The 144179-nt window shown below is 29.2% G+C and overlaps 5 protein-coding genes and 1 long non-coding RNA gene across 8 annotated transcripts; 1 reads left to right on the forward strand and 5 right to left on the reverse strand.

Annotated features, from left to right (window-relative positions):
• Positions 1-6025: 6025 nt before the first annotated feature.
• LOC129988645 (zinc finger protein 271-like) lies at positions 6026-14375 on the reverse strand. Of its 3 annotated transcripts, none has more exons than XM_056096914.1 (2): positions 14164-14375; positions 6026-8430 (listed from the first exon to the last, which is right to left on the reverse strand). In XM_056096914.1, the coding sequence occupies exon 2, from the start codon at positions 7933-7935 to the stop codon at positions 6871-6873; it is 1065 nt and encodes a 354-aa protein (XP_055952889.1). In that variant the 5' UTR covers positions 7936-8430; positions 14164-14375; the 3' UTR covers positions 6026-6870. The 3 variants fall into 3 exon arrangements, with proteins under 3 accessions (XP_055952889.1, XP_055952891.1, XP_055952890.1); XM_056096916.1 differs by lacking the exon at positions 14164-14375 and adding an exon at positions 13685-13752; XM_056096915.1 differs by lacking the exon at positions 14164-14375 and adding an exon at positions 12562-12677.
• A 3634-nt stretch (positions 14376-18009) lies between these two features.
• On the reverse strand, positions 18010-37690 carry LOC129987730 (gastrula zinc finger protein XlCGF7.1-like). The gene is made up of 3 exons (XM_056095675.1): positions 37578-37690; positions 24477-24627; positions 18010-19699 (listed from the first exon to the last, which is right to left on the reverse strand). The coding sequence occupies exons 1-3, from the start codon at positions 37688-37690 to the stop codon at positions 19271-19273; spliced, it is 693 nt and encodes a 230-aa protein (XP_055951650.1). The 3' UTR covers positions 18010-19270.
• On the reverse strand, positions 19727-31223 carry LOC129988431 (uncharacterized). Its single transcript, XR_008785650.1, has 3 exons — positions 31036-31223; positions 25159-25362; positions 19727-20228 (listed from the first exon to the last, which is right to left on the reverse strand). It is a non-coding gene; the product is annotated as an uncharacterized LOC129988431 (long non-coding RNA).
• A 27100-nt stretch (positions 37691-64790) lies between the features above and the next one.
• On the reverse strand, positions 64791-73938 carry LOC129988500 (gastrula zinc finger protein XlCGF7.1-like). The gene is made up of 2 exons (XM_056096747.1): positions 73734-73938; positions 64791-66087 (listed from the first exon to the last, which is right to left on the reverse strand). Exon 2 carries the CDS (start codon positions 65933-65935, stop codon positions 65024-65026), a length of 912 nt encoding a protein of 303 aa, XP_055952722.1. The 5' UTR covers positions 65936-66087; positions 73734-73938; the 3' UTR covers positions 64791-65023.
• A 499-nt stretch (positions 73939-74437) lies between these two features.
• Positions 74438-76381, forward strand: LOC129987414 (glutamic acid-rich protein-like). Its single transcript, XM_056095389.1, has one exon. The coding sequence runs from the start codon at positions 74516-74518 to the stop codon at positions 76322-76324; it is 1809 nt and encodes a 602-aa protein (XP_055951364.1). The 5' UTR covers positions 74438-74515; the 3' UTR covers positions 76325-76381.
• Positions 76382-80133: 3752 nt separating this feature from the next.
• Positions 80134-108521, reverse strand: LOC129988278 (protein croquemort-like). The gene is made up of 13 exons (XM_056096466.1): positions 108078-108521; positions 105372-105532; positions 103109-103250; positions 101759-101962; positions 99873-99964; positions 94692-94738; positions 90588-90660; positions 90335-90507; positions 89107-89225; positions 87473-87546; positions 86149-86203; positions 85760-85915; positions 80134-84152 (listed from the first exon to the last, which is right to left on the reverse strand). The coding sequence occupies exons 1-13, from the start codon at positions 108195-108197 to the stop codon at positions 84057-84059; spliced, it is 1512 nt and encodes a 503-aa protein (XP_055952441.1). The 5' UTR covers positions 108198-108521; the 3' UTR covers positions 80134-84056.
• Positions 108522-144179: the final 35658 nt, after the last annotated feature.

A 144179-nucleotide genomic window follows, 5' to 3' on the forward strand; every position in this document is an offset into this window, starting at 1 on the left:
GCTAAAGTGGTAATGCATTCCAAGCACCGTACCTCCTGGGTGATGTGGAAAGCTGTTGCATTTAGAATCATTTTGATTCATGAGAATAATTTCTTTTTTTCGCTCTACAGTTAATTTATTTTTTACTTCCACTTTCCATTTCCATTCTCCAGTTTCTTCTGGAGATATACCTATCGGGGAACCTGCCCTGCTCATATTGCTAAAGTGGTAATGCATTCCAAGCACCGTACCTCCTGGGTGATGTGGAAAGCGGTTGCATTTAGAATCATTTTGATTCATGAGAATAATTTCTTTTTTTCGCTCTACAGTTAATTTATTTTTTACTTTCAATTTCCATTTCCATTCTTCAGTTTCTTCGGGAGATATACCTATCGGGGAACCTGCCCTGCTCATTATGCTAAAGTGGTAATGCATTTCAAGCACCGCACCTCCTGGGTGATGTGGAAAGCGGTTGCATTTAGAATCATTTTGATTCATGAGAATAATTTCTTTTTTTCGCTCTACAGTTAATTTATTTTTTACTTCCACTTTCCATTTCCATTCTCCAGTTTCTTCATGAGATATACCTATCGGGGAACCTGCCCTGCTCATTTTGCTAAAGTGGTAATGCATTCCAAGCACCGTACCTCCTGGGTGATGTGGAAAGCGGTTGCATTTAGAATCATTTTGATTCATGAGAATAATTTCTTTTTTTCGCAGTACAGTTAATTTATTTTTTACTTCCACTTTCCATTTCCATTCTCCAGTTTCTTCGGGAGATATACCTATCGGGGAACCTGCCCTGCTCATTTTGCTAAAGTGGTAATGCATTCCAAGCACCGTACCTCTTGGGTGAAGTGGAAAGCTGTTGCATTTAGAATCATTTTGATTCATGAGAATAATTTCTTTTTTTATACAGTTAATTTATTTTTTACTTTCACTTTCCATTTCCATTCTTCAGTTTCTTCGGGAGATATACCTATCGGGGATCCTGCCCAGCTCATTTTGCTAAAGTGGTAATGCATTCCAAGCACCGTACCTCTTGGGTGATGTGGAAAGCTGTTGCATTTAGAATCATTTTGATTCATGAGAATAATTTCTTTTTTCATACAGTTAATTTATTTTTTACTTTCACTTTCCATTTCCATTCTTCAGTTTCTTCGGGAGATATACCTATCGGGGAACCTGCCCAGCTCATTTTGCTAAAGTGGTAATGCATTCCAAGCACCGTACCTAATGGGTGATGTGGAAAACGGTTGCATTTAGAATCATTTTGATTCATGAGAATAATTTCTTTTTTTCGCTATACAGTTAATTTATTTTTTACTTCCACTTTCCATTTCCATTTTTCAGTTTCTTCGGGAGATATACCTATCGGGGAACCTGCCCTGCTCATTTTGCTTAAGTGGTAATGCATTCCAAGCACCGTACCTCCTGGGTGATGTGGAAAGCGGTTGCATTTAGAATCATTTTGATTCATGAGAATAATTTCTTTTTTTCGCTCTATAGTTAATTTATTTTTTACTTCCACTTTCCATTTCCATTCCCCAGTTTCTCCGGGAGATATACATATCGGGGAACCTGCCCTGCTCACTTTGCTAAAGTGGTAATGCATTCCAAGCACCGTACCTCCTGGGTGATGTGGAAAGTGGTTGCATTTAGAATTATTTTGATTCATGAGAATAATTTCTTTTTTTCGCTCTACAGTTAATTTATTTTTTACTTCCACTTTCCATTTCCATTCTCCAGTTTCTTCGGGAGATATACCAATCGGGAACCTGCCCTGCTCACTTTGCTAAAGTGGTAATGCATTCCAAGCACCGTACCTCCTGGGTGATGTGGAAAGCGGTTGCATTTAGAATCATTTTGATTCATGAGAATAATTTCTTTTTTTCGCTCTACAGTTAATTTATTTTTTACTTCCACTTTCCATTTCCATTCCCCAGTTTCTTCGGGAGATACACCATTCGGGGAACCTGCCCTGCTCATTTTGCTAAAGTGGTAATGCATTCCAAGCACCGTACCTCCTGGGTGATGTGGAAAGCTGTTGCATTTAGAATCATTTTGATTCATGAGAATAATTTCTTTTTTTCGCTCTACAGTTAATTTATTTTTTACTTCCACTTTCCATTTCCATTCTCCAGTTTCTTCTGGAGATATACCTATCGGGGAACCTGCCCTGCTCATTTTGCTAAAGTGGTAATGCATTCCAAGCACCGTACCTCCTGGGTGATGTGGAAAGCGGTTGCATTTAGAATCATTTTGATTCATGAGAATAATTTCTTTTTTTCGCTCTACAGTTAATTTATTTTTTATTTCCACTTTCCATTTCCATTCTCCAGTTTCTTCGGGAGATATACCTATCGGGGAACCTGCCCTGCTCATTTTGCTAAAGTGGTAATGCATTCCAAGCACCGTACCTCCTGGGTGATATGGAAAGCGGTTGCATTTAAAATCATTTTGATTCATGAGAATAATTTCTTTTTTTCGCTCTACAGTTAATTTATTTTTTACTTCCACTTTCCATTTCCATTCTCCAGTTTCTTCATGAGATATACCTATCGGGGAACCTGCCCTGCTCATTTTGCTAAAGTGGTAATGCATTCCAAGCACCGTACCTCCTGGGTGATGTGGAAAGCGGTTGCATTTAGAATCATTTTGATTCATGAGAATAATTTCTTTTTTTCGCAGTACAGTTAATTTATTTTTTACTTCCACTTTCCATTTCCATTCTCCAGTTTCTTCGGGAGATATACCTATCGGGGAACCTGCCCAGCTCATTTTGCTAAAGTGGTAATGCATTCCAAGCACCGTACCTAATGGGTGATGTGGAAAACGGTTGCATTTAGAATCATTTTGATTCATGAGAATAATTTCTTTTTTTCGCTATACAGTTAATTTATTTTTTACTTCCACTTTCCATTTCCATTCTTCAGTTTCTTCGGGAGATATACCTATCGGGGAACCTGCCCTGCTCATTTTGCTTAAGTGGTAATGCATTCCAAGCACCGTACCTCCTGGGTGATGTGGAAAGCGGTTGCATTTAGAATCATTTTGATTCATGAGAATAATTTCTTTTTTTCGCTCTACAGTTAATTTATTTTTTACTTCCACTTTCCATTTCCATTCCCCAGTTTCTTCGGGAGATATACCTATCGGGGAACCTGCCCTGCTCACTTTGCTAAAGTGGTAATGCATTCCAAGCACCGTACCTCCTGGGTGATGTGGAAAGTGGTTGCATTTAGAATCATTTTGATTCATGAGAATAATTTCTTTTTTTCGCGCTACAGTTAATTTATTTTTTACTTCCACTTTCCATTTCCATTCTCCAGTTTCTTCGGGAGATTTACCAATCGGGAACCTGCCCTGCTCATTTTGCTAAAGTGGTAATGCATTCCAAGCACCGTACCTCCTGGGTGATGTGGAAAGCGGTTGCATTTAGAATCATTTTGATTCATGAGAATAATTTCTTTTTTTCGCTCTACAGTTAATTTATTTTTTACTTCCACTTTCCATTTCCATTCTCCAGTTTCTTCTGGAGATATACCTATCGGGGAACCTGCCCTGCTCATTTTGCTAAAGTGGTAATGCATTCCAAGCACCGTACCTCCTGGGTGATGTGGAAAGCGGTTGCATTTAGAATCATTTTGATTCATGAGAATAATTTCTTTTTTTCGCTCTACAATTAATTTATTTTTTACTTCCACTTTCCATTTCCATTCTCCAGTTTCTTCGGGAGATATACCTATCGGGGAACCTGCCCTGCTCATTTTGCTAAAGTGGTAATGCATTCCAAGCACCGTACCTCCTGGGTGATATGGAAAGCGGTTGCATTTAGAATCATTTTGATTCATGAGAATAATTTCTTTTTTTCGCAGTACAGTTAATTTATTTTTTACTTCCACTTTCCATTTCTATTCTCCAGTTTCTTCATGAGATATACCTATCGGGGAACCTGCCCTGCTCATTTTGCTAAAGTGGTAATGCATTCCAAGCACCGTACCTCCTGGGTGATGTGGAAAGCGGTTGCATTTTGATTCATGAGAATAATTTCTTTTTTTCGCTCTACAGTTAAATTATTTTTCACTTTCACTTTCCATTTCGATTCTTCATTTTTGACGGGAGATATACCTATCGGGGAACCTGCCCTGCTCATTTTGCTAAAGTGGTAATGCATTCCGAGCACCGTACCTCAACCGTTATAAATCAAATTTAAATAATTAAAACTTACCTTTGAATAGTAATTTTAAGAACTGCAAAGCATCAAGTATTTTTACTTTTTTTACATTTTAGTAACTGTAAAATAGTTTTAATATAATTATTAATAATGAGAGCATTAAGTGTGGATGAATTTCAGTAGAAGAAAATAAATATTATTTATAAAATATGAAGTAGTGTTTTAAAAATTTCAACTAATAATAAACCAATCTAAAGTCTTTATATTTTTTTTTTTTTTTTTTTGAAATTTTAACAATATTTCAAATGTGTTTAAAGATCCTAAATTTATTAAAATTATAAATAAATCAATATTTTATTTCAATTCTTAACCCTTCATTGGCTGCAAATGGCCTATCAGGTACAGCTTTTAAATTCAATTCAGGTCCAGATATGAAATTTTTAAAATGTTTTTTTAACATAAAATGTGCTCTTATTAATGAAATGTGCATTGTGAAGATCACAAATAACAGCACACACACAAAAAAAATTACTGGATTTTCTTTTGTTCATCGAACTGATCAGAAGATTGAAAATAGAATAAAAAGAAAAAATATTTCCTTACGAGGAAAATACATATAAACTATGCACCATTTGCTAAGTGCTGTGTAACAAGGGAGGCACCAAATATCATTCATGCCTCAAGCAAAATGAACTTTAGATCAGACTTTGGTTAAAAATATATGTCAGTATATAGTACAGAGTATGGAAGCTCTAAAACTTTTAAGGATTTGTAACACTAAAACAATTTAAAAAACATGAATAATATATATACTTATTATAATGAAATTTGCTGCAATAAAATATATCTGTAGCTAGACAGATACAAATATGTCTCTTCCCACATGCAAATAAACTTTAAATCTGACCTTTTTATTATCTAAATAATAAAATAAAATGTGTCTAAAATCACACATGTAATGCATTTGAAGCAATAAATTATGAAATATTAGTTATTACTTGTCGCACATTGTGCTGGTATATTAAGTCACATTTATAAACATTAAGATGCCCAGTTGATTTGTGTGTTTTCTGAACACGCCTAACTGTTTCTGATTTTTGTTCATATTCTTTAATCCATTCCTAAAATATGTGTTACAAAAATGCAAGCAATAAGTATTCAAAAGAGATATATAAACTATTTATATATTTATAAATCTTGATATTAAGTTAATAACTAAACATAATTCAATTCTCTTTTTTCTGAAAATTCCAGTTTGCTGAAAAAGAACTTCCTAAAAGTTTAGAGCTCAAAGAAAAGTCAGAAATCTCTGGGCAATCCTTAAAAAATGAAACCTTTGGGAATGTTGTTTCTTCATTGCAAGATAAGTCAGAAATATTGCAATTTTTATCCATACCAGAGTTGAAATATCCGAGGAGCAGCTGGTGATCACCACTTTACAACGTTTATCTGCTATCTGTTTCTTGATACACACCATCAACGTTTCATATTTTAGAATTAGAATTTATAAGTGAAGTAATTATTTTATTGCCAAAAGTAAGAATTTTATATTTAAATTCAAAAAAAATCAGCAAAAGAAATAAATTTAATTTTAATTCATTTATTTTGAATCTCTCTTCATTCAATATGTCTCCTCTTGTGATATTTTATATGCATATTCAGTGTGAATTGAAATGATTTCTATACCATTTAATTTCATCCAAAATATCTTAATAAATATAATGCATTTGCAGATAGACATCTAATGGTAATAATTTTAATATAAAATTAAAAAATAAATCTCTTCTTGCACATACATATTCAATAAGAATTATAATGATTTCTATACCGTTTAATGTCATCGAAATATCTTAATAAATATAGTATATCTGTATATAGATATTTTATGGCAGCTTATAAAAGCTTGATTTTCAAGTCTTATTTTAGTAATTCTTCACGCTAATTCTATATATATAATATCGGAAATACGGAAAACAGCCAAATTTTCATCAATCTCAATTACTTTATACTTAGATTTCTCTGGAAGATTTATTTTCTCCATTTTGAAAAAGAGCAAACGAAAAAGTACGCATAAACCAAACTAAACAACACGTATTGGTTGCAGCAAATACAGCACAGAAAATTCTGTGAGAAAGAAATCTACCAATTAGAGCACAATTTCCGAACTTCTGCAGTTTTGTAAACAAAAACTAGTCTCTTTTTCTTAAACCTTGTCCCTACGGAAAAACTCGTCTTTCAATGTACTCGTCCGTCTCATACACAGCGTGTTGTGATTTAGCCGCTAGTGGCTTCTATCCAAACTTCCGCATTCCAATAATGTTAGTGCATTTGGCACCGGCGGATTAAACGTGCACCAGACCTACTTACACAACGTTTCTTCGGCGGAATCGGGTCTCGAACTTGGAACCGTCCGGCCTTGAAGCCGAAACCTAATCACCAGGCAACCGCGGCCCCCGAGACATCAGAGTACAAAGGGTTAAAGAGTATCTTTAAATTACATATGTCCCAGACGTATTGTTTCTTTCTGAGTGAAAACTTCTATCTATTGAAACTTGCCAACAATCAAATCATTCGTTTATATTATATATTGCACAAATTATTTAAAAAGTGCCTTTAAACTGCATAATATGCACAAATATTATTTATCTATCAGTAAATGTCTATTGAGGTACTCTTGCTCAGAAAAGGCAATTTAAACTTAACATATGGACAATTTATTTATTCTTTATGGCATGCATTGGCATATGTCTTTTTAAAGAGTCCGAATGAGAAAATTTTTTACTACAAAAGTCGCATGCAAATGGTTTCTCTTGCGTATGCGCCCGTAAATGTCTTCTTAGATTCGACATCACAGAAAAAGGTTTGTTACATATGCCACATACAAATGGTTTCTCTTTCGTATGCGCCCTTAAATGTGTATTTAAATCAAAACGCCGAAGAAAAGGCTTATTGCAAATGTCACATATATACTGTTTGTTTTCAGTAGTTGTCAATAAATAAGCTTTACTGCACATGAGGCGTGAATACCCTTTCCTATTTGGGTGCGTCAGTAAATGCACGTTTAAATTATCACGACGAGAGAAGACTTTATTGCAAATGTCGCATGGATATGGTTTCTCATTCGTATGCTTCCGTAAATGTTTGTTTAAATTAGACTTCGTAGAAAATGCATTATTACAAATGTCGCAGGCAAACGGTTTCTCTTGCGTATGCGATTGTAAATGCCTTCTTAAATTTGACATCACAGAAAAGGCTTTGGTACAAATGCCGCACGTATAAGGTTTCTCTTTCGTATGCGTCCGTATATGTGCATTTAAATCATGACGCCGATGAAAAGATTTGCTGCAGATGTCGCATGCGTACAATTTCTCTTCCGTAATCATCTGTAAATGTGACTTGTCAGAAAAGGCTTTGTTAGAAATGTCGCATGCGTATGATTTTTCCTCCGTATGTGTCAGTAAGTGTATGCTTAAATCATGATGCCGAGGAAAAGTTTTACTGCAGATATGGCATGCATATGGCTCTTTCATATGCGTCCGTAAATGTTTGTTTAAACTGGATTTCGTAGAAAATGAATTACTACAGTTGTCGCATTCATACGGTTTTTCTTTCGTATGCGTCCGCAAATGTACTTTTAAATATGGCCAAAGAGAAAATTTTTTGTCACAAAAGTCACATGCGTACAGTTTCTCTTTTGTGTGGGTCTGTAAATGTTTTTTTGAATTGGGAGACTGAGAAAATACTTTACTACACAAATTGCATGCGTATGCTTTCTCCATTAAATATTTAAAAAGAAAAATGGCTTTTCAAAAGCATTCTTTCTGTAAACCCTAAATTCAGAAGTCACAAGCAGTGTTCTCTTTAGTTCTACTTTTTCCAAACAAAATTTTATTTATGTAAGAAAACTAAATACCTTTCAACATAAATATACCAGAAAAAGTTCTTCCATTAAATTATTCGTAGATCATAAGTATAAAATTTCTTTTTTGGAAATGCATATGACGATATTCAAATATATGCACTAATAACGAACAAAAAATATGGCGCAAATCAAGATTTATAAATATATGTGCAGGAGAAATCGTTATTCTTTTATTCGATGGTGCTCGATTCCATCTATTCTATTCTATTTTGTAGCACGGAACTGTGGATCTTTGAAAGGTCAAACCATCTTATCGTCGTCAATTTTATTCATAAAGATGTGGTGACTCAGTGAATGTTTTCATCGCCAGGGCACCAATCATCAAGTTTTCCTCACAATGAGACTTCAAAATCTAAAAAAAAAAAAAAAAAAAAAAAAAAAAAAACATAAAAATAGTTAATGCATTATTACATTCAAAACTACTGAAAATAATCAAATGATCCAGAAGTTTATTTCCTCGTTTATTTTGTAATTTGCCAATTTGTGTAAAAAAAAAAGTTACTCCGATTCGTTAAATGAAATCCATAGAAATGATAAATATTTGCTTCAATTTTTGAAAACGTTTTTTTGTATAAAGTCAAAGATACTTATCTATATCAGAAATTATGATAATGCAGCATATAAGTTCCAATACAGGGAAACCTAGATGTATGATATTTTTTTAAAAATTAATAATTTGCTAAAGAAAGGAATATTTCTTAGAAAACTATTAAATATTTTTCGCATAAAAACCAAAACTGATAGCAGAAGATGCCTTGGCAGATGGTGAAGAGAAACGATATATAGGTTATGAAAATAGGTTTGTTTTAACAGCTTGCGATTCACTAACGATTAGGAGAGCATGCTTTTTTAACAACTTTCGAACACCTAATGATTAGGAGAGTAAAGTTTTTTTTAACAGCTTGCAATTCGCTAACGATTATGAGAGCACGTTTCTTTAAGAATTTGCGAACTACTAACGATTAAGAGAGTACGTTTTTTTTAACAACTTCCGAACAGCTAACGATTAGGAAAGTGCATTTTTTAACAGTTTGCGATTCGCTAACGATTAGGAGAATAAATTTTTTAACAACTTGCGAACAACTAATGACTTGGAGAGAAAAGAAGTTTTTTATAGTTTCAGATTCACTAACAATTAAGAAAGTAGTTTTTATTATTATTTAACAATTTGTGAACAGCTAACGATTAGGAGAGTAAGTTTTTTTTTAACAGCTTGAGATTCGCTAACGATTTGGAAATTCACAATCACACATTTTCAGGACAATCTACTGGAGTTAGGAATCTGTATGGGTCTAAGAAATTATTTTATATTTTATATGCCATTTTAAAAACGTGATATATTAATTTTTATTAAAATTCAAATAATTATTTTCTGCTTTTTTATCTTGTGTGTATGAAATTTTGCAATCAATTTTAAATTAATTTCCCGATGAACTAGCTACACCCGATAATAAAATTTACATTGTAATAAAATATTGCATTGTCACTCAATTTAAACTTAAGTGCAAAATTTAGACCAAACAGACAGGCATGCGATTAATAAAAACAAGCTGACAAGCTAAAAATCTAGGACAAGCTGAAAAAAGGTTTCACTAAAATGAAAATGTAAAGTCAAAAGGAGTTGTTTAAATATGATTTCTAAAGAATTATTTTGCATTCCCAGAGTTTTCTGCGCTATATGACCCCATCTCAAGAAAAGTATCGAGTTTGAACTTGGTTTCCTCCTAATGCTCAATATTTTTTCTAACATAATTACCAAAAATTAACATCAACATTCATTATCATAGCTCTCTAATCGGTTTCGAAATGTTGGAAACATTTACTATATAGTAACATATATCTGATCTGATACAAATACTATATCTGATAATCTATACTATATCTATATCTATACTATATCTGATACAAAACAAAACAAAGAATTTACATTCTCATTTGATGAAGAAACTATCCTTCTCCAATTTCTGAAGCTTTTTTTTAATATCTATTGAATGAATTCTTTTGGCAGTGGGGGATAACGGCCTTTAATACCAAAAATCCTATTCTTATCCAATTTCAATCACTCGATGAAGAGACCACAGAGTAAAATTTTAAAATTATGATTTTTTAACTTATTCAGAACTTATGTCTTTTAAACAAATGATTGTACTATTAAGAATATATTCCATATTATATGATATGAATAAATATATTTAAATTCAAATACATATATAAGCATCGAGTGTATTAAAACTTTTTAAATTCATAGTTACTACTTAAATAAACGTAATGCTGAATTTTAATGGCCCATAACTCATTATAATTACTTTCACTTTCATTATGACAATTATATAGGCTATAACTTTCTTGACTTAATTAAAAACCAGTGGATGCCCATTTATGTAAATATTATTAAGCATCGTCTCATACATAAATATTATCAGATTGTAAAATGAAGTTTTATAACATTTTTATAAAATGTTCTAAATGAACTAAAGAAGTTAACTGTTGTTAACCTATTTGTCACTTAAGCTACATTTTAAATCACAGAAATATGGCTGATTCTTTAAGTATAAAATTCTTACTCAGTTCATTTGGTAAAATAACATCAGATCAACAGACATAGTATATTAATGAAAGATAAAAAAAAAAAGTATTATACTGTTTTATTATTGTTCGACAAATTTTTCAAATTGATTCAAATCATCATCAACTATTTGGAATTATGAAAAATAAAATTTGTTTAAATTTTCAGCTTTCTATAATTTTAAGACAACATGTAAAAATATATATTTTAAGAAAATGTTTCCACAGATTTCTTCAATCATGTTCAAGGTTATTTATACAAATTGTATCATTTTTGTATGCCTCAACTAGAACTTTATATTCATAAAATGCCTTATCTGATGTATTCAAAATACCAAAAAAAAAAAAAAAAACAATGAAAAATCAATATAAATATCTACAAAACCACATTCATATTTGAGTGAAATCTTAATTCATCTGTTTCGTGATTGGATATTGGAATCTCTCTCTCTAAATATATATATATATATATATATATATATATATAAAATTTTTTTAATCTAGGACATTTTTCAAATTATAATTCATTTACTCTTCTAATATTAGGCTTTCAAGAATACATAACTATTAGCATACTACAGTCATTTGTTCTAATAACTATATGTCATAAGTATATTCTTTCATGATTTTTAATAAAATTTTACAGATTGGCTTTCCATTATATATTTAAGTTTCATTTGAATAATTGTATTAAACTTAATTAATCCTTGAACACTTGTTCAGTATATATATATATATATATATATATATATTAGATAAAAATATTTGTTTTTCTTTCTTTTACTATGCAGAGTCTTAGTAAATCTTAGAAAATTTAGCAAAGCTTATATTTTCTAGACACTATCAAAATAATTATTTCAAAATATAATTACCAGCAATTTTTATAGCAATAATTTAAATGAAATAATTATACATGCATATTTAAACTTTTTGGATATGCAGTCAGTGTAGAGTCCATATAATTCAATATATAATCAGTGCTTTTAATTAAAAGCTCTGGTAATAAATAACAAATTTTAGCATGCTTTGCATCAGCTAAAGTTTCTATAGAGAATGCAAGAAATGATTCACTGAATTCTTAAAAAATTGTTTAGTTAGTAAATATTTCATTTAATATTAATAGTTCATGGTTCAAATTTTATCAATATGTAAATTACCTCATGAATCTGCAGTATTTTAATTTATATGTTTAGTTAAATCTATAAATAATTAACTACAATAATAATAGTAGCTTGTAAAAAATCTTCTACCAATTAAACAAACAGAAAAATGTAAATTTACCAAGGTCATTTACAAAATAATTAAACAACAAATATATAGAATCCAAAGGATTTTCTAAAGATATTTTGGCTCTTAAATAATAAAAATTATATGGTTTCATATCTCATACATATAAAAAAAAATATGCATTTTTTAAATCTTCTACCAATTAAACAAACAGAAAAATGTAAATTTACCAAGGTAATAAGGTAAGGTTGCATAATTTAAAAATATGCATGCAAAACATATATGCATTTTTTAATTTTCAACTTTTAATAATGTGTCAGCATTATTATTCAACAGTCTTATCTACAAACTTCTGCCCTAGAAAGATTATCATTAACCTCCATGTCACATAAATATTTTTATTCCTTTTTGATATTAAGTCAGTTAATTTAATTTGTATGCTACACAACATATTAAGAGAATATAGCTGAAGGCAACTAAATTCTCCTTCATTTATTAGCAAGTGTTACAGTGTACTCTTTTTGTAATCAAAATATTACATTCCTTAAAGCAAAAAATTTGTATTGTTAAAAAATAAATAAAAACTTAGAAAATATTTAAGACATACATTCAAGGTTCAAAGCTGCTAAAATATTCAGAAACTCAAAGAGACAAATAAAACATTAATATTTCACAATTAGAAATAACTTACTGTATATATATTAGCAAGACATTAAGTTCTGCTTTTTTTAATCAGATTAGCAATGGAATTCATTTAGGAAAGATATCTGAATTGTTGTCAAGCAAAGGATTGATATTTGATATTTCTGTTAAATGCTATTTCATTCATAATTTCACAAAATAAAGAATTTCAACTCCCAATTTTTTTTCTTTTTTTAGTCATCCTGAAAAATAATAAACATAAATAGCTCCCAATGGACCATTCACTGCCCAATGCATAATAACTGATGCAATAGGAATAGAATATATTGTTATCTAACTTTAAAAAAATGGAATCATATAATAAAATAAGAGAGCATTTTGTTTAAATACAATAAAGTTTCAAATAAAGTGAGTAAATAGTTTTCATGGATATTCATTTTAAAATCTACGAAACTCTTTACTGAATCTCTGAACTTAATTTAAGTACAACACAATTTTAATTGCAGCACTAAAAATAATGATAAAAGAAATGCTCAAAAATTCAAATTTGAGAAATCTGCAAAAAATTATTACTTATTTATAAGACAGGAAGAAACCATCCACCATTAGTTTTGTAATAGACATAGAAGTGTAAACAATGTACAAACTGCATATATGAAATGTTAACACTAAACATTCCACTTTCAGTCAATTGACAATTTTCTCTTTGCAGTTCCAATTTATCAATGGAATGTTCATATATTAAGCATTAAAAATGATTTATATTCTTTTTGAAGAAAATGGAAAAGCTCAAAATGAAAACACTATTTTTGATAATTATGATCATTAATAAATACAGCATTTAGGAAAACAACTTCAGAACATTCAGAACACAAAACATAATTCATAAAAGAGAGGCAAAGAAAAAAAAAGTTTTCATTTTACACCTTCTCATAGAACATGTTAAATTTTATGTAGATTACAAAAGGTAAAAAATTGAAATTACTCTTATAATTAACCATGGTTAAAATTAACCACTGATATAAATAATATTTGGAAGTATAGTATGTGTGTATTATATTTATTTATTTAAAAAATTATATAAAATTTTGAAGAAGTCAATAATAGAGAATTTAAAGAGAAACAAATTATTAAAGCAATAAACAGGAAAAAGACTAATAATTTAATCCTACTTCTATTTAATTTTCAATTCAATCAGCATAATTGAAAAAAAAATCTTCACTTGCATACATATTTTTAAAAGTAAAGAGATTAGTTCTGCCAGTGCTTACTTTTAAAGTTGTGAAAGTGACAGGGGGGAAAAAAAAACCCTCTTGTTAAGGAATAGAACATGACAAAAAATTTATCTTAATCAGAAAAAGAATCATCATGTTTGTCTTTCGGAACAAAACACACAAGATTTCTCACTTTCACCTCGCTTAAATCTTTCTTAAAATGAACGTCCATATAAAATGATTAATGGCTTTTGGAATTTTTTATTGTTTTCTTCAAAATTATGAAAAGCATCAATTTAATATCTCTAATTTTTTTATTGTTTTTGCATTAGAAAATTAAATTGATAAATTGTATTATTCATGTACATCAACATAGTCATATCCATATATACACTGAATGCATGCATTAAAGAAATAATCATTTACATAAACTTTACCAAATTTGCCAGTCCTTTTTTGTTCCTTGATTAAGGAAACAAATTTTTAAATTGAAAATTTGAGCACCAGTTTTAGTAATTCTGTACTATGCAACATATATGTTTAAAAATAAAAAGACATCTTTTAAAGTGTTAAATAGGAAAGAGTTTGAAGAATCGTAAACAGAATTCTTTGCTGAAGCTTATTGAAATGTTTCTCCTGGCAGTCCCGATTAGTCATTCGCGAAAGAACGGAAGAAACGATCAAACCTGACTATCTCCATTGAATCTGTAATTCGTTCCTGAACGACAATACCCTCGTTCACGAACCAAGAAGGGATCCCAATTTTTTCGTTCGCTAACGACTGTATAGATCCAGCTACTGTCTTTTGCAAACTATGTGTTTCCTGCTATTCTCATTCTTGAACCGCTAATATTACAATTTTGTGCACAGGAAACCTAAGAAGACTGGGTTACAAAGGGTTTTCAGGTAGAATCTATATATTATTCAAGGCTATCTGCAACAGAGACTATCTTCCCTTTTATCACACCAACATCATACATTCTTCTTAATAAAAATTTTATTAATAGGAAATTCTTTCACCATTGGATTTGATTATTTCAAAGATTCGATTTGGCCTCGAATCATATAGTTTGCTGTTTGGAAATTTTTTTTCCCCATACATCATTCAAAGCTCTCCGAAATTTATCGGTATATTCAAACTGATTGCCTCTCCCGTAAATCAGACAAACAATCCTTATCTATATGTTCTCTACGATGTTGAGTTGCGGACTTTTAGAAGGCCGGGTAAAGATTATTCGCACCGAACCATTTTTTTAACACCATTAGATGTGTGAATTGATGATTCTTCATACTGAAAATTCCACTCATTTCCACCAAGCTCCATGCCGTAGGAAATGAGATATGAATTAAAAACTTGGATATTGTGTGTTTCTACTTGCCACTCAGGAACACTAGTTTTTCCTTTGTACCCGCATGCCAATCGAATCAAAAATCCTTGAACATTTCCTTCATTTTTATCAGCATAAAAATCATCTGTTATGCATGTTTTAATTTCAGAATTCAGGTAGAACAAATCTTTTCCTTGTTACTGAGACAATACCCATTTTGATGAGACTTTCTCTCATCAGGAGATATAATGGAGATTCATTCTGAAATCCCGGATGTTTGGTTTTTAACCCATTGCAATCGGTGTTTAATGTACCTTTCAATCCATTTGGTTTGGTGCTTCCTTTATTTAAATATTAACATTTGATGCTTTTATGTAGTTGTAGACTATTTTTCTTGAAGCGTGTGTGATGCCAGTATTATCTTGAGCTCTGACAACACTTTTATCTGTTTTAGTTCTAGGAAGATTTTTCTTTAATCGTGTTGCACCAGTTTTTTAGGTCTGCCAGTCTTAATAGGAATAGAATAAAAAGAATGTTTTTTCTTAACAAAAACAGATAAAATGAATGAAATACCCACTTTTAAAGTTTATAAGATTTATCAAAACAATTCTTTTAGCATTTTCCTTCTACTTTTTTTAGTACACTAAAAATCGCTTAAGTACGGTTTTTCATTATTTTTTAGTTATAGATAAAATTTTCTCATTTAAAATAAAAGAAAAAATAGTTAAACAATGTAAAAAGTAATTTAGATCAATGCAAAGCATAATTTACTGTGCTGACTGTATTTCTACTTTCTTTCACATAGTGTATATCTCGAATATTTTTAAATTAACTTTTGTTTAAAAAATAATGGCTCAAAATATAGTTTTAAAATCAAATACTTTCACCAATCATTTTTCTTAAAAAATCAGACAAAAATAAGGCAAATTGTTAAAAATATCCTTTTATTACAAAACTGAATGATTTAGATGAACATAAGCATCATATTCACAAATTTATTAAAATACTGCATAATGGTGCATGTTTTCTATTATAAAACAATATATACAGAATATAAAACCTTATATACAAAAAGATATTCTTAGTATAAATTAATATACACAGAACGAGTCAACATTATGTTAACTCCATTTTAAAATTTGTGATATTAATGACTTAATTAAATGGAAATGGCGCGTATATAGGCAAAATATTGTGTACTGGTTTTACATACTAATGTAAATCGTTGTTCAGTATGTATTAAAAAATATGGCTATTATGTGTATAATTTTTATATTTGATATATTTCTACCATTTAAATGATAGTATAATTTTGACTCGTCCTGTACAATACATACAATCAATTAAAAAAATATAACTAAAGTTCCAAAATTCAAACACATCAATTAACACCTAAATTGCTAAAGTCTTTGTTTTGAATTATTAATTCCTCGAAACCCTTATCTTGGCGCAACTGTGATCAGAGCATGGTTAAATAGGCAATGAGTATTCTATAAATTGAGAGTCTCTCTCAATGGTATGCTTATCTTGGCGCACTTGAGATCAGAGCATGGTTAAATGGGCAATGAATATGCTATAAATTGAGAGTCTTTCTCTCTATGGTATGCTTATCTTGACACACTTGAGATCAGAGCATAGTTAAACAGACATGTGTGTTGTGCTTTTTTGGATATAACTAAAAAAGAAAAAATAATACCAACAGCAGATGGTGAATAAAAGAAAGTCAATGATTCTCAAAAATAACTGATATATAGAGTGCTTTTTGCAATTACATTCATCGACACTAACAGCAAAACTAAACTATAATTGCCATCTTATTGACCACTTATGATAAATTTTTTTTAAATGCATATTTATTCTAATTAATTTATGACTTCAATGTGTATGTCATTATTTTTTCTAGTCAAAAAGAATTCAACATCTTAAAAAAGTTTTTGGACACATTACATCCCAATCTTTACATCAAATAATGACTGAAGGTATTCTTGCAAGTCAATCTAGACACATACATAGCAATATTAAGTTTGAAGAATATCCTTGAATTCAATAAAGAATAAAATAAATATATAAAATAAGATTTTTTTATGAAACAGATAACATTCTCTAAAAAGTTATATAATCCTATTATTTACATGATAAAAAGCCAAAAATAATATACAACAAAATGACTAAGGATTTTTTACTAAATAGGAAACAAATGCAAAACTGGAGAAAAACAAACATTATATATTGTTTTTATGGGATTTTCCCATTTGAAAATCTTTACAGCTAAGAAAGTTTGATTAAATGTACTTTCTACTGTTATATAATATTATAGATAAAAATAATTTCTTCAACAAAAAATATAGCATATATGTAAATGAATTCTAAATTTTAATTTAAACTTTATATTCATATACCAAAGGTAAATTTAAAAGAACTGTTTGATAAAAAAAATGAAACAGATTTGATAAAAGACACAGAATTAAGGAAAGAAACCATTAAATCAATTTTATAAATGAAATACGTTTTTACAAGTTCATACTTCAGCATATCAGATTTTATACTTTTATTAATAAATTCGAGATTTAAAATTTAGATGTATTTTATTAAACCATCATGTAAGTAAATAGTAACTCAAAATGCTGGTCTTGATATTCAACGATTTTGATATGCAAAATATAATACTTTTATTTATTCGATAAAATGCCAGAAATAATATGCAACAAAACGCCAAAGATTTTTTGTAACTTTTCTTACAATATTATCTATAAAGTCAGACATTTATTCAAAAGCTTGATTAATAAAATATATGTAAATTTAAATGATAATTCAAATAAAATTACATGTCTATTATCTCATGATCTTCACTTAATAATTCTTGATTACAATTTTTGTTATATGACTTTACAATAAAACAAATCTTCTAAATTTTAATTATTCAGAAATCTAGAACCTAATTCTAATTTTCTGATTTTTAATTATTCATATTTCAAAGGCAAACTTATAAGAAACATAACAATAAAACTTGATTTTATATATGATACAGATTTAAAAAGCGGAAAGATATATGGATGAAATTGCATCACTAAGAACATGAAGTTACACTATCATATATGAATGAAAAAGGAAGCATATCTTTCTTAACAAACAAAATCAATTATTGAATCATATATATAGCATACATATGTTAATTCTAAACTTTCATAAGTTTATTTTACAGCTCCTTATAAATCAAGAAGCTACAAGACATCCTAGAAGAAAACTTAAATGCTCTAGGCACACATGCAGTAATAAGATAGGAGCAATTTTTTTTTTTACAATACAAATTTTTGTCAATATACATTTGTACATGCAAAATATATCGGCAAATATGTATATACAAAATCTTGTTGATAATGAGGAATTGACTTATAAATATCCATTTAAATGTTTCACAATGTAATAAAAAAACAAATTTATGTTTTTGTCATGCAAAACAAAATTATTAGAACAAAAAATTATTTTAAGACATTTTAATTAAAAATTTTTCAGTCCTTAAGGATACACATTCCTTACCATTTATTTATTACAATAATAATTTTTCTAGGTTAATCTTTAACTTTATGTTAATTATTAACCATTAATGCACAAAACATTTTAGTTCATATTTCGTAGTTGTTTAATTTCCATTCAGAGTAGGACTGTGAATGTATCCTTAAAGAATCCTTGCAATTAAATGCTTTATTATTAATTAAAAAGTAACAGTTCTTCCTTATGCATCTAGAATCTAAATGAATCAATGGAAGATTGTTAAGTAATAGAATGAAGGCAGATGTCTGGGTTTCAGGCAATTTATTCCTCAACATATATAGTGGGACTTTCATCATTTATAAATTATTCATTTTCACTGTCTTATCTTATATATTGTATAAATTATTTATTTAAAAAATATATTTAAATCATGTATGTAACAGAAATAGTATCTCAGTATGTGCCAGTAAAAAAAAAAAAAAAAAGACTCTTAGTATTTGTTTATTGAAATGCTCTTGTAGAAAATGTTTTATTAACATCCCAAATGAATGGCTTATTCCTTTTTTATAATTGTCTTCTGTCTACAATGGTGTGCAATACAGAATGCTTTAATTTAAAAATCACATGCAATTGGTTTCTCTTTTGTATGCATCTGAAAATGCAATTTTAAATTCAACTTTGTAGAAAAGGCTTTGCTATAAACATCACATGATTATGGGTTTTTTTATTTGTTTTTTTGCATATGCACATGCGAGTGTTTTTTTAAATTCCCCTTCTCGGAAAAAGCTTTGTTACAAATGCTACATGTATACGGTTTCTCTTGTGTATGGATACGTAAATGTCTTATTAAATTCTTCTTATAGGGAAATGCTTTGTTACAAAAGTCACATGTATATGGCTTCTCATGCGTATGCATTCGTAAGTGTACTTTTAAATTCCCCCTCCCAGAAAAAGCTTTGTTACAGATATCACATTTGTATGGTTTCTCTTGTGTATGCGTCCTCAAGTGTACTCTTAAATTCCCCTTCACGGAAAAAGCTTTGTTACAAATGTTGCATGCATAAGGTTTCTCTTGTGTATGCGACCGTAAATGTCTTACTAAATCTGGCCGGCGATAAAATGTTTTTTCACATATGTCACATACATGTGGTTTCTCCATTGTTTATGCAATCAGAAAAATTCCCATTTCAAACAATTCTTTCTGTAAACACTCAAATTCAGAAATCACAAGTAGAATATTCTCTTTAGTACCAGCATCTATTCCAAATTTTAATAATGCAAATAAACTGACTTTCTTTGAACATAAATGATTGGCAAAATTGAATTTAAATATCAAAATTAGATGAATTGAGACATCTTTAAATATAATTTCTGAAAATATGTTTTACAGAGTGGGGACTGCACTTTTCTCTTTAAAATAAGTATATGACAATATCCGGAAATATGGATGAATGAATAAATAAAATATGGTATAATTCAATATTTCTAAGTTGATGTAATAAGGAAATTATTATTTTTTAAAATCCTGTTATTCAATTCCTTGCAAGACTGTCATATGGATCTTGGAATAGTCAAACCTTCTAAATGTTCTTGAATATGTTCAGAAAGACTTGATGACTCAATAGTTGTTCAGAATGTCATGGCACAGTTTATCGCATATCTTCATAATGCAAATCTGAAATCTAAAAAAAAAAAAAAATGTTAATGCTGAAATACATTCCGAGATAAAATAGTTAAACTTATTTAAAATACTTATATATTGATTTATTCATTTAATTCATAATTTGCCGATACAAATAAAAATCTACGTAAATATAAGATCGTTTGGTTTCATTGAGCAATAAAAATAGAAATGATTTCTTTTTTTTTAGATTTTTAGCATGAATACAAATACAAAATCCTTATTTTGAAAACTGTGATAATACAGAAAAGAAGTTCAAATACAAGATATCCAGAAATTTAAAAATACTTAAATAAATAATACACCAACTGAACAGAAATATTTATCATTAAACTCAAAAATATTCCCCAGGAAAGCTAAAAAAATATGGAACAAATCTGTTTCATATATTTGAAAATTGTTTCTTTTAATTAACTTGTTCTAAACATTTTATGGGGAAAATATTTAAAGGGACGTTTAAATTTTTCTTTTATATATATATATATATATATATGTATATTAAATCACAGTACCAGTAAAAATTAAAAATAATTAAAGCCATGTATAAAAAATAATTTTAAATTATTGCCTTTTTGATGATAAAATTCATTTTCATTTGCAAAGTAAATAAATAAATAAAAAAGCATAGAAAATATTTGCTGTAAAAAAATATTTAAAATGTAATGCTTTTTTTTTTTTAATACTTGTGATCTGATATCATTTATTTTGCAATAAATATTGAATAATGTGATAGCAATAAAAGCTTTACCTATGACTGTTACAATATGTAATACTTCACTTTTACTTAATCATAAATGAAATATAGATGAAGTATTATAATCATCAAAAAACTGAAACTTTAAATTTTGACGAATCTCTTTGTTTCAGACCTCCTCAAGTCCAAAATGCCATAACTTTTAGCATTATGTCTGCCAGTCTGTGTCTATACATCTGTAAACACAATAACTGAAAAAGGTCTTCACCTATGAAATTTGGTATATGGACTATTTAAATTTGTAGATTTCTATCGAATTTTGAACAAAATCCATTCACAGGGTGTTCGAGTACAAATGAATTCAATGACTATAAAATGCAAAGAATTATGCAGATAAAATTTGGTATATGAATCTATATTTTAGCATCTAAAATATAGATTCATATCAAAGTTTGAACCAAAACGGTCAAATGGTTGACCATCTGTCGGTCTTGGAGTTATGAACATGAATCAGACTCTAAAATATGTTTTTTTAACATGTCAACCATTACTTGTCAAATGAAAATTGCCTAAGATGTCATGTCATGTCAAAGACGAAAAAAAAGTGCTACAATTATCTTTGCAATTTACTAAATGCTGCTTATATTTTAAGAAACAAATTTACATCACCAAAATAGTAATTTAATCTTTATTAATTTTAGCACCTACAGTTAATTGTAATCTGTCTATTCAAAACTTAGAATATTTTTGGAAATTGTACATTAAAAAAAGCTTAGCTTAATATCTCAGAAGACATGCATACGTGCATTTAAGATATAATCAATTTTTAAAAAAATTCAAAGTAGCAAATGTATTAATTAATATCAGAATTAATTTAGTCTTAATTTCCAAAAACCTATCTTAGCAGAGTCATTGGTACATATAATGTCAAAAAGAAGAAAGCAGTTTCTTGATTGAGAGTATTTCCCTCTTATGAATATAAAATGTTAAAAATTTAATCCAATAACAGCTGCAGATGACAAGAGTAGTCAACGATACAGACAAATACTGACAGTCATAAAAATTGCAGTTTGCAATTCTTTCTGTTAATAATATCAGAAAAACTAGATAACAATTCCTATCATACTAATCATTTATGATAAAAGAAGACATTTTTGTATTTCTTCTAATTAATTTGAGACTTCAAATCAACTTGACTTGATCAACAAATAATGTTTGAAGGTATTCTTGCAGGACAATATAAAATTAAAAACACACAACAAATTTAATTATAAAAGATATTCATGAATTCAGCTGAAAATTGTAATGAATATAAGACAAGACTTTTTTTTTAAGAAACAAAATAAATGCAAATTTCAAATATTATATATATATATATATATATATATATAATATTTGAAATTTGTATATTTTTGTGTAAATATAAATATATATATATAATGTTTTCGAATCTTGCCGGCTAAATAATATGTAAAGATATATGTAAAAGTATATAAATAATATGTAAAGATAATTTGTAAAAGTAAAGCAGAAGCAAAAAAGGGGTGAACAGATGATCACTAGCCTTATATAACATAGGATTTCCGGCCACGCGCTGAGGGAAATTACCTTTGACACCTTTTCAAGGGTACCAAAGTATCACTTTCGTTTGAAATGTAGTTCTGATGGCGCATTATTTTTTACAGAGGAATTAATTAAACCGAAAGTGGAATTGGATCACAAAATAAGAGAATATTTTACTATGGTCTAAATTAAGAGTTTAAAATATCATTACATATACATATTTATATATATATATATAATACTTTTTATTAATAATAAAATATCAAAACATAAGATAACACAATGTCTTTCAGAAACATTGAAAATCAAAAAAGTTGAATTAAACCTTTGCTTTCTAGCATTATATAATATCACAGTCAAAAATGATCTATATAATAATACACAGCATATTATTGTTAAACCATCATGCAAGTAAATAGTCAATGAAATTATCATAAGTTTTCAGACTTCTTATATTTACTGATCTTGGTATTCAATAATGACCTCATATTCTCTTGTAAGATTATAAAATTGAATTTCAACACAAAAAATTTAATTAAAAAATATTATTGGTTTAAATGACAGAAATGGGATAAATACTTAAGTCTATTATCTCATGATCTTCACTTTATTTATCATTATAAATTTTGTTAAATGACTTTAAAATGAAATAAGAAAACAAATATCTTCTAAAGTTTAATCATTCGCATTCCAAGAAAAAATTTATAAGAAAGGCTTCAATAGAGCTTGGTTTAATATGATATAAATTCAAAAGGTAGGAAAAAGGTTAAAAAAGCTGCATGGTAAAAAAACATCATTACACCACCATACTTTGGTGGAAAAGGGAGCAAAGTATTCTTAATAAACAGAATCAATTATCAAATCATATACATGAAAGTTTGAATACATCAATTCTAAGCTTTTGTAATAATGTAGTTAAAAACTTTATTACATCACCATATTTTGATTAAAAAGTGAGAGAGGGAGAGAGAGCATAATTTTCTTAAAGATACATAAGTTTCTTTTTCTTTGTTTCATAATTCTTCTTAATAATTTGATTCAAATATCAAATCACACATGGACATGTCAATTCTAAGCTTCTATAATTTTATTTTATAGTTAATTGTAAATGAAAAAGATACAAAGCATCACAGAAGACCATTGACACAAGTTATATGCACATATACAGCAATAAATTGTGAGTACTCTTGTTTACAATATTTATCTCATATATTGCAGAAATTATTTATTTAAAAAATACTTTTTTTTGTAATGTTTTGAAAAACATTACAAAATGTAAGGTTTACTTATTCTTTATGATGTGCTTCTAAGAATGCTTCTTTACAGTAGTGGAATGAGAAAATCTTAAATTACAAACATCCCATGCAAATGGTTTCTCTTTCATATTCAATTTGAAAATGTAGTCTGAAATTCGACTTAGAATAAAAGGTTTCGTTACGTGTCACAGAAATATGCTTTCTCTTGTGTGTGTATGCATAAATGTACTCTTAAATTCTTTTAATGGGAAAAGACTTTATTACAAATGTTACATATATATGGCTTCTGTTTGGTGTGTGATAATAAATGTCTTTTTAAATCAAACTGCCTAGAAAATGCTATATTACAAATGGCACATGTATGTGGTTTTCCTTTCAACTACATCTGTATATATCCTCTTGTCTGAAAAGGATTTGTTACAAATATCCAATTTATAGGTTTCTTCTGCATATGCATACGTAATTTTTGTACTTTAAAATTCAAAAGAGATGGGGGGGGAGCATTTTAAATAGCCGGCGTCCTGGCATAGGGGTAGCAAGTCTTCCCCGTGATCTGGGCATCCCGGGTTTGAGTCCTGATTCGGGCATGGTTGTTCTTCTTCTGTGAGGTGTATGAATGTGCCCCCCTGTAAAAAGGGGTTGTGCAAGCGAATGTGACATATGAAATAGCTAAGTCGTACTCTTGGCCGTACTGAAAAAACAAAATTGGCAAAATCACTTCGATTAAATCGCTGACAGATCTGTCAGTGGGTTGTAAAGTGCCAAAAGTAACAACAACAAAAACAAATTTTAAATTCCCTTTCTCAGAAAATGCTTCGTCACAAAACTCACATTTGTACGGTTTGTCTTGTGTATGAGTTTGCACATGTATTCTTAATTTCTCCTTCCTGGAAAAAGCGTTTTTACAAAAATCACATGAATATAGTTTTCTATGAGCTCTTGAATATTCTCTTAATCTCCATTAGAGAAAAGACTTTGTTACAAATGTCACATGCATACAATTTCTTTTTCCTATGCGACCGTAAATGTTCTTTTACACTAGATCAGAGTGAATGTTTTATTACAAATATTGCATACAGTTTCTCCATTGAGTGAATTAGAAAAATGTATTTTATTGCAATTCTGTCCATAACCACTCAAGTCCAGAATCACAAGCTTAAAGAGAAACAGAATTTTAATGACGCAAACATGCTAATTGTTTTTGTGTTTTTAAACATATATGGATGGCATAAGATTTTCCCATTAGGACAATAAAAAGATATATTTGAATGTAATTTTTGCAAATATGTTTTATTGCTTGGATTATATGAAGCTTCCCTTTCCTAGATAAATGTAATAATATAAGCAGATATGCATTAATAAGGAATAATAATATAATGCAAATAAAAACTTTTAGAGTGAGGTAAATGTGAAATTACTCTTTTTCATTCCATGATACTTGATTCCTTGCCCTATATGTTGTTTATAGCAGTCTGGTAGTGTGGGCATTGAAATGGTCATTTCTCCTTATAGATGTCATTCAGAATGCAAACATTTTCATTCAGAAAAATGTGAAGATTCAATAGCTGTTTTAATCATCCTGGTACCATGTGTCACGTTTTCTCATAATGCATATTTGAAATCTAAAAAAAAAAAAAAAAAATTATTAAGTGAAATTAGGCCAAGACATTTACATATATATATTTCTTTAGTTTCCTTATTTAATTAGTCATTTGCCAATTGATGTATAAATTATAGAGGAGCATAATAAGTTGATTTTGGTTCAATAGAAATATTTCATTTTTCAAAAAATCTTCAGAATCAATGCGAAATTATGTATTTTGAAACACAGATATTTGAAAATTTATAAATCAATAATTCACGAAAGAAACCGGAAATTACCATGAAGCCATATTATATATATATATAATATAGCCGGTTCGCAAAGCAAAATCTGTAGCACAAGGTGCAACACAAATAGTGATGGGAAGCAAAATTCAGGTTGGGAGATTTGGTTTTTAACAGTATGTAAATGTTGAATGCATCATAATGATGCATAAAGATTACAAGTACATGAGTACAGTGTTCCATACTCTCAGACGAACAAGAACAAACTACTTACGATTATACATTTCTGTTTCTATGATAGGCACAAGCTCAAATGTCATTTATCAATGTTTTGAAAGTTGCAGGTCAATAATAACCGTTTGACCTTCAGTAACAGTAAATTTGGCTGATCCTACACTACATGAATTTACATAGAATCAGCATAGAATTTACATAGAATCAGCATAGAAGCATTCTATGTTTCATAAAAATGTTGATACTTTGTGCTTTTCACGCAGGTTATTCTGGAGCAGTTCTGGCCCGCAATCTGGAACTCCATAAGGCAATTCATGTAATGTTGTGTGAATTATTCTCAAGGAATGTATATACAAATTAAAATAAATACAAGAAATTAAACTTTATAAAAAATAATCATCAGAATTTTAACTATATAAGCAAATTATGACCAAGATAAATTGTTCAACAGGATAAAATAGTAGTTTCAAACACTTTTAAGGAATAGCGAATAAACTCCCATATCAGACAAAAGTAACTTTATCATTAAAAGTAAGGATAAGAATTATAAGGACCTTTTAAACACTTTAGAGAAGAAATAAGCTTTAACATTAATGAAATCATTTTAAAGACAGAATTAAGAGTTTTGATGAAAATTACAAGATTGGGCAAAAAAAGTATTCAGTTTTATATGAATATAACATAGATAATCAACGTAATTAATACTGATAATAAAATTATATGTTAAAATAAAATTCATCCAGTTGGAGAATTATCTAACAGAGATTATCACCAGTAAATGATAATTACTTTATTACACTACAATTACTTGCATTAAGAAAAAATATTATGCTTCCACTTCATTAACATCTTGGTTCCTTGAAAGAAAAAGAAAAATGAAGGTTTGGAGCACAAGTAAACAAATCTAAGATATTAAAATCTGCAAATTTTGATAGCTTTGTAAATAATTTTCTATTTCTTTTTGAAATTTTACTACCTAACTCATTCATATGTTCAGTTTTCCTACAAGTAGCTTTTCATAATGCATTAAACTTTTTTTAGTAAAGAAAAGTCATTGGTTTGTTCAGTTAGTGCATTAGCTTTGCATTCAATTTCAGCAATTTCCTTTTCCAAGAAAGATTCATATTTCTGTAAAGAGATCAAATTCACTTGTACTTAATATTAAAAAATATATATTAATAATAATGTTGATATACAATAAATAAATGATCTATAAAGAAATAACCAATTTCAGAATAGCAACAGCAAACTGAAGGTCAATTAAAAACTAACTTATGCCATTTTCAAGAACACACAAAATTATCCCTGAAAATAAATTATTTTTCGCTACCCAGATATGCAAAAGCAACTAAAAGAGCCAAGACACAACCTTCCAACATTCCTAACCAAGATAATTCTTCAAAACAATGAAAGGGATATAATTTTTGCATACTATTAGCATTTCCCTTACCTGAGGAAAAAATTTTTTACAACTTTCAGACTCATCGGCATTTCGCAAGAGATGAAAAATCAGACATCGAAAAGGCAATACATTTAAATAATTTGGCAGGTCTAGCATAAGGAAATTCAGGGTTTTTTTTGTTTTTTTTTTTAACCTACAGAAGAAATAGCCATTTGTATAAAAATAAATAAGCACTTTTAAGACTCTTATATAAGAACTGTTGTAAGACAGGAATTTTTAAGGAGTTATAAAGATGCTATGCATCTGCAGTTTATATAAATATGTAACATTTTAAATAAAAAGTTAAGGTAATTAATAACAATTTTTGTATCAGTTAAGAGAATGTAAGAAAATTATTTATTTAACACTTAACTATTCTGTTAGCATATGACTGAATTTAACATTAATATTTTATGGTCCAAATTTTAGGAATGTGTAAAGTAATAAAAGATCTTCCAGCAACTCCACTTTAAAGTATGATATAAATTCTTTCAAATTAATTTATAGAATAATTATTTTACAAGTAAATGGAATCCAGATTTCCATCAATATATTTTGTTAAATAATAAGAATTATGCACATTCATATATCCCCCAAAAAATAAAAAATATATATGCATTTTTTTTTTCAACAATCAAAATAATTTGCTGGTATAATTGTTAAGCAATATTATTTACATAACTTCTTCTGACCTAAAAAAATTATCATTATGTCCATTGCTACATAACTCTGTTTACTCTTTTTTTGATAGAAAATAAATGAATTTGACTCAATAGATCATATCAAAATAATACAAATGAAGGCAACAGCATTTTCATTTATTTATTAGCAAACGATAATGTGTTCTCTTTTTGTAAGTATGTGGTCAAAATGTTACACGACTAAAAACAAAGCATTTTTATTATTAAATAAAAATAAATAAAGTAATATTTTAAGAAACACAAACAAGTTTCAAAATTGTTAAAAGACCTAGAAATTCAAAGAGACGAAAATAATGCATTAAAAATTCCCATTATGTACTGTAAATATTAGTATGTATGTATTATCTATATTTGTATGCAAATATTAGCACACTTTTTATTTAGGGAGGGTGATTAGCAAAGATTTGCATTTGTTAATCAGATATGCAGTAGGATTCCTTAAAAAAAGATGTATGAATGGCAAGTGTTGTTATTTCAGTCAAATGTTAACTAATTTATAGTTTCACAAAATAAAGAACTTCAGCTTTTATATTTGATTTTTCTTTTATTTCCTAGACAGAAATAAACAAATTAACACTGACTATGTTTTATAATAGATAAAGTGTAAACAATGAGAAAATAATAAAGAAGAATGTTAAAGTTAAACATTTTGCATTTGTTTAACGAGTTTTCTTTCAATGACAAATAATTCAATGCATCAAGATATTCTTGTTAAATTAAGTATTAAAAAATATTCAAATTCTTTATAAAAAATATGAACATAAAGAAATATATATATATCTTTAATAAGAACATTCAATGCACAAAATAGTATTCATAAAAAGAAAAGGGGAAAAAAATAGTTATTTAATTCATAATCTTTTTTCAATATGTAGTTTTTATGTTGATTGCAAAAAGAAGAAAATTTAAATAATATATTAATTTGAACGTTATATAAATTATATAACATATTGAATCATTAATTGTTATAGCAAATAATTTTGGTACTTATTAACTAATGGTAAAAGAGCCAAAACTCTCCAAATATATCACAAAAACCAAATTGGCATTGCAACCTTACAAGAGGAAAACAAGCATCTGTTTACAATGTTTATACAAAGTTTACAGAAAGCAAATCATATTTTCACCAACAAAATGCCAATCCTTCACCGTTAATTAAAAAGTATTACAATTTCTACAAATAATTTTTCAATCTATAGTACATTATATATAGATACATAAAATTTTCAAGAGAGAGGTAGTCCATGGTGTGTAAACTAATTTTATCTTAAAAGATAACTACTTTATAAATACCTTTTAAGCACCTTTAAAGAAAAAATAAAAACTAACATTCACATAGAATTTTATTATTACAGAATTATGATTAAATGAAATAAATTAAGTTGGGTATTAACTAAGTAAGTATCCAATTTTATAAAAATATAAACATGAAATACTACAGGAAATTACTGAATATTTTTCACCAATATTTAAACTGGATTATTTAAAATGTTTTTATGAAAGTTTCATTAGAAAAATTTTAAAGACTGTTATTACATATCTTTAATTAATTAATTGCACTACAGTTAGAAGTGTAAGAAAAAAAAGTCATTTCAATAACATTATTATCAAAAAAGATCTGTTTGAAAAGACTGTTATTTTATTAAAACCACAATTCCTTGAAAAAGTTTAAGAACATAAATAAATATAGAATATATTATTGATTTTATTAAATAAGTAAATAAAATGTTTTTTTATCAATTATTTTTCCAAATACTTTCAATTTTTTCATTGATAACTTTTCCAAACTCATTAGATTTTCTTAGCAAGATTATTAGATTAGTTTCTGGCTTGTCAAACAATATTCAGCTTTACATTCAATTTCTGCCACTTCCTTTTTTTATGAGAATTTCTTCTTTTTCCAGATAGAGATTAAAAAATCAGAGTCTGACTTTCTTCATGTCATTGACAGCTAACTATTTCTTTTGCTATCTGCTTTCCCAAAAATAAGCAATATTTTAAATGGGCTAATATTGCTAATATTCTCAGTTCTTCAGCAATGTTTATTGAATGGATCCCAGACTACATGTTATGAAACATATGATATTTTTCATTCAAATTTTCCACTTCAGTATTTTAATTAATACTTAATTCTTTTTCAATGGATGTTTGTTCACAAAAAAGAATGAAAATAATTTTCTAAACTGTATTAAAAAGCAAAAGTTCGATCCTCACTTAGTTACATTTGCAGAAATAGATTAATACATACAAGACACATGTCTTTCCAGTACTTTATTGCATACACCCTAATAAACTATTGCTTTTTGCAACGGCATAAAAATTAAGAACTTTGGATAAGATCATGAATATCTTAAGTACACAGATTTTCAGTTTTTAGAGTCCTTGTATTGTAAGGCAGGGGGGAAAAAGTGCAAGAGAATTGTTTTTGATTTTTTCTGAAACCTTTTGATCAACCAGTTTAATCCAAAAGTTATGCCAGAGCTGTAATTTTAGAAACAAGGTAACACCAAATTTCAAAGAAAATGGATTTTAGAGTTTTCTTCAACTCAGGGATTTGTTTTTGACCAAATAAAAAAGAAATTTTCTTTCTTACATAATTTATTCCCAAAAAATACAAAGATATTAAAATTTGCAAGGGCTTAAATTTTTAAAATTGACATATGAAAGAAAACTTTCAAGGCAATGTTAAGTGTGGAAATTGCATTATATTAAAAAATTAAAATAATAAAGCATTCTATAAAAATGTTTTTTGTTCAAAAATAGAACACTGCAAAAAAAAAAATCTAATTAGTCAGAAACGGAAGCAATACGTGCCCTTCCAACTGGAACACTCGGAAAAACACACACGAGATTTCTCTGTTTTACCTATTTGAAATTCTCTTAATATGAATGTTTATATAACACAACTGATGGCTTTCAGCATTCTGAAACGTTTTCTACTGATTTCGAATGAAAAATATAACATTTCTGATTTCGAATTCTAAGCGTCTCTTGCGCTAGAAATGAAAGGTACCAATTGTGCGATGGGGCAATTCATGTACTTATAAATGGATACATTAATGATGTAGACTTCATCCCTTATGTAAACTTACCAAATTTGACAGTCCTATTTTGTTTCTTGATAAGGAAGGGAAATGCCTAAAGCATTCAAGAAATTTTAATAATTTTGTATGAAGCAAAACACTTAAAAAAATAAAAAACATCCCTTAAAATATAAAACAGAAAGGAATCGTTTAAGGCTTATTTAACTTATATCATATTTTTCTCTAAAACCTGTCGAAATGTTATTTCGGCCAGTAAGCAATCGTTCACTTCAACCGGTTCATAGCTCCGAACCGAAAATAAACGAATCCAACTACAATTATCATGAACTGCAGAGGTTCCTGTCCAGTCCAAGGGTCCTAGCAAAGACAGAAAACAACTACTTTTTTCAGATGAAGAAGTTACGTTGATAATTTATTGTTTCTAGAATGAAATCAGTCTGATACCCGACATAGAGAAAAAAAAAATAGCAGGAAAATGTTTATTTTTTTTTTTCAATAATTTCAACTGGAATGATGATTTGTGTGTGAATGCGTAGGTGAAAGACATTACTATTCAAGAAAAAATTATTATAACAATAAGAAATCTATAAAATACAGAAAAATTTCTCGTTATATAATAGTACACTCTGTTGTTCGCATCTTAAGCAATCATATATTTCAATTATATAGCAATATAAGCAACCATATATTTCAATTAATGGTTTTCCTCGAATTAAACATGAAGTCAAGAAAATATATAGGCTTTAATTTTTTTTAAATAAAGTGTTTTGATTACTTTTTGCAAATATTATCATACATGCATCTTTTTAGCTTGGATTTTTATTTTTATTTTCTTGTAAATTATTAGCAGTCTCTTTGCACTAGGACAATACTGAACAAGCTGATTTTGATGAAAACGCTAAGAATTCTAGATTCCACATTTAAAAATTTTCACATTTTATTTACTGGTTGTTTTCTCCTTTTTTAAGTGAAATCTCACACTTTCGTCCGGTTGGTCTAATAAAATCCTCCTATAGTCGTGAGTTTGTAGTACCTATTGTAGTGAAAGATTATAAGTCAGTTAACAGCTACGTTACCCGAGCAATTGCTTTTATATCGTGGTCATGTTACTGGACTGCGAACCACAAGGTCCCAGGTTCTATTCTCGCTCATCCCAATTCGCCACATTGGTGACCTCGGACGATGAACCGTCAACCTTCGTACAGCTGTTGTGGCGCCATCTACCCACAGCAAACAAAGGCGTCAGAATCACTTGACGCAGCAAACCAAAGTCGTCAGACTCACTTGACGCAGCAACACAAAAAGGCCGCAGGAACCCAAAGTCGTGAGACTCACTTGACGCAGCAGCACAAAAAGGCCGCAGGTACGCAAAGTCGTCAGACTCACTTGACGCAGCAACAGCATCAGCAACCATTCATCCATACACGCTCGCCATAAAGCTTGGCGCTACTCAAATGGGTACAGGCGCATTAGAATCAACAGTTAATATATCACCACTCAACAGCCATATTGTTCGACTCACTGGAAGGAGAGTCTGTAGTGAAAGCTTAAAAGCCAGTTAACAGCTACGCTACCCGAGCAATTACTTCTGTATCGTGGTCATGTTACTGGACTGCGAACCACAAGGTCCCAGGTTCTATTCTTGCTCACCTCAATTCGCCATACTATAAAGCAACATTCAAAATTATTCAAAAGCTGCAGTCTCTTCTCAGCCATTTCATATTATAATAACAAATATTTTGTTACTCATCATCATTAAGGACTCATTAATATAATAAAAACTTCCAAAGTTTTGCAATAGCAGAGATAAAAATTATATAATTTTTCTTACTATCGAACTCGATCATTTAGGATACTTCTGAAAATACAAAAATACATTGTGTCTTTTAGCTTATTCTCATACTAAAAAAGAGAAAAAGTTTAATCAAAAAGTAGATCTGAAATCTTACTTCAGTTTCATTATCATCTGCTTTGATTTTAATTAAGATCTCCCTCGAGCTTCCATTCTGCATTACCTAATACATTCTTCTAGCATTACGCAAATTTTTAAAATTATCGAGAATGGAGCCAAATCTTCCAAAATTCCATGGTTCTTAGCTGATTTCTAATCTTTATATTAGCATTTAAATGACCCTATATTTAAAAGATAATTAAAATAACAACAACACCCAGATTTTTAATCCTATGCTCCAAGAATTAGATTTAATGTTCACCATCCTAATCCCTTTCACATTTTTACATTATGAAAAGTTAGTCAATTTTGTGCTCTTTTTGAGCAGTTTCAAATATAGGAAAATTCCACAATCATCCTCGTCATTGTACGATGAGGAACAATGATTTATTTCTGATGATTCAACTAATAAAATTGTTAATAAAAGGTTTTTTGGAATATTTGTCTGTGTAAAAAATATCGGGTTTTGGATGTTTGAAGAGTTGATGCTGCGTATAAAAAATCGTCAGTGGTCTATTTTTTTTATTCTTTATTATTGTTTGTTGATAAAATAACTCAAAAACACTTAAAAACTAAACGGATGAAATTTGGCTATGGTATTTACACCAAATTTGTAGATTTCTATTAAATTTTAAGCAAAATCTATTAAGAGGAAATCAGTCTGTTCGGCTATTCGAATCTAAATTAACACGATATTTACAAAATAAAGAGAGATAAATAGATAAAATTAGTTACTCAGTTTTAATGTCTATAGTATAAACACTTGTCAAAGTTTGGGCCAAATATGAGCAGGGGAATGACTATCTCTCGGTCACCTCCTTGATTACATGTCTGACCGCTTTCAGAAACATGTAATCGCCATAGCTCAAAAATGCAATGACTTAAATATATCGAATTTGGCATGAATTTTGTGACTACAAATGTAGTTTTGTTTCAAATGGTTGGAAATGACATGTCTAAAACACAAATTCGATTTTTGGATACCATTAAACGCATGCCAGGAATTAATCCCCAAAAGACTCTGCAAGAATGGCACAATAGATTCAGTAAAAATCCTAAATTCACATCAAAGATAAATATTTCGTAACTGTTCTACGCCATTGCCATGGAAGGCATTCTCTGTGATAACACCTTAATTTGAGAGTACGCGAGAAGGTTTTAAGGAGACCACTTCCCACTGGGGATTTATCATTGTCAGTTATACATTCGACATCCACATATCTCGGCTAATGATGAACGTTTCTCACGGTTTAAAGGCTTAAGGATTCTAATCATGCCGACTTCTTTACACACACGCTAGCGCAAACATACACACACATATATTTGACTTGCACTACAAATACTACTACAGATATACTACTTGAACTTAAAACCATATACTAAATTTGGTATATTTAAGTCATTGCAAGTTTTTCCCAATCGATTGAAACAAAAATTCGACACAAAACTAAACTTGTAGTCTCAAAAGTCCATACCAAATTTGATATACTTAAGTCATTGAGTTTTTGAGTTATCGCGTTTACATGTTTCTGAAAGTACAGACCGACAGACATTCACCCTTTCGATAGATTTGACTCAAAATTCGGTCGATATCTACTATATAAAGGTTAAATTTGTTTCCGAATTTTATCGATTTATCTCTCTTCGTTTTGTAGTTAACTTATATTCGAACAGGCAAACAAACCGCTTTCCTCTGAACGGATTTTGCACAGAATTTAATAGAAATCTAAAAATGTGGTGTAAAGATCATATCCAAATTTTACCCATTTAGCTCAAAGAGTTTTTAAGTAATCTTTGTCACAACCAGACAAATAGACAGACGTTTTCCAAAAATATGTTTTTTGAAATCAAGGAGGTTTAAGATAAGATTTGTCAAAATCTCGACTTCGAATTTTTTCGGCAATTATAATACTTTCTCTATACTTCGTGTACGAGAATGTGAAAAAGCGGCATACTTATTTCTGCAGTTTACTAAAAAATTTTCATATTTCCAGAAACCATTTTAAATTGTTGCAACAATAATTGAAACATGAGTTCTAACTTGTTATCCATAACTAGTAATACATTTAATCAAATTTTAGAATATATTCGAAAGTCGTGCATAAAAAAAAATCTTTAAAATTATTTAAAAGGATACATGTGCGTGTTCTAAGATTTCAGATGCAACAAAAGCTTTTTAAAATTCAAACTAATATATATTACCAAACATCTGAATTAATGCAGCCTTGATTTTGAATTCCCAAAAAACCTATCTTAACTGAATTGTGGTTACATGATTATGACAAAAAAGAGTAATGAAGTTCCTTTTAATTGAGACTGCGTCCCTCCCTTTAATATGCATTTGAGAATACAACTAAAATGTAATAATTTAAATTCAGTATTAACTGCTGACAGCGAATAAAGAGCAGGAAATGAATCTCAAAGACATCAACAGATATAACGAGTGCTGTTTGCAATTCCATTTATGAACATAATCAGAGAAACTAAATTATAGCAGACATCATCAGTGATCCTTTATGACAATTTTTTTAATGCACATTTATTCTAATTAATTTATGATTTCATTGTGCATGAAATTATTTCTACTAATTACGAGCAATTCAACATCTTAAAAAAGTTTTTGAGCACTGTACATCCTGCTCATGACATCAAATAACACTTGAAGATATCCTTGCAAAGTAATTTGAAATTTCAAACACCCAACAAATTCTAAAAAAATAAATATCCGTGAATGTAATCAAGAACTGAAATGAATACAAAATGCAAGATTTTTTTAAGAAACACAACAAATGCAAAAGATATTTTTAAAAACTTTTTTATATAATACTTTTATTTACAAGATAAAATGACAAATATATTACATTGTCTTTCAAAAATCTTCAAAATTAAAGATTGTTGAAATAAATATTTGTTTTCAACAACTATACAATATTACAAAGATTATCTATACGACAAAACAGAAAGCACATGGTTATACGCTAAATTTTAACTTTGTACTTAAATTTAAACTTCTTTTTCATATACTAAGGACAAATTTACAATACCATTTGATACAAAAAGTTTTCGTATAGAAAAAAAAAGTTTGATGGCAGGAAAAGATTTTAAATAAATCGCATAACTGAAAAACGTCTTTACAATATCATACTCCTGCACACCAAATTTTATATTCATATTAAAATAGCTTAGAATGCACATTATTTAACCATCAGGCAATCATACACAATTGTTCTGACCTACTTGAAGGCACACGGAAATACTGAATGATCGGAACAACGCGATAGCATAGGCAAGAACTTTGCTCGAGTGTTAAGGGTCACCGGTCACGGTACAACATTTCTCGTAGGAAGCCCATCCTGTCACAGTAGAGGGTAGCTGACCTACTCTGTACCATTTTTATACACATACCCGAAACTTCTCATCCCCGTATTTGGCTGCCCCCAAAGGATAAAAATTGCCACAAAGTATCTAAATCGACCGTTGTAAAGATTCAATGCACGAGACAGTATTAAAATAAATTCCATATTGATAAACCTCCTCACAACATTGTTCGAAATTTTACATTCGTATTCGCAATATTCAGATGCATGTTGTTAAACCATCATGTAAATAAAAAAAGTGAAAGAAAATAGAAATTTTAAGAATCCTTATACTACTTGATCTTAATATTTAATATTAATCTCGGTGTTTTTTTAAAGTTCTCTTACGGTCATTTATACGAAAATTTAATCTAAAAAATATATGAGAATATAAATCAATTGAAATAAGTACTTAAGATTTTCACTTCCTTTATTCATTCACTGGAATTTTTTTTAAATGTCCTTACAATGGAATAAAAAGCACATATATTCTAAATTTTAATTATTCGCATTCCAGGAATTAATTTATAATAAACAATGATATAAAATTTAATTTAATGTAAGATACAGATTCAGAAAGCAGGATGAAACATTAAAGAAACTGTATGGTTAAAAATACATTATTATATCGCCACACTTCTGTGAAAAAAAAAGAAACATAATCTTCTTGATACAAAGAATCCATTACCGAATCATACACATATTTCTAAACTTTCATAAGTTTATTTTATATTTAATTGTAAATCAAGAAGAAAATGGAACCAGTTATAGATCAACGTACAATAATAAAATGGAGACACTTTTGTTTACATTAGTTGTATAGTAAAAATTGTTCAAATTATTTATTTAAAGAAATATCTTTAAATTACATAATACATAAAATTATTGTTTTTCTTAGTATGTACCAGTAAAGATATGTTGAAAGCCGATGAAATGCTTTACTAAATACGACTAAGTGTACGATTTATTCATTCTTCATAATATGCTTCAGCAAATGCCTCTTTAAAGAATTGCAATGAGAAATTCTCATGTTACAAATGTCACAAGCGAATGGCTTCTCTTTCGCATACGTCCCTAAATGTACTCTTAAATTAAACTTTTCCGCAAAAGCTTTGTTACAAAACTCATGTGAATGATTTCTCTTGCGTATGAGTCCGTAAATGTACTCTTTAAATTCCCCATCTCAGGAAAAGTTTTGTTACCAAAATCACATACGGTTTCTCTTGTGTATGTGTTCGAGAATGCTTTCTTAAATTCTATATCTCAGAAATTTTTTTTTTCACAAATGTTGCATGTGTGAGATTTTCTCTTTGGTATGCGACCGTAAATGTCTTTTTACACTCGATCGCAGATTGAATGTTTTATTACAAATATCGCATGTGTATGGTTTCTCCATTGAGTATAGAATTAGAAAAATATGTTTTTAAAGCAATTCTGTCAGTAAACACTCAGGTTCTGAAGTTACAAGCTTGAAGGGAAAAGATCTACATGATACAAACAGTTTAAATAGCTTTATAAAAAAAACTATAGAGGGGGCATGTAAATCCTGAGAATTTCGGAAAAATCGACAAAAATATCAACTTTTCAATGAGTTAAAAATGATCTTTGAACCTTTGACTTATTAATCTGAAAATTTAAAATCAATCGGACAAGTATTTAGTGAGATATGGAATTATTTTGTTTAACGCGTTATGGGGTCCACGCCTACTTTCAGTGTTTACATCAAACATATTTCATGTGCAAGTAGCCAAGCCGCTAATTCCCCTCCCCCCCCCATGAAATAAAAAACAGGACATTTGTTTGATACTGTAACGGTTAAATCTTTTTTTTTTTTTTTTTTTTTTTTTTTTAAAGATTTAGTCTTTTCGTTTCTCTTTTCGATTGAATTTTTCACTGGCAATTATAGTCATCTTCAAAATGACTAATTTCATTTCACTCAAATGGTCTAAAATTTTTGCTGTATATTAATTATTTGATAAACAGAGTTGCAGATCATTTAATAAGTATTTTGAGGAAAAAAAATTTTATCGAATAAAAAAAGTGAAAATTTCCTAATTTTTTCTAATAATACCTAGATATGATAATGGTTAATAAACATGATGATACTATATACAGTTACGGATTTTCCTCATCGCCGGTGGGTTCTTTTGATAGTGGGTGTAGGGTGTGAGAACGCAATCAGCAGGCCCCAGTAGAAAACAACGATGTTTATTTACACGAAGACACTAATACAAAGACGACGAGTACACGGACGACAAATATTTTCAGAAGAGACGAACACAGGACAGCACACAGTAGTACTACAGATGACAGTAATCCACAAGTAGTAATCGTCCACAGTACACGAAATGGCTAGACAGAATCCAGCAGGAGAGGGGATCCTCGGAGCTTCGCTCTACGGTCTTTCCAACGGCTGAACTTCTCACTGTCTCTTCTCGCTTTAGCTGTCGACTCATTACTTCTCACAAATGGCTACTACACAAAAGGTCTCCACAGTAGACAATATGATTCGGCACACAGCAGTTCAGCACTCACTCCATGCAACGTTGGCACTCCGCTGTTGCTTAGCTATCCTCTCGAAGACTCGTTACTAGTCAGCGACTCCGACTACAATTCACGACGACGACCCACAGCTTGAGAGTGTCGGCCTTTTATAGTTCCCGGGAGGCGGGCCTAGAATCTTCTAGACCAATCAGACGTATCTCGGTTCCTAATGGACAAAATTCTCAAAGTTTCGAGCATTATCCATTTTTCGCCAAAGTCACCAAATTCATCGCCAAGTCCGCAAGTTTGTCGCCAAGCTCTGGGATCACTGCCTCAGTATCCGACAGCATCCAATACAGATGACTGTAAAACGGTCTTTCTTATGATGACACTATTTATACAAATAAGCAAAATTACAGGGTTGTAACAATATTAATAAAATTGATATCTTAGAATTTACAAACGCCACATTATTGCTCTGAGAAAAAAACAAGCTTGATATGAGCTGTTTTTATTGCAGTGTTATTTTGTTGAAAACATTAAAACGATTTATTTCAGTTTCAAAGTTTTTCCAAAATTCTGTCTGTTACAAAATGTTAAAAGTAAAACATGCTTAATAGAATAAGGGATGAATTTGTATAAATTTTCAGTAGAATTTTTTCTAAAAATGTTCAAAGTGAAAAAATCTCATATTTTCCAAAAAGTTTCACAAAATTTTATGCAACTTTTTTTTCCCCTCAGAAACTAATATAGATATCAAAAGTCCGACCCCTAATTCTCTTAAATGCATTGCGAGGTCCCTTTAAAAAATTTTGAGAAAAATGTTGAAAATTGAGAAAGAAGAAGTATTTTTAAGAAAAACTAAATATTTTTTTAAAAAAAATGAAAATATTTAAATTTGTAACTTATGTATCTAAAAATTATTTTAGAAATTCAAGTTCCTGCCCGGTTAATATCTATATATCACAAAATTTAAAAAATTTGGTAAAAATTGTGATTTTTTTTTTTTTTTTTTTTTTGAATACCGAGTCTTTTTTAAAAAGAATGAAAAGAAATATGTTTGAAAGAATTTCTGCAAATATATTCTACCACGTGGGTCATTAGTACGAATCTTCTTTCGTGGATGTCTAACAATTCGCAAATAAGCACTAATAAAGAATTAAAAAAATTAGTAGAAATCAGAATTTTTAAAGAGAGGTAAACGTGAAACTATTCTTCTTCATTCCATTACACTCACTTTCACAATTTCTTCGCTGTTTGTGTTTTTTCATTAGAGTGGATCTTGGAATGATCATTTCTTCTTTTAGTTATGGCTTACGTTCAGAAAGATGTGATGACTCAATATGTGTTCCAATCACCCTCGTACCATTCATCACATTTCCTCACAATACAAATTGGAAATCTAAAACAAAATAAAATTGTGAAGGTACGTGACTACGTTCAGCATGATTTTTTTTTTTTTTTTCAAAAATGCTCTAAAATAGTAGTGATATAAAAATAGTGATAATAGTGATTAAATAAAATAGTGATTGAAAAAACGTACATGAAACAAAAATATACCATTTAAATACATAAGTTTTTCAAAAATTGATTTTTTTTTTTTTTTTTTTTTTTGTTAAAAGGAAGTATAAAGCAAAAATCTTTTGATTTTTGACAAATTATTTGCTTAAAATTTTGCAGATTCCTTGCGAAATATATTACCTAGTTCTTGAACAAAAGATTAAGCTGTATTTTTATTAACTCTTTAAATATTAGGGTTCAACTGACAAAAAATACGAAATTTTCGATTTTTTTTCGTGTTTGGAAAAATTAAAACAACTATAGAATATTTCTAAATGAATCAATTACTTATCCTCAAGTTTACTAATATTTTGTATATTTAGATTAAATATATATATATGACTTTTAAGGTCCAAAATCTTTTCATCACTATTTCTTTGACTTTTATACATGATACATCTACAGTTTGTAAGCAGTAGAAAACTCAAAAAGCATTAATAAACTCTAATTCCAATTTAGATACTATGTTAGTTTCTGTTAGAGACTGATATTAGCAATTGATTACAGAATACAGCATTCCTGATCAAATATTAGAAAATTTTAATTACTTATTTAACTTTATTTTTTAAAGGAAGATAAGAATCAGATACTAAGACAGTCAGAATCTTTCAATGACCTTCATTTTGATTCTTGGTGTATACTGTGTTATGAACTTGCATGTCTTATTGATGTATTCCAATTTACATACGAAGCTACATAGAAACACTCATCCCAAACAACAAGATTTGTCAAAATACCTTTTTTGGAGGATTGTACAAAAAGGCATTAATATGCAAGTTACCTCCATCAAATACTAAGCTTTAGTATTATTATATTCAATTTTTGCTCTTAAAATGTATATGGAATATTAAAATTTATTAATCTTACATTATACATTGGAGGATTGTACAAAAAGACATTAATACGCATGTTATCTTCATCGAATGCTAAGCTTTAGTATCATTATATTCAATTTTTGCTCTTAAAATGTATATGGAATATTAAAATTTATTAATCTTACATTATACATTGGAGGATTGTACAAAAAGACATTAATACGCATGTTATCTTCATCGAATGCTAAGCTTTAGTATCATTATATTCAATTTTTGCTCTTAAAATGTATATGGAATATTAAAATTTATTAATCTTACATTATACATTGGAGGATTGTACAAAAAGACATTAATACGCATGTTATCTTCATCGAATGCTAAGCTTTAGTATCATTATATTCAATTTTTGCTCTTAAAATGTATATGGAATATTAAAATTTATTAATCTTACATTATACATTGGAGGATTGTACAAAAAGACATTAATACGCATGTTATCTTCATCGAATGCTAAGCTTTAGTATCATTATATTCAATTTTTGCTCTTAAAATGTATATGGAATATTAAAATTTATTAATCTTACATTATACATTGGAGGATTGTACAAAAAGACATTAATACGCATGTTATCTTCATCGAATGCTAAGCTTTAGTATCATTATATTCAATTTTTGCTCTTAAAATGTATATGGAATATTAAAATTTATTAATCTTACATTATACATTGGAGGATTGTACAAAAAGACATTAATACGCATGTTATCTTCATCGAATGCTAAGCTTTAGTATCATTATATTCAATTTTTGCTCTTAAAATGTATATGGAATATTAAAATTTATTAATCTTACATTATACATTGGAGGATTGTACAAAAAGACATTAATACGCATGTTATCTTCATCGAATGCTAAGCTTTAGTATCATTATATTCAATTTTTGCTCTTAAAATGTATATGGAATATTAAAATTTATTAATCTTGCATTATACATTGGAGGATTGTACAAAAAGACATTAATACGCATGTTATCTTCATCGAATGCTAAGCTTTAGTATCATTATATTCAATTTTTGCTCTTAAAATGTATATGGAATATTAAAATTTATTAATCTTACATTATACATTGGAGGATTGTACAAAAAGACATTAATACGCATATCTTCATCGAATGCTAAGCTTTAGTATCATTATATTCAATTTTTGCTCTTAAAATGTATATGGAATATTAAAATTTATTTATTAATCTTAAATAACGTGCATATGATTTGTCTTGCAATAAGTGCTTTTTGTAATATCCATTTTAAATATGCTCATTAAAAAATCAAACACAATACTTCCATAATATATATTTATCACTTTCTTCTCTTTTCCTTTCCTTTACCTAAAAAATTACATTTCAGATTAAAACTTCAATTCTCAAACCAAATCCTGACTGTAAATGTTTTATTTAGCATTTCATCACAAATTATTTTGAGTACGACTTTCATATCAGTAGCCTTTTACACAATTGAAACACAGAAAAAATACAGAAAATTTTATCCAGAAAAATTTTAATGCTGAAATTATACATTTGATTAACAAAATGAAAATTATTTCAATTATTAAATAATAAAACAATTCTTGTACTTTACAGTTAAAATCAAACACAATTTCAGTACTATACACATCATAAAATGTAAAATTACAATTAGAAATATATTTATTAATATTCATGTTTTTTAATCAGCTTTTAAATAAGATAGATCTTTTAGATCTAAATATATATTTTTAGATAGAAAAAAAAAAGTTAAAATCCGGAGACACACAGATATCTGAAAATTTATAAATGAATCATTCCCCAAGGTAATATACTAGGTGCAAAGCAAAGAAAGAAAAAAAGCTTGGTTTTGTCATCTATTTCTTATCCATGATTCTGCCAAATTGCTTGACATTATAGCCATGTTATTTTAATTGTTTAACTTAAGATTTATTTCTTATGTATGTGAAGTTTTCAAGTGAAGGCCAATCTCATGACATCATAGTGCTATTAAAAATATATGTCCGTTTTATCTATTTTCTAAACTTTGTGATACTATGACTCTATTTTTTTTTATTAGATGCCTTAGACGACCAGATGGTTGGCTAGGGATATTAGTTACAATTGATTTCAGATAAATCACTTAGATATATTTTCATGTCTACGACTTCACCAAACTGTCAGGTATTAAAGTCGTGTTATTTTAATTGTCATACTTATGAGCCTTTCTAGAGTGGGGACTAACCTCTATGACGTCATAGCTCTATTATCCTGCTCATCCGTCTTCCAATTTTAGTGATATTGTAACTTCACTTTTTTATTCGTCTTCCGAAACGAATGATCACTAGTCTTATATAACATGGGATTTCCGGCCACGCGCCAATTCAATACATGTGTTAACCTTGAGAAGGGCAACGGAAGTATCACTTTCACTCGATACGTAGTATTGATGGCGCATTATTTTTACAAAGGGATTGATTAAACCGAAAGTGGAATTATATCACAAAATAAGAGAATATTTTTAGAACGAAGTTACTATGGGTTAAATTAAGATAAAATCTTGGAAATTAATTAAATTGAAATTAGAATTAAAATATCATTACATATATATCACGTAAAAACATATTTTTAAACAGTTTCGAGGCCGAAGAAAGGACACTTTAACTTCGCTTTATTCCATCCCAGGAGGCATAATTTATGTACAAGCAAGTAGCGACGATGAAACTGACGTCCGTTCACATCGCGATGCAAACGCAAAAAATTGAAAAGAGACCGAAATATTTTTCCCGAGCGATTTTATGCTGTAAGATTCTGATAGGGATTTTTTTGATACGTGTAGATTTAGGAAGGGAAAATATAGGTATTTTTTAAAAGAACTCGCTTAGCTTGACAGATTTTTATTCTTTCACTTACTGATTAAGGCAGCTTTACAGAGCTCGTGTAGCATTAATTAAATAAAAAAAAGGTGGAATTCGATCAGGAAATAAGAGAACGTTTTAGAATTAATATGGGTTAAATTAAGATAAAAATTAGAAATTAATTAGCATTTAATTTATATATATTATATTTTTGGAAGCTCTGCTGAGAAAACATCAAAATGTCGCATAACTTTTAATGAATTTATATTCTGATAAAAATTTCAAAAAAATTTCTCTTTCGTACATTCGCTCCCTTCAAAGTATATATATACCAAACTTGATAGTCCTAGATCAAACGGCCTGGATTATGTAGCACTCACACAAAGAGAGACAGAAGAGAGAATATTATACATATTATAATATTCAGTGTGTGTAATACATATTTTTATTACAATTATATATTATTATTTCCCAATATATTACATTTTTTTGCGTTTTCTACATAAATATTTGTGTCGATAGTAATTTAGGATACAAACGTTATATTTCAAAACAATAAATGTTCAAAAATAGCTAACCAAACCTCATTCAGGGACTATTCAATATAAAAATATTATTAATAACTAAAATTATTATTAATTAGTCTTCAGAATTTCCCGTAAAATAAAAATGCGGAACAACATGTTGTGCTTTATTTTCGCATAAAGGAATAAATAATACAGTAACATTGAAAGTTGAACTGAAGAATGAATTTGTAACTCAAGAACGCATCTTCAAACTTCTCATTTGTCTGGAATTATTATTTTGGCATCTTGACCAATTCTTCAGTTCAGGAAACAGATGAAAATCACTCGGCTCTAAACCGCGTTCTCCATTGAGGAAGTCAAGAACGCAAGATTGTCGTAACAGGAGATATTGTTCTACGAACTGATCACGGCGTTCGAAAAAAACAGAGAATGCTACAGCACTGTGCAAATTAATTGGGACAAACACAAAAATTTTCACAAATGTTGTTTAATTAGTATAGGTTAACTTACATGCACGGTATAGCAATCTAGTACAAAATATGTCCTCCTCTAGCTTGAATGAGATCCTGTACACGGTTTGACATGGATTCCACTAAATTAGAACATAAATTTTTGATCTCGTCATCACGAAATCAAATTTTTATAGCATTCTCAATCATTGTTTTCTTTGTTGAGCAGTCCATTTTACTCAAACGTCTCTTTACAGTGCTCCATAAATTTTAGATGGGATTTACATCAGGAGAATTACCAGGCCAATCCAAAACCGTTATTTTCTGTTTTTGAAAAAAATTCGTTGTTAGCTGAGAAGTATGGCATGGAGCAGGATCTTGTTGAAAGCAGCCAACACCACCAGTGAACGTTTGCATCAAAGGCACAATTTTACTTTCTAATATAGAAATGTATTGTTTAGAGTTTATCATCCCTTCAACTGGTACTAAGCTGCCAGGTCCTCCAGAAGTAAAATAACCCCAAAACATTTGTTTCTGAGAGTGCTTAACTGTTTGAATAAGATGTTGTTCCCACTGTTTCGCCTGATAAATCTTGGTCGAAATCCTTGTACAAGAAAATGCGTTTCATCGCTGAATACAACCTTCTTCCAATCTTGTGCAGTCCAGGATTGATATTTCCTGGCCCAATCCAAACGTTTTTTCTTCATTGAAGGTGTTAATGACGGTTTTCGGATTGGTTTTTTTTTGCAAATCTTCCAGTTTCAATAAGCCTTCGTCGAACTGTCGATAAATCCACGCTCACACCAGTAGCTAATAATTCTCTCTGAAGATCTCTACTTGTTTTGTAAGGATGCATTCTACTGTTTCGTACAAGAAATTTGTCTGTTCGAGGTGTGATCTTTCGTTTGCGTCCACATTTACTCTTTTGTTTTGAAGACAATTCCAAAATTCTTTTGCTGATTAATAATCCTAGAAATACTAGATTTTCCAACTCCAACTGCTGCAGCAATATCCCTCACAGTCATAGAAGTATGCTGACTAAGGGTAACTATTTTAATTCTTTTCCTGGGAATGATATCTATTTTTTAAATACATGTCAGAAGGAGACAATTCACACAAGCGATCACTTCTTACAGCAACTGAAGGAAAAATTTTTCGACATGTCCTGACCACGTGGTCGAACCGGTTTAGACTAGTCAAGGGAAGTCGCACGTTGTAAGAAAATGCAGTTGAAACCGGGTTGAGGTAGAAAATCTCCGAGAAAGGAACGATTTTCTTAAAAAATATGCTTGTCCCAATTAATTTGCACAGTACTGTAGAATACCAGGCAAGGAAATTTCACAGTCGCAATTTTAACATGCTGTTAAAATTGCGACTTTAGAGGAAAAATATTTAGGTTCAAATGGCATTTTCTTAATAGAAAATTAAAAAAAAAAGCTTTCAGATTAATGAGGTGCCTCAAAGGAGCATTAAAAATTATTTCTCATCATTAGCGCCGATGTTCTTTGAAGAGAAGATCGGAAACTCGGCCCACCAATATAACAAATGCTTGAATCTGCATGACGTATTACGTCAAAGAAAGCATGATTGTGTATAATTTTTGATAATAAATTCATTTTGTTCTCTACACTTACAATTTTTTATGGTTCAAATGTGCTTGAAAAAAAATCAAGTCTCTCCTTTCATTCAGGAACAACTTTTTTATTGTATGCGAAACGCTTTTTCAGAAGTAGACTCATATTATTAAATGGATATCATTTAGGTCAGACCATTTAATATCGTTTAAATGGATCGTCGGAGATTTTATTGATTGTTTATCAACGAAAATATTCCGACTTTTAATCTTCTTAGTGCATCGGTCTTCCAAAAGTTGTTTCTTTCAACAAATAAAAACAAATCGATGATGTCCTGAAACTGTTAGGTTACAGTGCAAATAAATTTAATTTTTTGGCTGCAATATCATTAATTCCCCAACTAATACCGTGTTTCCATGATCTGTGTCTTGACTTGCTCCAAATGATACTTTGTCACCTCAGGTCAAAATCTGAACATATATATTAAATTAGGCATTTTGTTGGAAAAACTGGACTTCCTTGGACCCTCTACATAATAATGGGTTGTTCTTTTTCCCAAAACGGGAAGTAAAGTTTATATATGATTATATTTACAGCACTACAAACCACGGGAACAAGGAATAAGACATCCATGTTGCAGACCATGAAGATAGAAATCAAGGCAATTAATGCAATAAATTTTTTATATTATTAAAACTTTATATCTTCATTTTAATCTCAAAAATAAACCTTTTTTCAGTTCTAACCAATTGTTTTATTACAATTTTATCATATCATATAATTTTTTTTTTTATTTCACGAAATGCAGAAAATCGATATATCGATATATCAAGTTAGTATAATTACTTTCTCATATACATAATATAGATAAAGTATCGTAATCGTCAAAAAATTCGAACTCGAGATTTTGACGAATATTCACGTTTCAAAATTTGTTCGAAAAACACAATTTTGGAAAATGTCGGTCTCTCTGTCCAAGACAAAGATAACTAAAAAATGTTTTGAGCTAGAGAGTTGAAATTTGGTATACAACTTTTTTCATAAAATTTTCTGAATTCTATCAAATGTTGAGTAAAATTTGTTCAGAGGATGGTCGTCTGTCCACCTGTTCGAATATAAGTTAATACGATAAATACAAAACAAAGAGAACTAGATAGATAAAATTTGGTAAACAGATTTAACATCTATACTATAGACACATGTCAAATTTTGAGTCAAATCCAACAATGGGGTGATTGTCCGTCGGACTGTAATTTCAGAAACATATAAACGCGATAATTAAAAAACGCTATGATTTAGATACATCAAATTTGGTAGGGAATTTATGACTACAAGTGCAGTATTGTGTCAAAGTTTTGTTTTAATCAGTTGGTAAAAAGGTGTTTAAAACACAAATTGGATACTATTAATGGCATGCTATGGATTACTCACGAAGGATGCCAAGATAAATTCAGTAAAAATGTTAAATTCCCATCAAAAGTTAACATTTCGTAACTGTTATACGTCAATGCTATGCAAGGGAATTTCTGACATGACAAGTTTATCAGAGTGAATGCGAGAAAGTTTTAGGGAGACCATTCCTGTTGGTTTAATAAGTAATTAGCGGATGAGAGACATCTGCAAGAGTCGAGATTAATTAAGTATTCAATGGAGATTTAATTCAAAATAAAAATTTGTCGTCTAGAGATAACAGTTAGCTGGAAAACGTTTTTCTTTGATTGAAATAACTGATTTAATTCATGTTTTCTAGCATTTGAACTAACAGCAGCTCGTAAGTTACCACAGCTCCGAAACTCATGAGAATAACACTTCTCTCTAATTTCAGCACATCAAATGGTCTGATAGTTACTTCATCTTTATAATCCTCTAAGGTTTTTCTTAGCAGACTCATCTTCAAGTCTTCTATTTGACAGCAATCCGAACACAGAACAAGGCTTTTCATTCTTGAAAGTACAATGGGATTTTCTGCTGAAAACGCTACCAGAAGAATGAAGAGAATGCTGTATAATATTAAATTTAATGTGGTATCCAAATAGTTGGCTTCCACCATTTCGAATGTTTTGTGAATGAGTTTGGTCAAGTTGTAAAAGATTCCTGTCATGAAGAAAGCCAAAATAAAGAAAATAATTGATGATATCCCATCATTTACATCCTTCGCAATACAAATAGTTTTTCGTAAGGTCTTTAAAAAATCGTTTTCGATATTTGTAAGGCCTTCTATTTCTTGCTCAAGAAATCTCAAGCTTCTTTTTAAAGAATTATATAATTCATTGAGAAGGAGATAACATAACAGAACAGTTAATAAAGGGAAGGTGTGAAAGACAAAACTAATTATTGCATGCGATTTCACAAATAAATGCCATAAAAATGGATGTTCGATCTTCACATTTTTTTGTTCTTTTACAATGACAAGTAAGACATTCTCAAGAAACGTTGTAAGATCTGAAACAACTAATTTTCTTATGAATCTGAAAAGAATGTAGATATACAAAAGCAAACTTAGTAAAAAAACAATTAATTTCCGATACTTGATATTATTTCGCTGTGGACCAAAGGCATCTGACTTTTGGGTCAGGTAATTCTGTAAATTTTCAATTTTGTTTGATATCAATATCCACAAGATAAGAAGAAATGAACTTTGAAGGAAAAGAACAAAAAACACTTTTTGAAAAAGAAATGCCCAGTGCAATGAAACTATTACTAACAGACACATGACTCCAAACCAAAAGCATTTGTATGCAAAGCATAATCCTAAAAACAATCGGGTAAAATAATTTCCAGAATTCGCCTTTTTTACAGAATATATACCAAAAATTCGAAATGTGTAAATCAGAAATTTGCAATTTTTTCCATGAAATGCTTCAAGAAATTCCATAAACTTCGTCATCATTTAAGCCTTGAAGTAATGTCGATAATTTGCATAAATGTTCTCAGACAGTAGAGACTGAAGTAAAATCATCTTATATCAAAAGATTTTAATTGATTTTCCTTACGTCACCAAAATCAATAAATCCATAAAAGGAAATCACTTTTTCAATAATTGCTAAATGACATGGATTGGCATATTATTTTCCGATAAATATTGTTAATTTTTTTTTATCGATATAAAATAAGAGGGAAACTAAAGTGAAATGCAATACTTTTAGAAAAACATGTTCGCGATTAGAGGCAACAGCACGGCGAAAAGCATCGATCTCTTTACCAAACTACATTATCAATTAAAATTTATTGAAATTCGTTATTTTGAAGTTTTACTGAAATGGCTTTTATTAAAGGTTCACATATTCTATGTTATTCTATTTTCAAGTATTCTCTGTTTACAAAGAAAAGCATTTATACAATTTTAGAATGGCAACTTCCTTACAGCGTAAATTCTAGAAAATAAATAATTGATTGCTATAATCAAACAAGATATAATTTGAAAAAATAATCAACATAAAAGTGTTAAAATATATTGAGGAAAAATTTTATATTTCATAAATTTAAATGCTGCTACAGATTTTCCTCACCGTCGGGTTCTTTTGATATTGGGTGTATGGCGTGAGAACACAATCAGCAGGCGACAGTAGAAAAAAAAAAGACGACGTTTATTTACACAAAGACACTAATACAAAGACAACGAATACACAGACTACAAATATTTACAGCCGAAACGAGCACAGGACCGCACACTACAGCAGACAGTAGCCCACAAGTAGTAATTGACCACAGCGCTTGAAACGGCCAAACAGAATCCAGCAGGAGAGGAGATCCTCGGATCCTCGCTCTACGGTCTCTCCAACGATTGGACTTATCACTATCTCTTCTTGCTTTAGCTGCCGACTCACTATTTCTCACAAATGGCTACTACACAAAAGATACGACGCTGCTTCCACAGTAGACAACAGAATTCGGCACACAGCAGTTCAGCACTCGCTCCACGCAACATTGGCACTCCGCAATTTCTTCGCTATCCTCTCGAAGACTCGTTACTTGTCGACAACTCCGTCTACAATTCACGACACACACAGCTTGAGAGTGTCGGCCTTTTATAGTTCCCGGGAGGCGGGCCTAGAATCTTCTAGACCAATCGGGCGTATCTCGGTTCCTAATGGATGGATTGACAAAATTCAAGAAGTTTCGAGCATTATCTATTTTGTCGCCAAGCTCTGGGATCACTGACGTGCCATCTGACAGCATCCAAATGACTGTAAAATGGTCTTTCTTATGATGACACTATTCATGCTGGAAAGTAAAATTACGCGTTTGTAGCAATACTCATTATCATGCTGAATAGTGAATGATTCTTTTTCAAATTATTTAAAAATATGATAGGCAATACCTGAAATTCTTTTTATTTCTATATAATTAGAATCTCTTATAAATGATTTTTATATTCTCATTAATGGTTCTAATTTAAAAAAAACCCAGAAAGTATCAAAATGTTATCGTAGTAGTGTTCAAATAATACTTATGATAATAGCATATGGCTTTAGATTTTATATATTACAGCAGTACCTACACACCGCTGCCCGTGGCATAACATCCAAGAGGAAAAATTAGCTTTAAATTTAAGTCTAGCCTCCACCCGATATGACATCGCGTGTCACTCAACATCAAAGAAACATAAAAACATATTTAAAAATAATCAAAAATAATTACAAAACTATTTTTTACAGCACACATTCAGAAATATTTAGAATGTTAAAAAGATTAAAAATATGATATGTTCATGGACAAAACAATTCAGTAAAAACATACTATAGAAAATATACATTATATATTTAAAATTTTTAAATATACAAATAAGTCATTGTACTCATTTTTCTACACTTGCTTATCAACTCTGTATGAAAATAAAATTCACCTAATTTCATATTTTTTTGTAAACTATATTGGCTGTTTTTCCACCTGGTGCCAAGACAAAAAGATTCTATTTAGATGTAACTATAGAAAGTGCCACATAAAGTTGTCCATGAGAAAAACATTCTTCGCTTAGGTCAATTTCAACAGTGTGAAACGTTTGTCCTTGGACTTTATTTATTGTGAAACTTGGACTTTATTTATTATCATGGCGAAACAGAACCTAACTGGGAACTGGATACGTTTAAAGGGAAACGATAAATCTATTGGAATGAGAGGGATTTTTGGTAATAAAACTGATTCTCCAGCACCAAATCCAGTTAAAAGTACTATCTCAATAAAGAATTTTTTTTTCAAATTTTTTATTTTTAAATGAGTGTCATTACACAGTTTTGGAGAGTTTAAATTACGTAGTAGTATAATAGCAGCGCCAACTTTCAAGTTATTTCCAGTTATCACAACAGCTACTTCACTCTTAGTTGGAGCATTATATCTGCCTGATGTTCACCAACTTTATCAGCATGTAATTGTGAAGTCTGGTAAATCAGGCGAGACATTTTCAATTGTTATTTTGAAGGCCTGCATGTAATTATTATGATTGTGTAATATTTCTTGTAAAGTTATTATCAAAAAATTGTCAAGAGTTTGAGAGTTTGCCGAGCTATGTTACAGAATACTATGTTACAGTCGAAGCTTGTACTTCAGGATCAGCAATAAAATATATCTGAAGGAATTTTCGATTGTTAGGTTGTATTGGAAAGAGACAACAAGCCAAATGGTAGACTTGGTTGTGTACTTCAAATGTTGACATAAAGCCATGCTCATGCAACTGTGCACTCATAAATGAAGTTATTTGAAAAACATTACTATACTGGCGTATGTTCTTCATAAATTATTCAGAAGTAGGATGTTCATTAGTAAGAAGTCAGGAGGGGGGAGGGTTTCTTCTAATTTAATTTTCTCTTGTAAACATCTTTCCATTTTAAAGCTGAACAACATAGACAGACTACAGATATTGTTCCTATTTAAACCGAAGAATCATTTCTGTAATCCACACATGGATCGCAATTCAAGGCGGAGCCCTTTTTCGGACCAAATATCAGGAACGTTTGTTCTTTCACTTCTTCTGTTTCTCGAATTGAAATGTCTTTATCTGTCAGCAAACAGGCGATCACTTCGCTCCTCATGAGATCCATTCTGTCTCTGTAATTTAATTGAAGTGCGTTTAAAGAGAGATGGTTACTTCGCTCAACAGAAGAATCTCCTTCCCTAAGTGTGGGCATTCTTTATCTGATATTCGCTAACCGAACGTTTCTTTCCTATTCATTTTCATTATCGCGCAACAAACGAAGCGTTTTGGCATTTAATTAAGGTTAGATTTCCTTTTTTAGGGGGGGGGGGACATAATGAGTATACCACATAATATGCATACCACAGCTCTTGCTATTTGCGCAGTTTGAGATTTTCGCACATGCGCGGATACGTGCAAATGTATACGTGCGCGGTACTGTTGTTTTACGTATGCGCAAATCGTAGTAGGAAAGTAATTAAAATCGCGGATTATAAAACTTCTTTTTTTATTTAGAAATGACTTCAATATACTAAAACATTCCTCAATAAATGTCCTACAAAATGGTACAAATATCTCCAATATCAGTTAAGTATTTCTCGAGTTTTTCTCTTTCAAACATACAGACGCTTTCATTTTATACTATGTATAGATAATAATAAATACGGAAATATATAATTTATTTTGCCGTTTCAAAAACACACACATTCTTTTTTACTCTTTGATTTCAATTCAACTTATTATTCTTTTCTTTCTTTTTCAAATTTCATAATTTGTTTTTATCAGTTTTAGGTATGTATAGAGTAATTATTTTTACTTTGCTACAAATCGGTAGTAAATTCATTTTATTTTCATGGCAGAGCAAATAAATCAAAATTACTAATTTTACTTACATTTAGTCATATTCCTCAATAAAAAAAATCTATGAAGACGATAAGACAGATTCTTCCTTCATGTCAGTGATGAAGCGTATATCATCAGTGTAAAATAATGTCTCAATAGAACACATGCCGAAACACCAGGAACAAAATAAATAAATAAATAAAAAGGACCATTAAGATAAACGTAATTGAATTAACAACAGGATATCGTTTATCTTATGGGATTTCATAATATTTTAATTACATTTTGTACTAAGGGTAATAGTTACAAAGTTTGATCGATTAGAAAAACTCAAATATACGAAGTTATAAAGATCGTCTAAAATTTGACCTCGAGATTTTGGAAAGATCTTTTTCAGATCCAAAAACGTATTTTTGGAACTGTGCCTGTTGCTCTCTGAACACGATTATTCAAAAGGTTTTAGACTAGATGGACGGTTTGGTATGCAGTCATTCATTTCCATCAAAATCTGAACGAAATCCATTCACAGATAGTCTGTCTGAACAAATAAAAGCGGAATTAATAAATGCAGAATTGATCTTATAAAATTTAGTACGTAGATTTGCATTTGTACATATCAAATTCTGAACCATATTCATCAAAGAGTTGATCGTCTGCTGGTCTGTACTTTATGATGCATAAAAACGCTATAGCTAGAAAATGCAACGACGTAGGTATATGAAATTTAGTAAATAGTTTTAACATTTAAAATGTAGGTATCAAGTTTTGAATCATATTCACCTGTCTGTCTGTACATTCGCATGCATGTAATGTGATCTATCATTCAATCAATAAATAAAAATAAAAAATAGTATCACATACCAAATTTCATTCCTTTGTTTCTAAAACCGTAGTTTTGTGTCAAATTTTGATATTAATCACTTGAAAAATCAGTCATCCCAAATACATTAATTTTTGCAATAGTTTTCGTCACTCAAGTGCACGACTCTTGAAATATAAATATGACTACTTCTGGCGTTCTTGGTTTTGCCCATTGTCAACAATTTTATGCGGTGAGATGATGAGTAATATCTTTGTTAGAGATTTAAGGTAAAATTTCGAACAATAAGAAAAGTAATTTTGTTTGTGTATTAAACATTTGCAATTTTTTATTAGTTAAGTAGAAAAATCTTTCTCTGATTTTAAAATTAACCTATATTTTATTATAAATATCATGAGATAGAAAATTCGTGTTTCGATAAAACACACACACGCACGCACGCACACACAACAGTTCTTGTTATTCTGCGCGTAAGAAAATAGTCATGATCGTGTCAATGAAGGATCGACTTGCTTGTAAAGTTTTTTTTACAAGAATGGAATGGTGATTGTGCGGCAATTGAATTGAAGAAATTCCGAAGCGGTACTGGTCCGATGACTGCATTCGATTTGAAGATGATTAATAAATTCGAAGAAACGGGCTCATTTGACGAGGAATGTGGCAGATTGCTTCGGCCCTATTGGAGGATGTGTCTACATCATTGCGGGAAACGTCAGGTAGTGGTCTAAGAACATCCAGTGCATGGGAAATTTCCCAAATTTTAGATATACCTATCATCACGGTTAGTAAAATTTGTCTACATCATTGCGGGAAGCGTCAAGTAGTGTTTTGGAAACGTCCAGCGCCCGGGGAATTTCCGAAATTTTAGATATACATATTATCACGGTTCATAAAATTGTTTCCGCAGGTAGTCAGATACCATATTCACCCATAAATTCTGTTCTCAAATCTATAAGTAAATCCAAAATAAGATACAGTTATGCACTTTTGATGTAAAAATGAGAATACCTATCCAACTCGTAGCATTTCTGAATGAATATGCTCAGTTGGACAAAGATTAAACCAATCCACATTTCTTTCAAGATATTATAGAGATCTACAATCTTATGTATAAAGATTTCTTGTCTATACTTGTACTGTGAATAGAATGGCAAACATATAAAAAAACATTTGTTTGTTTGGACTTAGTCTGACTCAATATTTTTTCAATCTACACAAAAAGCTTTATTAAAACATCAAAATGAACCTTTTTTTGATGATAATCAATATTTTTTTTCTATACAAGAAATTGTAAAATATTTTAAAGATTTTTAAACAAAACGGCATATTAAGAAAATTTATTTAAGATCTTTTTTTTTTTAAATTTTAATCCAAATTCCAAGATTTATTTCAAGTAATATACAGATAAATTGAAATCATTGGTTTTATTATTAAAATTCTTTTTCGTTAAGTTATAATCACATGTAATGATTCGAAAATTATGTAAAATATATTTGCTCTGATTTTGCGCCCTGTGATGCAAATCATGATAATAATTTTTTGTTTCAACACTGCTAACAGAAATGAATGCAAGAAAAGCATGCGCGAAATCCAGTGTTTCAATAAATAATTCAAATTCAAGTACCAAATAATAAAAACTTACAAAATATATGAAAATATGACTGCCTAACATAATATTAAAATTAAAAGTAGGCACTTTGAATATTCAAGGATATATGAGTACTTGTAATAAATCTTACTGCGCATGTGTAAAGAATAGTATATTACTTTTTTCATAATTTCAAAATCGCACACAAATATACAACACACATAAGAATTTCAGTTGAATACTATTAAGACTTCAAACGATATCTGCATTACAGCAAGTCAAGTGTCACTTGTTTACTAAGAGAAGTAAATAAAGAGGTTCATCTGTAAATTGATATTCTTTAAACTTGAATCCCCGGCTAGTAATATTGAATTACATAAAGTTTTGAAATATTTTAAATATTCCTATATACTTACACTCATCATGTATATAATATAAATCTCAGAAAATTAGACATCACGAATAAAAATAAAATTTATCACTTTACTAGCTGTCTTTGGCGACCAGGTGGTTTGTCGGGGATACAGATTGTATTTAATATGATTTAAATCTCTCAAAAATATTTTCATGTCCATAATTCCATCAATAATTGATTTTTTGGTCTCAAATTTTCATACACATTAAAGCTGTGATATTTTAAAAATCTTACATAAGATCCATCCAAAATGTTTACATGTTTTATACATATTTATAAATGTATATATGAGTTTCTTACATAACCTGTAATAAAAGCATTATCCTCCACCACACCCGACATAAAATTGTGGATTTGGGGTAAGACCGCCAATGTCTTGCATTGCATTAGCGAACAATAGTTACGAAATATTGATCGTTGGCGTGTTTTAGTTTTGTTTTAGTTATATTAACGTCCCGTTGTAAAGCAACACTAGGGCTATTTTGGGACGGACCTCGTAATTTTGAAAAGCGGTCAGATGACGAGAACAACACCTGAGCTGGCAACCCCCCTCTCCACACCACACCACACCAGCGGGAGGACGTTTGGCATGACGGATTTAACGTGCAACAGACCCCCTTACACGACGGTTTTTCGGTGTTATCGGGTCTCGAACCTGAAACCCTACGGCTCACAAGCCGAGACCTTACCACCAGGCCACCGCGGCCTATCGTTGGCGTGAATTCAGCATTTTTATTCAGTCTATCGTGGTATAATGGGCGATTCTTTTGGCGACTAATCCCTGGCAGTTAACAACAGATACCCGAAAATCGAATTTGTGTTTTAAGTGCGTTGTTCCTAAGCAATTTAGATAAAAAATTTGACACAAAGCTACACATTTAGTCACAAAATCCTAAAAAAATTTGATATATCTAAGTCTTTGTATTTTTGAATTATCACTTTTGAATGTTTCTGAAAGTACAAACCGAAAGACGGTCAAATGTTGGATGGATGTGATTCATAAATCTGATAAGTATCTACACAGTAGATATTAAATCTGTGTAACAAAGTTTATCCATCTAGCTGTCTTCGTTTTATGGTTACTTTGAGGCATAGTCGCTTTGTTGGAGTCCATCTCGCCTTTTATTTTTTCTCAGCCACACAGATTTGCCACAGTGGTTTTAAATGAAACACCCCTAACTTGTAAGCAAATGTATGAAAAATAATACTATATATAATGTATTATGTATAAAAATAAGAAATTAGAAATAATAATATAATATGTATAATGAATTGTCATTTTCATATCATTAATTTAATCAATTTCCACCTGAAGTTCAGTAGTTTTATGTTCTGTGCCTCAAAGGGTTAATTTATTTTTAGACAGAACAGACAGATTTTCTTTCGACGAATTTTGCATTTTGCTCACAATTTGATAAAAATCTAAAAAATTTTACAGACTATATACCAAATTTTCTGGCATCTAGGTGAAAGCCTCTTTGAGTTATCTTTGTCACAGACGGACAGACATAATGCTAAAAATGTGTTTTTCGAACTCAAGAGAGTCTAAAACGTAGAGAACCGTCAAAATCTCGAGCGTGAACTCTTTTGATGATTACAATACTTTCTCTATATTTCGTAAGCAAGGGGAAAAAAAAAAAAAAAAACGTTAAATCGAAAATATTAGAGAACTTTTGATAATGTACTTTAGTCGGTTTAGTGTATAATTAATTTTCTATGAATAACACTACAGGAAAAAAAAACCTCGCACAAAATAAATAATACAATTAAGTACATTTTGGATAGAAACTAATCGCTACATTTTGTAGAAATATTTACATGCTTTATAGAATATTGATGATATTCCGAGAATATTCATCAATACGATTTCGTCTTCATGTAATATGTAAAAATCGTAGCCTCATGGATTTTTTTTTTTTTTTTTTTTTTTTTTTTTTTTTACCTTACAACCCAGGAACGGATTCAGGATTTTTCCACAACAAATCAATGCAGAGGCTGCCTGACACTTTGATCCAAACAAACTTTGTAAATAAGTTTAGTTCTGAGTTTGAAGGACAATGATCGGTGAATATTTCTATAATTTGTGTCATCAGAACCATCGCAATGGGTAACATTCGTACAAGTGATCTATTTAACATTATATTGTTGCAAAATTTCCGGGGCTCGTTTGGATAGTGGAAGTTATATGGTGTGGAGAAAGCTCAATCAGCAGGCGGCAGTAGAAAATGAAACAACGACGTTTATTTACACGAAAACACACAGGATAGCACAAAAACGACAACTATATACAGCATAGAAGACGATTATCTTCAACCGAGACGTGCAGCATACAAGAGCATACACAGCAGCACACAACAAGACTCTACTGCAGACAGTAGCGCACAGCTTAGTTCGGTACTAGCTTGACTCCGTCGCTGCTCCGCTTATCTCTGGAAGGCCAGTTCTTCACCGTCGATTCCGACTACTCTCCACCGTCGATTCCGACTACTCTCTACCGTCGATTCCGACCACTCTTCACCGTCGATCCCGACTACTCTTCTCTGTCGCTTCCGACTACGACTACTCTCGCACTACTACGGCAGCTGCAGACTGCTCCCTTTATAGGTCTCAGAAGGCGGGGCTAGAAGCTTCTCAACCAATCAGGAACGTCCGAGGCGTATCTTGGTTCCTACTGGACGGATCGGGAAACTTCTCGATGTTTCGGGTATAATCTATTTTGGCGCCAAAGTCGCCAAATTCGTCGCCAAGCTTTGGGACCTCCTATGGAACCAACTACGCTGGGAAGCCGCATCACAGATTCGTAACAATATAATGTACATCTCAACAGTAGTGAGGATCAAGAAAAAGAAGACATCCTGTCAAAAAATACAGGTGGTTAGAATTAAATTGACCCTATTCAGATCCCTCTAGAACCTGTTCTGCCGATCGGATTTTGATGAAATTTGGTATATGTATTATATGAATCATGGGGAAAAAAAGTTCTGCAATGAAAAAGTTCAAATTTTGACCATTAGATAGCATTTTTAAAATATTTCTTATGCAAATTAGTCGAACCTTTAAAGACACTAGAAAAGACTTTAAAGACACTTTCTGCGTGCCTTTGTCATTGTTAATCATGCCTTTAAAGAAAAAAAATCAAGCTTTACTGATAAAACTGTTTTATCAAAACGGCAGCAATAGCTTGGCGGCACTGTGTGAATATCATCATTTAAAGAAATTGCGAAAAGGGCCCATGTCGTAGAATGGTTTGAAGAAGATGATTATGAAATTTGGGGACTTGAGTGTGCTGCCAGGAAGAAGGGGAAATCGATTGCGAATGAAACTGTCGAAGTCGCTACTGCTGTGATTAAAATTATTGCTGCAGTTCCAGTTATTCTTCCGCAAGTGCTCGATCGATGTCACGTGAGTTGAAGATTCTGTGATCGACAGAAAGAAAAATTTTGCGATCGATTTTAAAACGGTATCCGTATGAGATCCACATGGCGATGATGTGATGATTATTTGGGCGGAGCACCTGGACTCACGGTCCTTCATCTCCAAGACCTAACAGTTGATTTAGTTGTACTAATAAGAATTTGATTTGAACCTGGATAATTTTAATACCTTTCTATTGTTTTATCTGTAAGGAAATTAGTGTTAGGAAAAAAAAAAGGTATAAAAAGGCAAAATAAGATAAAATAAAATAGATTAAAGTTATGTAACATAATATAATATAAAAGGAAGGTGAGAAGAATACCCGATTATATGTTTTTTCTTTTACTTTGCTGATATTGGCACGTCTTCGTCTTCTCCAATTGTCTGGCGTCGGACGAGTGCTGTAGGATCAATGACCGTGGCTTTCCTTATTAGTCCTGAAAAGGGCATGTACGGTCACTTTTCATTTTCCCTTTTGTTGTTAGTCTTCAAGGAGTGTCCTAGGCCTTCTTTTTTTTATTTTTTAGGTCGTATTTGGGGATATTTACTATAACTGGGTTATTGTGATTGTCTATTGCCCGAAAGAAGTTTTCTGCTAGCTTTTTAAAATATTCAGTTATTGTTGGTACTTTAAGTTCTTTTAATAGTTGTTTGTTTCTTACGAACCACAGTTAGTTATTTCTCTACTTATTCTGTTTTGGGTCGTTTCTAATTTGTTTATGTGCGATTTTGCTGCCGTACCCCATGTAGGTGATGCGTAGCTCATTATTGGCCTGATTATGGTCTTGTATAGTGGTAGCTTATTATTCAGAAAGAGTCTGGACCCTTTCCCCATCATGGGATATAGTTTTGATTTGCAAGCTTTGACTTTATTTATTAGGTTATGTATATGTTTTTTGTATGTTAGTCTTTGATCAAGTGTGACGTCAAGGTATTTTGTTTTATTGTTCCAATTGGTATTTCTCCTAAAAACGTTTTGGTGGGTCCAGGATATTTTTCTTCCTCGTAAAGTAGACAGCATGATACTTGTCCGTGCTTACCTTAACCTTCCACCTGATTAACCATTTGCTCTGCTCTTCTAGGTAGTTGTTGAGCTCATCCATGATAGTACTGGATTCACCGGTCTCATGATGGCAGTATCGTCGGCGAATAGACATATTTGGGTCTGGGGATATCATTTACGTAAATATTAAACAATATTGGTTCAATCTTGGACCCCTGTACTACTCCAACCTCAATTACGCGTTCTGAAGACAGATTACACCCTACTCGAACGGTAAAGTGCCTTCCTCGCAGATATGTAGCCATGAGCCTAATTATGCTACCAGGGATCCGCATTTTGATTAGTTTATAAAATAGTACGTTCTGTACAGACCCTGTCAAACGCCTTGGCGATATCTAAAAACACTGCCCCTGTGTCCCAGCCTTCATCCATTCCCTCTCTAATTATTTTCTCAATTCTCAGCAGTTGCTGCACTGTTGAGAGGTTCTTCCTAAATCCGAATTGATAAGGAATAAGGCGGTCTTCTGTGGTTAAGGTGATTTTTTTAAATGTCACAGCTTCTCCTACTTTACTGAGAGAAGATAATAAACTTATAGGTCTATAGCTGCTTGGGTCTTATGGGTTTTCCCCTAGGAAAGAATGGGGAATTCTGCTGCTGTTTTTCCATGCGTTTGGAAAATATTGTAGTTTTAGGATTGCATTAATGATTTTGGTTAATCTGATTATTGATCTTATTGGTAGTTCTTTTTAACATTTCGTTAGTTATACCATCTAATCAGGGACTTTTTTCTTCTTTCAGTTTGTTTATTATTTCTGATGATTTGCATACTTCTGCTACTTCCCGTTGCTTCTTTTGAAAAAAACTTTTCCAGCCTTCTTTTGACTACATATTCAGTGGTGAGTGACAGGTCATTTTTTTAAAATTGTCCTTCTAGTACATCAGCTATTGCGTCTGCCTTTTCTTGGTCGGTGTATATTATTGTATTATTAGCTCGTAAGGCGGGCATTCTATTGTGACTTTTAGTGTATGCTTTGACTTGCCACCAAATGGATTTATCAGCTTGGTTTAGGTTTTCGATTCTGTTTTGTTCCCTCTTTTGAAATGCTATTGTGTGTAATTTCCTAAAGTAATTTTGGGCTAAAGGTTTTTGTCGGTAAGTTTCTGCTTGTTTGGTATATTTTTCTTAAACTATTTCTGATTTGGGTTTGTTGCTTTATTTCTAATGACAATTCCTCGTTCTTTTTAACTGCCCATTTCCCTGATGTTTGCATTGAGCTCTGCAGTTCTTGGATGAATCTATTTATTTCAACCTCTATGTCTATTTCGCGCACTGGTATAAATTCATTCGTTGGGTTATTTAAAATGCTTTGCTAGAATATTTTCCAATTAAGAATAAAGGTTTTGTTATTGCATGAAACTGTGTTGGTGTCTATCCAGAAACACACTGGTAGGTGATCATTTGACACTTCACTTACTGTTGTAGTGGAGCAGTTAATTAGTAAGTTTTTTGATATAAATATGGTGCAAATGCTGCAAACTTAAGATCTCGAAACATGCTATGAATCTGCTTGCCTGAGTTTTGGCGAGAATGGAAGTTTATGATGCGTAGCCTTGGTAAATTCTATGGTCAGATGAGTCGAATTTTTCTTTAGATGAAACTGTGAATAATAATGATTGCCGCACATGGGGTGCTTCACCTCCTAATGTCCTACACCAACAATCACTGCATTCTGATTATGTGAGTACATGATGTGGATTTACTCCTAATTTTATCCTCGGACCGGTTTTCTTTGAAACTCTCCCTCGTCAAGGTCTTAAAACGTGCTCTGTCACGAATGCGTGGTACAGTGATCTTTTATGACAGCAGGCCATTCCTGTTTTACAGGAACGGCAATGTTTGCAGACCACTGTCTTCATGCGCGATGGAGCAACACTCCACACTGGACACCAAGTCAAAGAACTGGTTCGTACTAGGTTTGGCGAGAATCGTGCAATATCTCGAATGTTTCCGGATGTCTGGCCACCTCGTTCATCCGACTTAAATCCCTGTAATTTCTAGTTGTGGGAATTACTAAATGACCGTGTTTATGGAGGAGGATTTAGAACTTTACCTCGGTTGAAAGCCAGCATTACACACTACGTTGCTGAAATCCCTCAAGAGTTTCTTCGCGTTACCATTGAAACGTTGTAATACGCATTCAATACGTAATTGATGCCAATGGAACATACGCTGAACACATTTTGTAACTGAATAATGACTCTGACAGATTTTTTTTGTCTTTCTTTAGGAGCCACAATTCCCCTTGATAGTCAAAATTTGAACTATTTCCATAGCAAAAAGTTTTTCCCCACGGTCTATATAAAGTATACACAAAGTTTCATCTAAATCCGATAAGTAAGACGGGTTCTGAATAGGACCACTTTAATTAAAATCCCCCTATATAATTGCAAACTTTAAAACTACAAACATGAAAATATTCTGTTGAATGGAAAGCTACACAATCAAGCATTCTGTATAAACACACTAGAAGGGGGATAGTTGAACAGTAAAAATGTCTTTATCGGTCCGATTTGTCTTTTTTTTTCTTTTGCAATCCATAGGTTATTTTAAATGCTACCAAAAATCTACAGTAGTGTTAATTGTATCCACTCACTGATTAAAAATGTAATATGATTGATCAGTATTTTAATTTAGTACATAAACAGCAAGACATCATCTATACAATTACCTAAATTTTTTCTATGAAATTCAAAAGTTGTTTAGATTAGTTAATTCTAAAATTATACTAAACTGTTACGTTTAATCTCACATTTAAGGGCAGTATTCGTACCTTAACATCATTTACGCTTATTCATATAAATATGACAATGTTAATTTAAATGATTTCGGTGTGAAGATTCTTCAAAATAACAATAATTTTTTTTTCATTCGCCTGGATATTGTTACGGATTTCGGTTCGCTTTGATAGTGGGTGTGTGGTGTGAAGACACAATCAGGCTTCAGTAGAAAACAACGACGACGTTTATTTACACGAAGACACAGACACACGGGCGAAAAATATTTACAGCAGAGACGAACACAGGACAGCACACAGCAGACAGTAGCCCCCAAGTAGTAATCGTCCACAGCACACAAAGCGGCCAGACAGAATCCAGCAGGAGAGGGGATCCTCGGAGCTTCGCTCTACGGTCTCTCCAACGGCTGAACTTCTCACTGTCTCTGTTCGCTTTAACTGCCGACTCATTACTTCTCACAAATGGCTACTACACAAAAGGTACGACGCTGTCTCCACAGTAGACAACAGGATTCGGCACACAGAAATTCAGCACTCACTTCACGCAACGTTTGCACTCCTCTGTTGCTTAGCTATCCTCTCAAAGACTCGTTATTTGTCTACGATTCCGCTTCCGATCACGATTCAATTCACTACTCAATTGACGACGGCCTGCAGCTTGAAAGTGCCGGCCTTTTATAGTTCCCGGGAGGCCGGCTGAGAACCTTCTGGGCCAATCAGAAGTATCTGGGCGTATCTCAATTCCTATTGGATGGATCGTGAAAATTCTCGAAGTTTACAGCATTATCCATTTTGTCGCCAAGCAATAAGATCACTAACGCGGCATCCGATCAGCATCCACAGGGCTGATCGTAAAACGGTCTTTCTTGCGATGACATTATTCGTGCTGAGAAGCAAAATTACAGGTTCGTAACAATAATATAAAGTCTATTGGGATCTTTTAGAAAGAAAATATCTTACATGCATCACAAACAAAATATTTTTGTATGAGTGCACAGTTTTTATTTAAATTATTTTTCACAGGAAACTCTTTCGTGCATACACTATACGGTTAATATTCTTCCTATCGACACGAATACAATAAGGTTTATTTTGTGATTTAATAAAAAAAAATTTTTTTTAATCATATTTTTTTCTTCTTATTTATGATTGCACAAAAAGTTGAATTAACACTATTTTAAAAAATTTCTTGTAATATACAAAAACAAAAGCAGGGAAAGATTTTCCAACATATGAATAACATTTTTTTCATTTCTATAAATACCATAATGTCTATTGAGAATCCGTTTTAAAATACCTTACATGTATTACAAGCAAAATACATTTCTTTTGTATGAAAGTACAACTTCAATTTAAATTATTTTTCATCAAAAAAATCTTTTATTTCAGAAAATCTTTTAATATATACACAACAAGGTTAATACTTTTCCATTTGCATGAACATCAAAATGTTTATTTTGTAATTCTTTTTCAAAAGAATTTTCCTCGACATTTATTAAATATACATACATATATTCTTATGCATGAGTGTACAAATGTTGAAGTCAAGTACCACTGTACGAAAATTCTTTAATGTACAAAAACAAAAAGCAGTGTCTATCATCAGTATGAATAAGAAAATGTTTAATATTATTACACTGTGAAATGTCATGCTATCAGGAACAAATAAAAGATGCAGATTCTTTTATTGTATGAGTCCGCAAATGCCTATCTAAATTAGATTTATAAGAAAATTGTTTATTGCAAAAATCACAAGAATAGGGTCTTTCACTTGTATGAGTTCGATAATGGTGCTTTAAATAATCCTTCCTTGAAAACTTTCTTCCGCATACAGAGCAAGAGTAGGGTTTTTCATCTGTATGAAAAAGAGTATGTCTATCTAAACCACGTTTTAGAGAAAACTTTTTACCACATATATTGCAAGAGTAGAACTTTGCATTTGTGTGAACTCGGTAATGTGCATTTGGGTGAATTCGATAATGTACATCTAAATTATATTTACTCGAGAATCCTTTATTGCAGATGTCACAAGAAAAGGGTTTTTCATTTGTATGAACAAGATAATGTCGGTTCAAAGTGCTTTTTTGAGAAAATTCTCTGTTGCATATCACACAAGAGTAAGGTTTTTCGTTCGTGTGAGTTCGATAATGTTCTTCTAAGTGACCCTTCCTAGAAAATCCTTTGCAGCACACATCACAAAAATAGGTTTTTTCATTTGTGTGAATTCGATAATGATCTTTTAAGTGAAGCTTCGTAGAAAATCCTTTGCAGCACACATCACAAGAATAGGCTTTTTCATTTGTATGAATTCTATAATGTATTTTTAAATTACTTTTTAGTGAAAACTGTTTATTGCATACATCGCAAGCATAAGGTTTTTCTTTTATGTGAGTTAGGAAATGTCTTTTTAAACCAGATATCAGTGCAAATGCCTTACCACAGTCGTAACATGAAAAACCTTTTTTATCCACATGAGTTAAAGCTTGTACATTTGTGCCAGTATTAAATGCTTTAGTATGGAGATCAGTATCTAAATGTTTTTCATTTATTTCTCCAGGTGCCTCCATCCTCTATAAAAATAATTAATAACCTTACCAGTGACGATTTTTCACTAGGTACTGCTTTTCATCTGCACATAATCAGCACTACATTCTTTTCTTTTTTTTTTGTAGGGGAAAAAATTTGCCTTTCCAATGTAAGGAAATTCATTCCAAGGACCCTAAAAAAAATTAATTTCTGTACTATATTAATGTACAATTTACCAATATTTCATGATTTTGCAAATTAAATTAATGTTCTTTAAATATCGAAAGGATATCGGCACTATCAAAATAAAGTTAACAACATCGCGTGCTCATTATCAAATTATTTTGTTAATCCAAGTGTTTTGTATTTCAGCAGCACTCATTAACTGTAACCGAACTTAAGTCGATGTTTTGTTTTTGTTCTTTTTTATTTTATATTCTTTCTACTCTAGTAATGAATAAACGATTTGAATTGAACGCTCAACTGTTTTCTTTTTTTCAAAGTCAGCATTATTTTGAATTCTTAGTTTGTTTCTACAACAATTTTTTATAATCATTTTACAAATACGCGTTTTGAGTCTCATTGATATACTGAATTGCACAATGAATTATTCTAACCAAGAATAGCGAAATATTTGTCATTAATGATTGAAATAATAGAATTGATTATTTTAACACTTAATAACTTGCAGCATGATGACGAACCCTCTTTCCAAAATCCTTTTCAATGAGTGCAATTTCAGTCAATAGTTTTGAAGCTAATATTAGTGTTTCTCTAACAATACTAATGACAATTAATAAAAGATATTCCCAAACGATCCATGCAACTTCAAAAATTTATTTTTACTTTCTCGTAAGCAAAGGCAAAATGTTGTGATCATTAAAAAAAAAATTCGAACTCGAAATTTTTTTTAATAATTGCAATATAACTCGACAAAGCTACGACGTTCCAGACCTCAATAAATTCGAAAAACAGATTTTTGTAATTATGCCTGTCTGTGAACATTATAACTCAAAAACATTTTGAGCTATACTCATAAATAATGCATGGTCTCTAATCTAAATTGATAAATTTCTATCAAATTTTGAATAAAATCCATTTGGAAGAAATCTGTATGCCCCGCTATCCGAATATTTATTATCTCGATAACTATAAAACGAAAAGAGTTAGACAAAATCAGATATATAGATTTAACATCTAAAGTGTAGATACATATCAAGGGTTGAACTAAAACTGTTAAGGGATTGATCGTCTATCGATATATAATTTCAGAAACATACAAACGATAAAAGATATAACTCAAACCAAAAAATGCAGTGATTTAAATATATTAAATTTGTATATATTTTCGAGGCTACAATTAAAGTTATGTTAAATTTTGATTTTAATCAACCAGAAAAAAAAATGCCACTAATACACATTTGGTTTTTTGATACTTTTGTATCGACTGCATCCCAATGATTCGTCGCTTAACATCGCATTTTAATAGGGTGTTTCATAACTACTAGCTGCCTTTGGTAACCAATTTGTTTGCCCAGATTATTAACTTTTTGTGCTGCTAAATGTTAATGAGTAAAGTGTATTTAAAAAATGTTTACCTTGTTATTTGATAAGAACGAAACACATGCATTTATTTGAAAAAGTCAAAAAAAAAAAAAAAATTATACCGCAAGGGAATTAAGAACTGTATATACTACGGAATAAACGCAAAAGTGAAAAATCTACTTCAAAATTCATGTCCAAAGACATGTTTCTATGTGATGAATGTTTTGAAGAATTAATTTACATTTCATAGCATTAAAAATTGTCTAATGCACTTTAAAAAATATTTAAAAATAAAGAAATCATAGAACAGAAATGAAATTGTAAATTGAAATTTAAAATTTAATTTCTTGAATTTTAAGAAAGTACAAAAACTATTTTTATGAGATAATAATTTGAATTCAATTTTATAAATAAGTATTCATCAATTTTTATAAGTAAGTCATAGCCATTATGCATCTGAAAATGGTTAAAAAAAATTTTTTCGCTTCATTTAAATTTTTATACTATTTCTTAATTTCATTTACATTTTCTTCCCTCTGATTGAATAGAGTTTTTTGTGAGTCTTATTCAGCACATTTCAAATAATATTTTTCTGATTCCTTAATTATCGAAGCGTTAAATGAAATGCCACTATAAAAAAGTACGATGAAATAGTCTGATTATTATTCCTAAAATGGATAAATTTGAATTTTTAGCAGCAAGGATCTCCTAATGCCAGCTCATAGAGTGATTTGATTATACTTGACTATTACAATTCGGCAATAAGCAATGTAAGCGATTTCTGTGCCACGCATGTTAGCATTTGATATTTTTATGGAAATTAATTCCACTAAACTTGAAAGGGTTCGCCTGTAGTGGCTGTATGGTGCAACACAATCAGCAGACCACAATAACAAATAACGATGTTTCATTAACACGAAGACACGAATACATAGACGACAAAACACATCCGAGACGTACACAAGCTATACACAGCAGAACTTAAACAAATTTCAGGCCACAAGTAGTATTCGATAGTAAACAACCACAACAGCACATAAAGCGGACAGACAGAACTCATCAGGAAAAGAGAATCCACGTAGCTATTCACTAAGATCTCTCCAAATAACTGTTATTCTCCACTGCCTCCTCACTTTAGCTGTACCCAACTGCTGACTCACTACTAAACGAATGACTACTCAACATACGACTCGAACGATGCTGCTTCAACACTGGTCTCTTAACACGCGGCACATGGCTCAATCCACCAATCACTTAAGCTCTACTCAACGATTGCGCTTCGTTGGACTGATACAGCAAATTTGTTGTTGATTCAACACACACTCACTATATTACTGACTTCGGCTTGTAGAACCGGTCTTTTATAGCTTCTGATTCAGGGAAGAGAAGGTTCTCGAAGAATCAAGAATAACTCGCATGCTACTGGTCCTGTCGCTAAATAGTCGCCAAGTCCAAGACATTGATATGACGTCCGATCAGCATCCAATACAGCTGATCATAAAACGGTCTTTCCTACGATGGAACAAACTGTGCTGGGAAGGAGCATTAAACAGATTCGTAACAATATAGATTGCTCATCACTGACATTCGCTTGATAATACATAAATATATTCATCGCAGAATGTGCATGAATGTTTCGGAGAGATCACTCACGCTGGGTTTAAAATGTCAGTAACAAAACTATTTGCAGCTACGGATAGAACAGCACAAAGGGTTGATATAGTTCCACCTGAAATCCTTCCATATTCCGAATAATGTCAAAGTAATATTGAAATCTCTTCCAGGAACATTTCAGTATGGCCAACTACTCAAGTTCATGTACATTCTGTGTACAATGAATATTGTTGTATTCTGCTTTTAAGGTGCCATTTGAAATGATTTGGAAAGGCTTCCAAAAATGTGTTATGCATGTTATATACATTTCATAGCAGTGCTAAGAAGCCGACATCAATTTTTAGTTTCTCACATAAGAAGTATATAAAAAGAAAGAAATTACTGTAATATTCAAAAAATTCAACATCTAGATTTAGACAAATCATCACGCTTCAGAATTCCCTCAGTCCAAAAAAATACATTTTACTCTTTCGTGCACGAAATATAGAGAAAGGACTGTAATCGTCAAAAAAATCTGAACAGGATTTTGACGAATCTCAAATGGTTTAGACCTCCCTCAATTCGAAAACCAGATTTTTGGTATTATGTCTGTCTGTCTATAACAAAGATAATTCAAAAACACTTTGAGCTAGATGACTGAAATTTGGTATGCAGTCTTTATACCCAATTTGTATATTTCTATCAATTTTTTGAGAAAAATTCATTCAGAGGAAATCTGTCTCTCCGAATATAATTCAATGAAATAACTACAGAAAGAAAAGAGCTAGATAGATAAAATTCGATTTATAAATTTAACACATATAGTATAGTGTTAATATATTAAGTGCTTTCATGTATTTTGATCATTTTTCCACTTTAAATAGGCATTTATTAAGAAAAATTGGTTTAATATATTTCAATGAAAATATTTTCCATCTCTTTTTACAACTTTTCCCCATCTTTCTGGCAACATGGCAATACCGAGTCGAAAGAACGATTTTGGTTTGGCAGCTATCGAATCATCAATCTTTTTTTTTTTTTTTTTTTTTTCGAAAACGTAGGGTTTCCCCTACGTTATTTATTGAAAAAGGCGCCCTAAATTTTTTTCTTCGTCAGAATGTATTGAATTTAATGAAGTAGAAAATTCTCATGTGAAAGGACCCTGCAAATTAAAATCTGAACATTCGTAACCTTGCCTAAAGCCCACAATTTTATGCGGGGGGGGGGCAAAAAGGCTAACATCTTTACTCGAGAATGTGTGAAAAAGTTTCAAGAAATCATTCCCCCTCGTTTATCATTCCTGTTATCATAAATTTGTGATATCATTTAAAAATTCTCGAATGAGATAGAAGATTTTTCCCATTCTTCCTTCGAAAATTCCGTTGGGTTGAATAACAGATTAATTTGTGGCACATGGCCCTTCCCTCTTAGAAGGCGCCATTTTCAATAAATATATATTTAAGTGTCGTCCTGTCTAACCGGGAGCTCCTAGAAGGCCCCACCTCAAAAAAAAAAAAAAAAATGCAGTGACAGTCATGTTAATAAAGGAATCATTTCCTAAATAGATTTCACTAACTTGATGGATACTAAGCAAATGTGGGCTTCACATCATTTGAGAGTTTTCATAAACGTTTCTGCCCCCTCCCCCTCCAAACTCATCAGGACGAGCATTTCTAAGGAACAAAGCACACACCTTGGGTATTCAATCAATTACAGTCACACAGTATTTCATCAATCACACACATACTATCAAAGGATTAAGATCTACATTTCATTTTCTTTAAATTTTCTTACATAGATTATTGCCCCCCCCAGCCAATACTGTTTGGTTTTGCTACTTCAGAGATGCAAGAATATTTGGTGTAGCGTCTTTGTTTACCAAAGAAAAAGTTAACTGTTTTTAAATTCAGACAAATAGTCCATTGCTGTTTATGAACATTTTAACTTATGCTAGAGGTAAACAATAAATTATTCAAGAGATACATCTTCACATAATCAGCTAATAGCAGTGTACTAAAGAAAAAGATGAAGGAAGGGAAGTAGGAACCAATAAATATTAAATTTTCAGTTACATATATATTTGAATGAATAGTATAGTATAGTATCATATCTCATAATTTAGCTATACTGAATCTAATAAAGTAGAGCTAATTAAAAAAAAAAAAAAAAAAACTGCTTTTATGTTTGAAACTAACACACCAAATGCAGTTAAAATTAGTTTTAAAAAAATCTAAGACACTAAACTTTTTTCTTTTTGTATAAGTGTGTTATCATTAAATAAGAATTTTGAAAAAAATTTCTGAATCAATCTTATTAGCATTTGAGTGACAAGACTTTTAAAAGACTTTAGAACTTTTCTAAATAACACAAAATTTAAAATTCATTGTCCACTAGTTTGAAAAAAAAGAAGAGCTAATTAATTATAAACAGATTAAATAGATATAACTAGAATATTATTACCAGAATACTGTCTATATTTCCCTGCTTATCATTACATTACAAAAAAAAAAATGAAATTAACCCATTAACTGCTTTTTTTTTTTTTTTTTGAAATTTTTGATAGATAAGTTATATATATGCACAAAATGTTATGTAATAATATAATTGTATTTAAATTATGTTTTCTTTTGAGAATATTTGATATTTTTGAAAAAGGATAACATTATAAAATGGTTAATAAAGCCATTTTAATAAGAAACAAAAGACTAAGCAAGTAACATATCAATACTATAGCCTTCTAAATGATACTTTAATTTACAGTATTTCATTATAATATAAAAACCAAAAATATAATGTTTCAAATATGACAATTCTTTTTTGTTCCATTTGTTCAACTAATTCAAAATGTTTTCTTTGTTATAAAGAAATAAAGTATAGAATAGATACTTTCTGCTACACACAATATTGACTGATATATATATATATATATAGAGAGAGAGAGAGAGAGCGAGAGAGAATGAAATTGAGCTGTCAAGTGTACCAAATTTATTTGTGGCCCTCGAGTGGTGTACATCCGAAATTTTCAAATGGGGATGGCAGTTAATAGGTTAAAAGACCTGTCATTTGACTTCTATTGTACTTTAACAAGTTTCTAGAGTTTAATTGAGTGTATTCTTGATTGCTTTTAAAATCTGATATTTTTTTAAAAGGAGATCTGATATTTATTAACGGAATGTAATATTCAATTTTAAAGCCTGATAATTTGCTTAGTGGAACAAGTGTTTGAGATGCAGCCTTCTGAAATTCAGGTAATCAAATTGTTGTCTTTTTAGTGCATGGAAATAAAATTTCATAATCCATAAATGGGAATCGTAGCATCTAATGGGTTAATTAATTTGAGATGAATCATCATGTAAAATTAAAATATAATAAATAAATAATAAGAGATTCATTCTTATTACAGATCATGATTGATATAATTGATGGACTTATGATTTCTTCCTAATCTAAATAATTCATAGAATTAAAAGACGTCATTCTGTTTGCATAGCTTCAACCGTCACTAAACTTGATGTTGTTACTATTCTGTTAGATAGAATGTGGCAACGAAATATCCACTTTCATTTAAGATTTGGTAATGAGAGTTTGCATTAGCATTTGGTAGAGTTTTACAGGGATACCATTAACAGAATTGTAAAGAGTTAATTATTAGAATCATTAAGAGTTAAAAAAAAAAATCCTCTTTTGATAGGAAATGAAAAAGTTAGAATAGTGAATCAAATAAGATATGAGAAATCGGCAAAATCTGAATTTAGTGTGTCTTTTATTTCACCAATGCCAAAGGTACAAAATTGCCACTCAAGATGGATGACAATATAAATACTAAACTACTTGTAACGAAACAATTACAGTTACCACCAATTTTTATTCAAATAACAAGATTTATTGCTAATGATATTTTTATCTAAGAACACTTCTTTTTTAACCTTTATGGGACACAATTCATTTTTAGAATTCTGAAATAACGAACTTTTGTATATCAGTTGCACAGGTCTGTACTATAGATAGTAAAATTTTAATTTGTGATGCCTTTGACATCTGAAGAAGGCACTTTGCAGAATTTTTTTAACTTAAAAAAACGTTCTATAGTTTCGTTATCAGCAGGAACCTAATAGCATTGCTAGTTGATTAAACTTCTAAGAATAACAAGAACAGCACAAGGAAAGATGAAAGCATCCGTTCCTCATAACATCAGTCTCTAGCAGTTCAGCTACCAGATAATAACATAAAAATTGCACCTTTTTCAGATAAGTGTTATTTTAAAGTCACACATCTTAATGTCAGATGGCGCTAATAAATTAAAAACATGATTCAATCCTTTTCAGATTATAAACAAAAATTATTTTAGTAATAAAATGTTCTCATTTCATATAAAATTTGAAGTGTTACATGTTGAAATATCTGTGCCATATACCAATGCATGTTTATACTTGGGAAAAGTTATAGTATGTAATTATAAGAACATTTCATCAGCCCTCAGAGGCTGCATCACTAATTATGGAGAGTCTAAAAACAGATTTTCTTTAAATAATACTGTCCATTTACAAATTAATTTCGTCACCACCTCTGATTTATATGTTGATATAAATGAGATTTATTGGAACATGAAATATTATTGAAATAAATATCATAATACACGAAAACATAAGACTAGAAAACAAAGAGTTCAGATAATAGCAAATGCAGCTGAGGATAATTTACCTGCTTTGTAAACGAATCAGTGTTTTCATACAGTCATCTGTGAGCCCTATTTTTAATTCCATAGGATTTGCATTATATGATAGAAATATGTGTTACTAAGTTTAGAAAAATTTTAATAAAGTAGTATTTGAATATAAAGAGTGAGGGATATAGCGACAAAGGCTATTTTCTTCAATAAAGTAATATGGATATTCGAATACTGCTAAGTTTGTTTTGTTTACAATGTTCACTCTTCGAAACTAATAATTAATCTGTAAGTGATGGATCCGAATCAAAAATTTTGCACAGTAAACATCCGAATCCGGGAAATGGACAAATGATTTGAATTCACTTTTGTAGCAAGGAAAGAAGTTTCTACTATTTTCACCATACTCATTCAGTTCGAATAAGTTATTTCGAATAATTCAATTATTATCACATTCTACGGATTTTTTTAAAAGTGTCACTTAAAATCTTTTAAACCAGATGCTTCCGATTTGGAGAAGATTATTGTCGTGCAGGAAGAATTCATTGATCAGTTTGTAAATTTCAGAAGAATAAAAAAAAAAATCATAAAATTTATTTCAATATTTTCCTTGAAATAAATTTTAAAATTTAACAAATTTGGAGTATTTCATTAATTTTTAAAGTTGGCTTGCCATATAATGTAATAATAGAAATTATATCAATAACGTAATGGCAACAATTCTCTGAGCACTGATTATTGCTGTTTTGTCGACTTTGGTGCCGTGTTTGTTTACCATGTGGTTCAAGTAGCAGGAAATTGTATAATTAAAGACAAAATGGCTGAAAGAGAATTTTCATGCATAAAACAAGTGGTCAGGACAGTTCAAATACCTCTTCCTGCAACGTTTATATCTAATGAAATCGCTGGCATTACAGAAATTTTAGAGAGTTGGAAGCGTCAGTACAAGAAGCAGCTTCAAGGTGTTGTTGTCAATTACAGAAATTTGTCGCTCTCATCTCCTACCGGATTCATTGCTCCTAATAAACCATTTGTGTATTATAATGTCAAAGCTACATTTGACCTATTTTGTCCGAAGCTTGGTGACATTGTTAAGGGAAAGATAAATCGCATAAGTAAGGAACACATTGGATGTCTTATTGAAGAAACCATAAATGCCACTATTCATTTGTCCAAAGATTCACCACAAGATTTATCACCATTTATAAATATTGATCAGGAGATTTTGTTTGAGATTTCTAGTTTTAATTATGAGCGAAAAATGATACGTGTAACAGGTAAAATTACTCCTAAGTGTATCCAACTGATGAGAGACTTGTTTCCTTCACAAGCATGCAATAGTTTAGTTGATAATCCTGAAATATCAAACAATACAGATGAAGGAATTGGGACCAGCAATGAGAGTGCTGATGATGGAGTGCTGAATCGTAACTCGGATGAGTCTAAAATTAATAGTAACGATGTGAATTTTAAAAAACCTTTTTCAAGAGATATCAAATCTAAAAAGCAGTCTTCTAAAAGGTCTAAAAGTGATAGCGAATCTTCCTCCAACGATTCATCAGACATATCATCTTCTGATGAGAAGCCAAAGAAGAAATATAAAGTTTCTAAAAAGTCAAAAAGTGAATCTTCTTCCAAGGACTCATCAGACATATCATCTTCTGATGAGAAACCAAAAAAGAAAAAGAAGAAATATAGTGATAAAACTAGCCAAGATATGGGTGATCATTTGAATATCAATAGTCTATCAAATGTAGTTTCCAGTGATACATTGATTGAAAATTTCAGCAATTTTAACCAGAATGGAAGTCTGAAAGTATTAAAGGAAGAAGTTTCATCTGATGAAGACAACACTCATGATAAAAAGCATAAAAAGAAACAAAGACAGGACTCATCCCCTTCCCTTGTTGAGGAATCAAACAATCCCATTCTGAATGGAGGTGTATCAGACTTGGATAAATCTGCAATTAATAAAATTGACAAATTGTCTAAAAAGCGCAAAAGGGAAAGTGAATCTTCATTAATAGATACATCAGAGCTATCAACTGCAGATGAAATGCCAAAGAAAAAGAAGAAACGTAAAGATAAAAGTGTTTCACTTTTAGAAAAAGAAATTAAAGAAGCATTGCTAAATATGCCTATTGATGATATTTCTCGTGCAAAGCTATCAAATATAGTTGAAATACATAAGAAAAAGAAGAAACATAAAGATAAATCTATTCCAGCTCCAGTTTTAGAAAATGGAAATAGAAATGAATTAGTTGAAGATCCTGATGAAAATATTGCTACTATTCTGTCTCTAAAACGGGAAATATTTTCACCAGTAAGAACTATTGATAATATTGTTCCTGAAATTAAGGACAAAAAGAAAAATAAAGACAAAAAAACTAAAGAAAAGAAAAGGTCAAAAAAGAAAAAGGGAAAAGTTCTTGGCTCAGGAGCTGTTCTTAAAAAAGATAGGAAATCACATAAAAAAGGCCCAAAGAAAAATAAGTTAGATGGTGAACAATCTAAAAAACACAAAAAAAGTAAAAGTCATAAAAAAGACAAAAGTGAAAAGAAGAAAAAGAAAGACAATTCTAAGAGCAAAAAAGTTTCTGATAATATTAAATCTGAAATTGATTAAATCGATTCTTTTTAAGTTTGTTTCTCGAATTGTTTTTTCAGAATAGTAATATCTGAACTATTAAAATATATATTGATTATATTAGTTGTTAAATTATTGACAATAATTATTAAAACATTTTATTTGTGCATTTGCATGCCTTAATACGATCTGTTGAAAGAAATTTGATAACTGTTTGTTAATATTTTGATCAAGATTAAAATATTTTTTTCAACTTTGTGAGGAAAAGAAAAGAATCAAAAGATAATTAATGTTTCCTCTGCTCTCAACTAAAAATGTTATAAATAACTTTATTTAATTATATATATAAGCACTTACTCATATTTAATTGTAATAGTTTTAGTATAAAATAGTAATATCTTCAGTTGTTTTGAAATCTCTTAAATGGTGATTAACATAAACAGAATTTCTATTGATTTTAAATTTGAGTTGTATCAACTTTTTCAGTTTAAAAGAATTTTAGCTTGAAGTGAAGTAAATTTTTTTTTTAAATGTCAAAATCAAAAGAAATGTAATTTTCTTATTCCCAACAGGAAATGAAAAAAGATAAGCAAGTAATTTATTGTTATATGTTTATGTAACAATAATCATGCAACTATGGTTTCATTAATTTACCAAACATTTTTTTCGCGGCACTTAGAAAGTAAATTATTGCTTATACATTTAGTTAATAATTTCCTTAATTTGTCAGAATGTTTTCACTAAAAATTTGTAAAGTGCTATAAACTCATGTGAGTGTTGCAAATAATTTTTTATGCTTTTTTTTTTATTATATGGACTAATTTAAATGAAAACTGTATTATTTAAAATAAAAAATTATGTTTATACATAAACTTTATTGATATAGTAAGTAATTCACTAATTTCTCATTTTTAAAAGGCCGATGTAAAATGATAAATAAATGAAAAGAAGTATAATTGACATTTTAATAAATACAACACGTTGTAATTGACATTTATTTAACAGTAAAAACTAAAGTTTTTTTTTAATTTGATTGCTTCCAATTTATGTAGTATGTATAGTATTACATAATATTGAAAACAATTCAATTTTAATACTATATTTATAAGAAAGGGAAGGGGAGGAATCATACAACTGTATAGTCTACCTAGAGTTTTAATAATACATTTATTTTTTATGTACATGTAGGTATATTTTTAATTAAAAATATCTATTCATTACATGATGTTTTGATTGCTTTTAAGTAAAGTAATTTTTAATCAAATTTCATTGAATGTTTTTTCGTAAGTGTTTTAGAAAACAAAATCTATTCAAAGTTTTTAATGGAGTTAATTGAATCCTTAAAAGAAAATGGGATAACTTTTGAAAATTCTTCTTCATCGCCTTTATAATTAGCACCAGAACAATTTGTCTTCTGTTAATTCATCAATTATGAATAATTAACATGTCATGATATTAGTATTAAACTTCACATCCTCCTTAAAGATGTTCTAGAGGTTTGAATTGAAAAGAAAATATAACCGAAGCTTTGCATCATATAAAAAAAATAGTTTATCAATACAATTGGAAACAAATCAGGGCTATGATGAAAAGGCATATAACTAATATGATCATAAATGAGAAATATTTAAAAAAATATTTTACAGAATTAAAAAAAATTAATTAGTTTTGATGGGCAACATGATTGAAATAACTATGTTCATGATTTATCTTGACATTTTATAAGTCTTGATAAATATTGCATGAACAATTGATTGAGATCTATTTCTGATGATGCCAGAGGAAGATAAGCTGTTGAGAATATATTCTTTGAATCATTTTCAACAATGTTTCCAAAACATTTCAGATTTTAAAAGTTGTTGATAAATTTTTAAATGTAATATTTTTGAACATTAAATAGTCATTTTTAGTAAAAATAAAAGGAGATGTGCGTTGTCTATTCTTTAAATCAGTAACTGGCAGTGTATCATAAATATACTTAGGGCATTAAAACATGCATTTAGGAATATTTTTTTTTTCAAAAATGTTGCTAAATTTTAAAATAAGTCAAAATTATGGTATTTCTCTAGATAATTGAAATATTTGATAGTATTTCAACCTGATAGTGCACATGAATTATTCTTTCGTTGTTCTAAAATTCTGAAACATGATTCTAAAGATAAAAATTTGATCTTTTGCTCTTTTTTATATTTAAGAAAAGTAAAATTTGAAAAAAAAGTTTTTTAAAAAATTTGTGTATTTAAATTGAAATTGTTTTATGAGATTTAATCATTATTCTTTTATTGTTGAAGCTATGTTAAATAAATAAATAAAAAAAGTTCTCCTTTGGTATTAACTTTTAAAATTATGTAGAAAACAACATTATGCTTAATAATATCTTTGATAAATATTACTGATAATTTCAGAAAAACACAACTTTAATTTTTTAAAAATATTGAGCATAAGTACACACGAATATTGTCCAAAATATATTTGTACCACATATTATAGCTCTAAGTGTAATTTTTATTACTTTATTTAAGATGGTACAGAAAAAAAAGTCACCTGATCTGGTTACCTGTGTTCATGCATTAATTGTGGAGTTTTCCCTAAAAATATTAGTTATCGAATGCACACCAAATAAAGCTACGTTTTTTTTAAAAGCAGGTGAAACATAATAGCAAATAAATGATAGTTTGAGTAAAATTAAGAGTTAGGGTATAATTGCATATCTTAGAATTTAAATTTGTAAATACAACAGAAAAGTATAGATATAGCACTGAATGGAATTGATTGTTGCTCTAAAAAATCATAAATATTATTGAATTTTTTGATTATAATTAGTATTCTTAAATGCAGATACTCTGTCATCTCAAATTGCACTTCATCACAACAGAATTTATTTTTAACCACTATTCCCATTTAATACTAGAAACTCGATTGCAACAAATAATTTTTTTCCATGATAAATTCACTTAAAATAAGAATTATAGTTATTATAAAACAACCCAAAAGAATTTATAAAGATTAATCAAACAATTAATATTCATTAATGCGATAGGTAGTATAGCACTATTTTGCACAACTTAAGCATGCAAATATCTAATTCGTGAGCACAAGCAGAGACGGATTATTATATAAGTGATCCTAAAGCCCTAGCCTTTAATATTTTTTTTGCAATGTTATGAAAGTAATTTAATTTTATGTTTTCATTTAATTACAAATTTCATGCAATCGAATTTATTCAAATTAAAAATTGTTTAAATTAATTTTGGAACATTATTTTAGTAACATTCCTTAATGTTTATCATTTGCAAGTTTTATGTCATTTTATAATTCTAAAATTATTGGGTTTCATAATTTCAAAAAAAAAAAAAATGTTCGATTCTATTATTAAATATTACTTTGATTCTGTTGTCTTTTAAAAACTATTTTGTTTAAAATTATGTTTTATTTATTTATTTTTTTACACAATATACTGAAGTCAGCATTTTAGAAAACGATCTGTAATTAAGTGTTTTGTTTTCAGCATTTGCTACTTTTATAACTACTTCTAGAAAGATTAAATCAAAATTGATTAAAAAATACTTGATTTTAAAAGTTCGGAGAAGAAAAGGGGGATTCGAGTTGTGCATTACCTAAAGCTTCCTAGAAGGCTTTGTTCCAGCCCTAATAATGTAATAGTGATCCACTATTATGAAAAACATTAACAGTTGAATATGAATTATTACTGAATTGATATTTGTAAAAATGGATCTGTAATTATTTATTGAATTTTTAAGGTCTTTATCTATAACATATGTCTAATATGCATAAAAAATTAACAATAGTCAATTCTGAATACAAATTTATTAAACAACAAATTTATCAAAATGAAAATGTACATAAAAGTATCATTTATTAATGATTATTTTTTTTATCACAAAATAACAAATGGACAGTAAAAAAAGACTGGAAAATGAGGAACTGTTATGAACGGCTTAAAAATATTTCTATTTTCAATCAAAATATTATACATAATCTGAAACACACATGACAGTTTTTTGATAAATAATTGGAGCAGGAATTTTTATTCTGTTAAAAATTTATACAAAAAAAAAAGAATTACAAACAGCAAAGTAAGATATAGTTATTTATTTTTATAACATTTTCATCAAACTGTAGAGTTAAATACATGATGTCAATATGACACTATAATTTCAATTGCATTTATACTGCCCAACTTTTAATAAGGTTTATAGATGAAATGTAAAGATTTACTAAGCAAATTATATTAGTTACATAACTGATGATGTGCAGAGTGCCCACTCTTAATTGTATTTCAAAAACTTGTTTCTAAACTATAGAGTTGGGCATATATTTCTAACTGAAGAAATACTCTAAACTACAAAGAATTATATTTTAAAATTATTTGTGTCAATTATTGTACTGCTGAAATAAATTAACAAAGTCTGAATTTTTATACTGCCCTTATTAAGTCATATTTAAGAAAATATTCTTGACACATTAATATTTTAAACAAAAATAGTTCTGTGATAAACTGTCAAAGTTATGAGTGCATCGTTTGTTGCTTCTTCAGATAACATCAATGGCTTCTTGCAGGAGCTTGCTAAGTAATGCATGGAATTTCCTTGAGATGACTGATGACTAGCTTAAAATATAATGAAATTCAGAGTTCAAAATTTGCAATTTTTATTTACAAATATGGCAACTTGTTTAAAATTTTAGTGCATCAAGAATGATTTACTAAATATAAACCAATAGGGTAAGGGGATTGAATACAAATTCAGCCTTTGAATTTTTTTTAAATACGACATTTACATTTTATATTCAAATTAATAAAACTTTCTGTTATTTAGAGCATTTTTTCAATTGCAAATGAATGCCTATCAACAGGTTTTAATGAATGCCTTATATAAAATTAGGAGACAAAAAAATAATTATGATCAAATATATTAAAAATTAAAAAAAACCAGAAAAATTCAATCTTGAAATTTAAGATAATCAAGTTTTATGATATTTATTCATACCATACATTAATTTCAAAAAATAGGTATGGCTTTTAAAAGCTTAAATTAAAAACTATTATTTTTTTAATGATTTATGACACATTTTAACTTTACTGCTGTTTACTAATGATTTCATTTTATTAATGATTTTTTATATAAAATTTTCTTTCCATCGAAATGTCAACACATTTATATACAATCAAAATAAATTCTAAAATTCATTATATAGTTAATAGCCATGAAATGACACGTTGGCTAACATGCTAAAGAATTTTTTTTTTTTTTTTCTTTAGCATGAACAATTCTAAACTTTATCTATGCATTTTGTACATTTCAAAATAAAACAATTATATTTAAAAAAATCACAATGAAAAAATGAATTGATGTACATAAAAAGTGTAAAATGATACAAATACTCAAAGACATAGCACCATGAAGAAAAACACAAAATAAACATTAAATATACTAGACACATATTGAATTGTAATTAAGCTAACTTATGATGGAAAAAGAACATATAACAACATAATACAAAAACATTTTTTTTTTTTTTTGGCATTTTGTCACAGCAAATAATTTAGAAATTAGAAGTCAGAATCCGAAACAGGAAGAAAGAAAGGAAAAAAAAAACAAAAAAACACAGAGTAAAATAAATTTATTACTTTCAAATAGCTTTTAATGTTTGTCAAAATGTTTTGAGGGATTATCAATTCATAAACAATAATATAAAACAATTTAAAATTAAAAATTTTAAAATAAATATAATCTTGCATTGCAATATTTACTGGACTAGAATTATAAATTAAAATACCAAAAAATTCTAAATATTTAATATAAGTTGTTTTTTAACATTTTAAATGCAGTATAGCTTAAAACATATAACACAAGTTGGAATAAATTCAGAAATGTTTTTTCAACCAATCTAATGTGAAGACATTTTCAAGACAAAAACATTTCTTAAATATCAATTATAATTCCAGCCACTATTTTTTTTAAAAATAATTCTTAATAATAAGATTAAAAAAACAAACAGATTTCCCACAATAAAATGAAAACAGCACCTCAATAAAAAGCAAAAGCTTCAATATATTACATGTTCTAACCAATGCGATGCAAAATTTTGTGAATAATAAAAACTGCAAGAGAGGTGGACGGTTCATTTACTACGCAGGCACACATAAAGTTAACAAACATTTACAAAATTAATATAGAGATCTATAAAAGTCTTTAAAATGCTATATAAAATATACATTCTATCAGAGTAACAAAACAATATATCTGAATGGCAATTAGCAAAACAAAACACAAATATTGAATATTTTCCATCACAGAATATAAAAGGCTTCTCACATTAGTAGATAGTCAGATAAATGTAACAAATCATAATCATTTCAAATATATTATGACTCTCAAAACAAATAAAACCATAGCAAACTTCATAAGAGGCAAGAAATTGGAATTCTTATAGATTATTAAATACATATAAAATTCATTCTTAAAAACAGCAAAGTCAACCTGATTCATATAAAAAAAGCCTTTGTAATTCAATTTTGCTTTTAATAAGAGATATTTAGCACTTCCCTTGTCAAACTATAATTCATTATAGTAACTTTAGTGCATATCTAATCTTTTTATATTTAACTATGAACTAAAAATTTTTAAGGATATAAATTATATGTAATATGAAAGGAGAATGATTAGCAAAAATAATTATGATTGTTTAAACCCCAATGAATAGTATGATAAATTAAAACTATACTTTTAGTATTTTTTATATCAGGGCTTTATAAACTGAAGGATGTAATCCAAAGCAGAATTTAGTGCATTAATTTTGTGGTCATAAAAATATTCATATAGAATTTTTAACATTATAAAACAAAAATCAACGATATCAAAATATTTCAACAAGATTTTATAAATGGAAGCATTCACTTAAATTTCTTTTCCACAATAAAATCATTTATATTTATTGTTATCCTTCTTATCTACTTGGAATCAAGAACAAATTAGAAATTTCAAATTGATAACCACTTTTGCTACTTAAAAGGGACTGTAAACAAAACAAAAAAGTTGAAAAGTTCTACTTTATAGTAATTTTATGATTTTAAAAATGCACATTTTGTAAGAAATATACATTTTATATACCTTTTAAACACCAAAGAATTCATAATTTATACTTTCAATAATGTGAAACAATGAAAGTTGACAAATTTTTTAGGAGTCTAATAAAATTCAGGAAGAAAACCAAGTCGACTGAGTTTTAAGTTATTAAATAAAAATTTCCATTTATAGAGTTGCCACATATCTTGCAGAAAATTCAACAAATGCAAGGAAACATATAAATAAATGATATGTTGATATATAAAATACATGCAGTATTTGAGCACTGTTGATTGGAATAAATGTAATCTCAATAAAAGAGAAAAACATTTATCAGATCATTTGTTTTAAAAACTCTTGCAAAAAGAGCTGCAATGGTATATCAAAATTTAAATTCATAATAATGTCATTTATATACATATAAATTTTTCAATAACAAACACATTTTACAAAAAAGTGAGAAGCTTGTAGAAAACATATGTACATAATCTTTTAGCATGACTGAAATGGCACTTCTAATGAAGTCTGTTGTTAAAACACTAAGTCCTTTAGGTTTCTAATCCTTTCAAGCATTCATTTTTTTATGAACAAATTAACCCATAGAATGGGACTATCCAGCACCTGAATCTTCTTAAAATGACAACACTTGAATGTACAAAGGATGATTTTCTATCTTCCAACCATCATTTGCGAAACTCGTTGGGATGAATTTCAATATTCCATCTGGTTGATGGAGGGTTAACTGGCTTGTATACTGTATATACTGGGTGCTTCTTTGGCTATATAATGGAAAAACAAAAAATATAAACAAATAAAAAATTAATAAAATCAGTTTTTGACATTTCTATCAATGCATTAAACAGTATTTTAGTCTTTAATTTATAATTCATTATTATAAACATAAAGAATCTTCAAATCAATTTATTTTTCAAATTCAATACCAGATGGCGTTACTAATGTATAATAACCTTTTAATTAAATCCATTCATTAGCTGAAAATTAAGTTCTGAAAATACTGAATAATATACTTTTATCAAAAAAACATAAGTGCATTAAATTTTAGTGAAAATAAATTACAAAATTCCTTTTTCACATACCTAAAATAAATTAACCTAAATAAAATTGTAATAACAAAATATATAATAGATAGTTTAGAAGAACAGATACCACATAAAAAATGACTGGGATTCTGATAAATGATGCACCAGATCAAGCAGAAAATGAGAAAAAATTGTAATGGAAATATGAATTTTTAACTCAAAATATTACAGAATGATAATATTTAAGGCTTGATTCCTCTATTTCTATTTTATTTCTTTTATATTTACTATTAATTATATATCAATAACTAGCAAAGTAAAAAAAAAAATCATAAGCACAAAAAATGAAATATTATTGCAATATGTGTAATAAAAATCTTGTAACTAAAATAATTAAAAAATGCATTTAATTTTTAAATTTACAAAAATTTTAAAAACTACATGGGAATAAAATTGGTTTTTGTGTATTAATGTGCTCTGCAGTTATTTAAGAAAAAAAAATTCTAAAATATGAATAAACTTGAAAATAAAACTCTAATGAGCCACCAATTATTCTAAAGGTAAATTGCATGTCAAATTAATGATTTGCAAAATGCTTCGAAAAAAAAATTCTTTGTACATGTCACATCATGCAATTTACAGATAGATTTAAGTAACCTATAATCATTAGCATATTAGAAGAATGGATATTACATATTTTATTACCTCAGAAAATAGAGCTGGATTACATAAATACCGACAAAAAGTGCAAAAATTTGTACAGTGGAAATGGTTAATAAGGACCAGTTTTCCACCCTTAACCACTGCTCCAATTTCACTAATTTAATATGAAAGATCATGACTCATAAATATTTCATCAACAATAAATGACCTCATACTATTCTCATTTTTGAGGGATAGAACAAAATAACACTTTCAAAGTATTTCCACCCTAAACAATTACATAGATTTTCACTAATTAATTTTTCCATTTTTCAAGCAATATTAATAAATCAACTACGTTTGTTATCAAGGTACGATTTAAAATAGTAATTATTATGACACATTTTAATTTAAACAGGTTTAAATTAATTATATTAATATGACAGATGAATAACTGATTGCCAAAAGTGGCAAATAATTTATTTTTTTTAAAAAAGAAAGAAACAAAAATATTATCTCAGGTTATAAAGCATGTTTATAGCATCCATAAAATTTGTTTAAAAATCCTATTGCTGTGTATATAACTTCAGTTTTTCTAAAATTTTTATACCTTAATGAAACTTCAAAAGTTATAATTTGAATGAAATGGGGAATTTCAGCAGGATGTGGTTTAAAATTTATAATCTAGAATGAGAGAAACCTACTTTCCGCCTGCCACGCTGAAAACTTCTGTGTACTGCAAGAAGAAGAATAATTATTCCAAATGATACAGACAAAAAACATCCAATCGTCACATATTGAGGAAGCATTTTCGTAACAAACTTTAGCTTCTCTGCTGTTTCAAGATTAATTGATGCTGACTGAAAGAGAAGAATGAAAGGAAAATTATTTATTGGAGAAAGACTTAACTAGAAATAATGATTTTCAGAATGAATTATTTGTATAAATATAATTTCAATTTTTTTTTTTTACTTAGAATTAGTATTATAGATTACATTTTTAAATGGCAGTCATATTATGAAAATCAAAAAATATTATATTACTTAAATAAATTATTAAAACTAAAGCAAAGAAATTATAAAACAAGCATTACCTCGCTAAACCAAAAAATAGGATAATATATTTTTTCTTTAGGTAATTCAATATTTCTGGAAAAAAAAAGTTAAAGTTAGTTAAAAATATATACATATTAAAAAATCAATCTTACTTTTAATAAAAACAATGACTAAACTAATAAATACCACTTAACATCAATGCAACAAAAACTCTTTATCCTGCATTAAAATTTATCCTTTGACTTCTATATTATCTTTAAAAATTTAATCTTAATTATAGTAACAAACAACATGCACACAAACATACATTTAATATTACTGCTGCATGCATGTGTATAAATGCAGCAATTAAGACAATGAAATGAATTGTGGAAAGTATAATTAAATTCTTAAATATTTATTACACTTAAAGAAAAAGATTTAAATTTACAAAAAGTTAAGTTTTTGTGAAATTTTAATATAGTATAAATTATTTAAAATTTGTGTATTATTCTCCTGATAGTTAATGAGGAAAACTATTGATTCAGATTAATTTTTAATTAAAAATCTAATGATACTAAGAAATGCCTTCCATATAAGCATCTACCATCCATGAATGAAATGATGTCAAATATAATCAAGCCAGTACAGTATTTTGAACAAACTTTTGTAACATTTATGTTGCAATTTATAGATACTATACAGCTAGTAAACATATATCAAATTAATTAACTATGCAAATTTCATTAAATATTAAAAATCAAAAATGTCAATAATTAATAACAAATGTAAAATATACACCATATTAAAGGTTATAAACATACCTCATAGAATTGAAGAAAGTGTTATTTCTTTTCCATAATGCAGCAGAAATATAGCACTTTTATATGTTACAAAGTCATTTATTACAAGAATTTTTTAATAAAATATTTATGCTAAAAATATATTACAGAAAAAAAAAAGAAGAAAAATGGTGATTTAACAAAAAATCAATTTGATAATAAAAATTTTCCAACTTGTACATTTTTTTAAAAAATAATTTTTTCATGGTAAATTTTAAGCCCACAAAAGATGATATGCTTCTCATCAAAATACAGAAGTTTAGTTATATTAACGTTCTGTTTTAAAGCAACACTAGGGCTATTTATCAAAATACAGAAAACAAATATAATGAAAATAAATATTTTTAATAGCTTTACTAAAAGCTAAAAGTTATTTAGAGAAATGTAAAAGAAGAATATTTTTTAAAAAAGATTTTCAATTTAGAGTTGTGATTTTTTTTTATTGTATAATAATTTAATAACCAGAATATTCATTAAAAATATCATTATGATTCACACAGAATGGTTCTAAGAAAGTTAAAAATAAAGAATAAATACTTACTCAATTTCATCACAATTTGGAATGGCAACATTTATCTGCAATCTAGCATTCACATTCACAGGTATCCCCAATTTCTAAAAAATTAATTCTTTTTATTTGATTTTTTCTATAAGCTAAATATGTATGAATGTGTACTTCACAAATATAATTTACAATAAGCAATACTGAACATATTTCTAAAATTACATAATATTTCAATTCTACTGCAAATTGGAAAAAAATTTAAATCACGAGAAACACAATCTTCTTCACACAAACAAAGATAAGTATAAAACAAAATAAATGAGTTTTATAACAAATACTTCCTAAATTATTATTCAGTATAAATATTTTTTTGATCCCAGTCTTTTTTTCTTTACATATCAGCTAGTTTTGCAAATTTATTTATTCATGCTTGGATTTCAGAAATACAATGGCTGCTTTTTAATGTGGTCACTCCAGAACTTTAAAATTCTAATGATCTTAATTCACTGATAAAAATAACCAATTACGGCAAAATTAAATATATTTTTATCACACCAAGTAAAAAAAAAAAGTTCTCACTGTCATATATAGTTTCTTTCAAAAATAAATTTTAAAAAATCATTTATTGTCGATTAATTATTGCCTAGAAAAAATTAGTCCTTAATAATTTTCTTATACATTATTTGCATCCTCCTCAAAAAATTTGTTAAATAATGCTGAACATTAGGTTTTAAATTAAAAGTACTCAACTCATTCATTAAAGGGATTAAAAAATATTCATCCCTTTTATAATCAAAATCACTGTTACTTGATCCCATTCAAAAGCTTTGTGAAGATTTTATGAAAAAGAGGCTGTGAAATGTTCAACTGCATTGCAGCAATACATTGACTAATTTTAAAATAACTATCACACCTTTTCATAATATCAATTTTACTTTTAATACTCAAACCAGGGTTGTTTTTTTTTTAATTTCATAATTTAGTCATAGGCAATAATGATTATGGTTGCTCAACAAATTTCACACTAGACCTGGCAGCATAGCTGTTCCCTTTAAATCAATCCAGACTGCTCTAGCCCAAACAAAAGAATGTCAACTTCATTTCATGAAAAAGCAATATTTCCTTATAAATGAATCCTATAAACAATCATCAGCACTAATTCAAAATGAAAGATCAGCCAATTATGTACTTCAAGTCTGATAACATTAAATATAGTGATCTCACTTAACTAGCATTTTTGCACATATTTGAGCATGTCAATTTATGATTATAATATAAAGCAAATGATAATTTTAAGTGCAATCATTTTAAACTCTGTCCATTACAGAATTAACTGGATATGTTATATGAAAAAAGATTTCAAACTACACAGTGACAGTCCATAATATTGCTATAACAGCAAATATGAATTGATTAATAAACCATGGTTTTAAAATTATTAACTATAAATTACATTGTTATGTCATAATATTATATTTTCTATTAATAGATCAAGAAAATTAAGAAAAACTTTTTAACATTCAAATTAACATAATAATACATAACCAGTTTTTATGAACTAAATAGAAAGTTTCAAATTTACTTGAAATAATAAACTCTTTGAAATTAGATTAAAAGAAAAAAAGTAAATATGAATAATGTAAATATTTATATAACCATATTTAACTTACAGGTTCTAAATCAATAATGAACATATGCTTTTCAGGATCTGGTTTCAGACCATCAATTTTTTCAAGATAATGCTGATCAGCATACAAAAAATGTGGGAATGATACAACAGCTGGAGTACCTATAAAATTTTGAATAAAATATATTTTGAAAGATGAAACTGCATATATATAATTACAGTGTGTATATATATATATATAATACTGTTTATATATAATATTGTGTATATATAATTTCACACAGTTTAATTTTAAAGACATAAGAATTTCTACTTCTTTTCCAGGAATTTCTCATTTCAAAGGTGCAAAAGCTGTGAGCATTTTTCTCATATTCTCTTTATAATATTTTACTTTTCCCAGTTAACAAGTGCTGCTTTTTTATGCAACATATCACCAATTCTCATAGAAAAAAATAGTCTAAAAATTTTAGTTTAATCGGTTATTCCTTTCATCTAAAGATTGGGGGGGGGGCGGGAACCCCTGAAGATTTAATTACAGGTACATTGCTAAATTATTTAAAAATGTCTACATTCTAGCAATTGAAGTTATGCACATATACCTAAGCAATAATAAAACCATTACAAGAGTTACATAAGAGAAAAGAATTTTGGTGAAATTTTAAGCAGAATTTTCTAAATAAAAGTATAACAAGTTCTATTACTGGTGTGGAGGTAATGTTGAAAAGCACATTTGTAAATTTCTTTCATGAAATAAATCATTACCATTTCAGGAGTTAATTGTAAAATTGAAATATTTTCATGTATATGAAAAGAAAAATATGAACATTCGGCAATATTTTTCACAATTATATGAATATTAAATAACAGAACTCTCTATATTAGACTAATCAATAAAATTACACAATAATAATCCATAAAATTTTCTTCATGATAAATATTTTAGAGCAAATATCAAAAATATAGAAGTAAATGTAAAGCAAAATAATGCAAAGAAAAGTCTGAAATTTATAACTTTATGCAAAGAAATTCAATAAATTTCATATAATATGATTCATTTACATCATGTAAAGATTTTTTTTCTCTTTAAATCTGTCACAGAAAATTACAAAATCTTTCAAACTCTAATTAAACTAGTTATTTCAATATGGATTATATTTAATAGAAAATCATATTTCAAGACTGATAATAACAGTGACATAAAATATTATAATTCAAATATCTATTCATTAATAAAACTATACTATAAACTATAAAATAAAAAAAACACAAACCATATTGGCAAGTTTCAATATCTAATGCTCCTGCAGGCATACATGAATCTGTACACAAACAAGCATGTTGCTCTTCATACTTTCCATTATCTAATGCAGTATGATCCAACCAATATCTATGAGATTCGATCTCATTTACATCTACATCTTCAAGATAGCTTAACTCCAAAGTACTGAAAATGTATGACAAAATAAGTTTTAAGGTAATAATATTTTGAAAAGTCTGCAGTGATAATTGTCTTATTATTCTAACCTGCATATATCAGCCACAAAAAGACTTAATTTCTCATGCTTGCCAACTCTGAAAGGTGGCCACATGTCTCCAGCTATAAAAAGGATAAATAATAATAATAATAAAAAAAAAAAACATATAAAACACAAAGGAGAAAGAGAAAAAAAACCATCCTACAAATTCATTCAAAAAGATCCTAAAAATTCATCTTCCATATATTTTCTTTATCAATAAAGCTAATTATTAGATATGATGCAAATTACATGACAGGGGAATAAATCTACCAGTAAAGTCATTACAACTACAGAAGATTAATTATATATCAGTGGTAACTTACTGATTAAAAATATAACAATTGTACCAACCTTAAAAAACTCTCTATATATAAATTGGAAAAAATCCTATACAGTTTCACAACAGATTCACACATGCTTCCTTCTCTTAAATGGATTTAATGTGCTATTAAAAAGTTTCTATGATCTTTCAAATTAGACAAAACAATAATTGAAAGATTCTACATATTTTCATTGTAATTTTTGAACAAACAAATGCATAAAAAATTACTTTTACACCATCTTAAAAATAAATAAAAAATCAGCATTTGAGCGAGATAAATTTCATTTCTAAATATTTATTTCTATGATTCTAATCAATTTTTTTTTAAAAATAATTTGAACCAATTTTTATAACATTGTCATTTTTCCCAGTTGAAGTATCAAGCCTATTTTTAGTGTTTAATTGCATCTATTCTAATCCAATATTGAAATTACTTCATACACACAATTTTACTTTTACTACATAGGTTGCTTTTTTTTTTTCAACTTGAATTAAACTTGTTACATAATTTCTATTGATACGCATGGGCAGAAATTCATCGTTAAATGTAGTCTTTGAGAAGTGTTGCAATTTCTTTAACTGTGTGCTCTAATATTTTTCTTATATCTTAGTATTTTTAAAACTTTCTTGAGCCAATTATGTCTATATTAATGTGTGTGAATAAAATTAATAAGACCTCTACCAAGACAAAAATATTTTCAAATAAATAAACACAACCAAAAAATATTTTTTACATGTAAGATGGCTAATTTTGAGACTATTTTTGCTAATGAGGGATCCTAATTCACAAGTACATTAAGAAAAAAAGAAATATTAAATATTTGCAACCAAAAAGCCTTTAAGTTGCCTTTTCTGGCATTATTAATCCTTTAAGTTCAAAATTAATCTCTTAAGAATGTAATTAATCTCTTAATTATGAATCTAGAAACTTCTTGCCAAAATCTAGAAAGGGAATTTAAATCTTTACATATATACATCATATATCAATACTAAAAAATGTTTTAAATCTGGGTATTTTAGAGTAGAAGTAAATTAGAAAATTGTTTAAATCTTTTCTGAATATAAAAACTGTGCGAATTAGAAGTATACATTTTGCCCCCCCCCCCCCTATATTTAGAACAAATAGATGCAGGGAATGCCATCTGTACAGTTAATGAATATAATATTTTACTTCCTACAAGGGTACAAGTCTTACAATCAAATTTTAAAAAAGTAAAGAAACTAGAAAAATGAAAAGAAGATGTGACAATCCTTTTTCAAAAGTGAATTGGAGATACCTCTAAAAGAGCACAAGTAACAAAAAGATATTGTCAATCTTATCAAGAAATTATATTTGAGTATTAATTATAGATATCAATGAATTGCTGGAATTGCACAGCAAATAGCTAAAATTTACAAACAGCTAACAGTCAAGGAACTTAAAACATATGCAAAAGCAAATTATTATTTTCGAAGCTGATATTTCAGGTTCAGATCTATTTAAAAAAAATACACAAACACTGGCAACTTAAAAAAACTCGGCCTCGATCGAAAAAGGGTTCAAAATTTTGGATGCATTAGACTTGATTGAAGAACATATTTTAACTGCTAAGTAAGGAACAAAAATTGCTACAAAGAAAAAAATTAAAATTGAATTGAGAAGATTGCTATGAAGAAATTTTGTATAAGCAAAAAAAAAAAAAAAAAAAAAAAAAAAAAAGAAAGAAAGAAAAGGGGGGGGGGAGTCATTTAGTGGTAAAGTAAGTTAGTTAGATTTTAGAAAGTCATGCAAATATTTCTGTTAACGTAGCACTTGTTTTAAAATATATTTATTCTTTTGATATGTTTGAAAGGTGTATTTTTTAATGCAAAATTTCCTTCCAAAAATTATTTACTAGTCTTTTCCTCGATTTATATAAAAGTATTTATAAGTAGAATCAGATCCCAACTAATGATCTTTTAATTAGTTCCACAAACCAGGTAGAAGAATTTGAAATACATAACCAAGTGAAATAAAGTTTTAAAAAATATCTCAGCATATCATCTGAAGAGCTATTTTCACAGATTTAAATTAAATAGAAGAAACCTTCAATTACTGAAATCCATTTTGCAATCAAAATTCAATGTTTTATAAATTTAATTTGTGCTATTTCTTAGTGAGATGTTTTTAACTTATTCATATAAAAATTAATATTCTTAAGTTACAGAACTAAAAACTAGAAATTAATGTGTAAACATTTTAACAATACTTCCACAAGAAAAAAAAATGTAAAAAATCTTTTAATTATGTTTATAAGTGTATGCTGAAAAAACTTATATATATTACAATAGAATATCATTCAAAATTGATATAACTAACTACGGTGCTATAATATACTGTACTTGTAAAAATTATAGAATGTGGTTTAAAATTTTAAAAATAAATGCTTTAATAAAGCAAAATTTCTCCTTTTGGGGGATTTCTTTTGGTTCTTATTAACCTAATAAGAAATATAGGTAATAGTAATAATAAATGCACATGCTTATCTTGAATATATATGCAGTATCTGTATTTATCAAAGGAAGTATTTGTGGTGATTATATACAAATGATGGTGGTCATGCAGATAGTTGTAATAGTGACCTCAGTCTGATTTTTTTAAAAATCAATTTTTTACATTTAATATTTTGTATTATTTTTCATATTTTTTTTAAAAAATTTTGTGTGTGCATAATTGTCTATGTTATGAGCTTATGTAACTTCTAATATTCATAGAAAAAAAATAAGCATATTGGAGAAAGCAAACAATTATCATTCTGAAGAAATTTATTTTACACTTTTGATATAAATGTGAATCTTAAGAATTTTTTTTTTTGAAGTTCTTTTTTTTAAAAAAATTTAAGAATTGAAAATAAAAATTTCTAAAATTAGCATTTTCAAATTTTTGGAGGTGATTATGTGAGAATTTCTCTCTAAATTAAAAGAGAATTATCAAAACTCTTTATTGATTTTTTAATTGATTGTTTAAAAAAAAAACTTTCTTTGCTGATTTATATCTAATCCTCTATTATTTTTTTTTTTTTTTTGCTGACTTGACAAGGTTGCCAAATTTAAAAATCAAGAATACTATTAACTCTTTCGATGGCACATACTTCTTTCTTAGTGCATCTTCATTTTCAGTTATTTGTTTTGAGTTTTATTATCTGTAGCTCACTATGTACAATATACTGTAGTTGTACACAACCAAAGAATTTATTTTTTTACTTCATTTTTTTAAGCATTATATTAAATTATTATCATTTTGAATTCATTGATATTCTTCAGTCATGGCCAATGTTTTATAATTAAGAAAATTACTTTTTACCATATTTTATTTTAGCAGCATTGTTTATAGCAAATCTTTAAATTATATTTATTACTTCACTTTTTTTTTTTTTTTTTTTACTGAGCCTTCATTTTCAGGTATTTATTTTGATTTTCTGTAAATGTTTACCAAATGATAACTTTATCACAAATAAAAACAAACATGCAAAATCAATAATAATTTTAACTGATTTATTTTATGTTATTGTGGTATTGAATTTGCTGTTCCACCAACATACTTCAGGGACAATACTATGCAAATTCTACTAGCAATTTAATAATAAAATATCTCTCAAAAATTATTATTTAATATACTTATATCTAAAAGGCTTATTTTCAAATTTTATTTATTTCTCTTATATTGAAATTAAAAAGTATTTCTTCAAAATTTAAAACAGTCTGAAATATTATTACTTAATAATTTTCTTGAATCATTCCAAGCAGTTACTATACAAGAAAAAATAATACCTGTTCCTTGTATCCTGTTGCAAGGAGGATGTCTTGCAGATAGATTTCTGCAAAAAAATAATTTTATAATTAATGTAAATCTCTAATCATTAATGAGACAATGTTATCAGAAATACAAATCAAAAATGTTCATTCCACTACATAAATATTTTTGACAGACTTTCCGTAAATGATTGTTACCCACAATTTGATAAAAATCCACAAATTAGATGAAAATACATGACCAAACAAAAGTTTTCATGCCTGCAGCTCATTGCTGTTTTGAGTGCACACATCAACAAACAGAAAGAAATGATTCCAAAAAATGCATCCAGATGAGCAGATTTATCAAAATTTCAGTTTGGTGCACTTATTTTTCAAGTACACAAGAATTTTTGCAACTTCCGATACTTTCACTTTATATAACTGAATACAAGGAAACTAAAAGATTAGGCATATCAGAAATAAGTGTTATTTACATAGTCTAAACTATTACATGTTATATTATTTGATTGTAAAGTCGAACTCTAAGAATTTCATACTGTCCAATACAACTGCAAACCCACTGTTAATATTACTATATCAATGTCTCAGAATTAATCAGCTATACCATACTGAAAAAGAATCAAAAGATAAATACTAAATGGTGAGATTTCGAAAGTATTTAATATTTTAAAATTCAGAAATTATGGCAAATATTTCAAATGATTAGAATATAAACACATATTTTTTAAAAAAATGAAAAGAACCGAGTATAGAAAGATGGAATTATTTATATGAATAATATTTAGCTTAAATTCAAGATAAAATAAATTATTATCAATTTAAGACAGTTGAGAAAATGTTGGCTCTACAACGATTTTCAATAAATCTTCTTACTTTACAAGATATTATACCATTTAAAATTTAAGGCTTTGTAAATGTCTTATTAACTTTAAAAAAAATTTATTTCTCTATAAATATTAATTGTATTAAAATGGCAGTTTTGATCTCTATACCCAAGCAGCAAGAGAAGTCGCTAAACGATTGGCCAAGCATCGCAGCCATCTGATATACGCCGTCCGTATTTTGCCAATGTCACCTTTGCATTGGCGCGACATCGGATTTTGACCATATTTTTTTCTGTCGCCTCTGAAGATCGCTTTTTAATCGGGGCGAACTCCTACAGCGACTTAGTGAAAAAGACCGGCTCAAAGCAATCGGCCCATAGTTGCCTCGATGTCGGGAAAGTTGCTTTTCCTAGGTGGCGCTATGCGACCATATTTTAGAAATTTCCCATGAATCACCTGGCGTGTATTGGATTTTGAAATTCAACCAGCAACGCATACTGTCATTTCAAGAAACTTGGTAAGTGTAAAGTTTTTATTATTATATATTTGTAAATAATATATTATTTATTCTAAATAGTGAATAAAAAAGATTATTTTTGTTGAAGCCGTTCGAATTCGTTGCTTACCTGAAACATGGAGTTGCACGTGATATTATTAGCGTTAGGCGTAAGCGACCATTATCATTTCTTTTCTTGTTTGTATTCTTTTCAAGTGATTTTATTTCCTATCTTTTTTTTTGTGTGTGTCTGTTCTTAAATTATTGCAGATATTTTTCCATTTCATTTACAATGCCTTTCCTTTTGTTAACAACAATTTCTAATGAAAAAAGTTTTTTAAAAAATATTAAATTGCGTTCTTATGTTTTGATTTTGCAATAACATTTGTGTTATTATTTTTATTTCGACATAAGGCTAAAAAAATTGATTAGCAGAATATATTTATTGTAAATTTCAAAAAAAAAAAAAAAAAATCTTTAAAACTTGCAATTATGTAGTTATATTTGAATACTCTTATGTGAATAGTTTATAATTATTTCACCTTTCATAAAATAGTAACATAAATTTTACACCCATTAGTTTATATTATTTTTCTCTATTGTCCTAAACATTATTATAATATTTGCCTATATAGTTCATTATCAGATTGAAAACATTATCAAGCTTATGAAGTTCTATATATCTATTTTACTCCTTAATTACATATCTCCAATTGTCAACAAATATTTTATTTGTACTTTTAAAAGAAGTGAAAGCTCAATCATTATTCTAATTAAGGAATATGTTTTTTAGGTTCATCAAATCTGCAAAAAGAAGCTCTTTTACTTGTTAATTACTCATCTCCAATTGTCAACAAATGTTTTATTTGTACTTTTAAATTAAGCGAAATTTCAATTACCATTATAATTGTTTTCTAGGTTCAGCAAAAAGGAAAAATGAAATGTATAATTTTTTATATGTAGCTGAAGATTCAGTTATACATATATATAATATTTATATAAATGTGTGTGGATTTTTAGAAATTTCAAACTCTTCAAGTATTACATAATAAATAAAGTTTAAATAAATTTTTTATAAATTACTTTGTGTCAATATTATTTATTCTTCTAAATTATAAGTCATAGTTTCAGGATTTTGCTTGAATGTATAAGTCATTACAGAAAATTCAGTAAAAAATTTCAAGTAAATTATTATTTTACTTTGTATTTCTAAAATATTATTTAATGAAGGTCTTTGTAAATAAATTGTTTTGCATAGTTGTTTTTCTTTTCTCCTAAAAATAAAGAGGGGAAAATAATAATTAAAAAAATATTTGTCTAAAGAAATTTTGTATAATTGAAAGTAGTGTTTACATTTTTAGGTATGGAGTTTTTGTGAAATATTCAGAGTTAATCATAGATCAAATTTGGTTCTTGTGCCATTAAACAAAACCAAACTAATCATAGATTTTTTAAAAAAATTAGAAATTTGAAGTAAATTGTTAATTTGTGCTTTTAAAATGTTATCAATTGGACATTAGCTAACACTAACATTTGTAATGAGGTATAAAATTTCTACACCATAAAGTAACTTTGTAAGTTAATAATAAATAAGATTTCGCATAAGTGAAAGAAGTGTTGTATTTTTGTGCATGGAATTTTTGTGAAACATATTTTTCAAATATTCAGAGTTAATCATAGATCAAATTTGGTTATTTTGCCACAAATCTAAACCTCACTAAACATAAATTATGAAAATATTAGAAATTTGAAGTAAGTTATTAAATAAGAAGTAAGTTTGTGCTTGTAAATTGTTGTTTATTGAATATTAGCTAACACTAACATTTATAATGAGGTTTAAAATTAATGCAATATGAAGTAACTGTAAATTAATAGTAAATAAAATTTCCTATAATGGGAAGAAGTGTTCCATGTTTGGGTATGGAATTTTTGTGAAATATTCAGTGTTAATCCTTAATTATATTTGGTTCTTGTGCTACAAAACCAAACAACTAAATATAGATCAAGAAAATATTAGAAATTTGAAGTAAATTATTAATTTGTGCTTGTAAAATGTTGTATGTTGGACATCAACCGACACTAACATTTATAATGTGTAAAATTTCTACAACTTGAAGAAATTTTGCATGTTAATAGTAAATATAAGGAATTTTGTAGAATTGAAAGAAGTGCTGCATTTTTGTGTATAAAATTTTTGAGAAATATTCAGTGTTAATCAAAGATCAAATTTAATTCTTGTGCCATAAAACCAAACTAATCATAGATAATAGAAAAAAAATATTAGAAATTTGAAGTAAATTATTATTTTGTGCTTGTAAAATGTTATCTATTGGACATTAGCTAACACTAAAATTTATAATGAGGTATAAAATTTTTTCATGAAGTAATTTTGTAAAATCAATAGTAAATAGAATCAGAAAAATTGAAAGAAGCGTTACATTTTTGTATATGGAATTTTTATGAAACATATTTGTGAAATATTTGGGGATTAACATTGATCAAATTTTGTTATTTTGCTACGAATCTAAACCTCACTAAACATAAATTATGAAAATATTAGAAATTTGAAGTAACTTATTAATTTGTGCTTGTAAAATATTTTCTATTGAAGAAACATATAATAGGAATTATATAATTTAGTGTTTTAAACTATTTTTAACCAATGCATTAAATTTTAGGGTGTTAAAATAGGAATTTGTGTTTTATTCATTATTCTTTAGGAATTATTTGTTTATTGCTCACATTAAGCAATATAAAAGTGTGTATAGTAAAAAAAAAAAAAAAAAAAAAAAAAATTAAATAAGAATTATATATTTTTCTGTTTCGAATTTTTATAAAATAGCTTTTAAAAACAGATGATATAGGCAATATATATAATACATCTACTTTTAAATTTCTAATATCAGGTAAAATCATACTGATTAATTATATAATTGAAACTATGATTATGTTAACATTTCTTCCCATGCATTAAACAATGAAAATAAATAGGAAATATCAATGAAGGAAATAAATCTTATATGTAGATAGATGTTGAGGTGATCAAATTTAAAATTATTTCAGATAATTTTAACATTTGTTTATTTTTTTTAAAGAGCAGTAAAAAAATGTAATTTAAACATTTTATAGGGTAAGATTGTGGTAAAATCTATGCTATAATAATAGTTAAAAAAAAGTTGGAAGAATTGTTAGAATGACATTTTCCATGAATTTTTATCGAAAACAAGTATTTTATGGAATTTTAAATTTATCAAAATAAATAACAAACACTACTATTAATAGGTAAAAAAGAAAAGTAAACTATTCAAAATATCTCGTATTTTCAGTCTTTTGACAAAATTTTTTAAGTATGATAGTTTTAAATATTATGACACTAGTTTCTAGAGTTTGAGAAAATTGAATAACCATTAAACTAATATTTCAATTTGACACCAGCAAGTGTTCAGAAATAAATTGCCTATTGATTGGCATTTGGTTGCCCATTGCTAAAATACATGGGGAAATGATTGGTATTGGGTCGCCCATTGCTAAAATACATGGGGAAATGATTGGTATTGGGTCGCCGATTGTTAAAACACATGGGGAAATGATTGGTATTGGGTCGCCGATTGTTAAAACACATGGGGAAATGATTGGTATTGGGTCGCCCATTGATAAAACAGGTCGCGAAATGCTTGGTATAACGTCGCCCGTGATAATAACAAGTCGCCAAAGGATCGGCAAATTCGTCGAAAACAAGTCGGGGCGAGATCGCCTCCGATCTCGCCCCAATCTCGCTCGTTCCGTGGGGCGATACTTGGCCAATGGTTGGCCAACGATCTTTTGCTGCTTGGGTATACCATTTACATTCTTAAAAAAGAAATAATTAATACATACTTGCTGCCTTTCCAGAGATCGACATAACCATATTTATCAACATCAGTTTTTCCAGTGAAAATTGTATATTCTCCATCGTCACTATTATTTTTCTAAAATCAAAACAGCACATTTAGTAGTTATGCTAATTGAAAGATCCATTAGCAGAACTACTGTTTAGAAATATTGAGCACTACAATATCTATTCTTGAAATTAAAAACACTACAGATTAAAATAAAACACTTGAATACAAAAAGTTTGATTAAAATTTAATGGAAAATTGAAATTGAAAGTTAGATGTGTTAAAAAGAACTTGAACAGGATAGGAAATAAAATATTAATTCATTTTGCCCAATTTCTCATTCATGAGATGAAGAAAATTTTTATTTAGCCAACTTTGGCTACTAGCTGGTTTACAACCTTAAAACAGAGAAACAATTCAGTTAAGTACCTAAAATAAAATCTTTGTTCGCGCCTTCTAAAATTGTTGTTTGTACTACTGATGTTTTATATATATATATATATATATATTTGTATTAAATCCATTCAATGATATGATTTCAAATCAAGCTACTGAAGCAAATAAACCGTCACTTTTGAGAGAAAAAAGATTAAATTTAAGATTCAAAGGAATGTTTCAATAAACCAAACTAGGTAAAATGTTAAAGTAAAAAAGCAGAATGGAATTTCAAATGTATAAAGGTACTAGTTTAAAAAAGAGCTTAATTTTTATGAAAATTATATACATTTAAAATCAATAAAGGTGCAAAGTAAAAGATAGAGTTTTCAGTAAGTAAGTAAAGTAAATTCGAAGCACATTTATGTGAACTACTCTCACAGGATATTTTTTTTATAAAATTAGGTTTGTTGATTTTTAGATTTTGATTTTTAGCATACAGGAACTTTTTAAAAAAAGCTTCTTAAATGAACAGCACTTAAATTCTTAAATGATTTATTTACTATGCTATCTTTAATTATGGATTAGCAATTTATATTTAGATAGGGTTACTAAGTATTATATTTGACTTTGTTTCGTAAAGAACTTTTATGGAACACAAAATCTAACAAAATAAAAATCCAGGGTTAATTCATGATACTTATAGCCCACCTACACTCCCTCCCTCTTAAAAGCTACACTACAAAGAGAAAGGAGAATTTTGTGACCTTGTCAGAGATAAGAATTATCAATTTGATGATTTCTACATAGCTGCAAGTGGGCACGTAATTTTTTAAAATTTAGTAAACATTCAACTAAATACTCAAAAATTATAAATAAAAAACTATGTAACTGCATGCACATTTTCATTAAATTTCTAATTAAATCAAAATTTAATTCATTTTGTTCTTTGAAAATAAAATAGTAAGTTCTGTTTGTTACAAGACACATATACCAAACTTATCAAGATAACACAAAAGCTTAGATTTGTATAAGAAGCAAACAGAGTGAAATTCTACTTATATAAAAGGAATGATTGACATCAAGAACATACCAGTAACACACATTCAGTAAAAAAAGATTGCAGTTAAAAAATATTATTAGAAGAAATATTATAAAGCTATAATATTTTGTATAGTAATATCATAATTTCTTAAAATATTACTATAGAAATTAAAGCTATAATTTAAAAAATTCAAAATTTTCATATAGAAGTGGAAAATTTCAGATTTTTTCTTTCTTAAAAAAGATTACAAGAAATATAATAATTATTATAGGTAAAAAACTTGAAACTTTTATATGTATTAATAAATTAAAGTTTTTTATCATAAGTTTTAAATTTTTTGAAATTCTAATCACATTTTATTTTCTATTTGAATTACACTGAATTAACTTAAAATGAAAAGATACAAACAATAAAGAAACTTTGGAATATAAATACATTAAATGACAGAAATCTTTATTACTTACTGGGTAAAACCAGCCAAACTTGTCATATGGAACTTCAATCCCAATTTCCTTTGCAGTCTCAAAAATTTCTTCTTCATAGCCATCAAACAAAAGATTTCTGACTGATTTTGTAACAAAAAGTGTGCTTTGAGTATGTTCAAGAATGGTGTCAATTCCACTAATGAAAAATGAGTCACCTGATCTTATTCCTCGATTTACAGCCGTCTAAAAGAGTGATTAAAATTACTAACAAAGGTTAAAACAAAATTCTTAATTATCTTCATTGATAAACTTTTTATCAATGAGAGTAAAATTGAAAATCAAATTTTTCTTAAATTTCATTTAGCCACAATATTATTTTTTTTAATTTTGATATTTCATAACAAAGACATTTTTTAAATTATTATTTAGCATGTTAAATCCTGTTTATTTTTGACAACACATAACTAAATGAATTATGAAGTAATATAAAAGCAAAATATATAATATTAGAAATTGCTCCTAGTTAGGAAATAAAGAGACTCGGCCGTTTTGCTGTTTTGATCAAATCTCATTCTTTTACAGATCAATCAGCAACCAAGATATTCAATGTTTTTCTGCATATATAATAAAAGTTTTTGAATGTCAATTTAAATAAAAAAAATGTACAGTATATCATCATAAGAATTGCATATATTACTTAGAATGTGTCTTTATTATTCATGACTTCATAAGAATTTATTCTTTGAAGGCAGAAAATCCCTGCATATGATTTTGATACAGCTATTTTTCTTCATTAAAAAAAATTATAATAATTTTTATTTTGTACTAATTTTTTTAATTTCTTAAAATAATTTTCAATCCTTTAAAATTAAATTTTTAAAAAATATCAGTTTGAAGAAAAAAATTCATTAAAAATAATCTTAATTTGATAAAAAAAAAAAAAGACAAAGATATTTGTTTGACATCTTGCTACTAAGCTTTCCTATCACTTTTCACAGGAACTATTCCAGTAACTTGGCATTAGCTCCTTTCACAAAGCAAAAATCTCTGCAAAATGTCAATTTTTTTTTGTTAGTGTGAGAGACATCTAATGTCTTCTAAATACTGCAGTTATATAATTTCAAATATTGTAGGAAAATGACAAAATTACACAAGATTGCCTCAGCTGGAGGCTAGTCTCACTACTGTCAGCTACTATAAAAGCAAAACGAAATCAAAAGTATTACTAAAATTGAATAGAATATAAGATTTTCTGCTTCAAAATAAAAAACACTTAAGAAAATATCTAAAAAAAAAAAAAAACAGTTGTGTGAATTATACTTGAAAGAAAAGATGTTGTTTTTGCAATACACACAGTAAAAGAAAAATAGAATTTGATAAGTTAATTACCGCTAAAGGAACATTGACATTTGTCACTAAATCATCTAAAGAGCCATTTGTTAGACTTGGCTCATAGAACCACCTTTTTATTTGAAGATATGAAACAGTTCCATTAGGATGCCAAGTGATGTTGACTTTTTCTCGAGTCTCCCTGAAAATAGTTCAGCTTTTAAGAAAGAAAAAGAAATATTACTTTAGAAATAAAAATATTTATATAAATTACTTTTATGTAATAAAAGCAGGAATGATTGTGATACCACTTTAAAATCCTGAAAAATGATGTAAAGTAAATCCAAAAGAATCAGTTTATTTTTCTGTCACAATTATTGAAAGTTAAATGAGATCAGCAAGACATTTTGATGTAGGCAGTGTCTTTTCACTAAACCTTCCAGGGCAAGTTTAGAATCTAAAGTATGTACATTAATAAAAGTTAAAGTATATACAATAATTAAAGATTTCTAATAGGAAAGAATAGTTCATGGAATATAGAGAATTTTAGCAGGCTATTCTGCATTTCAATAAAATTTTCCCTAAATCCTTACTAAAAGAAATTAATAGGAATAGTCCAGAATATATTTAAAAGAGATTTGAATATTTAGTTTGAAATATTGTAACATAGTATTTTTAAACTCAATTAAACTAAAATGATTTTTTTTTTTAGAATTTACTTTTTATTATCAGCAATAACATTCAGACTAAAAAAATATATTTAATATTGTTATAATATGTATGTATTAATAATAAACAAAACAAACAATTTAATATACTTAAAAACATTTTAAAAATTTTATTAAAAATAAAAATATATATGGAAATAAAATTCATACCATAAAAAGTTTATTTATTCAAATTTTTTTTAAAATATTAAAGTAGCATAAAAATAGTTTTCATGTAATTAAGTTAAAAAGTTAGAACTAATTACCTTTTTAATTAAAATTTAAAAGAAACCTTTCTCTGTAAGTAACTAATATCCAAGAAGTAACCATATGTCAAATCTAGTAGTTCTAGGCACAATGGTAAGCTCTATAGATTTTATAGTTGCTGTTCTTTTTTAAATTGTACATGTTGCATTATCTATAATGCAACTTATAATATGCTAGCCTATAAGCTCATGATAAAATTTCAATTGTATCTTTTTTCACAAGATAACAAAACATTTTGCAGTTTGCAGAAATATCAATAAATGTTCAAGGATATTTGGTATTCTTCCATAGCATCATCCATACAATTAATCTTTAGGTGGTGTATTTATTCCAAATCAAAATTTGAGCAAGATAATGAATCACAGCTGTACAGATCTGATAAACCAGGATTTGAGAAAGTAAAATCTAAGGATTCATGTTATATTTAAACGACAATTACTGATATAAACAATTTTAATGATATTTTCATGGATGCTTATACATATGTACATTGAATTTAACACCATATAATTTTAAATGAATAGTATTTAAAACTGTTTTTGATTAATAAACTGCTAATGATACAAAAAATAATAGGAAAAAAATGCATTACACTTTTTTTTTTTTTTTTAAATATCTGTCTCTGATGAAGTTAAATTATAGCACATACATTAACATTAAGAATATTCTCAAAAGATTGTTCATTTTCACAATCATTTAAATATTGTTGCTGGATGTATAAAACATTATTTCTGAAAATTTCTTCAGAAACATATAAAAATAATGGCATGTGAAAATATAGATATGACACTAATTGTACGAAATAAAGTTGCATTATTTAATGAAACTTTATTATTGTGTGCATATTCACATAAATTTTAATTAGTTTATGCAAATATTCACACAATAAATGCAATTTTGCAGAAATAATATGCAGGCTTTTTTTTTTTTAAATTCCTTGTTTGTATATTGATAAACATTCTATACCACTAAGTTATCAAAACTTTGTTTCATTACATCACTTACTTATATCTCTAATCATACCCTTGATTTCATTGTATCATTATATGTATGATACATTTATTATTAATAAATAGTAAGTATCATTAAGATCTTTTAAGATCCACAGATCTTATCATTTATAGACTTCAAAATGAAGAAACTATTTTTCAATTTTCTTGCTAAAATTGCCATTAAAAAATTTAATTTCAATCAGTCATAATTCAAAGATTAAATAGCAAAATCTGATCATGCATCATAAAAAAAATTCAGTGCAATGATAATCATATATAGAAAATACAAATCCTTTATCCTTAAATGAAAAATATGTTGTGTTATATATAGTAAAAAGGAATTGATATAATACATACCGAAATGTATATGGACCAAGTTCTTCAACATGAGGTTTTGCATCTATTTCTAATATATCTTTGGTATTTGTAACATTAAAAAAGTAAAATCTAGCATAAATTGGTACAGGTACTACTTTCCAATATTCATAAGGTTCTGCTTCAGGTGACAAAATTAAATTCTAAAAAAACAGAGAAAATTGATATAAAAATTACAGAACTTCATACAGTGCTTGACACTCAAGATTTAAAAAAAAAAAAAAAAAAATCACAGCATTTATATTTATTATCTTTTATAACACAAAATGTTTTTAATGAAAAGATAATGAATTTTATCAGTGAAATATAATAAAATTTACATATATATCAGTTTTGTCATGCAGTAAGAAAAAATGCATATATACCAAAATCAGAAGACAAAGTCTAAAATAAAAAATTCATCTCATTATGTTCATGGATATTAAATATTTTAATGAACTGCAAAAAACAGACAGGTGATTTATTGAGTCTGTATGACACAATGGAAATGTTATATCCATTGCTCATTTAAATTATACATTTCATTCTAATTTATAGAATGTATTAGCTAATAGATATTTTTAAATGCACACACACGTACACACACACACACACACACACACACACAAAAAAAAAAAAAGATAAATGAAACTATTCAAAGAATTAATTAATAAAAGTACTCAATGTACATTACTTTAAAGTCCATCATTTCCCTGAAAAAATTTAAGGCTACTAGAATTAGGTACATGATAATGTGGCTTTCAATCTGGATATTATAGCATTTCAGTACTTTTGTATCTTAATGAAAATTAATTGTGAAGTATACAAATCTAGGAGCATGTAATAACAAAAATATAAAGCAATATATAATTAAATTAATATGATAATTTTAACAAATGGTCTGGTCTACAAGCTTAAATCAATGCATTAAGCATTTCATAACTGCAGATAAAAATTTTATACTTAAATTTGAGCTATGATGGAAAGTTAAATTGCTATTTTATACAATACAAGAGTTCAACTAGAAACCAGTTTCAGAAACTTGCACAATTCAAAAGATCAGTTAGTATTTAGTTTCAAAAACTTATTTCTGAAATACAGTAAAAATTTCTAATATTCAAACAGAAAAAATTTAAATAAAAATTATTAACAAATATTAAACTAATTTTTATTAATAAGCACAGTCTGTGTTAGATTCTAAGTCTAGAAAAAGAATTAAATGATTTTAAAAAGTTCCAACTGCCTTGAAAATTCTTTAAAATTTATCTCAATGTAAAAATATACAATTAATACATAGACTATAAATCTGTGAAAATGGTTAAATTGTTTTAAAAAACTTTTATGCTAGAAGCTAATTAAACAAAACTCTTAATGCAGATAAGTCTTTTATGAAAAGTTTCGCATAAAGAAAAAGTTTGATATTAACCCAAATAAAATTTAAGTATTATATATTTAGCAAATTAGCTTATTTTTATTATTTTACATAGGATTATGAAAATTATTTTGCACACAATTGAACTAGCTATAGTTTGAATATGCATTGATTCAGTTTTGACAGTGTTTTATATTATATATATATATATATATATAGTTTTGACAGATACCCTATAAAATCTTCCAATAAAATAAAATACTCTCATTCTACAATTATTTTTAGTGTAAGTGTATTAGAATAAAAAAATATTCATGTTAATTTATAGTAAAATTAAGATTCAAATACATTATAAAAATCAAATGCTTAGTGGAATTTTCATAAATAAAATTTAAGAAGCTACAATGTGCTTAATATATATATTTAAAATTATACATGTAATGACAGAATAAAGATTATATTTCAAGGTACCAAGTTTTTCTGTCTCATTATTTAATAAGTAATATTAATAATATATTCACTTTTATTTGCATTTCTTTTAAGAATAAAAAATTTAGCTAGCATAAATATCTTTCATTTATTTAATTTAACTCAGAACAAAATTTATAACAAAAATGCAATCAATAATTTTAAATAATGTAGTTTACAATTCATGCATTTGTGGGTTTAATGAAATTCCCTCTTAGCATTAGAAAGAAAAAAAACTTTCATTTTAAACTCGAATTTTGTATCAATTTTATTTTAAGGAAAAAAGTTTTTTTTTTTTTAATTTTCCCATTTTGATTTTTAGATTTTTTTTTTTTTTCCCTACACCAATCACTTAAATGTCATTTGCCATATATGAGGGAATTTTAATTCACCTGTTAATACTCGTTTCAAATAAGGAAAATAATCTTTTTAAATTTTATTATTTTTTTAATAAAATAACTTGCTTTTATTTTTGTGAAAATTCTCTTTTGAAAAAGAATTTTATTTATTACTTAGAGAAAATATTTATCCTACAGAGCAGTTTTCCAAGATTAATTTAATACGGGAAATAAATCAATAACAAAACCACGTGAAAACGTATAAACAGAAAATGATACGAATATACTAGTTAATTATTTAAAATTCTTACACAATTTAAGTTTTACAAATAAATTTTCTTTAAGAATTTTTTAATTATAAAAAATATTTACTGACTTTTGAAAAATGTTTTTTTAAATTTAAAACGCAATGTAAACAAATCCACCAATGTAAACAAAGAACATGCTTTTTTAGATTTCCATTTAAATTGCGCTCTCAAAGCTCTACGATTTTTTCATGACAAAGGAAATACCACTAAAGTCACGACTTACCTCTTCAACCTGCCACTGTAAAATACGAGGAAACATTCCGTAGGAAACAGCTCCCATTAGAGCCATGATTGCTCCGATGACAATAAAGAGAATTGTTTTGGCATCAGCTGATAGAGCCATTGGAACACTTGCTAAGTATGAAGTCTCTCAAAGAAAGAATTAATTCTCTTCAGAAGGGGTGCTTACATTCTTCTAGAAGAGACGGAATGTTTGAGCGATAATTGAGGTAGATTTTCAGATGTCATTTGACCAGCGCACGAATTCAAGGATAAGAGAACATCACAACAGCAAACAGACTCTTTGACGAAATGTCCCAAGGTCGCCATTGCGTTTGTGATCCTCACAAGCGCATGCGCGAAGTTCAATGCAACTCAAACAAAACTGATTCACCAGACCTCGTGGCTCACGCGTGTTTCGAAGTGAGAAAATGAAACTTGAGAATTAAAAAAATTAAGCAACTTTTTCTGAAGTATTAATGAAAAATTATGTTTTAATGGAACTTTGAAGTGATAAATTTAGTAATCGAATGAAAATTTGTTATTTTGAATCCAGGAAGAAAATATTTTTATGATTTTCCATCGAGGTTTCGGAGAGTAAGATAAACAACGAGGTCAACAAACTGAAAAAACGGAATGCGATAAACTTAGGAAGTGCTTTTTATGAGTCGCAGCGACTGTATCAGACAAAAGAAGGAGAAAACGGTTAGTCTATCAAGTGAGATGTAAATTGAGAAAGTTTTTAACCTCGGATCTTAATAATTTTTTTTTTAAAATCTGCTTCTTGAATTCTGTAAAATTGTAACTGGATTTTGTAATTTTGTTTTGTTGAAGATTTTCATTTTTTTTATGTTAAACAGAAAAAATTAATTTTTGTGAAATAATTCCATCTTGAAATTTTGATCATTTATCCTCCGTAATACAAACAAAAAAGATTGTTTGTTAATGATATCTGCCTAATTATCTGCTTTTGTAGATGTAAATAAGATATCTCAAAAATGCAAAAGTGCTCGATTAATGAAATATTACATGTGATTTCTATCTAAATTGATCGATATCAAATTTTGGAACAAATCAAATAAAATGCCGTCTGTTTATCTTTCTATGTGTGTGAGAATTCATTAATTCAAAAACGCCAGAACTAGATGGATGGATTTTGGTATGAGATCTTTACACCAGAATTGTAGACACTTGTTAAAATATGAAAAAATGTAATAAAAATAATTGTCATGTCTGTTGGTATATGTTCGAACATAAACACAAACGAAATATATTACCAAAATTCGTAGTCAATTTTCTTCAATAAAAATTGAAATTATTCAACTCCGAGACCTGAAATATGTGAGAAAATGGATATGAAAATACTCCCCACTTTTATTTTTCATTATTAATACCTATTCAAGCACATATCTATGTATTTCTTTAGAAACTATTATTATTATTTAGGATTATATCTTCAAGAGAAGAATGTTAAAATTTTTCATTTAGCACGTAGTAGGCCTTTTGTGTTTAGCTTCGAGACTAGGATTGAGTTGGCGTTTTAGACTTTTCTCCAATGGCTGATTTGATCCACAGTTTTATACTGATAGACAGTTTTTAGAAAGAAGAGCCTAACAAATTTCATTTATCTATTGGGTGTAGTTTTCAGCTATCTCATTTTTATTTGCACGGATGGACAAATGTTTTTTTTTTTTTTTTTTTTTTTTAAAGTATGAAAATTTTTATATTCTGGTAAATAATTTTTAAATTGCAACATACGTGATTAAAAAAATCGTTCAAAACACTCTACAAGACCATTGGACCAAATTAGGCACAAAATTAATTCTTGGGCAATTGATGTTTTCTAACAAAGATTAAAATTATTACCTGATTTACTGTCTATAAACTTAACACTTCTTTTTTCAATAACTTCAAAGTACATAATACCAGAAAAATATTTTTATAACATTTTAAAATAAAAAAAATATAGAAACTTAAATTTCTCACTGAAGCTAATTTTATTTCCATATAAAGTTTTTTTTCTGATTTTAATGAATTTTTCAAAAAAGTTAGTTTGCATCAATAGTTTCACTATTTTAGCTATTGATGTTATAAATATGGGCTTTGTAGTGAAATTTAAAGTATTTTTTGGGTTTACGTTTTTATTAGTATCATTTAAGTGTAAACTGCATAGACAGCAGAATCGAACATGTATGACATGCCATGAAGTTTCGGAATAGAAGTTAAAAGTCCAATTAAATTTTTTCATTATAAATTTACTTTTTAATTTTACTTAGCAATTTAAAAAGTAATTTTAAATTTCAAATTTAATTAAAAAATTGTATTAAGTCAGATTACTTACAAGAAAACAGCTATCAAAATTGTCCAAAAGATATATAGATAGATAAATAGATTGTTGTTCTAGGCAAAACCAGAAATCTGTCTGGTAGATATGCTGATAATTTCCAAAAAAAAAAAAAAAAAAAATCGGTTTGACCACACACTTTGTAAATAGTTCACGAATTTTCTCAAATTTCCTTATTTCGAGAAATTTCTTCATTACAAAACTTTTTTCTAATCTGTACGAAATGGAGGAAGCAAAAGTTGTTTCCAAAAGAAATTTAAATAATGTAGAGTCAACTCTATCAACAACAGTGAATAGAGCATCGGTTATGATCCACGTTATTTATTTCTAGTCTCTGTACCTGCGGCTCCATCTATGTCTATTTGTTCTCTATATATGTAGGAAAAAAACTTCCTATTCAAATTTTCTTTAATATTTAATAAAGTATTCAGATTTAAGTAATTAAATTTAAGCTTATGAACAAATTAAAAAGTGTAATAATATCTTATTCAATAAATTAAAACTAAAAACAGTTACAAAAAATGTGATATGTAAATTCGGCACATTAACATTTGAACAGTGTTAAAATATGAGACAAAATAGGTCAAGCGATTAAAGAAATAGCAGAGATTTTAAACACAGAGATTAAAATGCATATCAAAAGGTATTACATAACAAATTCAACACAAACAGAATTTTTAAATAACAGGGGGGGGAGGAATATCTTTAAAACTTTCTCACATTCTTTCTAAATAAAGATGTTATCCCAAAAAACACTTTGAAAGGCAAAGATCCTACAATAGTTACGAGATGTTAACTTTTCGCTTGAGTTTATTATTTTTATTAAATTTAACATTGATTTTTGTCGCGTATTTTGGCAATTAATCCTTGGCATTCGTTAATACCATCCCAAAATCGAATTCCAGTTTTAGACGCCTCATCCCAATCGATTGAATCAAAAATTTGACACAAAATTGCACTTGTAGCCACAAAATCCCATACTAAATTTGATTTAAGACATTGCGTTTTTGAATGATTGCGTTTACATATTTCTGAAAGCAAAGACCGACAAACAGTAAATCCGTAGTTAGTTTTTACTCAAAATTTGACAGGTGTCTACATTATAGATGGTAAATCTGTGTAATGAATTTTGTTTATCTAGCTCACACCATTTTTCAATAAATAGTGTAAAATTTATTTTTGTGAAATAAAATATTCGGAAGTTATCACGGAAAAAAGCTAAATAATTGAATTTTTTATTAATTAACTAAAATACTAGTTAAAATTTCAAAAAAAGCTGAGATGCCCATTTCTACCACCAAAGTGTATATATATATATGTAATGATATTTTAACTCTAATTTCAATTTCATTAATTTTCATAATAACTTCATCTTAATTTAGCCCATAGTAACTTCATTCTAAAATATTTTCTTATTTCGTGATCCAATTCCACTTTCTCTACTTAATTAATTCAAGAGAAGCTTTATAAAATTGCTTAGTCAGCTAAACGCCGATATTTTCACACGCTCGGCGTGAAGGGGTAAAAATGTCCAGTAAGCACATTCTTTCTTAAAAGATCCCTGTGTTTCCCTTACATGTGATTTACATACGTCAGAAATCCCTATCAGAATCTTAATAATATATTAGCACTGTGGAGAAATATTTTCCCTATCAAAATCTAAGGTTATTTAAGGCGAGGGTCCGCGTCTCTTCTTGTAAATAATTGTGCATTCCCGATGGATATTAAAAAGAATTTAAAAATGTTAAAAGGTCTCTTCACTGCTGGTCACAACTGCATCCTGCTTCACAACAAATAATATTACATATTAAAGAGCCGACAGGATTCGAATTTATTATATATATATATATATATATATATATATATATATATATATATATATATATATATATATATATATATATACAGGGTGTTTATAAAGTCCCGGACCCATTTTGATGATTAATAACTCATAAAATAATAAAGATATAAACACACTTATGACATTTATTGATGGAATAACTCATATATTTTCCTTTTCAGGTTTGAATATTTTTACTTTTGTAAATATCGTCTGCGCGTGTGGTTAATTTCAGATAATTTCATTTTCCAGTCTAAATATCTGTACTTTTCGAAATATTGTCTGCTTATTAATTGCATTTTTCTCTCTTTTGTTTTTGTCAACTATTGCAATGTTATGTTTACTTTTGATGTGTTTGTTCTATGTAGTACTTTTGTATGTGATGTTTTATTCGAGCGGATATTAAGGAGAATGCATACACCACAAGAGAAAGCACAGATTTTATGGTAGTTCATAGAAATGAAATCGATAGTGCAAGCACAGAGAAATTTCAGAAGAATTTACCAAAAAGATCCTCCATCCAAAAACAGCATCTTGCGGTGGAAAAAGAATTTTCTAGAAATTGGAAGTATCGAAGATAAGAAACGTTCCAGACGTCCTTGCACAAGTGATTTTGATGTTGAGCGTGTCAGAGAGACAGTTTTACACAATCCTAGAATATCTGTGAGATCAGCGGCAACAGAAGTGGATATGCCAATTTCGACGGTGTACAAGGTTATTAAGAAAAAATTAAGACTGCATGCATACAAAGTTCAAATTGTTCAAGTTTTGGAACCGAACGATAGACCTAGGAGGATGGCCTTTGCAACAGATATGCTAAGGAGGATAGAAGATGCTGCTGATTTTCTGAAGAGCATAAGGTTCTCCGATGAAGCATCCTTTCATGTTTCTGGCATTGTTAATCGCCATAAAGTGCGCAAATGGCTCTGTGGATGCCGACATGCTTGTCGCTACCTGGCGTGAAATTGACTATCGACTTGATATTCTCCGTGCGACGAAGGGGGCACACGTGGAAGTTCATTGACAAGGGTCATGAAACTTTTTGAGTCTATTTAACCATTTATGTTATTAATTTAAATCTATCTTTATTATTTTATGAGTTATTAAACATCAAAATGGGTCCGGGACTTTATAAACACCCTGTATATATATGCCAAGTTTTGTAGCTATAGGTCACACACACATATTCATCTTCATTGCACATACACACACACACACATTCATCTTCATTGCACATACACAACACACATCTTCATTGCACATACACACACACATTCATCTTCATTGCACATACACACAAACCTTCATCTTCATTGCACATACACAACACACACCTTCATCTTCATTGCACATACACGCACACACATTCATCTTCATTGCACACACACACACATTCATCTTCATTGCACATACACAGACACCTTCATCTTCATTGCACATACACACACACACACCTTCATCTTCATTGCACATATACACACACACATTCATCTTCGCTGCACATACATACACACATTCATCTTCATTGCACATACACGCACACACATTTATCTTCATTGCACACACACACACATTCATCTTCATTGCACATACACACACACCTTCATCTTCATTGCACATACACACACACACACCTTCATCTTCATTGCACATATACACACACACATTCATCTTCGCTGCACACACACACACACATTCATCTTCATTGCACATACACACATACCTTCATCTTCATTTTGCACATACACACACACACACACACACACCTTCATCTTCATTGCACATACACACACACATTCATCTTCGTTGCACACACACACACATTCATATTCATTGCACATACACACACATTCATCTTCATTGTTAACATATGAAGTGTAATGATTAGGTTATTTTTTAAGCAAAGCTTTGACTATTGTTGAAGCACTTATCATAGCAGGTCACGAGCTTTTGTATGCCCTCGTCGTAGAAAGATGCAGCCTGTGATGATGAAATGAACGGGAAAGTTCAAGAAAACGTATTAAAATTTCGAGTCTTCGGTTTTCCTTAATCTTCTTTTCAATTTCTGTGCGCAAATTATCATCAATCAGTGGCCGCCACCCACTTCCTTCAACGTGAGCATTTCCACGTCCTTCATCGAAATTTCGCACTCGCCTCTTTATTACTCGTCTCGTTTTGTCCGTTCATTTCACAAATTTGTGTCTGATTTTCAATTGAGATTTGTGTTCCCAGCATACAAAAAAAAAAAAAAAAAACAGATGAAAAAATGTAATTTATGAGGTTTGAGATATTCAGTGATTTTGCTTTCTGATATACGTAGTACAGAGAAAAAAAAATCTGTAATGGTCAAAAATTCGAACTCCAGATTTTGTCAAATCTCCACGTTTTAGACTTCCCTGAATTCGAAGAATACATATTTTGAAAATGTCTGTCTGTCTGTGACCAAGATAACTCAAAAACGCCTGAGAGCTAGACGGAAATTTGGTATTTATTTTTAAATCGAAATTGTGTATTTTTATTAAAATTTGAGCAAAATTTATTCATAGGAAGTGTGTCTATTATTCGAATATAAATTAATTCGATAGCTAAAAAACAGTGAGAGCTAGATAAATAGAATTCAGCATACAAATTTAACATCTATAGTGTAGACATCTCTCAAATTTTGAGTTAAATCCAACAAGCGGTTGACTGTATGTGGATCTATATTTTTAGAAACATGTAAAAGCGATAACTCAAAAGTGGAATGATTTAAGTATATCAAATTTGGTATGCAATTTTTTCAAAAGCAGTTTCGTGTCGAATTTTTGTTTCAATCGGTTGGGCAAAACGTATCCAAAACACAAATTTGATTTTCGGATACTATTAACCGCATGCCAGAGATTAATCGCCAAAAAACTGGCTAAGGATCACATGATAGATTCAGTAAAAATGTTAAATTCTAGCCAAAAGATAATATTTCATAACTATTTACCACCAATGCCCTGCAAGGCGCTCTGTGAGAAAGTGCATTTATTAGAGAGTATGCGAGAAAGATATGTAGAGATATCTTCCGCTGGTTTTTAAAATATTTTAGACTTTCAGGATGCAGTCGGTATAAAAATTATCGTTGCTATTCTTGAATGCACAATAATTTATTTGATAGTGAAGATAGTTATATGGGTGTAATGACTTGAAGACACATGTTGTCTTTTATGTGGTTTATTGGTTACATCAATAACAAAAGGCACATGAATACGCCATAGTGTAGTAGGCCTAGAGAACTAAACATAAAATTTCTCGGGAAAAAGAGAGCAGAGATCACACTCCCCCTAGTACAGGAGTCAAGTTCACTTCTACTGGAAAAAAAAATGTACTAAACAACAGGAAGACCACGTGATACATGATTGGCAGCTAGCTCCGCCCAGGAAGATCACGTGGTTAACTGAATTCTTAACAGTCAGCGCAATACTCAGAGGTCTAAAAATGATTTCTATTGTTTGCTAATGAATCAGCAAAATAAACGCATATATGTGAAATCACGAATTCAGTTCTTCTGCGGCATAAATTGAAAAAAGGAATTTAGTTTCTAATTTTCACTCTCTTTTTTCAGTTACTGCACTCACATGCACGAATCTATATATCAACAGACGGTTCAACTTTTGACGGATCAGATTCAAAATCTGATACAGATTTGCAATTCTAATGATGAAACTATGTTTTAGCATTTATCCATATAGTCATTAGCGTTTTTTCAGTACACGGATGTGAACAGCCCGAGTTCTTCTGAACTGATTTCATTCAAAATGTAACAAAGGTCTGCAAATTTTGCATAAAAATTACGTATCAAATTCGGAGCTTTTAGCCTTTTCTGTATTTGAATTATTATGTTCACTGTCCATCCAGCAAACATAATTCTATTTTTTTTAAAACTTAAGAGCAACTTTTAAAAGTGGAGGCTCATCAAAGTCTGGAGAACGAAATGTTTCATGATTACAATACTTTCCCTTTTTATACTTATAAAAAGATTACAAAAATAACAACAAGAATTAATGAATTTCTTTTAGAAGAATTCGTAAAATTCGAAGATTCAACAAGGGAATCAATTTACTTTCATGAAGTTAAATGGACCGCGGTAATTTAATCCCAGAAGATGCTATTTAGTATGATGAAAAAGGGTATGAAATCATAGAACAGTACTAAATTGCGAGAAGTTCGAATGTAAATGGTATGTACAGTTACATTTTTTGCAGCTGTCATGTTATGTCAATACACTCCATATAGATGTATTTGAATAATTACTGTAGTTATGAGGAAGAGTTAAATCATCACCTAGTAGTTTCTAAAATGAAATAAAAATCAGATAAAAATATTTATTTTAAAATTATCACCAAAAAAATATGCGTTACAAATGTAGTTTCTATTATCATCTAGTAAACAGTTTATAAAAAAAATTTGTAAGGAAATTCAAATTTCTACCTCACATCGATTTACCGATTTGAGAAATGGGTCACGGAGTGCATGAATTCGAAGTTGTTAACCTCCGGATATAACAAATTATAAGAGCATTTAAATTACTTAGTAATTGTAATGCTAATTAATGTCATGGATAATAGTTACTTAGTAGCATTGCTTATAATTTCAGTAGATAAAATAATTGTGAAATATTTTATATTAAAATCAGAAAAAAATTGTATGAATAAATTGGTATGACTGGAAAGTGTATTTTTTATTGATTGCTTCGTATATGAACAGAGAAATTAATGTTATGGTCAGAAAATGTGAACTCGAGATTTTGAAGAATGTCCATATTCCAGAATTCTTTGAATTCTAAAAACACATTTTTGGAATTTTGTTTTTCTGTCTATGAACACGCTAACTCAAAAATATAAGCAGTAGGCGGATGAAATTCGGTAAGTGATTTTTCACACCAAATTTGTTGCTTTTCTGCCAAATTTTGAACGAAACCTTTTTAGAAGAAGTCTGTATATCCATCTGTCCTAGAACAAGTAAATGCAATAACTGTTAAATATAAAAACTAGATAAAAAAAATTTGATACACAGATTTTGCGTCAAATTAAATTAAATTAAGTTAAAATACGTAGTCATATCACTGACTCTTCGACCCGCCCGAAGGCACACGGATAAAGAATACTGAATGACTGGACCACCGCAACAGCAACATTGGTGGGAACTATAGTTGAGTCCGACGGGCCATCACCGGCCACGGTATAACCCTTCCCGATGGAAGTACGTTCCATCATCGATGGGAGGAGCCAGATCCCCCCACCTATTTATGTACCCACCAGGGTGGCGAGATCCAATCACCATACCGGAAGCATCTCATCCTCATTTCGAGGTGATATGTACCATTATGATATGTACCAAATTTGGAACTAATTCCGTCACGGGATTGACCGATTGTCGGTCTGTACTTTCCTAAGTATGTAAATGTAATAATTTAAAAATGCACTGAATAAATTACATGAAATCTGGAATGTGAATTAGTAAATAGCATTGTAAGTCTGCTCCAAATTTTGGTTGATTTCTCCAAAATCAATTGAAAAAAAAAGCTAAGTTGATATAGTTGATAAGTTGAAAGCTAAAGGATAAATCTAAGTATTCAGTTTCCTGATATTTATGTATGTATTATGTTTCCTGATATTTATTAAGTGCCAAAAAAACCCCGCCCTCAAATCTATTGCACTTTAATAAGCACTTTCGTAATTCTTGTTCGCCGATGGCAGGCAATTAAGAATAAACAAGTACAATCATTAGATAGTGTGCAAGAACTCTCCTGCTGTCTACTCCTGCTGGTTGAATATTAGAATGGGGTAAAAATAGTTTCCGTGGAAAAATACGTTTAAAAAATCGAAAAAAAGAGCTAAAACTTTGATTAATTTTAAAATAAAATATCTAATTAAGATGACAAAAATCCCTTTCTTAGTGAGCGTCTACTGCCCAAGAAATAATTACATGCCTAATTTGGTAATTCTATATAAAGCGATCTGTCTTTTAAAGCTCTTTAAATTATTTTTCACTACTCATGCCAGTTTACAAACAATTCGTCAACTTTTTAGCATTATCAAATTCAGAAAATATTATAAACCTCAAAAAAAAAAAAGGTAAGCTTGATATTTTTATGAATCTTATCATTTAGATCTTCTTGAGTTCCAAGAAAATATCTTTACAAATTGTATGTCTGTCTCTGAAATGGATCACTCATAAACGAGTCACGCTACACGGAAGAAGTTTTGTATGCAACCTTATACAACAACTCTAGATTTCTATTAAATTTTAGATAATATCTATCAATGGAAATCCTTTTCCCATCTATATCCATATAAATGCAATAATTCAACAACATAACGAGCTAGCTAAAATTCTGATACATTTTTATTTCAAAAATTTTAACTTTTATTACAGATTTGTCTATTTGTGTTTATATGAGAAAGATATTTAAAAAACACAATAATCAGAAAAAGGAATTCAGTAGTATATGGTCTTGGGATGAAAACTGTGGATTTGTATAAAATGGTGGACAAAATCGATCAACAATAAGAGATGCAGTATGCTTACTCGATTCTTTCCATTTTAAGACGAAGTTAAAGACAAAATTCGGCATATTTATGGAATTTCACAAGAAAGTGGTGGGAAAAATTCACTCAAGATTCTTTTTACTTTCGCGTATAACAAAAATAGACAAAATATTATAATAATTCAAAAATTCGAACTCCACATTTTGACGAATTTTTAAGTTTTAGACATCTTTGAGTTTGAAAAATATATTTTTAAAATGTCTGTCTGTCTGTTTCAAAAACAATTTGAACTAGATGGATGAAATTCGACACAAGATTTTTACACCAAATTTGTAAATTTCTACAAATTTTGAGTAAAATCTATTCCGAGGAAGTTTGCCTGTCCTGCTATTCGAATTTAAGTCAATACGATAATTACAAAATGAAGAGAACTAGATAAATAAAATTCTATGTACAGATTTAAAATCTACGTTGTAGTCGCTTGTCGAATTTTGAGCCAAATTTAGCGAGTTTATTGTCTGTCTGTCGGTCTGTATTTTTAAACTTCTGTCTGTGAACGCGATAATACAGAAAGGCAATGACTAAAACATATCACTTTTGGTGATTTTGTGATTGCAATTGTAGTTCTGTGTTAAATTTTGGCTTTAATCGGTTCGGGAAAAATGCATCTAAAACACAAATCCGAGCTTACTGAAAAATATGTGAGAAAGTTTTGTGGAGACCACCACCGATTACCTGCTATCTAATTGCCATCAGAAAATATTAATGTAAAAGTGTTTATTCCTAAAAGATATGTTTACTGCAGGAAAGCTAACATGAGTTCAAGACTGAAGAATAAATTTTGCTTTCCTGTAAATCGAGTTCTCAAAACAGTACAAAATCATAAAATATGAAAAATATTATTTTATTATTATTCTTTCTTGGAAAAAAAATAAACGAAAAATACTATTTAATATTATTTTTGAATGAAAAAAAAATTTTGAAACTCTTACCCTACACATTGCTACAAAATTTTGTTTTTAAGTTGAATCATCCATCTTTCTTGCATTTGCCGTTGTATAATGCATCTATTGTTAGCGATTAAAGAGTCACAAAAATTACAGAAAGAATGCCATCTGAAAAACATTATCATGATGAAAAGAAAGCATTATTTATTTTATAGTTTGCATTTTTATGAAACTGTTTCGCAGTTGTTTGTAAATTAAGTATTTAATTCATTAAATTGTATAAAAATAATACAAAATGTAAGGTATTGCCGATAAATTTGAAGCAGAAATATCTAAGCAAGTCTTGAAAATTTAATATTCTTTAAATTTAAAATGAATTATTTTTTAATTATTGAATTTTTAAATTAATGAAAATTTGCATGGGAATAAAATTGGTAAAATTAAAATGCTAACTATTCTGTCAATTTTAAAAATCAACATATTATCATATATTATGATAGTATGGTGCTATTAATATAAGCGGTTAAAATTAAATTAATTTCAAATTAATAAAAAAGTCAAATTAAAATTTTGAAAAAAGGCCTTTTTTTGGTGACTACTTGCAGTAACTAGGTGTTAAATTTGGTAACTCTAATCCCTATAGTCTGTCTTTTAAATCATTCTTAATAATTTTTTATTGTACTTTTTTCGAAAATTATATCTGCTTGGAAACATTTATAATGTTAATAAGCAGGTTGCGACTTAGCAATACAGAAAATCAATCCGAGTTTGACAAGTAATCATGATTGGAAACAACAATTAAACGATATTCAAGAAATATAAGTCGTCTTTTGTAACTAAATTGCTAGCTCAAGAAATTGTTGAATTTCTTATCAATTAAATTTGTTTTCCGAGTTGTTCTCAATTCCTTGCGAAAGTTATTCGAATTTTGAAGTTCTTATAGATTCTTTTGTTTTTGAAGTCTTATGTCTGATTTTTTTTATTGTTCTGACAGACCTGCATATATATGTACAGTGGCTCAAAAAATTGAGAGTACACCTTACTTTTATTTGATAAATCCGATTTTCAATATAAATAACACATTACCGAGAAGAGCAAATGTGTTTTTATTTTTACCCATAACAAACTGTTACTGTTAACAAGTGTCACTGTTAAGTTGCATGTCTTTTGGCTCTTATAATGGCCTCTAAACACAAAATTAAAAACAAAACCCATTTAAAACAAGTGTTGCAAGAAGAATGGGATAAAATATCTTCAGATACCGCCAAAAATTGGTGGAATCGGTACCATGATGTTTAGAGGCTATTATAAGAGCCAAAAGACATGCAACTTAACAGTAACACATTATTTCTCTGCGAGATATTGCAAAAATTCCATTGGTGTATTCTCAATTTTTTGAGGCAAAAATCTGAGTATGTTTATTTAAAATGCTACTAAAATTTTTCAATTTAGGAATTTTTCGTTGATTTTTCTTTATTTTTACTCTAAATTAAACCATTTGTTATGGGTAAAAATAAAAACATGTTAGCTCTTCTCGGTAATGTGTTATTTATATTGAAAGTCGGATTTATCAAGTAAAAGTAAGGTGTACTCTCAATTTTTTGAGCCACTGTATATATATATATATATATATGGGTGTGTAATAATATTTTTAAATATAATTTAATCTCCTATATCAACTTTATTCTAAAATATTCTATTTTCTGATCCCATTCCATTTTTTCTATTTAAATAATTCAAGAGAAGCTTTAAAAAATTACTGAATAGGCTAAAAACCAACAAGTACCCACACTCCAAGTGAAAGGATAAAATATTGTTGACTTAAACAAATACTTCTAAAAGATCCCTATGATTCCCTGCCTGTGATTGACACGTGTTGGAAATCCCTATTAAAATCTCACAATATATATTCACAGGGATAAAATTTTCATTAGCTTTTCCTCATTTCGTTTTGTGTCGCTCTGTGTTGTACTCGTCGCTTCTGCTTGTACATAATTCGTGCCTCCCGGGATGCAATAAAGCGAATTTAATTATTCAAAGTCTTCTTCTATGTCTTCGGCCATGATTTATTCTTACATATATAAAATATTAAAACAAACTTATATATATATATATAAATGTAATGATATTTTAAACTCTTAATTTCAATTTAAGTAATTTCCAAGGTTTTATCTTAATTTAGCCCATAGTAAGTCCAATCTCTTATTTCTTGATCCAATTCCACTTTCTCTACTTAATTAATTCAAGAGAAACTTTATAAAATTGCTAAATCGACTAAACGCCTACACTTTCACACACTCGGCGTGAAGGGGTAAAAAATGTCCAGTAAGCACATTCTTTTTAAAAGATCCCTGTGTTTCCTTACATGTGATTGACATGCGTCAGAAAACTCTATCAGAATCTTAATAATATATTAGCACTGTAAAGAAATATTTTCCCTATCAATTTCTCTGGTTATATAAGATTAGGGATAAAATGCCCAAGAGCTTTTCCCCTCTGTGTCGTTCTGTGTGCTCATTGCTTGTACACATGCCTGCTTCTTCAAAATGAAATAAAACGACGTCACGAAATCAAAAGTATCTTCACTGTCTTCAAACTGCATTCTGCTTCACATAAAATAATAAAACTTCAATTCCACAAAGTTCGTAAAGTCACCGGGTTCGCTTGCAGTGGGTATATGATGTGAAAACAATCAGCAGGTCTCAGTAGGAAACAACGACGACGTTTATTAAACATGAAGACATTAACACAAAGACGACAAATATATGCAGCCGAGAACGAAGACAGGCAAAACACAGCAGCACACTACAACAAACGGTAGCCCACAAGTAATAATTGGTAGCAATAACAACCACAGCACACAAAGAGGTAAGACAGAATTCAGTAGAAGGAGGGAATTCGCGTAGCTTCACTCTACGGCCTCTCCAAACGTCTGATATTCTCCATTGTCTCCTCGCTTTAACTGTATTCCACCGTCAACTCACTACTACACGACTGGCTACTCCACATACGACACGATGCTGTTTCCACAATAAACGCCAGGACTCGGCAGACAGCTCAGTTCAGCAATCACTTCAGCTCCAAACAAAGCTTGTTCTTCGCTGTACTATTCCGCCGTTGTTTCGTTATACTCTCGACGACTCGATACTTGACCATGACTCGTTTCAGGATTGACTTCGGCTTGAAACTGCAAGCATTTTATAGTTCCCGGGAGGAGGGCGCAGAAGGTTCTGGAGCAATCAGGCGTATCTCGATTCCTATTGGCTAAATTGCTAAGATTCTGGAAGTTTCCAGTAATTTCTATTTTGTCCCAAATGGTCTTCAAGTTTGTCGCCAAGCTCTGATAACACTGACGCGTCACCCGATCAGCATCGTAAAACGGTCTTGAACTAACCATGCTAGGAAGCAACATTACAGGTTTGTAACAATATATATATATATATATATATATATATATATATATATATATATATATATATATATATATATATATATATATATATATATATATATATATATATATATATATATATATATATATATATATATATATATATATATATATATATATATATATATATATATATATATATATATATATATGTATGTACGTGTGGTTACCAGCCCATTTTGATATCTATACTTATATATAAAGCTCAATGTGTGTGTGTGTGTTGGCGCTCTACAGAAAAGACCATTTGACCTACAGCTACCAAATTTGGTACGTGTATACCTTGGAGGCCGGGAATGTGCACCTGGGGTCCCTTTTTTTGAAATTTTAATTATTAATTAAAAACTAACTATCCAAAAAAATCCTTTCATTTTCCCCACCGCCAAATGAGTAAGACATCAGTTTTTTTTCCCCCAACAGCAATGAGGCTAGGGCTAACATTTTTCGAACGATTATTTCAAACAATTCTGTTTATTTTCTTAATGTTTTATGCATTTAAAATTAAACATTGTTAATTAACCGATCTTTCAGATTCATTCTGAAGTACTTTTGAATTAAAATAAAACAGATTAAAGGAAATTAAAAATTTCTAATCTACATAGCGTTACCCCAACTGGCGAAGAAAAATTCACGCACTTGCGTTACTGTAACTGGCGTTGAAAATTCACGCATGCGCATTGTATTCTGATTGTTTACATTTCAACGGAAGCGGACTCGATTTAAATTATTTTTAGGTTAGTTGTATGCTTTTGTAATTAAACTGTATTTATGTGAGTTTAAGTTCATCGTTTTTTAAGTAATTTTTTAAACCTGTTTTCGACCGATTATTTTAAACGTTTCTGTTTATTTTCTTAGTGTTTGATGCATTTAAAATTAAACATTGTTAATTAATATACCTGCTCAAAATGAATCTGAAAAAATTTTGTTGACAAATTCTTAAGATATTACATAAATTAAGAAAGATATTCTTTAGTGCCTATAAGATTTAAATGCTCAGTGACTCTGTTTTCAGTAATCATAATACAAAAAAAAAAAAAAATGCTTTGTTTCAGTAAAAAAAAATATTATTATATTAATTGCAGATTAATTCTTTCCACTTTAATTTAAAGCATAAATTCTACGGGAGCTAACAGAAAATTGGAGATATACAGATTACGTTATGACTGAAGGCCTTTATAATATTCTGAGTGAATTGAAATTTGAATTTTTAAAATATTTTTATGAAGAAGCTATTAAAGTAGGAATTACATAAAATAGTTAATTATTAAAATTTTAACGAGCATTAAGATTGGCGAACCGGCTGGTCGCCAAAGGCGGCTAGTATTTAATAATCAAACGTTGATTTTAATAAGGAAATGCAATAAAGCAAACAAAGTAACAATTTTAAAAAAAAAAATCATTTTCTTTGTTATCTGCAAAGTTATCATATTCGCAGACAGGCAAAAATCGCTACACTTACTTTTCTCGCTACGAGACCGATGACTCCAGCATGAAACATTATCGTGCTATAATGTCCTATTCAATTACATACTAACATCAGAAACAGACATATATAGGTATTGTGCATATACATACAGTATTTTTTGATGCGATAACCTAATAAGTCAATACATTTTTCATATTATCAAAATGTCAAGGATAGACTAAACATTTTTATCAGAATAAATAAAAGAACTAGGAAATGACTAATGAGATATTAATTGAATATATTTAATATGATCTCATTAAATAAAACAGGAAAAAAGTGATAACATTACATGCAATTTTTTAAATCAAAAGACAATAACTGATCATATTGATCGCTTGTCAACTAAAGTACAAGGAAAATAACCAATAATTTAACTTAACAGACTAATTATTTTAAATTTGGTGCTTTTTTTATTTTCTCAAACACAAAGTGAAAGAAAAAGTAAGAAAAGGAAGGAAAAAAGAAAGAAAGAAAGAATTGTAAACGTCAGATAGTTTCCATCACAACATTTTAGCTAAACGTCAGATAGTTCCATCACATCCATAATTTTGAATACTCCTAGTGCTTTAAATCCATCTTTGGAATTTTGAATAGTTGCCTGTCTGTAAATCTTTTAAGTCAACAACACAAATAAACTAGATTTATGATTTTATTTCATCAAATGTCTCTAAATTTTGATACAAATTGTCAAAGAGTAGACTGTCTGTCGATCTGTCTTTCTGTGCATATATGAACAAATAATTCAAAAACATAAAAGACAAGATATTCCATGATACATTATTTATATATTTTTTTAATATTTGTGTTTTCACCAAAAGTTTTGGTCAGTCGAATTTTGGATTTAATACATTTGCAAATAAACTATATGGTCGCACGACTGTGTATGAATATTTGAAATACGATAAATTAAAAACACAATCAGGAATACAAATGAAATTTGATATGTGGCTTTGGCATCAAAATTATATAATACATTTGCAAATAAAATATATGGTCGCACGACTGTGTATGAATATTTGAAATACGATAAATTAAAAACACAATCAGGAATACAAATGAAATTTGATATGTGGCCTTGGCATCAAAATTATATAATACATTTGCAAATAAAATATATGGTCGCACGACTGTGTATGAATATTTGAAATACGATAAATTAAAAACACAATCAGGAATACAAATGAAATTTGATATGTGGCTTTGGCATCAAAATTATATAATACATTTGCAAATAAAATATATGGTCGCACGACTGTGTATGAATATTTGAAATACGATAAATTAAAAACACAATCAGGAATACAAATGAAATTTGATATGTGGCTTTGGCATCAAAATTATATAATATATTTGCAAATAAAATATATGGTCGCACGACTGTGTATGAATATTTGAAATACGATAAATTAAAAACACAATCAGGAATACAAATGAAATTTGACATATGGCTTTGGCATCAAAATTATATGTATATTTGTATATGATATCAGGGAAATGTCGGAAATTCATATATGATTTTCTTACTTACGCTTACTGTTTAAAAAAAGAAGTTGCTTATTAAATACATTAATTTTAAGTTTATGGTACTCTAAAGTGAAAATGCCTTATAATTTTTTTAAAAAAATGTTTTCTCTATGTAAGTTAATAGATACAAGAAAAAGAATAGATTGTTTAAAAAATTTTCAAATATTTTGTCACGAACTTTATAAATTTATTGTAAACGCTCCTCCGATAATACTTATTTGTTCTAAGTTAAGAATAGTTTAATCTACTTTGATATCAATCACATGTTCACACATATTGACTTTTGTAAAGTCGATTATACAATGACCGATTTTAACTTATTTTATCAAACATTTTTAAGCTGTTTGGAATGGTTTAAGTTTTTCAAAAGAATAATCGCCAACAACATTTACAAAAAAGAAAAAAAAACAAGGTCTTTGATTTTTTAAAGAAATATTTTAAATATATACAAATAAGTTTTTAAATGGTTTGGGTTTGTAAGAACACTCTTCACTCTTAGATATTTTAAAAGCTAATGGTAATCATTATGTAGATTTATATACTTTCAAAAAAAATCTAAATTCTATTGGGGAGGAATTTAAACAACCAGCAGATAAAATGTCAATTTTATCTTCGATTTGATTGGCATGCAATGTAAATAATGTCATAGATTATGTAGCTGGAAAAAATTCTAAAAAAGCAAAAAGGATTGGAGTTTCTTGTTCAAAACATCATAAAAATATTTTTAACCAAATTTTCGGTCTTTTTTTGCTTTTAAAATTTGCTTTTTATTATATCGTAATGATAATATGGTAATTATCATATTATCTAAAGCACATTTAACACTTTATCTAAAGCATATTTAATGTCATTCCTATAGACGTGAGTATAAATCAATAACTAAAAGAATAATAAGGATTACTGGAAAATATATTTTTTTTTAAATTTAAGAAATTAGAGAAAAATTAAGAAAGTAACAACAGATTAGTTTATTTCACAAATTTTAAAGTGAAGGTAAAAAGGTTTTTTGTGGAATAATATGCTTTAGAATAATTGAAGAGAAATATAATGAGTATAAATACGGTAACTGAAATGAATTAAAATACAGTAACTAAAATTATGAAAAGGATAATTAAAAAATAATTTTTAAATTTAACAAAATTAGAAAAAAACCGCAGAATGAAGAAAATAAATAAAATTTATTTTTAATGATATGGCAACGATATTACGACTCAACAAAAATACATTTAATATCGTTCCAACGGGTATCAATATAAATCAGTAAATATAACAATGAGAAGGATTATTGGACAATATTTTTAAAATTTAACAAATTAGAGGTGAAAATGAAGAAATGAAAAAGAATTGCAATGATGTCACTGAATGGTTTATTTTGTGAATTTAGCGCTGGAGTAAAAAGGATTTTTGTGGAATTATATGTTACGGAATAAAAATATAATGAGAATAAATTCAGTAATTAAAATAATAAAAATGATTGATGTAAAATATTTATTAAAATTATTAAAATTAGAGAAAATATAGAAATAAGAAAGTAAAAATAATATCACTGATTAGTTTATTTTTGAAATTTTGAATGGAGATTAAAATGACTTAGTGGATTAATATGATTCGGAATATTTGAAGAAAAATATAATAAATGTAAATTAAACCAGTAAAAAAACAATGAAACAAATAACATCAAATCATGTTTAAAAATTTAATGAATAATTTATTAAAATTAGTAAAAAAAAAGATTACACAAAAAGAATTAATATTACTTAAACATTATTTAAATGATTTATGGTGTACATTTTTATTTTCTAAAATATGCTTTGAAGTTACCGAGTTAAAAGGGTAAAAGTGAATAATTTTTATTTAAAAATCCTATTTAAAATTTTAAATATCTTTTCTTAAAGGGAAGCTATTATCCAAGAAATAATTATGGGCCAAATTTAATATTTCTCCATTTAACGATCTACACCGTAGAACATTTTGAACGATTTCATTGAACATTTTCGCCTTCTTTTCTATAAGAATTCGTGGTCACATGAGCATGACAACTGAAAAATTCTGCATGAGTCTTCAGAAATAAAAGTTTAGATGGCATGTGCCATGTTGCTACGATGGCAATCGAATATATTCTACTAGTTCGAAAAAATGGAATGAGTTCCTATTTATTGAATATCTTTTTGTCCAATTCAGCTGTAGCCTGTATAATGAAAAAAATTTTAACGGAAATTGTAAATCTCACTAGACATTTATAGTTGCATCTACAGAATGTGAAATCAAGGGCAGTTCTAATTGATTGTCTAGAAAAGTCGTATATCGTGACATCCAATTAGAAAGTCGTGATAATTTTTCCTATACATTTCAAAGAAAGAAGAGTAGAGTATGAATTTTTAACACAAAGAAACTATATTGTTTCGTATGAAAATCATTATTTAAAGTGGAGATGACTCAATTTCAGGATACTCACCTTTTTTTATCCTAAAAATCATGGGAATAGGCATTGCATTCTTCGTCAATATTTCGGAAGCTCGGAGATATAGTATTCTGTTACCCGAAAATTTTAATTAGTAGTAACTTATCAAACAGAAAACATCGGCAGTGGTTTCCAGAAACTTTTCTCGCATACTTTTTAATGCATGTGTTAAATCCCAACTCTAGCAAAACATTCTAGATTTTGAGTGAGGCAGAAAAAGCCTGGCTATGCATTGGCATTCAGAAATTACAAAATATTAATCCTTGACTCGAATTTGGCTTTTTCACTGAATCCATCGTGGGATATTAGGCGGGTTTTTTGGTGATTAATCCCTGTTGTACAGTTAATAGTATCCGAAAATTGAATTTATATTTTAGTCCTTAAATTCAATATTCAGGACTTCATTACAAAAGAGTAAAATTTTCAAGGAGAAATACATGAAAAATTGTGAAATGTTTCTTAAAATTAGAGCTGTGCATGTAAGAATATTCTTATGAAAAATAAAGCGATGTTGAAATTTCGTAATCCTAAAAATATTCATTATGACCCTATAGGGAAAAATAAACAGAGGAAGTGGTCTCTCCAAAACTTTCTCGCATAGTCTCTAATAAACTGTCAGGCCAGAGACGCCTTGTATGGCATTGCCATACAATAGTTACGAAATATTAACTTTTGGAGTGAATTTATCATTTTTACTGAATCTATCATGTGATCCTTGGCGAGTTTCTTTTTTGTGTGTGTGTGTGTGATTAATTCCTGGCATGCGGTTAATAATACCCGTAAATCCAAATTGTGTTTTCAATGCGTTTTTTCAAAATCGATAAAAACAAAAATTTGACATGGAACTACAACTTTAATCACAAAATTTCATGCCAAATTTGAATTATTTAAGTCATTACATTTTTGAATGAACGCGTTAATATTTTTCTAAATATACAGACTGACAAACGCCCAACCTCTTGTTAGATTACGCTCAAAATTTGATAGTTATCTACACTATAGATGGTAGACTATCTATAGTGTAGATAAAACCAAATTTTATCTACTATAGAGCAAATTTTATCTGTATAGCTCTCTTCATTTCGTAGTAATTGTGCTAACTTATTTTCAGACAATTGGCCAGAGAGAATCCTTTGAATGGACTTTACTTAAAATTCGAAAAAAAATTTACAAAATTGAGGTAAAGACCACATACCTAATTAAATCCATCTAGCTCAAAACGTTTTTTTATCAGTTATCTTCTTCACAGACAGATAAAAAATTTTGCTAGATGGATGAAATGTGGCTAGAAATGTGTTTTCAAAATGAGGGAGATCTAAAACTTGTAGATTCATCAAAATCTTATTTTTGAATTTTCTGACGTTTATAATACTTCCTCTATATTCCGTATACGAGAAAGTAAAAAAGGAAAGATTCGAAAAAAATTATTCTTAAATGGAGCAACGAAGCGCGTGCACAAAGAATATCGCAACAGTGTTCGTTTGTATACTCGCAATAACTAAAACAATGAAAAGTTTTGTTGTAAAATATACTGAAAAATGTTTTTAAAAACAAATTATTAGAATTACAGGACGCATTAGAAATAATTAAGATTGGTATCACTGAAAAAGGAATGGTTGAGTTTTAAAGGAGTTTATAAATAATATTCAGCCAATGATATTTTCCGAATTTATTTTTTTGATATTTTCCGAATTTATTTTTTAAATCGATTTGCTTACGGCCACTCTCAACTCGAAAGCGTTAGGTATTTGTCTATCTTGATGTAAAAACTACTTAATAATAAGTAAAGATTAGAACAGCGTTTCTTAACCTTTCAGTATTCGTGGCCCAGTTTTCAATCATAATTTTCATCGCTCCCCCGCTTACAATAAAATGTATAAAACAATAATGTATATTGAGTATTTTGTATTCTGTTTTTAAATTATTTTTAACTAACTGCCAAAACAAGATTAAAAGTGCGCTAACGTTGGCTAACAGCCATATCTGGCATTTTGTCAAGAAGGCGGTAAACAGATGAAGCGAATGAAAGCGGGAAACATTTAAATATTATATTTGAAATGAAAGCCAAGCAGGGAGATAACGTTAAAAGAATATGAAAGAAGAAAAATTCTTTAATGAAAGTTAACCTAGATGAGGTGAGCTAAATTTAGAAACTGAGAATGCATTTTTTCGAATAATAAAATAAATAAAACAGAAGCATGACTAAATAAAAGAGAAAAAAATAAGTAATGTTTGTGGAAGGGAGTTCACATGACCGATGCTGTCTCCAGCATGCGCAGAGCAATGTTTACTCATAGGAAGAATGAAAATGTTCGATAACGCAAGTTTCAATTCCAGCCAGTCTCATTCTAGTTGATCCTTCTATCACTATCGATTCTATTTTGAATGTGTATGTGTTATATAAGTTTTCGTGTTAATTGCAATTCACCATATTAAATATTCACGGCTGCAGATTTATGCAGACTCATGGATAAATTTTTAAGCGAAAGTAAGCAAGCTATAGACGATAGTCAAGCATCAACAAGTAAACAAACGAGAGTGGTTCCAAAAATAAAATCAAGAAAATATTCTCAAGAATACCTAAATTTTGGGTTACCAGTACTGAAGTAAATGAAGAAGAAAGGCCCCCGTGTATAATTTGCACAAAACTGTTGGACGCAGACAGCATGAAACCTAATAAACTTAAACGACATTTGGAAACGCTTCATAGTGAGTACGTCAACAAACCCAGAGAATTCTTCGAATTAAAATTAAAATCATATAAAAAGCAAAAATCATTTTTTAAAGAAACTTTATTCACAGATCTGTGAATAAAAAAGCTTTAATTGTATCTTACAAAGTTTCATATAAAATAGCCAGGTGTAAAAAAAACTCACACCATTGGTAAAGAGCTTATTTTGCCAGCAGCAATTGAGATTGTAGAAGTTAAGTTTGGAGATAATTTTTCAAAATAATTGCAGTCCATACCTCTTTCAAATGATACTGTTGCTCGTCAACTGGGGATATAGCTGAAGATGTACAGTGTCAGCTTTTCTCGAAGTTGCGTTGCAAATTGTTTTCAATACAGCTTGATGAAGCAACAGATATAATAAAGATGCTCATTTAATTGCTTATGTTCGATTTTGTGATAATAGTCAGTATTAGAAGAATACTTTTCTGCAAACCAATAGAACTTAAAACAACAGCGCTTAATTATTTGCTGTTTCAAATGATTTTATGAACGAGGCAAACATAGAATGGAAAAATTGCGTCGGAATAGGCACCGATGGTGCTCATCCGGAAGATTCCAAGGTATACAAGCACTTCTAAAAAAAACTCGCCCCAGTGCGTCTGGACACATTGCATGATCCACAGAGAAGCTTTGGCTTCGAAAGAAATGAGCCCTGGTCTGAATACTGTGTTAACTACGGTTGTAAACGTAGTAAATTATATAAAAATAAGACCCATGAAATCGAGAATCTTTTCCGCACTTTGTAAAGACATGGGTTCAGTACATTCAGCGTTACTATTTTATTGCTAGGCAAGATAGATATCACGTGGGAAATTTTTGCAACGTGTTTATGAATTAAGAGAAGAAATCTTCATTTTCCTAGAAGAAAAAAACAGACCGGATGCCGAAAATTTTTGCGATGGTTTATTTGTGATGAAATTGAGCTACTTGGTCGACATATTCGAGAAATTAAATAACTTGAATCTTCAACTCCAAGGAGTAAATACACTTATGTTGGATACGAATGATAAAGGTAATGCTTTTTGTAGAAAATAGGAATTGTAGGAATTGTGGAGCTGGAATTTAGAAATTTAAAGCATAAAAAAAAACCTAACAATGTTTTCAAATGAGGATGATTGTACTAAAACTTACAAGGCTGAAGAAGAACATGTAAAAGTTGTTTTTGTAAACATTGAAAATTATTTAGCGATGCTGGCAAAGAATTTTAAAAAGTATTTTCTTGCTGACGACAAACTGATAGCAAGTTACGAGTGGATTAGGGATCCATTTCATAAGACTCCCGAAGGATTCTCAATTGATGAGGAAGAAAAATTCATAGACTTCACGACAAGTGGCGAAACTAAAAGACAATTTAGTAATAAATCACTATTTGAATTTTGGGCAGGAGTAGAGGATGATTTTTCTGCACTAAAAACAAGTGCATTTCGCATTCTATTACCATTTTCAACATCCTACCTTTGTGAAACTGGATTTCTTGGTGTGGCTTCTTGGAAGACAAAATACAGATCTCGACTAAATATAAAAAAAGAGCTGAGAGTGACTATTTCTAACATTAAGTCTTCCTTCGAAAAACTTTGATCTGCAAGACAGGTCCAAGGAAGTCACTAATAGTTATTAAATTTGTTTTTAATTTAGTATATTTTGATTAAGTAAGTTATGATTTAGTAAATTGTTTTACTTTAATGAGTTATTAAATATGTCGAAATGTATTTTGTTTTTTTTTATGTGTATGTGTGCTTTCCTTTCAGTCAGTTAATTAATTTTTTTAAATAATATTTTTTTCTTGGATATTCTCGCGCTCCCTTTCTAGTGTGCTCGCTCCCCCCTAGGGGGCGCTCCCCCTCAGGTTGAGAATCGCTGGATTAGAACTTTCACAGTTAGACCAATATTAATATAATTCTTACATTTCATCATTCATAGTATTTATATTTTTTACAACTTTTTTTGTCAACTAAATTGATGACATTTTTTAATCGATTTGCCTACGTCTCACCCTTTTAGTTCAACATCTTTAGATAACTGCCTCCTGGTTATAAACTAGTTATTGATGAGTCAATACGGGGATAAAACTCGGCCTTGAATTCAAATGAGAATGCTCCTGAAATCTGGAAAAATAATTTAAAATTAGGACTATTCCGCATAAACCTGGATGTCCAGCTGCTTAATGTGCGTAGAAAAAGTTATTCTATCTTTATTATCTTCTAGTAATTATTCTATCTTTTTAAAAGGTAACTTAATTTAATATTTTTACTTTCTTGTATATGTAGTGTAGAGAAAGTTTTATAATTGCCAAAATATTCGAATTTTCGATTTTGACGAATCTCCTCATTTTAGACCTTCCCTGAGTTCAAAAAACACATTTTTGGAAAATGTCCATCCATCTGTCCGTCTATGACAAAGATAATTCAAAAATAATTTGAGCTAGATGGATGAATTCGGTATACGGTGTTTACGTCAAATTTGGAGATATTTATCAAATTTTCAACAAAATCTGCTCAGAGAAAGTCTATCAGCCCGGCTGTTTCGTATATAATTTAGTACGATAATTATAAAACAAAAAGAGCAAGATGGATAAAATTCGGTACATAGATTCATAATTTATATCGTAAACAAGCATCAAAGTTTGAGCAAAATCCAACAAGGGGTTGGCAGTCTATCAATCTCTATTTTCAGAAATACGTAAACGCGATAACTCAAAAACGGAATGAATTTGGTACGACATTTTGTGACTACAAGTAAGTAGTTTTGTGTCAAATTTTGGTTTCGATCGGTTTTGAAAAACGTGTCTAAAACTCGATTTTCGGATACTTTTAACCGTATGCCAGGGATTCAACTCGCCAAGGATGACAAGATAAATCTAGTAAAATTGCTAAATTCGTGACAAAAGTTAATATTTCATAGCTATTGTGTTTTCATTCCATGGAAAGCATTTTCTGAGATAACACCTTTAGTAAAGAGTACGCGCGAAAGTTTTGGGGAGACTATTTCCGATAGTTTGTATTGAAGTGGAAAAGACATCATTCTTAATGCAATCAAATGTACTTAAACTTAATCAAATATATGCTTATTGTTTGTGTTCATTTCTTCACATTTTAATGAAAAGATCAAGTGCTTTAGAATCTATTTTTAATAATGTAATAATTTTTTTTAATTCTATTGGTTCTCCATTTACTAAATATACCTTGCATTCTCCAGTGGATCCCAGCTCATGTTGGAATTGAGGGGAACGAATGTGCAGATGCTCTTGCAAAGGAAGCACGCTACGAAGACCATCCTCGAGTAGTCACCCGTGCAGATGCGAATGCTGCCGCCAGACGAAGGATCTACAACCAGCATCTTAGCAAGGCAACAATCCCCGATCTAAACTGCCCAAGAAACCTTTCCTCTACAATAGCAAGGTTACGTACTGGACATTTCAAAGGCATTAGGATCTCACGAACCAATATAAAATCCTATCCCATCTGCAAGTACTGTCCCCATTCGCAACTAACTCCAGATCATGTTTTTGACTGCCAGGCCATTATCGGTTCCCTCTTTCAACTTGGAGCACCCCCTATCGAAATCCTCTATAGCCATCGGGCACCAGAACTTGCAGATCTTGTCACCAAGGCTTTTGGAAGACTCTAATCTTTTGCACTAGCACTGTACGCATAGACACGACAACAACAACAAAAATTCTATTGGTTTTAATACGAATAATTAATTGATAAGTAAATTTAGAAACAAATCCAGTGTATTTAAGGAAATTAGAATCCAAAGATAAATAGTGAAAATTCCGGTGGTCTTGCATAACTTGGGACATCTGATTACCTTAGTTTTATCAGATACTCACACATACACATATTTTTTTATTTATTCATTTTGCATCCCAAAATATAACTAATTTGCATTATATATATATATATATATATATATATATATATATATATATATATATATATATATATATATATATATATATATATATATATATATATATATATATAAATATATATATATATATATATATATATATATATATATATATATATATATATATATATATATATATATATAGTTTACCGCAAATTCACTATCTTTTGAAAGCATAACTTTTAGCTATCCAGTAATTTCTTTTATATTTGCGTCAAGGAAATCTCTGAGATATTAGACAACGGGTGTCTTGCATTTCCTCTCATTAGAATAAGATTATACTTGCAAATGATTTTCCCTGCCTGCAGGTAGCTAAGGAAGAGCCCAGGAGGCGTTTCCTGTGCACAAAATCACGTTTTGCTTCATTATTACTGATAGGAGGATGACGCCCTTGGAGTCACCGGTGCTCACGAGGAGAATGAATGCAAAATCTTTTAATATCCAGTACCGGTTTAAACTTACCCCTTAACTTCCTTGTTTTCACGACTATCTAATTATAGAGCACCTTCTGTTTTGTCACTTAGAAAAATATTCGTAAGCCGAAGTGGAGGATTTACGTATTTTTGTGACTCTAAGCTGTACACATTATAAGTCCCTTCTTTTAATAAAATGGTCGATTTAGTTTCATATTTTAGCGCATTTTTAACATGTTAAGGATTTATTATGTGTAGATTTTTATTTTAATAGCATTGTGAATATGGGTTTATTTTTATTTATTTATTAGAAGCTGTTATTGGAAATTATATATATATATATTCGCGCGGTTATTAATTTGGTGTCATTAAAAAGAAAATTTTGCAAAATTTGCAATGGCTTAAAATGTATCTTGTGCACTGATATTTTCTGTAATTAATGTGGAAAAGCATCAAAATTCAGTTATTTAATTATTTAAAATCCTAATTAAAAAAATCGCTTTGAGGTACACATTTCCACCCTCCAAGGTATATATGTGCCAAATTTGGTTGCTGTAAGTCAAACGATTTGGCAAGTTGAGTACCAACGTACACGCACACGCACACACATTCATCTTTATCATTAATAGAAAGAATTCAAGATTTCCTACATCCACGTTTGCACTCATTATTATTGAAGCAGGTACTTAGTTTAAAAAAAATGTTAACACTTTAGTAAAAACTTAATAAAATATAGAAACCTCACCAGTTGAACTTGATAACGTATAGATATTATCTTAATATTTTATCACTTATAAAATAAATATTATTTACTTAATTGACAATTATGAAAATATAGTTTCTTAATCAACTTGCTTGCACCCACTCCCGCCTTTGAGCACGGTGGCTCCAGACAGCCGCTTAATCAGATTTGTTGGAAATTTGCCACTGGTAGATCAATTGCGATGTTTAATGAATTTGCGCGCAAATTTTGTGTTGGATTATAATGGCTATGTATGATTTAATTATAGCCTATAATAAATAAGCATTTAGGTATGACATAAAGGAGAAACATGAATTGATGGAAGATTATTATAGGTTTTATTGTAGAATAAGTAAATTTTTCCGAAAAGCATTGTTATTATTATTAAACTAACGAAAAGACTCTGACGATAAAGTTTATGATTTAGCAGTACCCTTTTGTTATAAGGAAGATACCAAGATAGTGTAACGCTTCCCGTTTCCCTCACCTGATAACTGGCATTCCGACAAGATGTAACGTCACCTGTCATCATTAAATGCCTCCGGACTGCCAGATGGGGAATCCTCTTCGCCAGACGATTCATTATGTCTGGTCATTTGTTGTATTCAGATAAAGGACCACAGATGTGTTTCGTCGTTTCAAAGAGATCCATCATATCTTCAAAGGAGAAGAACGTTAAAACATCCAGATGCTAAACTTTTTTCCCAATATGAAGGGAATTCCATCCATCTCGAGGAACAATCAATTACCAGCAACCGTTGTCATTAAGTGTCGAAATCTGGTGGATATTAACCGGTGTTAGCTGTGAATTGATTATAATTAACATGTGTTCGAGAAGGATCAACTACAAAGATGGATCATTAACAGACATCCCCACGATCGACTATTGGATGATAAGGAACTCAAGTTCATCAATGAGAAAATCAGAGGCGGAGATCTGTTGAAAATAAAATGCGGTACTTTTTTGGAGAAAGAAGAGAGGAAAGCAGTGAGAGGCGTCAAAGGAGAAGACGGAGAGACGTCAGTGTTCGAAGAAGTTGTTCCCGATTTTGTGAGAAGCTCTGTGCGATTCGGATTTCTGTGTTAGGAACCATTCGATAAAAATTGGTGGATTTCAGGAGCGGCCCCGTTTTGAGCTAACAGCCTATTAGCTACTTTTGGGTGTCTATTCTCCGATTTGATAGAGGAACCATTTCATAATTTAACTTTCAACTGTTGTGTGAATTTTGTAAATAATAGTAACCTAGATGAAAACAAGTTGTTCTTGTGTATATATATAAGGCTGTAAATAAAGGAATTGTTTGTTTCGCTACTCTCTTATTTGATTGGTCAAGATCAAGATATTACAATAGATATGAAAACCAATGGGAATGGTCTTTCCGAAAGTTTCTTAGATTTATCCAAATGAAGGTGTTATCTTTCCTCCTTTCATACATCAGAGTTATGTGTATCATAGACAGTGGCATAACTAGGATAGGGCGATAGTGCATGTGCCTTGGATGCAGTTGCCAGGAGGAGCAAAATTAAGGAATCAATTAGTTGTATTTAAAAGGAAATTTTCTAATAAGATCTTATTCTCAAAATGTAAAAAAAATATATATATATGGATTTCAGCAAAATGAGACGAAAATTAAAAGCTTTGAACAGCAATAGACATCCCTAATTGATAAAAGACCTCATTAGATACTAATGGTTATTAGTTTATGATTTAGAGTTATTTTATGTGCTACATGGAACAAATTATATAAAAAAAAAACTCATATTCTTGAACTTCTTTTTTTTTGCATGAAAATAAGGAATAGAGATTTTAAGCCACACATTTTGTTTATTTTTATTCTCGCAAAAACAAAAAGCACTTGAAGACAGCATAACTAGAGATTACATAAATTTCAAACTCTTTCAATAAAAGAATCATATATGCATCAGAAACGAGTCGTTTATCAAATATGTGTGCAGTAATACAGATTATCGGAGATTACGTTCTTGAAAATCAAATCTTGAATATGAGAAAATATGCTTATATAATCGATATACAGGGTGTTGCTGAATTCGACCAACAAACTCAGAGAGGTGATAGTAGGCATGAAAAGGATTAAAAATCACCATACAACATAGAGTCCAAATGACGTTTATTCGGTGAAAATCTTAAAAACAAGCGTCGAGAAATCAATGAGACTGGCCCTATAAATGCAAGGATTCGGAACAAGGTAATTGAGAAGAAGCTTTCTCGTATGTAAATATCTCCATGCGTTCGAGGAAAATAAAAACAGCGAGAAAATATTCATTAATGAGCATTGTAGAATTGATGGTCGTTAAACTTCATTCGCGAACAATATGCCAGAATTCACGAATGACGAATATGCAGAATGCATTTAACTTACAGCCGAGCGGATGGCAATGGACACCTAACACAAAGAATGTACCAAGTATAATATCTGAGGAGGCGTTGTCCGTACCATACGACGTTTATAAACATCGATCGACGGCCGCGGGAGACAGGCTCCTTCAAAGTAAAGAGGCCAAATGCAGCACAAGAAAGCAGTGTGCGCACACCTGAATGGAAAATAGAATTTTACAGCGCTTTGCCGATACCCCATCAAAAAGCATACGATCTGTTGCAGCTGAACTGGGTATTTGATACGAAAAGGTAAGGTTATGCGTGCTGAAAATATGCACCCCTTCCACTTGAAGAAAGTCCAAATCCTGTGCGGTGTTGATTACCCTCTGCGGGTGGAGATCGTACGCTGAATGCCTGATGCCACACAGCAAGATACACAATTTTCTGATAGAGTTTTATCCTCAGATGAAGCCTGCTTTACGAGAGAAGGCGTCTTCAACACGCACATTGCACATATATGGTCATTCGAAAATCCCCACATCACTATCTCGTCGAACGTACAACACAAGTTTAATATTAACATCTGGGCAGGGTCATCTATTGGACCGCATCTTATGTCCGAACACTTGTGCAAAGTACCTTGTTTTCTTTCAGCACGTCCTTCCGGATTTACTGCAGGGAATATCGAGAATTGTATGCCAAAACATTTATTTAATGCATAATGGTGCACCAACACATTTTAATTGTATTCGTGAAACCTGACATGTTGTTTGCGAATTAATTTTAACGACCAACCATTTTGCAATTCTTATTAATGAATGTTTTCAAGCTGCTTTTATTTTCCTCGAATGGAAAATTTACATACATGAATTCTATTTCTCAATTACCTTGTTCCTAATATTCGTATTTATAGGATCATACTAATACTTTATGATCCCCCGGATCATCAAATCGGCATGCTACCTTCATGAAAAATAACTTTTAAGAATGTGCTTTCACTTAAGAGAAAATTCATAGTTCAAACATCATTTGTTATCTTTTTAATTAATTTTTCACAGATTCCAACAATTTTTGGATTACCTATATTTTTGGGATTTTCACCTACTTAACATCGGTTGGGACCCTATGTTGTATGGGGATTTTTTTATCCTCCCGATGCCTACTATCACGTCTCTGAATTTGTCTGTTGAATTCGGTAACACCCTGTACATATATTTTAAGGTAAAATTATCAATGGGAAGTACTCATAATAAAAATAAATTTACCAGATTTTCTTATTTTAAGTGTAAAAAAAAAAAAAAAAAAAAAAAAAAACCGGGAAGGTGGGAAATCGCGGCTCCAAATTAGATGCAAGTCCGAAAGATACATTTATTTTCACTTGATCAACAACAATATGTTATAATAATAAAAATATATGCTATATGCTATAACAATAAAAATAAAAGGATTTTTTATAGAAATTATATGTTTCTAGATATTCTAGGATTCTTGCGATATATGAAAGATCTTTATCGCGAATCTTATGACTTATGGGAACTTGACTAAATATGCTACACCAAGTGAAAATAGAATCACCCCATGGTTTAATCATAGCCTTTATGTTTAAAAATACGATAAATCGATACACAAATGGCACACAGACATGACGATAAAGAAATTATTTATCCCTTTTCCGAGAAAAACTCGTGATCGTAAAAACCCTTTATCTCTGTGGTATATTTTTCAGAAAATGGCAAAACATGTAAAAGTTCAAACGATGAACAATAGGAAAGACAGGCAATTATAAGTTCTAGTATTCCCAATCATTCATTCATGCGCTAATTATGAAATGCAAGCAGTATAGAGTAAATAAGCAGTTTTAAATATTAGCAGTTGGGATAAAAACTCAAACATCAATTTCATTAATATATGTAGGATAGAGAGATTAAATTTTTTATATCAATTTCATTTAGAATAAGAGCTTGTAGTTCGCTTCGGTACATAAAGGTGTGAGTGTGTATATCATAGTGAGATCTTGTTCAAAAGACTAAATAACTAAACCTGAAATGATAAAAGAACAAAGAAATAATTATAGTGTGTCTCTGGCGAGTTGGCGGTTGTTCTTCGACCTTATCCTAACGGATACATTCGCTCAGAAGGAGAGAAGCATAAAACGAAGAATGGATAGATGAGAAATAATAAGGCTAGTTTAGTTTAGTTATATTAACGACCAGTTTTAAAGCAACACTAGGGCTATTTTGGGACGGACCTCGTCATTTTGAACCACGATCAGATGACGTGAACAACACCTGAGCTGGACTCCTCCCTCCAAACTTCCGCATCTCACCAGAGGGAGAGCGTTTGGCTTGATGATTTTAGCGTGCACCAGACATGATTACACGACAGTTTTTCAGTTGAATCGGGCCTCGAACTTGAAACCTCCGGTTCCGAAGTCGCAACCCTATCACCAGGCCACCGGGACTTCAACCCTTAACTGGGGAGGTGCGGTCATTAAGACTCAAATTAAATTTTCTAATGAATGTATTAGTGTGAAAAACTGCCAATATATTTTGGAGATATTTTCTTGATATATAGATATGTTTTAGAAATTTTTCAAAATATATTGTCATTGCAAAAAGTAAATAAGTTGGAACATACATTTTCATCTCAAATGACATGTTACGATAAATAATATTCTTGAAAAAGCATATTACTTTTTACTTTTTAAATCCTATTTATTTTTACTGTCTATGAAGGTATATAGAAGACAATATAATGCAAAATACAACAATTATATGAAAAATAAAAAATAAAATGACAATGGGTAAAATTGGCCCTTTTTTTATCGGCTTGTGTGACTTTCATAGCACTGTTTTCTAGGGCATTTTAAATACATTGGTTAAGAACTAGTATAAAAATCAACCTATAAATACTGTATATATATCTCTTGGCATATTAATATATTTTATAAATTTTTCAAAATACATTATCACTAGAAAAACTGATTACGTTTGAACACAAATATCAAAATCAGTTCAATGCGAACTTTCATCGGAAAACTCTTCTGTACCATTATCCTTATCACTAAAACAACTTTCTGCTTCATTTAAAAGTGTCTGGAGCACTGCTTCATAATAGGATCAGTAAACTGGATGATATTTCGAACCCCATCTGCTAAGCCTTACTTATCACTGGGACACTAACAGGGAGATGCGGTCTTAGAGACCGCACTGGAAGAAATAACTGAATTATTTTAAAAAGCATCTGCTGAGATCGGTTGAAAAAGTGCACGTGTATTGAAGGTCACAAAATAGGAAGCTACAGGGCCAATCCATTCAATTGAGCTAAAAATAGAATAGGGGTGATAGAAAATCCATCGCTAGGGGTCTCACAAACCGCCTTTACCGTTAAGGGTTAGGAAATAATAGGACACTATTAGACTAACGAATCTGATTGTACTGAACTCGGTGAATTCCTACATTTCATTGGATATATCTTCAGCTGCCTGTTATGAAACACTGAAACGTAGAAAGACTTGTGGAACTTTGATTCGCGTCTGTTTCTTAATATATAGAAATAGACTCGACTGATATTACCTAATTCTTATGTCACACATAACTTCAAGCTATAAAAAGGCAGAAAGAAAATATTTTGCATTGATATTTTCTTCAAATTTATCTAATATTTTTCATTTTTAAGAGGCATTATTTAATGCAAAGTAAAAATTAAAGAAGAGATTTCTCTGGAATTTAACTCTAAAAAATTAAATTTAGTTATTTTTTAAAAACGTGAATTGTTTTTTAAAATTAATTCTCTAAAAATTGATACATATTTAATTTTTGTTTATTTGTTTGTTAGTCTAAAATCATTTTTCTTGTAGATATGAAGAGGAAAATGAGACTGATAAGCCTTTTTGCATATACCAAATGATTAAAAATACACACACACTTTTTCGACAATTGTATTTAAAATTAACTATATTAATTAACATTTAATAGATTAAATTTAATCATTTATTTTTAAATATGAGCTATTGCCTCACAAATAAATCTGAGATATAAAATTCAGTTGCTAGACACATCTGGCACTCATTTTTCTGGACGGAATTCAGGATTAATCACTTAAATTCGTGACGTCTGATCACTCTAAGATAGAGACAGAGTTCTAATTTGAATGTAAATAAAAAGTTCTCAAAAACACAGTTTTATTTAAAGTTGTAAAGTAAAAAAAAAAAATTAGTACTGTAACCATTAAGTTAAAATTTATTTTTATATAAATATTATAAAACCTTCAAATAAATGTCTTCTACGCTTCAGGCGAGGTAATTTATGAAAAAAAAAAATTCAATTAATCGATTTACCGATATTTGTGAAAATATTAGAATAGGTAAAGCCGACTAGAAAGCACAAGTGTGCAAAATTTCAAAGCTCTAGCAAATATATAAATGAAAGTAAAATCAATCAAAAAAATCAACAAACATGATATAAATCAAGTAATTACATTATATAAAAAATAAATTTATTTTTTAGCTGACTTTTTCTTTTCTTCTGAATTTGTTTTCCTTTTTTCTACATCATTTGTTTTTATTCCGAAATTTTTAAAGCCGAACTGAATTACAATGCTTGCAAGATATAGAATTCTCATGCTCATTTCCCCTGTATTTTGAAAGAATTTTAAACGATCACACCTGTTTTATTATGCGCATATTCATTGTTTAGTAATTTTATGGATCATAAATTTGATGCCTGGAAAATCAGTAAGCACTGCAGGATAAATTTACGTTTTTAGAAGATTACTACATTGATTAAAGCGCATTTCAGCATAAGCACAAACGGCATATAAATATTGTAATATAATGTATAAAATCTATATTTAGAACAATGGTAATATTTTGCATTTTTGTTTTGGTTCTTACATTATTAACACATCGCTTCCAAATTGTATTTCCAAGAAAATTTTATTTGTCTACTTTTCTTTTGTCTTTTGCTTGCATGTGTCTGTATATAAACGTAATAATTCAAAAATGCAACAGGCGGCATAAATGTAATTTGGCTTATCGGCGTCGTAAATCTATATCAAATTTTTAATTCTATCAGTCAATAGAAGAAGTAGTAAAATAATCCCCGATTCTTTTCGCCGGAGTGAAGTCGCGGTGGCCTAGTGGTAATTCTTTGGAATTCAAATCGGAAAGCTCCAGGTCTACCGAAACCACGGCGGGCGTCTGAGATTCCTAGATATGATTATGAAATATTTCCCCATTTCGATCTGATTGATTGAAGACCCAAGGCACATGTTTTGTTCATTTGATACGCTCGCCCACAGGGATTTCGGGGTCATAGAGGTTTACAGTGCATTCTTAAAATAGGTTTCTTCATATATTTGAAGCATAGCCATAAGCTAAACGGGGTCTTGTTTTTTAAAATATCAATCTTTTAAAAACA

This window comes from Argiope bruennichi, chromosome 10 (assembly GCF_947563725.1).
Source record: "Argiope bruennichi chromosome 10, qqArgBrue1.1, whole genome shotgun sequence".
Taxonomy (NCBI): Eukaryota; Metazoa; Arthropoda; class Arachnida; order Araneae; family Araneidae; genus Argiope; species Argiope bruennichi.

What these genes read in the sequence shown, in the direction of transcription:
- LOC129988645 (XM_056096914.1), bottom strand. Translation starts at nt 7,935, where the DNA reads ATGGAGAAAGCATACGCATGCAATTTGTGTAGTAAAGTATTTTCTCAG.
- LOC129987730 (XM_056095675.1), bottom strand. Translation starts at nt 37,690, where the DNA reads ATGGAGAAACCATACACATGCGATATTTGTAATAAAACATTCAATCTG. An exon ending in ATCTCACACATGCAACATTT is followed by an intron (nt 24,628 to 37,577) that starts GTGAAAAAAAAA and finishes CGCTTTTTCCAG; the next exon opens with GAAGGAGAAATTAAGAATAC. An exon ending in TACAACCCACTGACAGATCT is followed by an intron (nt 19,700 to 24,476) that starts GTCAGCGATTTA and finishes TAAACAATGGAG; the next exon opens with AAACCACATGTATGTGACAT.
- LOC129988500 (XM_056096747.1), bottom strand. Translation starts at nt 65,935, where the DNA reads ATGGAGGCACCTGGAGAAATAAATGAAAAACATTTAGATACTGATCTC.
- LOC129987414 (XM_056095389.1), top strand. Translation starts at nt 74,516, where the DNA reads ATGGCTGAAAGAGAATTTTCATGCATAAAACAAGTGGTCAGGACAGTT.
- LOC129988278 (XM_056096466.1), bottom strand. Translation starts at nt 108,197, where the DNA reads ATGGCTCTATCAGCTGATGCCAAAACAATTCTCTTTATTGTCATCGGA. An exon ending in CAACAGGATACAAGGAACAG is followed by an intron (nt 90,661 to 94,691) that starts GTATTATTTTTT and finishes TCCTTTTTATAG; the next exon opens with CTGGAGACATGTGGCCACCT. An exon ending in CCAAATTGTGATGAAATTGA is followed by an intron (nt 86,204 to 87,472) that starts GTAAGTATTTAT and finishes TTTTTTTTCCAG; the next exon opens with AAATATTGAATTACCTAAAG.